Below are 144179 nucleotides of genomic sequence, written 5' to 3'. Positions count from 1 at the left end.
TTTTCAACTTGAATATTGTTGTACAGTACCATGTGATTTATAGTGATGTAGTCACTTTTGTTTTATACTGAATGTTTGACTAATACACTGCCGGGCTCCAGACTAATATTTGAGAGCAGTGGCACCAGCACCACTAAGTTCTACAGATGGTGGCGCCAGGAACAGATTTAGTAGCGCTGGGGGTGGTGTGTGGATGTATTCATAATAAAGTGTTGCTACTAGGGATCTGTTGAGACAGCTCCTTCAGCAAGCCTATGCAAGAAAAAGTGGTAGCCCCTGTGTGACAGGCAAGACTTAGTATAAAATGCTAGATTCTTTGCCATATCCCTTTAAAGGAATTTCTCTTGATTTCAAGCATTCAGCTTGACACAGTGTCTTGTTTCCTACCCAGGGAACCATGGCTACATTCGTAACCTAACATGTTCTCCTCCATGAATACTGTGATGTCAACGTGTGTTAAATGGTGAATGCTGTGCTAGATACACAAAACAGCCTCATCTTTTTAACCCTCTGGAGGGATCTGGAAAGAGGAGCAGGTGTAGTGGTGGACAAGACAGTGATGTGTTCTCCTGGAGCCTGTGGTGACCTCAGTATTCCTCTCTCAGAGACTCCATGAGGCCTGATGCATATGCTGGGAGAAGCTAGCACAAGTTAGATCATGTTCACTGCTGACTCTGCGTTTCCACATGACCTCCATCACATTTGCATCTCCATTATGAGCGGAAGATGCAGTCTAGTAGAGGTGGTTAATAACAGCTTGCCTGCACTTCTTCAAATAATCTTCACACTACCTCATTACTTGCAATGTCTCACAAAGTCTAACAAACACACCACATTAAAAAAAAAGGTCAAAAAAAGCTTAAAAGCTAGTTGCAGTGCTTTACCACAACCTATACACATCTCGTTTTATCTCATTAAATAATTGTTCACTGATTTAGTAGGTAGCAAATGTTTAAAAACAAGATGTGCAGTTGACATTTTCATGGAGCAGCATCTCTGTTGGATCCATAAGCATCAGCTCTCCCGCCGGTGGCAGAACCACAGGCGGAACGGGACCTGATGAAGGTGCTGTGTGCATCACCTCAGAGTCTGACTCAATTTTTGTTTCGGTATCAAATTTTGAACTACATCATATCGCCGGGATGATAATCCTTTAGTGTAAAGAGAACACCAAGTTACACACCACTGCGTTTCTTGAAGCAGGTTCATTCCTGAGGTCCCCTCTCTTCACCTGCTCAAACATACCCTATCCTGGAAAATACCATCCTATTTCTTGTTAGGAAACCTGTGGACTCGATGTCCTGACAGGCTGTAGTTAGTGCAAACTCACAAAACCCAATTATTTACCATGACGATAATAAATTGAAATAAAATAAATAACAAAAACACTGACACTGACTCAAACTGACTCACAACTGCTCAAAGCAGAGTGCAGCACAAGACTCGTGACGCAATATGACATGATGTTAGAAAAAAAGCAGTTTTTGAAAACTGTAAAGGAAACAGTCACTTTTTATTCTAAATCTGTGCCCTCACTTATCGTAAAACATTTTCAAATCCTGCATTAATGGATCATATTCATATTTTAAGGTTATATTAATAAGATTTTATTTATTTTTTTACCTGCAATATGCACTTTAAGTCGCTGCGGTATATTTTTAGCAATAGCCAGGAAAACATTTGTTAGATTTTTCTTTTATGCTAAAAATCATTAGTTTATTAAGTAAAGATTATGTTTCATGAAGTTACATTTCCTACTGTTAATATCAAAACATAATTTTTGATAAGTAATATGCATTGCTAAAAAAGACTGACAGGACAGCTGATTGTTTGTTGCCTCGTAACATAAACTGCAGCTCACTGCTCTTTTTTTTAAGTCACCAAAAATCCATGTGAAGCAATGTAGCAGTAAATTAGTTTTGAGTGGAGATTAACAAACTGTACAACTTACAATATGCTTTAACCTCGCACACTCCTCCCTAATTATGTTTAATGCATAACACGTCGCTCTGCTCACATACTTTGTCTCGCACACTTCAGTTCACTTTGAATGGAACATATAGCCTACAGTACGTTCACTTCGAACAGGAATCATGGCGGAATATACTGTGATGTCCACTTCACAGGTCACTTACGTTTGAATATACAAATGTCTAAAGCCATAAGGGTCCAGGCATCATTCGTTTATTTGTTTTTGCTTTCACATATGAAAATGAAAAACAACTCATTTTTTCGTTAGAAAAACGAAAAACGAAATTATGACTTGATTTTTGGTTTTCCTGTTCTTGCACTGAAATCGTAAAAACAATTGATATTCCCATTGGGTTCTGTGGGTGGTGCCAAATCCGATTGGTCATTGATTTTCAAACTAAGTTTTCCCAATACTCTATTTTTTAGCCTGTAAAAATAATAGTCTATATATGCATGCTATTTGTTACCCAATTATTTGGCTTCACTGACTGAAAAAATCAATTGAAATAGCCTAAATGTTAACATGTTCATGCACTGACAGTTGTCATCATACAAATTTAAATAATAAATGTTTTCTTTGTTATAGATGTTTTTATTAACTTAAATTCTTATGAATAATATATATATTTTATAATGTATATGTTATTTAAGGCCTGTATGCACATACAGGTTTAGGGGGCAGGACTTAGGACAAAGTATAGCGGTAGGCTAATATTACATCGTCATGATAATACAATATAATGCAGGATGTGCTCACTCGGTTGAGAGAAGATCAAAACTGTATTTTTAAATTCATTGTCATAGCTATTTGTCCTCTTATGTCAGATTCTTAAATTTAGTCAACAAATTCAACCCTGAATGCAAAGACATGGTGCACGGCTATTATGACTAAATAAAAGAAGTCGTTATCAATAAAATATATTTTTGGATTGACACAGGCTGTTTAGACATGGCATGGGGATTTACACAGCAAATTATAATTGCATAAATTATGTTAAGAGATTAATGTTTTTAATGTTAATGTAGAACGTCTTTATTTTGAAAAACAGTGACCAATCAGATTTAGCACCACCCACAGGACTCAATCAGAATATGAAGTGGTTTTTCTGATTTCCGTGCAAGAACGGGAAAACCAAAAAAATCAAGTCATATTTCGTTAAAAAAATATTAATAATAATAATAATAATCATAACAATAATAATAATAATTCCCTTAGCACTCTTTTACAGCCTCCCAGCTTGTCCGGCCTGTTTTGACACAAAACGAAACTACTCTGATGTGCGCACCTGAGACTGTTACTGAAAACTGTGCTTCATGCTGGACAGTATTAATTTATTACCAGTTGTTCAAATTGTGGCAATCTAATACGGTTTTAATGATAATAAAAATATTAAATGGTAATACTAACGTCTCGGTTACGTACGTAACCCTCGTTCCCTGATGGAGGGAACGGAGACGTTATGAGACCGACAAATGGGGTCTCACTTGGGAGGCCAATCATCTCTGATTTTAAGAGAAAACGCCAATGAAATTGGCTAGTGGATTAACACACCTGAGCCACTCCCGTGCCGACGGGTATAAATAGGGTGACAGGTGCATCCACCATTAGGTTTTACGCTGAGGAGCCGAGAACGTGTCCCGGCAACAGCGAATGGTTCAAGGTTGTGGCATGGGGACATAACGTCTCCGTTCCCTCCATCAGGGAACGAGGGTTACGTACGTAACCGAGACGTTCCCTATCTGTCGGTCACTACGAGTTATGTCGACCGACAAATGGGGTCCTATGGAAAACGCCACAACCTGAACCTCGTCACAACCCTGTGGCGCTGCAATTGTTGACAAGCCCTGGCGTGCCACAAAAGCTACGCTTAAGGTCGTAACCTTCCCAAAGCCCCAGCGCAAATTCACTGACCTTGGTACCGAAGGGGCCAAAAGGTGAGTACATCGCTGCTGGAGAAGGCCATGCTGCTGTTCCGCCCACATAAAGTAAATGGAAGGGATTTCAACCTTCGGTGAAAGATTGCTTCAAATCTTCCCTATTTGTTCTTCCAGCTGGCAAGACAATGGGGAAGCGAGCCTTTAGGAAAGGCCGCTACGGAGACCACATCCTACCCGTAGGGAGGTGACATGTGGATATACCGATATGGACTGACCCAGGGGGCAGTACTACATATGGAAGGGGTCTCTGAGGCAGGTCCTACCTTGGAGTAGGGATGGAACGGCTGCCAGAAGAGACTGACAGAACGGTCTGTCAAGGGAAGACATGGGTTTGCCAAGAGGGAAATCTTACCGTGAAAGAATACACATATGGGATTACCCGTAGGGAACCCAGCCATATGGACACCTAGCCCAGTACAGGTGCTGACCGGCTCCGGGCATGCTAACGCCAGTACTGGGCCTGGCGACAGACTGCTCCGCCAAGTCTGACGCCGAGGGTGCTGGAGGATGCTCTACCAGGGTACGCCAACCGGGGAACTCTACTGGGAGAAGAAGGCGCTCACATCCCCGTGTTAGGGGCAATGGCGCAGCAGGCGAGACACCCAGCCAGCCCTTCCCGCCAATTACCTGTTACCCAACACACGGGAAGAAACTGGCTCTACACAGAGGTTGTAAAACCTCGCAAAGGTGTTAGGTGTCGCCCAGCCCGCAGCTCGACAGATGTCTGCCAGAGAGGCGCCGTGCGCCAATGCATAGGAGGAGGCCACACTACGTGTGGAGTGGGCCCTCACCCCCAGGGGGCACGGCTCGCCTTGGGAATGCTAAGCCAAGGCGATGGCGTCCACTATCCAGTGGGCCAACCTCTGCTTAGAGACAGCCTTCCCCTTCTGCTGACCTCCAAAGCAGACCAGGAGCTGCTCAGAGCTTCTAAAGCTCTGGGTGCGGTCCACGTATATGCGAAGCGCTCTTACGGGACACAGCAACGACAAGGCTGGATCTGCCTCCTCCAGGGGCAGCGCTTGCAGGTTCATCACCTGGTCTCGGAAGGGAGTGGTGCGAACCTTGGGCACGTATCCAGGCCGGGGTCTCAGGACAACATGAGAGTAGGCCGGCCCGAACACGAGGCACTCTTCACTTACCGAAAATGCTTGGTAGTCCCCGACCCTCTTGATGGAAGTGAGCGCGATCAGGAGCGATGTCTTGAGAGACAGGAACTTCAGCTCGACCGAATCCAGCGGCTCAAAGGGACCCCTCTGAAGTCCCGCCAGGACAATAGAGAGGTCCCAGGAGGGAAACAGGGGTGTCCTAGGAGGATGTAACCTTCTGGCACCCCTCAGGAACCTAACGATCAGGTCATGCCTCCCCAGGGACCGGCCGTCCACTGCATCGTGATGGGCTGCAATGGCAGCCACATACACCTTCAGGGTGGAGGGTGACAGCCCACACTCCAGCCTTTCTTGCAGGAATGAAAGCATGACTCTGACCGGGCATCTCCGGGGGTCTTCTGTTTGAGAAGAACACCAATTTGTGAACAGACTCCACTTCAGAGCATAGGCCTGCCTCGTAGAAGGGGCTCTAGCCTGAGTGATAGTGTCTACCACCGCTGGGGGAAGATCACTTAGGTCTGCCGCGTCCCGTCTAGAAGCCACACATGGAGGTTCCAGAGATCTGATCGCGGGTGCCAAATGGTGCCAAGCCCCTGAGAGAGAAGGTCTCTCCTCAGGGGATGCGCCAGGGAGGGGCTGTCATGAGGAGCATGAGTTCCGAAAACCAGGACCGGGTGGGCCAGTAAGGCGCAACCAACAGGACCTGTTCCTCGTCCTCCCTGACCTTGCACAGTGTCTGTGCGAGCAGGCACACTGGGGGAATCGCATATTTGCGTAAAGCCCGAGGCCAGCTGTGTGCCAGTGCATCTGTGCCCAGGGGGGCCTGGGACAGGGAATAGTACAGCTGGCAGTGGGAGGACTCGTGGGAAGCAAACAGGTCTACCTGGGCTTCCCCGAATCGACTCCAGATCAGCTGGACCGTCTGGGGATAGAGTCGCCATTCCCCGGGGAAAGTGAACTGTTGTGAGAGTGCGTCGGCTGCACGATTGAGCTCCCCCGGGATGTGGACAGCGTGCAGCGACTTGAGCCACGCCTGACTCCAGAGGAGGAGATGGCGGGCGAGTTGAGACATGCGACGTGATCGTAGACCGCCCTGTCGGTTGATGTAGAAACAGCCGCAGTGTTGTCCGTGCGGACCAACACGTGCTTGTCCAGCACTAGTGGACGAAACCGTCGCAAAGGTAGATGCACTGCCAGCAACAGGCAGTTGATGTGCCAAAGCAGTCAAGGTCCTGTCCAGGACCCTGAAGCTGCCTGCCCGTTGCATGTCGCACCCCAGCCCGAGTTGGAGGCATCTGTTGTGACAACAACGTGCCGGGACACTTGTTCTAAGGGCACGCCGACCCGTAGAAAAGCAAGGTCCGACCAGGGGCTGAATAGGCAGCGACACATCAGTGTGACGGTGACACGATGTGTACCGCGGCACCATGCCCATCTTGGGACTCGGGAGTGTAACCAGTGCTGAAGTGGTCTCATATGAAGCAACCCGAGCGGCGTGACTGCGGCTGCGGATGCCATATGCCCCAGGAGACTCTGAAAGTGTTTCAGTGGTACCACTGTCCTGCCTCTGAAGGAACTCAGGCAGTTCAGCACTGACTGGGCACGCTCGCTGGTGAGACGTGCCGTCATACTCACCGAGTCTAACTCCATACCGAGATAAGAGATTCTCTGCACAGGGGAGAGCTTGCTCTTCTCCAGGTTGACCTGAAGCCCCAACTGACTGCGTGGACATCGCCTTCCCGAGGGACCGCGCCGTGACCTTCGTCGCCCGTAAGGCGAAGTCAGTCGCCGTGCGCAGCTCCTGCATCAACCCCGGGTCGGTACCACCCTCGTGCATTGCTTTGAGTGCCTTGGCTTGGTGTACCTGCAGGATAGCCATGGCATGCAGGGCAGAGGCAGCTTGGCCCGCAGCACTGTAAGCCTTGGCAGCGAGCGCGGCCGACAGCTTACAGGCTTTGAACGGGAGACGTGGACGATTCCTCCAAGTGGCGGCGTTTTGCAGGCACAGGTGCACCGCAACTGCCCTCTCCACCTGGGGAACCTCCACGTACCCCCTGGCTGCCCCGCCGTCGAGGGTGGTGAGGATGGAAGAGGGAGACGAGCGGCTTCTGGCCGTGAAAGGGGCCGTCCACGACTTCGTCACCTCTTCATGCACCTCCGGGAAGAAAGGCACCGGAGCAGAACGAGGTTGTGAACGAGGCCGAGAAACCAATCATCAAGCCGCGAGGGCTCGGGACTGGGCGGTGTAGTCACCTCCAGCCCGATACTCACGGCTGCCCGGGCAAGCATGGCCGACAACTCCAAGTCAGATTCGGCAGCAGCGACAACACCCGAGTGGGGCAGCCCTGCCGAACCCTCATCCTCAGAGGTCGATAACCCATCCCCCGATGCAGCAATCAACATCTGGTTTTCGGGCAGCGCAACGAAAGACACGCTGGGACCGCTGTGAGACGGCCCAGCAGAATCAATTGGCAGCTGCACGGGACAGGTGCTGCGGGAGGAGTGAGAGGTCCGTGGGGCGTGGCCCGGCGGATAAGCTCTCACTGTAATCCTCAGATCTCCCAGAGCGCCAGCCGGCGGGCCTCTGCTCGAGCCAGAGAGACCGGAACGGGTGGCGACAGAGGGGTCTGCTGCACTCCCCTTGAGGAGTGAGAGACGCGATCGCAGCGCTGCCATTTTCATACGCCCACAGTAGATGCATGAATCATCCACGAGCGCAGCCTCAGCGTGTTGGACGCCCAGACACTGCAGACAACGCTCGTGACCGTCAACCGAAGACAGGAAACGACCGCATCCAGAAGGACACGGACGAAACGGCATCTTGGAAAAGACGCGAATCGTCCATAATTTGCTCTTTTAGAAAACTGTCTCTTTTAGCCGAAGCGCCCAGGGGAATCGCCGTTCGCAGGGACACCACTGTAACGCGCCGTCACACCGACCAGGAACAGCTTTACAAAAAACAAAGATGATGGCTTTGTAGCGACTTCTTCTCATCAGCTACTCGGCTCCGAAGCAAAAATCTAATGAGTGGATGCACCTGTCACCCTATTTATACCCTTCGGCACGGGAGTGGCTCATGTGTGTTAATCCACTAGCCAATTTTCATTGGCATTTTCTCTTAAAATCAGAGATGATTGGCCTCCCAAGTGAGACCCCATTTGTCGGTCGACATAACTCGTAGTGACCGACAGATAGGGAACTGTGGGGAGTTTTATCATGATTTATCACCAAACTTAATCTTAAATTAGTCTAGGGGATGCAGCATCTGGTTCCCCTTCTCAGGGAACCATGGTTACATGCGTAATCTTAATTTCTTTTTTTTTATATATATATTCATGACTCCCAGAATATCTGTCCCAGAATATCTGAACATACAGCATATCAAAAGAAAGCGCAAAGCATGTTTTTAAACAACCAAACAAAAAGAGCGGATCAAGTCCAGATCAAGATCAGTCCTTTCAAACATTTTGCAATGATGTCAGTATGCATTTCTTTCCTAAAAATTCAATGTAAAAGTACATTAGTGTACAACAAGTTTTTTTGTGTGTGTGAATTACTGTGCATTTGGCTCGTACTGTGCATTCAGCTTAATGTCAGCAAATCACTTATCAGAATCTTTGGTAAGCCTCGGCAAACTTCTTGCATTTGGTTCATTTTCAGTTGGACGTGTTACTTTGGCTATGTGGTATGTATCATCACCCCGAGATGAGTTCTAGCCTAAACTGAATGTGTACAATGCAGGAGACATCCTATTATACACTGCAAAAATATACTTCTGAAACATCAGTTACTATTAATTATTCCTGCTGGCTTCAGCAAATATCAAATGTGATGTCTTTCATTAAAACTGACTGTTTATGCCCTATTTAAAATACATCCCTTACCATGGTCACAGACTATGATAGATAATTCAGAAAGTGAAAAAGCTTGCCCCTGGAGTTTAGAATGCAAGGCATTTTTTTCAGTTTCAATTTCAGCATGCATTGGAATTCACATGAGACTTATTTACTATAACAAAATTACTGTTGCCTTTGTAGTGCTAGCAGCCTCTTTTTGAGGAGCCATTTTGCAGTCTACAGTATGCCTAGATCCCTAAAGAAACTGTGTAACAATCAATTAAACATGAAGCCAAACATGTGAGGTATTTGTATTTAAGTTCCAGAATGGAATACTTACTGCAAACTGAACACTGTGCAGTATATATTGTATAATGTGAAGGGGGAAAAAATACATTTATTCTAGTTCATCCATTACTATGAAAGTGGACGGTTAGTTCAAGTGCATTAAATGTTTCTCCTTTGAAGCTCTTGAACCTCATAATTCAATTCCCTCTTGCTACTTAAAAACTTTCTTTGTCCATAATTTCATACACCACTTTTGTAAATATCCAATTCATTTTTATAGAGCTTCTATAGAAAGAAATGGAAAATAATGATTACAATAAATTTAGATTAAATAAAATTTAGTTTTACATCACTGCATGGTCAAATGCATATTTGGATGCATATTAGACACACAACCTGTTTTTACTGTATAACTGTTTCAGGCATCCTCAACCCAACGATGCAAGTCACTAATTAACCACCATAGTATGATGTATTGCTGTGGAAACTAACTAGCTAGTCACAACATGACATGGTTGCATCTCCGTCATTTGAACCACATTAGTTAAACAACATAGGATTATTGTTAATGATGTTACAACCATGTGGTGGGCGGGGGAATAACTTCTGATATATATTTATATATTTATGCATAAGCGCATTCAACAAAAATGGCGCTTATTGAGGATACACAAAAATACATTAAAATTAATTTACATTTACATAGAATGCAATGTATATATTGCACTGCATGTTAACTTGCTAATTGTGCCTAATAGCAGATTTATTAATGCCCATATGTCTTACTAACAAGAAACTATCCTCCTAACAACACGTCGATTCAATTCAATTCATTCAAGTAAAGTTTATTTGTATAGCCCTTATTACAATACAAATCATTACAAAGCAACTTTACAGAAAATTAAATTTCTAAGACATTTAGTATTAGCTTATAAGTGGTGACTGTCAGTTTGTGCGCATATGACAGGATTTTTCAGAAAAATTTATTCAAGATGTAGTCAGCCAGACGATGAACAGCAATTGTTATATGATGCATTCACACTTGTTAAATAGATGCTTATTTGTTAGTTCTGTTTGTTAATTCAGGGTTAGCATCATCTGAGGTCCTATGAGGGGTCAGCATCATCTCTTCTCAGGTGTTCTGGATCCAGACTGGAGATTGTGTAGATCCTAGTTACCACGGGATGTAAGTCATGGCAAAACATAGAAACAAACAGAGACATCATTAGCATATCTGCTGTTCCAACAAAGTTAAATTAATTAGTTTAAGCCAAGCTAAAGAATAAGAATGCAGATTTAATCAGATGCAACTGCAGTCACAATTTAAGAGATACATTATTCGAATGCTTGGCGAAAGAGATGTTTTTTTTTTTTTTTTAATTTAGATTTAAAGAGAGAGTGTGTCTGAACAACGAACAGAGTTTGGGAGCCAAATGTGAAAAAGCTCTTCCTCCTTTAGTGGACTTTGCTATCCTAGGAACAACCAAAAGTCATACTTGCCAACCTTGAGACCTCAGAATTAGGGAGATATTCAAAAGGCGGGGGGGGGGGGGGTCATTTATCTGTACATAGTTTATAAATACATATTATGTACAATAACAACAACCCATCACAACCCAACCCAATTTATGCAAACCCAACCCAGTCCATTTAGTTAGGATTTTGCAGGCATATTTTTTCTTTTTATTCGCCATGTCTCTTCTTTCTTCCTCTTCCCCTTCTTCTTCTTCTTTTTCTGTTCTGAATTTGCCACGCTTGACTTCGAGGTGTAACGTTTATTATTAGGGACTTTAAGCAACAGCTGCGAATGGAATGGCTACAGCGACCGGAAGTTTGCTGTCACACCACCGTTGCCAAGAACGTAAAAATCACTAAGCAACGTTAAACAGGACAGCGCAACGAGGCATTAATTCACTTATTGAGATACAAAAAAATGTCAATATTTTGTCAGAAGAGGAGTTTTTAATATTATATGATGTAAATAAGTCTAAAAACCTAGATTTACCATGTAAGCAATACTTGCCTTTTAACCTTAATTACATGGAGGAAGACAAATGCTTAAATGAATTTCGTGTCAGAAAATGTGACCTACCAATTCTGGTAGATTTTTATTTTTATTTTTTTATGCATTTAGCAGACGCTTTTATCCTAAGCCACTTACAGTGCATTCAAGCTATCTTTTTTTTTTTTTTACCTATCACGGTAAAATAAAAAAAAAATTTTATTACCTATATAGATGTTCTCGGGATTCCCAATGAGATCGTATGTGATCAGATAATCATAAACTGATGCAAATTACAGTGTCATATGCCATAACATTTATTTACCTAATCTCTCACGTTGTAGCGACTCCGGCAAATCAGCTGTTCTCCCCTAAGTAGACCGTCAAAGTAGAACGTCACAAAGTAGCAGTTAAATTCGCACATGCGCAATATAAAGCCAGAATGGCGTTGCCGTTTCACCAGAGGCTGTTGCTAAGTCCCTATTGTTCAGTGTGAAACGGCGCCCAGTGACGGATGGTGTAGCAATATTCTTGTCCAGGTGGAAATCGGGAGAAATTCGGGAGAAAGGTCGGCCCGGGAGATTTTCGGGAGGGGCTTTGAAATTCGGGAGTCTCCCGGAAAAATCGGGAGGGTTGGCATGTATGCCAAAAGTCCAGCGTTTTGTGACCTTGGGGAGCTTGATGGATTGTAAAGTGGTATAAGGTTAGTTAGGCACGCAGGAGCTAAACCATTTAGGGCCTTATAGGTAAGTAATGATAATTTATTACTGATAGAGAACTTAATAGGTAGCCAGTGCAGCCACTGTAAAATTGGGGTAATATGATCATATTTTCTTGACCCGGTAAGGACTCTACCTGCTGCAGAGCTGAGAGCTATAGTTCCAACCACTCAAGTTTGTTATGCTGTTTGCAAATTTTCATTTGCACCAAATTGTTGAATCATGTTGGTAACAACATAAATGGCAACCACAGTACACTAACGACGCTTTTGGGAAACGCACCCCAGATTAGTTTCTGTGATGTTGGTTAGACAGTCTTTTCCTGTCTGAGTTGTTGACCAAAATAAGTTGCAACAAGAACCAGACTTAATGCCGCAACTCAAGACTTGCTTCATAAAACCTGCTAGATGACTGCTGATTGTTGGCATGTGCTTCAAACTTTAGCTTCATCTATAAAATGTTTAAAGGTGTATTTAGTAGTTTGGTGCAAAATAAAAGAGGTTTTATTATGCAAGGTGTGTATTTTGCCGAATGTAAATGTCAGGGTAAATCAGAAAAAAACTCATGATTCAGTTGCATTTTTTTTAATAGGTCTATATAATTTATAATTGCACCTGTTTCCTAATTTGTAGGCCTATTAATAATAATAATAAAAAATATATAATAATAAGTCTAAATGAAATAAATGTATACACTTTAGTTATATCTAATTTGGCATTGTAAATTATCTTGTTAAATTATTCTTACTAGCCTATTGTCACAAACCACTATGGAGACGGAGGGTTTAGTGTAAGTGAACAGTTTATTTACAAGTGTTTCAGTGACAAGGTGTTATTGGGTTTTTGAGGGGTTTACTTCCAGAGCTTCCAGAGTCAGCTAATGAAGTTCACAGGAGATCGTCGTGAGGGTATCTGGGGACATCACAAAGACAGGTTAGTAGAAAGAGGTCGGGCACCAGTTCAATGGATAGTGAACAGTAGACCAGATACTGGAGTACAAAAAATAGAGATGTCTTTATCCGGGTGAGTGATTACTGGGTGCAGGTGCAGGTGATCAGTACTCCGGTGATTGGGATTGTGCTCGATGAGAGTCAGGTGTGGGTGATGATTGGGGTGGCTGTGACGGTGAGTTCCTGACATTACCCCCCCCCCCCCACCAGGGGCAGCTCCCGATGATCTAACCTGACGACAAGGGTGACCACCGCCTCTGGGTGCGGCACGATCAGGATGTTATCGATGGAACTCTTCAAGTAGCATGGGATCATTCCTCTGGTCCGTACCCCTCCCAGTCCGCCAGGTATTCCAGCCGGGCACCCCGTTGCTCCAAGTTCAGGTTCTCATTCACCTTCTAGATGGATCAGTGTTCTAGGCTCTCTCCTTAGGGTTCCTAAGGTTCCGGGGCATCTGTAGTGGAGGGAGAGAAGGGTTTAGGAGTGATACGTGGAATGAGGGATGAATGCGGTACCTGGGTGGTAGTTGGAGCCTGTAGATGACCTCATTGATCTGCCTCTCGACTTTGAACAGACCAATGTAGCGGGGACTCAGCTTCCTGCATTGCTGATGGAGACGCAAATCCCATGTTGACAACCAGACCTGGCTGGTAAACTGGAGTGGCAGCACGTCCAAATTCAGCAAATGCCTTGTGTCTCCATATGGCGCACTGGAGGTGGATGTAAGCAAAGTCCCACACTCTGGGAACACGGAACCAGTAGTCCACAGCTGGATTGTCCAAAGGTTCACCTGTCCAAGGGAACAAGGGGGGTTGGTAACCTAGCATGCACTGGAAGGGTGTGAGGCCGGTGGTAACTTGTCGGAGGGAGTTCTGTGTATACTTGGCCAAGTGAAAGAAATGGTTCCAGCTGTGCTGATCATCTTGGCAGTCTGCCCGTCCAAATTCTTGGATCATCTGCCCAGTCTGGCTGTTAGTCTGCGGATGTTACCCAGAAGACAAGTTGACCGTCATTCCTTGGAGATGGAAGAAGCCTTTCTATACCCTAGATATGAATTGTGGACCCCTTTCAGACACAATATCCTCTGGTAGACCAAAGTTGCAGAAGACATGATTGAAGAGATGTTTCTATGTCTCTAAGTTTCTAACAGATATTACGTGTTTCTAGGACAGTTGGTAATCCTGGTAGGGGAATTCATTTGGCTTACCTCTAAGGAGAGAGGTTAATGGTGCAGTATGCAGACTGAAGTCTTGGATAAAGGATTGATAGAAGTTCTAAGAATCTCTGGAATTCATTCACAGATTGTGGAATGGGCCATTCCTTAATGGCAGATAACTTCCCCTGGTCCATGTGGATACCTTCAGGGCTGATGTTTTACCCATGAAACTCACTTCTCCAGCTTCAGGAAGAGATGGTTTTGTCTGAGCTTCTGGAGGACCTGCATCATGTGGTGGTGATGTTTGGCCAGGTTCCGGGAATAAATCAGGATGTGATTGATGTAAACTATGATTTGTGGAGCAATTCCCGGAACACTTCGTTCATGAAACCTTGTAAGGTAGAGGGGGCGTTGGCGAGTCCATACGGAATAATGCCTTGTGTTTTACTGGTCGTTGTTTCTCCCTGAAGCAACCACAATAGTTGATCTGGCGAGGAGATTTCTTACATTGATGAGCCGAACACTTCCTTAAAGTAGGCGGTAAAAGCTTCCAAAGAGTTATTTATGGCACTATTCACATCCCATATGGCCTTTCCCTATTGCAGGGTGCGCCCAGACAGTAGAGATATTAGGAAGGCTACCTTGTAATGATCAGAGGATCATTTCTGCGGTTGCGCCTCAACGTACAGCGATACCTGGAGAATGAAACCACCACTTCCAGCTGATTCCCCCGCATATGATGTAGTCAGCACCATGGGACTGGCGGAGGCAGATCGGGGATTGGATGAAGCAGTAAGTGCTGACCGGAGGAGGTTGCCTAGTTCCTGCAACAGATCGACAGGTACGGGTGACTGGGGATCCATATGTTTGAATTTTATAGGTCCGGTCCATCACAAACCACTATGGAGATGGAGGGTTTAGTGCATGTGAAAAGTTTATTTACAAGTGTTTTAGTTACAAGGTGTTGTTGCACCTATTAAGTTACTTTTATTATTAAATTTATCCAAAGTGACTTACAGTGCATTCAGGCTATCAATTTTTACCTATCATGTGTTCCCGGGGAATCGAACCCCCAACCTTGCGCTCGCTTGCCTGCTATCGCAATGCGATACCACTTGAGCTACAGGAACACTATTTAAATAATATTAAATATTATTAATATTATAATAATTTTATAGTGCATCATCACATACAGTAACTAATGCAATACGATGATAAGAAATATTAGGCTAGCTTAGCCTACTCAGTGAAAAAGTTTTTAAAAAGGTCTTTCAAAAAGGTTTATTATACAATTAATTATAGGCCTGTAATATCAATTATTAACACTGCAATCATTAATAAAAAAAGCTTTTTCAAGCAAAAATAAAATTCTGGCTATGCCACTGATACAAATGTTTATTTTCTGAAGACCAAAATGGCAACAGCTTAAAGAACACAGGAAAAGTGTGGGTGCAGATAATTCCTCAGCAGTGCAGGAACTACAACGGGCAAGAGACTGGGATCCGGACCACAGCAAAGTCCTTGGCAATTGGCGGCCATCTTTGAAACACCGCTCAGGCATGCAAGCGCAGCTTCTATCTCTTTGAATGGAGAAACAGCAAATTCTCCAAAACTGTTCACTAAGATTATGATTATATATTATATTTGAAATCACCAAAGAAATCTGACAACATCAATGTCATAAATGTTGTTACTTTTAAAAGCTTATTTTTCAGGCTAGATCAGTCAGTGTGCATGCACAGTCCTAAGAGCACATATCAGAAAACTGACCATTTCTATATCAACTGGGACTTCTAACAGCAGCTGCAATGGCACACTGACTTTACTGATTGGCTCTTTCATTCAGAAGGTGGGGCTTCCTGAAATTGAGTGGCCATATTGTGCATTGCATTTTTCCCCATTTAAAATTATATGAGTGACACTTTTTGGGTAATCTATAGAATTCGACCACAGTCACCAGAACAACAAATTCCTCAGAGAAATATCAAGAGTTCCTCACAGTAATAGGTGGATCCACAATAGACCAGCAGTAATTCCAAGGGGTAGCATCCACAACAGTAGGAACCAAGTGCAGCAAATGGGAGACAGGTGAACACTGTACAAAGAATGACAGTGAGCAAACAATGATCCGACAGGGAATGAACAACAAACAACTCAATATAAAGGGCATGTGACAGCAAAACAAACAAACACAGACACACACAAAACAGAGAAGGAAACCGTGAAAGCAAAAAGCAGTACTTCACTTAAACATTAAAGATGATCCTTACACTCATTGGCTTTAGTGACATGCAGACCGAAAATTAGTGATGAAAAGAGTGAAAAAAAAAAACATATATAACAACTTTATTATCGTGCTTGACCAGTGAGGATAATGGGAGAATCAGTAAATGTACACAATGTTATTTCTAGGCATGGGCTAGCTAGGCTGTCGCCTAGGGCACCACCAGCTGAAGGGGTGCCAATGAGCACTCATACTGGCACTACATTTAGCAGGGTCAAGATAAAGACTAGCACAGTCATCCTGCAATATGACTGACGCCCCCACTGGATCTCCCATTATTGGACTAGAATACTGTCAATCTGACAATGCCTGTATGCCATTGGATCAGAGTGCTGTCAATTGCTGCGTGATTGTTGCATGTTTGTATTTGGAGTGCCCAACAACAGCATTAAATCAGTGGGCTCTGTCAGTGCTTTGGCAAAGTCAAGTTTTTTTTTTTTTTTTTTTTTTTTTTTTTCAGTGAAGCTGAGTTCAAAGGCCAATTTAAAAATATACAGAACAGTAAATGAAGTCCACAAAATCAGATGGTTTTTTTTCTTTTTCTTTTTTTCTAGGCAGTATTTGTTGCAGTTGATATTTCAGGTTGCAAGATTTGTCCAAAAGGTGTGGGTTTTTGCTCCAATACATTGTAAAGGATCAGCATGTCATGTAAACTTTAACAGGCAATTAAAAACATATTTTTCATCATCAGTCATGTTTTGACTATAAAGAACCTTTTGAGTGAACTGCTTTTGAGAGTGTTATACATGGCTGAGTGAGTTAAGCAGATGTACTAAGAATTCAGTGAGACTTAGAAACTTGGGCTCCACAGTCTCGAGTGACATTCACAGCTTCTCTGTGATTATACATTAGAAGACATCGCATTTGACACTATTTTCCATGCTGCTCCTCTGAAAAAAGCAGTGAGACAGACAGTTATGATGAGAAAATTGGATTGATGAGAAGATTTTTTTTTAAATGACAAATGAGTAAAGCAATAGAAGATAAGAAAAGTAAATCACAAGACAAGGCAAGTATAGCTCTTATCTGCTGTAGAGCTAAGAGTGGAGGATAAAGAGATAGTAATCCGACTACATTCACCACATGCTCCAGCTACACCAGGAGAAAATAAATAAAAATAAATCCTGAGAAATCTCACCCTAAAAGGGAGAGTTTCAATAACATGAGTTAAGCTCCATTTCATTAAGTCTGTTATAATCTCCACCCTCTTGATGCTTCGCACATTTTCACTACAATGATGCTTTCAGTAAAATCCTATTTTATTTCTATAGCGCTCATCATAATGCATAATATTACAAAGCAGCTTTATAGCGATCAGTGTCTTAATACTTCCAATGAGAAACCAAAGGCGAAAATGACAGTGAAAAGCTAGGGAACAAGGAAGAAACTAGTTTGGGAGTAGGGATGTACATTAATCAATTAATTTGAAGGTTGCATTAGTAATTCAGAAAAAAAAAAAAAAAATCATAAGCAAAACATGGTGTGGCCAAAGGTTCTGAATAATAATAATTATTATTTTATAAATTCACTAGAAGTCCACTGTATGAAGAATTTTTGGGTTTTCTTCTCAACTGTTTACTTTCACTTAAGACATAACCGACAGTTTTTTGCAAACATACTTGGGATGTACATTAATCAATTAATTTGAAGGTTGCATTAGCATTTCAGAAAAAAAAAAAAAAAAAAAGGTACACAAAACATGGTGAGGTCAAAGTGTCTGAATAAATTTTGTTCCCAATTATTATTACTATTTCAGCAATTTCACTAGTAGTCCACTGTATGAAGAATTTTTGGGTATAATATGTTAAAGTATTATTATTTGGGAATAATATCTCACAGCTTTATTTTGCTATACTCACTTACATGAATTATAGTGTCCTGCACCTAGTAAATATATATATATATATGTATGTATATATATATATATATATATATATATATATATACAGTACATAAAAAACAAAAAAAGTTTGGACACACCTTCTCATTCAAAGAGTTTTCTTTATTTTCATTACTATGAAAATTGTAGAGTCACAATGAAGGCATCAAGGGCAATTTGACCAAGAAGGAGAGTGATGGGGTGCTGCGCCAGATGACATTGGCCTCCACAGTCACCGAACCTGAACCCAATCCAGATGGTTTAGGGGTGAGCTGGACCGCAGACAGAAGGCAAAAGGGCCAACAAGAGCTAAGCATCTCTCGGGGAACTCCTTCAAGACCATTGGAAGACCATTTCAGGTGACTACCTCTTAAAGCTCATCAAGAGAATGCCAAGAGTGTGCAAAGCAGTAATCAAAGCAAAAGCAAAAGATGGCTACTTTGAAGAACCTAGAAAATGACATATTTTCAGTTGTTTCACACTTTTTTGTTATGTATATACTTCCATATATAATTCCACATGTGTTTATTCATAGTTTTGATGCCTTCAGTGTGAATCTACAATTTTCATAGTCATGAAAATAAAGAAAACTCTTTGAATGACAAGGTGTGTCCAAACTTTTGGTCTGTACTGTCTGTATATATATATATATATATATATATATATATATATATATATATATATATATATATATAGTGTCTGAATAATTGTTGGTTTGACTGCATTAATTCATGTTGAAACTAGTAAGTCATTCAAGAGCAGTGAGTGATTGTATTTCTTTCTTTTTCTTGGATTAACATTACAGCAGCTTATCAGCTAAATTAGGTGTGGCCACTTTAAGAGATATTATAATATAATATAATACACATGTAAACATGACAGGAGCTGCATGAGACTGTCCTAGATCTGGAAAATGTCCAAAAATGTCCAAAAATAAATCCATTTCAGAGCAGTGGTAAATAAAGTGTGCGCCATAATTACACAATGCATTATGTATTTACCTTTATTTAACCAGGACGTCTCATTGAGATATGTTGGCCAAGCTAGCAGCCATACAGTAAGACAACATTTTAAAATACAACAATAAAATAACAATATTTAAAAACATAATATCCTCTCAACCAAAACAATCACAAGCCTCAATTACCAATCTCTTCTTGATGCCTTTAAATTCACAAATAGACACAGATTGATCAAGTTTTAGATTTTTTTGCAAATGATTCCATGCCCAGGGTGCATACAAAAATACAGTTTCCCCAGGTTCTGTACAAACTAGAGGTACATTAAAAAGCAATCACTTGAAAGAGTGTAGCTGGTAACTGCCAAAACTAAGACAAAGAAAGGTACAGAGATAAGGTGGAAGTACTATTGCTTTATAGATGCAAATGTAATGTGTTGTTTTCTGCATATGGTTAGTGATGTCCAACCCGCCTTCCCATATAAAATGCAATGATGAGTTCAGGATTTTTCATTTGTAATAAAATGCAATGAAGCATGGTGCACTGAATCAAGGCTTGTTAGGATGGAGGAGGCTACATGCATGTATACTCAATCAGCATATTCAAGCACAGTTAGGTAGCTTCTACAACCACAGCTACAACTACATTTCTACAGCTTCTACTTTGGAATGACATTCTTCTGTCTGTAAAAACTTGTCCTTCATTGGGTGTTTTTCAGAGTGCCTTAAAACTTATTTGTTTTCTTTAGCTTTTGACAATGCTTTTTAAGCGTCTATGTCATATGTCTGTTTTTGTTTTTTATGTTTCTCTTTTATACTTTCTGTACAGCACTTTGGTTCCACTTGTGGTATTGAAAGTGCTTTATAAATAAAGTTGAGTTGAGTTGAGTTGAGTTTGTTTTGGCATTAAAATGATAATTATTATTTTTTTTTCAAAAATAAAAGGCAAGCTTAATTTTGAGCTTCCTGATTAAATTAGCAATATGTACATTGAATAAAAGCTTATAATCAATCCAAATGCCTAAATACTTGTAAGAGGATACCCTTTCAATAATTTTACCATCAAATGTAAAAATACTAAGATTATCAAGTATCGGTGACTGAGCTTTTATAAAGACCATAAACTTTGTTTTTCCAAGAATTTAAAAGTTATTTTAAGCTCACCAGAGCACCTTCCAATGACTGAAAAGCAGTATGAAGTTCTTTCACTGCCTGTGTTATAGATGGAGCAAGTGTATAAATAATACTATCATCAGCATAAAAAAGTTTCAATATTTTTTTGCTTGATTTTTCTTACCTAAAGCATTTAGATAAACAGAAAAACAAATTGGTTCCCAAATTGGAACCCTTAGGAAGGCCTTTATAGCCGCGTTTCCACCGCAGGAACTTTACCCAGGAACTAGGGACTTTGGCCTGGTACTTGGTGTGTTTCCACCGCATGAACCAGGAACTAAATAAAGTTCCGGGTAAAAAAATGCCCCTCAGAAAGTCCCTGCTGGCAAGGTGGTACTTTTTCAGAGTTCCGGAACTTTCGGGGGCGGGACTTTGGCGCTAAACATTCTGATTGGTTGATTTCACGCAGCATTGGTTGAGTTCAACCACCATTTATTTGGATCATTTTCAAATATTACTGTTATTGTGTCATGAAATGTAATTTTAAAAGTATTTCAGGCGAGAATGTAGTTGTTTAAAACTCAAATCTGTGGTTTATTTATAAAGACAGCGCCTATTTAAAAAATGTGTTTCGCCGATCTCTGCGACGGAGAGCTCCACTCGATCAGCGGGAGCTCAGTCCTCATGTATCCACAGAGAGCATCCTCAGCTTGGATAGACCTTCTGATATGTGCTGCTGGCTCTGATGTGTTTTTAGTGGTTAAACATAAAATATAATTCAGCTGCGGGGTAAATCTAACAGGTTTTCTTTGGTCTGTATTCAATTTATCTATATGTTAAAATGAAAATAAAAAAGGCAAATTTATATAATATTTCGTTTCATTGTAATGGCTGCATATACACATATCTCTGAACTAAGTACATTTCTGCAGCTGTTATTATGCTTAAATGAAAACCAAAGGAGGCAGTGGTATTTGATATCCTATTTCGCTTTATTGTAAATATACAGTAGGGAAAATTGCAGTAGCCAAGACGAGCTGACTGAAGTTATCAAGTATATATATATATATATATATATATATATATATATATATATATATATATATATAGATACGCTGCTGTTTATAGATTTACCGGACTTGCATAGTTGCAGACATCACACTCCCCAGTCGAATGCACAAAGTCTGAACTAACTACCGATGATGCACGTCCAAAATCAGCATACTTTTTTTTTTTATTTTTTTTTTATCAGCGGTACTTTGTATTGAGAAACGCACAGACCTACTTCACCAGTCATTTGCCTAATCTTCCCGGTACTTTAAACCGTGGTGGAAACGCAGAAAGCAACAGGTCTGGGGGGAAAAAAGTTCCTGGGAAAAAAAGTTCCTGGGAAAAATGTTCCGGGTAATTTCGGTGGAAACGCGGCACATGACACTTTTCCACTGCATGGTACTTGGCTCATTATGGCTTAGTACCGTGTGGTACAGCTCAACTCGTTTTGCATTTCCACTGCAGTTTAGTACTGCTTTAGGGTGGGCAGGATTATTCACGTTGTTTTTGTTGCACCGCCTCTACTGCTGCTCTGCGTGCATCTGCTCCCCTGCTATCAATGAGAGGAACATCTGTACTTCCTCAACAGACAACGAAAGGTGCACTAGTTCAAAACAGTTGTGTATGTTTCTTTACTGGTGTAGTTCAAATCTAGCGGTTCTTTTGTGTTTGTGTCGCAGGTTCAGTGACACAGGTAGTGAAGATTCTCTCTGGCCAGTCAGTGATCACCAGACTTTACACGTCACATTTTGGTAACGCATGGTTCATTTCGAATCTCAACCAAAGTGGTACTAAAAAAAGTACCAGGTGCCAGGTACTGTACTCAGTTGAAAACTACCAAAAGTGAACCGTACTGTGCCGTACCATTAAGTGGAAAAGCACCATTAGACATATCAACATAATCTGATTTGAGGTCCTCCCCATGAAAAAACTGAGTCCGATCTACCAAGTAATTTCTATTTCCCTGGTCGGAAACCAACTGCTAAGTTTGTTTAGCAGCAATTCATGATCCACTGAATCACACTCCTTGGATTACTCCACAAATATGGCTGTGCAACTAAATTATTATTATTTTTTTTTTTTATTCAGGACCCTAATAATGTCATTTATCACTACTGTAGCAGCAGTAATGGTACTGCAAATAGATTTTGTTATTATCAAATAAAAGCTGTTTTAACTGTAAATTATCCTGAGATTCAAGGATCTTGGGCAAAAAATTAAAAGGCAAGCTTAATTTTGAGCTTCCTGATTAAATTAGCAATATGTACATTGAATAAAAGCTTATAATCAATCCAAATGCCTAAATACTTGTAAGAGGATATCCTTTCAATAATTTTACCATCAAATGTAAAAATACTAAGATTATCAAGTATCGGTGACTGAGCTTTTATAAAGACCATAAACTTTGTTTTTCCAAGAATTTAAAAGTAATTTTAAGCTCACCAGAGCACCTTCCAATGACTGAAAAGCAGTATGAAGTTCTTTCACTGCCTCTGTTATAGATGGAGCAAGTGTATAAATAATACTATCATCAGCATACAAAAGTTTCAATATTTTTTTGCTTGATTTTTCTTACCTAAAGCATTTTAAAAAATGGTTCCCAAATTGGAACCCTTAGGAAGGCCTTTATAGCCGCGTTTCCACCGCAGGAACTTTACCCAGAAACTAGGGACTTTGGCCTGGTACTTGGTGAAGTGACATTCAGCCAAGTATGGTGACCCATACTCAGAATTTGTGCTCTGCATTTAATCCATCCGAAATGCACACACACAGAGCAGTGAACACACACACACACACACTGTGAGCACACACCCGGAGCAGTGGGCAGCCATTTATGCTGCGGCACCCGGGGAGCAGTTGGGGGTTCGATGCCTTGCTCAAGGGCACCTAAGTCGTGGTATTGAAGGTGGAGACAGAGCTGTTCATGCACTACCCCCACCCACAATTCCGTCCGGCCCGAGACTAGAACCCACAACCCTTCGATTGGGAGTCCAACCCTCTAACCATTAGGCCACGACTTCCCCTGAATTATATGTAATGAAATGTTGGTGTGTTTCCACCGCAGGAACCAGGAACTAAATAAAGTTCCGGGTAAAAAAAATGCCCCTCAGAAAGTCCCTGCTGGCAAGGTGGTACTTTTTCAGAGTTCCGGAACTTTCGGCGACTTTGGTGCTAAACATTCTGATTGGTTGATTTCACGCAGCATTGGTTGAGTTCAAACACCATTTATTCGGATCAACATTTTCTAAATTTTACTGTTATTGTGTCATGAAATGTAATTTTAAAAGTATTTCAGGCGAGAATGTAGTTGTTTAAAATTCAAATCTGATGTTTATTTATATAGACAGCGCCTATTTAAAAATGTGTTTCGCCGATCTCTGAGACGGTGAGCTCCACGCAATCAGCGGGAGCTCAGTCTTCATGTATCCGCCGAGAAGCAGCCTCAGCTTGGATAAACCTTCTGATATGTGCCGCTGGCTCTGATGTCTCTTTAGTGGTTAAACATAAAATATAATTCAGCTGCGGGGTAAATCTAACAGGTTTTCTTTGGTCTGTATTCAATTTATCTATATGTTAAAATGAAAATAAAAAAGGCAAATTTATATAATATTTCGTTTCATTGTAATGGCTGTATATAACGTTACACATATCCCTGAACTAAGTACATTTCTGCAGCTGTTATTATGTTTAAATGAAAACGAAAGGAGGCAGTGGTATTTTCTATCCTATTACGTGTTATTGTATATATACTGAGGGGAAAATTGCTTTAGCCAAAGCCATCTGAGTTCACGCAGCATCGGTTGAGTTCAACCACCATTTATTTGGATCATTTTCAAATATTACTGTTATTGTGTCATGAAATGTAATTTTAAAAGTATTTCAGTGAGAATGTAGTTGTTTAAAACTCAAATCTGTGGTTTATTTATAAAGACAGCGCCTATTTAAAAAATGTGTTTCGCCGATCTCTGCGACGGAGAGCTCCACTCGATCAGCGGGAGCTCAGTCCTCATGTATCCACAGAGAGCATCCTCAGCTTGGATAGACCTTCTGATATGTGCTGCTGGCTCTGATGTGTTTTTAGTGGTTAAACATAAAATATAATTCAGCTGCGGGGTAAATCTAACAGGTTTTCTTTGGTCTGTATTCAATTTATCTATATGTTAAAATGAAAATAAAAAAGGCAAATTTATATAATATTTCGTTTCATTGTAATGGCTGTATATAACGTTACACATATCCCTGAACTAAGTACATTTCTGCAGCTGTTATTATGTTTAAATGAAAACGAAAGGAGGCAGTGGTATTTTCTATCCTATTACGTGTTATTGTATATATACTGAGGGGAAAATTGCTTTAGCCAAAGCCATCTGAGTTCACGCAGCATCGGTTGAGTTCAACCACCATTTATTTGGATCATTTTCAAATATTACTGTTATTGTGTCATGAAATGTAATTTTAAAAGTATTTCAGTGAGAATGTAGTTGTTTAAAACTCAAATCTGTGGTTTATTTATAAAGACAGCGCCTATTTAAAAAATGTATTTCGCCGATCTCGTAGACGGTGAGCTCCACTCGATCAGCGGGAGCTCAGTCCTCATGTATCCACAGAGAGCATCCTCTCCTGGGATAGACCTTCTGATATGTGCCGCTGGCTCTGATGTGTCTTCAGTGGTTAAACATAAAATATAATTCAGCTGCGGGGTAAATCTAACAGGTTTTCTTTGGTCTGTATTCAATTTATCTATATGTTAAAATGAAAATAAAAAAGGCAAATTTATATAATATTTCGTTTCATTGTAATGGCTGCATATACACATATCTCTGAACTAAGTACATTTCTGCAGCTGTTATTATGCTTAAATGAAAACCAAAGGAGGCAGTGGTATTTGATATCCTATTTCTCTTTATTGTAAATATACAGTAGGGAAAATTGCAGTAGACAAGACGAGCTGACTGAAGTTATCAAGTATATATATATATAGTTACGCTGCTGTTTATAGATTTACCGGACTTGCATAGTTGCAGACATCACACTCCCCAGTCGAATGCACAAAGTCTGAACTAACTACCGATGATGCACGTCCAAAATCAGCATACTTTTTTTTTTTTTTTTTTATCAGCGGTACTTTGTATTGAGAAACGAGCGCGGACCTACGTCACCAGTCATTTGCCTAATCTTCCCGGTACTTTAAACCGTGGTGGAAACGCAGAAAGCAACAGGTCTGGGGGGAAAAAAAGTTCCTGGGAAAAATGTTCCGGGTAATTTCGGTGGAAACGCGGCACATGACACTTTTCCACTGCATGGTACTTGGCTCGTTATGGCTTAGTACCGTGTGGTTCTGCTCAACTCGTTTTGCATTTCCACTGCAGTTTAGTACTGCTTTAGGGTGGGCAGGATTATTCACGTTGTTTTTGTTGCACCGCCTCTACTGCTGCTCTGCGTGCATCTGCTCCCCTGCTATCAATGAGAGGAACATCTGTACTTCCTCAACAGACAACGAAAGGTGCACTAGTTCAAAACAGTTGTGTCTGTTTCTTTACTGGTGTAGTTCAAATCTAGTGGTTCTTTTGTGTTTGTGTCGCAGGTTCAGTGACACAGGTAGTGAAGATTCTCTCTGGCCAGTCAGTGATCAGCAGACTTTACACGTCACATTTTGGTAACGCATGGTTCATTTCGAATCTCAACCAAAGTGGTACTAAAAAAAGTACCAGGTGCCAGGTACTGTACTCAGTTGAAAACTACCAAAAGTGAACCGTACTGTGCCGTACCATTAAGTGGAAAAGCACCATTAGACATATCAACATAATCTGATTTGAGGTCCTCCCCATGAAAAAACTGAGTCCGATCTACCTAGTAATTTCTATTTCCCTGCTCGGAAACCAACTGCTAAGTTTGTTTAGCAGCAATTCATGATCCACTGAATCACACTCCTTGGATTACTCCACAAATATGGCTGTGCAGCTAATTTTTTTTTTTTTTTTTTTTTTTTTTTTTATTCAGGACCCTAATAATGTCATTTATCACTACTGTAGCAGCAGTAATGGTACTGAAAATAGATTTTGTTATTATCAAATAAAAGCTGTTTTAACTGTAAATTATCCTGAGATTCAAGGATCTTGGGCAAAATTGAGAATTTGGAGATCGGCTGATAGTTGCTCATGTCTGAGGGATCACTAACTTTAAATAAAGGGAGAACATAAGCAGGGTTGCCAGGTTTTCATAAGAAAATGTGACGTACAGCCAAGTATTGTGACCCATACTCAGAAATTGTGCTTTGCATTTAATCCATCCAAAGTGCACACACACACACACACACACACAACCAGAGCATTGGGCAGCCATTTATGCTGCGGTGCCTGGGGAGCTGTTGGGGGTTCGGTGCCATGGTCAAGGGCACCTCAGTCGTGGTATTGTGAGCCAGAGACTCAAACCCACAACCTTAGGGTTGGGAGTCATACTCTCTAACCACTAGGCCACGACCCACTTAAACTAGCCCAATCGTGTTTCGAGGGGGACTCCAGTTACAATTCACATTGCAGGGAATAAATTTAATGATATTGGAGTCACTTCAACCAACGTACATTAAAAACAAATAAATTGATTAGCATTTTTAATTATAATTAGATCCAGTAAGGTAGATTTATGTTGTAATTTAGGATGTAAAGTCCTTGCGAGTCAGTCCCAATTTAAATCACCCATAAGAATGATAAGAACTCTGAGTCATTTAAAATATCTGAAAAGCTTTGAGAGCATTCTTTGTAGCAGACAGAGGTCTATAACAGCCAACCACAGAGATATTAGAGACTTTAGAAACACCCATTTTTATGGCCAAAATCTCAAACTGTTTAGCTCTAGTAATTGACAAAGTTACAGATCTAATAACTATTAGCTATTATATAACCAAATCTTAATCGCATCCAGTTTAGGAACCAAACTTCTAACATTTAAATGTATAAACCTTTTAAAATCTGAGGCAGTGGGTCGTCATTGTATAGAACATGAAAATTTCCAGATAACATCAATAAGAGCATTATCATACATTTTATTTTTCATTTAACAAGATTTTTCAAGATTTTTTTTTTTTTTGTCAGTGAGTTTGAGAGTTGTCTGAAGTGTAGAAAAAGGATAATTCAGGTAGCCAGGTGGACAAACTCCTGTTACACACAGGGTCCACAGCTTTAACAGTAAATATGCTACTAAGCTTGGAAAAACCCAGCAGCAAAATTGAATCCTTAAGTCAGAGAATTTAAGAGCTGTACACCAGTAGCATAAGTGGATTCCTGATTGTCCTAAGCATCGGCAAATCAGAGTCAAACATATTGGGTGGCAAAACAAGAAACATCTAATGATTGTTTTTTTGTTTTTATTTTTTTATCAACAGATCTTGGGATAGTCGTAGAATGTTGTTCTTAAGAAAATTCTCACCTTCAGGCCTCAACCAAGGTCCACTACTCTGATTGTCCATGTGCTACTCGGCCAGTGGAAACCCAACAGGATAAAATCCGGAAACGTCAACTTCCAGAGCTCTATTCACATAGTGTGTTTATATGCCTTATATATGAATTATATGCCTTAAGCACTGCAACTGCTTCTCTTGCTCACTGCTGTTGTTTTTTTACTTTCAGCTTTTTGCTATAGCAACTGTTCTTACAGGTTGCAAGGTTTCAAAACATAACAGATCAACTCTCATAAATATGAATTAGCTGTATATGTATGTTACACTTAATGTGTGTCTTATCATGCTAATTTGAACGTTCTAGAACTTTAGCCTATTTAATAAGTATCTAAACATATTTCTATTAACATATAAAAAGTTAAAAACATAAATCTTGTGTGTGTGTGTGTGTGTGTGTGTTGAATTAATATGATCAAAATATGAACACTTTGTAGCATTTTAAACTTCTTTTGTGGTTTACCCTCTTAGACTGTCCTTTTGGGAATTCTGAAGGTGTCTCTTTAGAGACATTACTTTCTCGTAATGCTCAGTCCACAATTAGGTGACTGCCTCGGCCTGGCTGTTCATCCTCAGTTTCCCATCACCTTCAATTTTAAATCCATTATTCTGTGTGCCATTTTTCAAATAATGGAAGGCCATGTTAATTACTAAAGTATGGGAACAGGATAAAGGTGAGTGGCCAATTACAGAATTAAATCAAGTTGCTGTTTAGCTTGTCAGTGCTGACAGAAATAATTTGGTTGAATTATTAAATGGATTCAGTGCTTCCCGAAATGGAACTGTAAGGTGTCTCTTTATATTGAGCACACTGGTTCTCTACCCGAGTCAAATACAACCAAAGCACACACAGTGTGGGGGTAACACATTACAAGTAACACAAGTTATGTAATCAGATTACTTTTTTCAAGTAACTAGTAAAGTATCGAATTACTTTTAAATTTACAAGAAGAGTTACTTTTAAAAAAAAGTAATGCCAGTAACTTTGTTTTCCCATTTATTGAAAAGTCTCCTGTCCCCATATTGGGAGAAATTAGATAATACAGAGGTGTTGTGTGCACTGTGTATTTAGTATTCATCAAAGCGAATTAAAACAGTGAAATGCAAACTCAGAATATGATGCAATAACTAAATATTTTAAATAACACAAATGTATCTAATCCCATTTTATCAACTAATGTCTTTGCTGCTGACCTTTGATGATCCAGTTCAACCATACTAATAAGCAAAAATGACTTTAGATAAACTAACAATTGCTTTGTTGTATTTTTTTAAAAATTATTATTCTTGAAGAGTGCTGAACCTTATTCTTCTGTGTTCTACTATGCAGACGTTTATTTTTGGTGTGAAATAGCTTTTACATTTGCTATAAATATAACTTATTATATTAAAAACAATTATGCCCTGCTCATATTCAAAAAGTAATGCAAAAGTAATATAATACATTACTTTCCATAAAACGTAATTAGTTACTTTTTTAGAGATTAACACAATATTGTAATGCATTACATTTAAAAGTACTTTCCCCAAAACTGAGCAAATTTTTTTCCCTCTCAATGGTAAATATGTGGTCTCCTGTATTTAGATGTAACCTTTTAAATTAGCTTTTTTTTTTTTTTTTTTTTTTTTTTTTTTTTTCGTAGACTTGATTCCAAAACATTATTGCAAAAGTTCTTTAGTTTTTTAATTATACCCAGGTTTTCAAGATTTTTATGGTTAGTAGGGTCCATTTACCTCCTCCTGGTAAATGTTGTAACTACACTGTCTGGCTGCAAATATGTTCTTTCTTCTTTGATGGACATTTAAGTATATTAGTAGTGTATTTGTTTCATTGTTCTGAAATGGACCTCTTCAAGACCTTCAAGGAAACACTGCACAATTTTAGCCACAATTTTCACTCACCGACAGTTTTGTGGAAATCGCCAACAATTGACTGAAATCAAAGATGAAACAGTGCTCATTCACATGTGTGACAACCGCATTGTGTAAGAAAAGCGTCATGTATGTGAGATATTTAGACCCGTCGGCAAATCACAGTCTTGTCGTGTGAAATGTGTTTTGACTGCAAATTACAACATACAGCCAATGCACATTACACAATACAGGGCAAGGGAAAGTTCAAGGGGTGGAGTTATAGATCTGCCTCAAAACATCAGAATACATTGCTTCTCCAAGCAACCATCTCTCCTTCATATGCTTTTTTTTTTCCTTCTTTTTTTTTTCCCTTTAAAATCAGCATAATCACAAGCTGCTTGCGTGCTAAAGTTTCTAACAGGAAGAAATCCAGTCTCATACGAGAACTGTCTCACGCATGACTGTACGTAATTTCCTGCATCATTCTCGCATGTGTTTGGTTGTGAGATGTAGTTTGTAGACCAGGCGATTCATCAAATTAAAAAGTTGTTTAATGTGACCCCCTGTTATGCAAGGGGTTTTAACATTTTCTAAAACAATCACTACTGAGTACAATAAAGATATAAGACTAAATGTGATGCCCCATCACAGATTATTCTTAAAAAAGTCTTGACATGGTCTTAACATTAAGAAATCAAGCAAAGTATTTTGAGATCTGGGATCAAGGGAAAAATCTATAAAAATTGCAACCCTACAATCTAATTACTGAAGGGAACCCCCTCTCTAAAAAACCTCATGAGCAAAGCACTTCTCAACTCCAAAATTCAAGGTCTTGCAGACATTTTCAACAAAGATCTATCCCTGGTTTCACAGACAAGGCTTAAGGCTAGTCCTAGACTAAAATGTGTGTTTGAGCTGTCTCAAATGAAAATATCTTGATCCATTGTTCTGACTAAAGTTACACACCTGTAACATTTTCTTCTTAGGAGATTTTTAAAAAGCTGCTTAAATATCTTTGTGTTATATTTATAGGGGTGGAATGGTTCAACCTTTTCACTGTTCGGTTTGTTTCACGGTTTTAGAGTCACAGTTTCGGTATGGTTCGGTATTTATGGAGAAACTATACTTAAAAATAAATAAATAATAATTCTAACTACGAGCAAAAGATACAAATAAAATAGATTTTTCAGGGTTTTTTTTATAGGGAGGTTTAGCATTAGTCTTCGGGTAAATTGAATGAAGTAATCAAATGTAAAACAGGATTGCATATTTGATTGTATAAATTAAATATTGTTCTTTATTAAAGTTACAAAAGCTTTTTAATGAAAAGCAGTGAATGATTTTTTTTTGTTGTTGTTGTTGTTGCTGTTCGATTAATATGGCTCCTGTATGATACTTACCAAAACGGGCATTTTGACACAATATTTGTGTGAATTTTCCCATCTAAACACAAAACTTCAGAGAGAGCTTATATTTTCACATGTTCTGAGATGCAGGTTTGCACGCTTCGGATGAGCGCACGCACAAATCTTCACACTGCGCGTGTGAGCTTGCGTCCTCTGGCTCTTAAATGTTTAAACTGATAAAGCTTGAATGAGCTTAGTTTAAATGTGTGCTGTTCAGATCTCATCTTTGCGCACTTGCTATCAGCACCCGGGTGATGACGGAATAAATAACTTATCTTATTCCAGCATATGGCATTCACCCTGAACAGGAGTGCATGGTTTGTCCACAATTTGTATTTTTTTTTTTTTATGTGGGGGAAATCCAGAATGTGCATGCATCAACAAAGACATTTATTAGCTGAACCCTGTTTGTTTTACATGTTATTTATAGCAGACCATATTACAGATGCTTTGTAAGATTTAAGTTGAACCGTGGTCCCAGAGCGTGCCGAACCGTGTGTGGTGAACCGAACTGTTCGTTTTTTTTTTTTTCACCAAACCATGCCATCCCTAATATATATATATATATATATATATATATATATATATATATATATATATATATATATATATATATATATATGGGGAGATGACCATAAAATCGGAAAATCCCTGTTGTCATTGCTGATGCCACAGAGGAGGTTCAGCTGTATGCAAATATATAATATATAATCAGAACGAATGATGAACTGGAGTATGAGGTCAGACCAACTACCCATTTCACTTCCATTTGGCCTTCCAGTGCGTTGCAATTTCAGTCACATCTGTGCCACACAAAATAATATTCTCAAAGATAGGAAAAATTGAGTCAGTTCATACTTGACATCTACTGTCAGAATTAAGTATTCCACAGATTTCTATTGACAAATGTTGATTTCAAATAATATAATTTCAGTTGTTCATCAATAGTTGTATCTCTAGGTCAGCAGGAGCTTTGTACAGTGCTGAATTCAAATGTTAACCTGTTTAATTAATTTCAGGGATGCAATCAAAGTTTGGTAAAAAGCAAAAGAGGTTGGACTATTGTGCTTTAAGCAGCATGTACAGTAGTTAATGTTATGACAATCTCTTTTTTTCCTCCCGTCCTTTCTCTATATTTTTCCATATTATGGTAATATGAATAACAATGAGACCGTTTGGCTTGCCTATGCAGTTCCATGACAAGCCATAATCTCAAATAGAAAAAAAAAAATGGAAAACTGTCAGACATTCCAATATGCTTTCTATCCAAGATTGTAGTTCACAATGGGGTTTTTGTGTTTTTGATTAATTAAATCAGGTTTTGCCTGTGCTTCCGCAGTGCAGCCTCCAGACGTACATCTCCCACCTGAAAGGCCCTTTCAAAATCAAGAAATAAATAAAAAAACTATACATTTTGTGGATGCAAAAGGTTACGCTGAGCAGTTCATAAATCAATTGCCTTGAAAGGGGAGCTGGTTTTAAGCCTTTCTCCTGAACGCAAATGGAACCATAATTGACAGAACAAAGTGAGGCAATTAACTATGTTTTATTAAAGGAGTGAATATGGAACAGCATGGCCATTCATCACCATATGTCGGACTGATGCTTCGATGAGAAAGCATGGAATGAGGTGGGAATTATTATTATCAGCAAGCTTAGGGTTTTGTTTGGCTGTGATAGTTAATGAAAGGAGTGAGGGCTTGTCTCACTGTCTCAGTGAGATAAACTATTTTAAGAACCCATTATTTTATTGGAATTCTAAAACATGTTGATTGATTGTGTGAAAAGCTGCTGTAGCTTTTAAGAAATTGGAATATTGGGAGCCTGATTGTGCTGTCAATATGTTAGCAAAACTAACACCTTGTTGAACATCATCTTGACAAAAGTTAAAGAGTTAAAGTTTGGTTCATCAATCAGATATTATAAGCAAATGTGTTATCACATAGGTGAGTTCTGGAGAGACATTTAGTGCAATATACAGTTTACTCCCCAAATATATACACTTACCATATACCCCCAAATTACATTTTTTCACGTGTAGTATGTGTCTACTGAAAGTTTTGTTACACATTTATTTTATTTTAATTATTCTATTTAAAGTATGTGTTATAAGGAATGACATGCTGAATACAAAATTATTTTTTTTTGTATAATTAACAGTGCTTGTGAAGAGTTCAAATTAAAAAATTAAAAAATCACATTAAATGATAAACATTCTAAAATTGGCCAGACTCAAATAATTTCCAAAATAATGATGGTAGGTGGAAATAGATATTACAATAATAGTTAACACCAAATAATTACAGAAGAACCTTTTTTTTTTTTTTTTTAATTCCCACAGAATATCATTCAGATTGTTTACATTTGCTTGTTTGTTTGTTTGTTTTTGTGTAATTGAATTTATTTTTGATCAAAACATCCAATGGACACATTCAATTTGTTCAGCCCTGAAATAAACCGTCTTCATACTCCAAAACTCCTGCTGATCTTTACTGAGCCTTTTCCCCAATGTCCCTTAGCCTCTCTCTCCTTCCAACAGTGGTTTGCAGATCTGCCATGGTTAATAAAACTCTATTGTTTCCTCACTATCACTCCTTTGTGTTCTATGCCTGCTGTCCATCGCCTCCCGCCCTTCCTCGCATGCAGCCCTGCCATCGCCACTGACCTGTGCTAAGCAGGAGATCAATAGTCAATTCCATTTTGTGGCTTGCTTCTGACAGCTATTAGATAAGAGTGGATTGGATGCATGTAAGTAGCAAGAGCGTGAGTCTGAGCTTATCTGACCCCTCCTCCTCCTCCTTGGCTGGTTCTCATCAAGACGGCTGTTAAGCGCACAGAGCTACTTTCCAGTTTTTCAACCTTACTGTTCGCACACAGATATGAGATGGTCTTGGGATGATCCGAATTAAGTATTGCACTCTCCAGAGAAACCTTGCCATTTACAAAACATTTGCATTTTATCGCAAAAGTACTGTGTTCTTAAAGCTGCAGTAGGGAACTTTTGTAAAAATATATTTTTTACATATTTGTTAAACCTGTCATTATGTCCTGACAGTAGAATATGAGACAGATAACCTGTGAAAAAATCAAGCTCCTCTGGCTCCTCCCAGTGGTCCTATTGCCATTTGCAGAAAGTCATCCGCTCCCGGTAAAAAATAACCAATCAGAGCTGCGGTCCGTAACTTTGTTTGTGTTCAAAATGTAGAAAATGAACATAATAAGCGAGTACACCATGAATCCATTTTCCAAACCGTGTTTTTAGCTTGTCCTGAATCACTAGGGTAAACCTATAATAAGTGTTTATATTCTGACTATTTTAGATTGCTTCGGGAGTACCGCGGCAGAGTAACCCAGTACCTTTGTGATTCTTCATAGACATAAACAGAGAGAAGTAGCTCCGGCTACGATGTTCTTCCGCAAGACGCAAGCAGTTATGTTTATTAACCGCTAGAGCGTCAAAAGTTCCCTACTGCAGCTTTTAGGACACAATGCATTTGCTAAAACAAATATATATATATATAGTGTTACTCAGGTAAATGTTGCATTTGCTTACAAAGCATTTGCATTTTCTCTCAAAATATTGGCATTTTCTTGCAAACATATTGCATTCCCCAGTTTTGTAAGGGAAACACAAAATAATTTTGTCCTGGTTTGGGAACCACTGACATGGATCAGTATTTGCTCTTTCAATAAAACAAGAAGTTTTCTGGCTAAACCATTTTATTTATATTGTGAGAAAATAATTACATTGAATGTGATGCAATTCAGATTCGCCATAAATCAGATCTCTGGAAAGTAGTTTGAAACCTGAACCTTGAATTATGAAAAGAAAAACATTGTTATTAGTTGAAGTGTCTTGAACTGATCCGTCTATGATTCATTTGTTTTTGTCAAGTGACCGTAGGATTTTGAAGGGTTCTACAGTAGATAAGTATGACTAAAACTGTGGTTTTGAGGTTTTGCTTGCATGTAAGTTGAATATTGTTTTTCCAGTGAGACCACATTATTTTTGGTGTTCTGTTTTATGACACTACACTCCAAAAATAGAAAAAGCACTAATATGTACCTTTAAGGTGCCAGTATGCAAATGTTAAGGTTAAATGAGGTACACATCTGTAACTTTTGAAAAGGTACGACACCACCCTTTTTTTCTGAGAGTGTTTTAGTGCAGATATTATACACTTCTCCTTTAACACAAAATCACACACCCATTGTTGTTTTAGCACATAGGGACCCCTTTTCTTACAACACTTCCTGTTTCATGCCCACATCTGTCTCCAGCTTCCTTTCTGAAAAATGCACAGAAAAGGCTTCATGTTAAAAGGAATGGAAACTATATTTATCTTCCAAGAGATTGTTGGTGAAGCACTATTTTGACCGTTGAGTCAGACATGTTAACCTTCAAAGTGAGGATTGGTTCCACGACCGTATCTCTCTCGTTCACACTTACTGTTAGAAAATGATCAAGGATTACATTATGGGGTTCTCCACAATTATTGCTTATACTACTTTTATTATTAAATTTAATAAAATAACATCACAGCATTTGTAGTAACCACCAGGCCAAATGCCTGAATCATATGTTTGTTTTAATAATAATAATAATAATAATAATAATAATAATAATAATAATGATAAATAAAACATAATTATGATTAATTAATAAATATTTATAATATTGTTATCACTGTTTACATGAGCCACTCTTTAGATGAGTTATGGAGCACTGTTACCAAAAAATATTTTACCAAAAATTAAAAGTTTGACAAATTTGATATTTTTCTATTGGTTACAGGACAAAATATTGTGTCTCCACTGTCTCTGCATTAATATAATATAAATGAATAGCAAAATTCATAATGTTTGTTTTGAAAGTTTCTTAGATGTTGTCTTGTAAAGAGGACATGAAAGATTGAGAAAATCTTCCCCTTCCTCTTTTGACATTGTGCAACGAGACTTTAGATTTCACAATAATGGAAGACGATTATGATGCGATTACAAATGGTGATTTTGGATTTAGTTTATTATCATTTTCAACATCGTCTACGTGTATGCATTTAGCAGACGCATTTATCCAAAGTAACTTACAGTGTATTCAGGCTATACTTTTTTTTTTTACAGGATGTGTGTTCCCTGAGAATTAAACCCACAACCTTTTTTGCTGCCAACACAATGCTCTACCACTGAGCCACAAATAATATTTAAAGAACACGATTAAAGATAAATAACCAAGGATTACATCAAGTGTACGTTGTGTACCAGTGTGTGGTCTGAGGAAAGGATGGGCCATGAGAAGTTGTGAATATATTCTTCTAAGTTTTTTTTTGCAAGCACAAACCAAGATAGATATAACAACTATTCTCTAAAAGAAAAAACAGCATCAGCAACTGCATCAAGTTCCTGGAAACAATTCAAGAGAAGGGCAAAAACACGTAAAAAATCCGAAAAATACTACATAAATGGAAAAGTTGAAATTGGCGACCACATTTGTGTTCACAGGCATAATTAAATCGTGCTGCTGAAGCAACATGCCAGACAGTGACAAAAGAAATCACTATAAATATAATAACTGCTCTCTAGCAAGCGGGCTGCAAAGAACCACAGGCAATTAGCCCCTGTGAGGAGCAGAAATGCTGGGCGGCAGTGGCACAGAATAGAAGGCCTTTATGTTAGCCGCTGATAAGCAGAGAATGGAGCAGAACTTTAATACAGTGGGTTTGCTTGTGTTTGCTGTATACTCTTGAGATTGGCAGACCGCTATACCTCGGAGCTTGATTGCATTGGTTTGACCAATTGTATTTTGTAATAAGTAGCAGAATAAACAGGACAGCAGCTGAATTAACTCGCCAGTTCGGTAGAAATCATGTATGGGCCTGTTACTATATTATTATTATTATTATTATTATTATTATTATTATCATCACATTAACATATACTGTAACATTAGAGTAGAAACAAAAAACTAACCAATGTAACTCGGGTTTATTTGAAGACAAGTTTGTCCGCCAGACCTGTTTTCACTTTTTGTCAAAAGAAAAATTATACGATTAATTAATTTTTTCATACTCATACTCATTGGCCTCGGCTCATTTTCTTTGAAGAACATATATCAGAACACATTTTTCATGACTACTTACTTGACACCCCCCTGCACACTCATATGGCATACATAATATTCAGGTCCACTGAACCCAGGGCTAATAAAAGTGTGGGAATTTTAAATCCTGTACATTCCCTCTGTCCTCGTACTGTCTGGGACTGCTATTAGTATGTGTTCTGTATGTGTGTTTGTGGGTGTATGTGCATGTGTGAGAAAGAGAGAGTCTGTGAGAGTGTGAGTGTAAGTAAGAGTTTTGTGTTTCTACCCCTGCAAAGGTTGTAGCACTTTAATTCATAACTGTGATCTATCAAAGGTAAAGGGCACATTTTTACCATATATGTTTATATTGCTTGTAATTAAGATGAAGTAAACGTCTGTTTAATATTTTAATATATAATTTTTGATTGTGTAAAAACGCAAAAATGCAGCGCTTCCCTTCAGTCGGTCACTCTTGATGTCACATCGTTGACTGACAAATTGGGATCTTGCTTAGAGAGACCAATCAAATTTGAGTGTAAACTAAACAAGCCAATGCACATAGGCTTGCAAATATTGCTTCCAGCTGCCCCTGATGACAGCGTAAGCATAAAAAAGCGTCAGGTGCAACACATACCAGCTTTTCGCTTCGGAGACGAGTGTCAACTTCTTTCTGCTCCTACCAACCTGCTTTGTGTGTGATGAGTTCAGCGCACTCTAGGGAGCCCCTTGTGTTGTCAGACACTACTTATGAGATGGTTGATCATGAGTCGAGTGGGTTGAGCACTTCAGGCTGTGCACTTCATTTCCCCTGTGCGTCTCAGCACCTAAAAGAGCATTTCCCTGAAAGAGCCTATTTCTCTAAAAGATCATACACAGTTTCGTCTATGGTAAGATGACAGAACATCTTTTTAAAGATGTGGTCGTTACCTGGCGCCAGGTGATGGTCACGTTCGCGGCCTCACGCGTCTGGGCATTAAACATGCTGAGGTGGGGTTCGCAGATGAGTCATGTTTCCATTGCAGTAAGCTGACCATCTCGGAGCAGCGAGCCAGGCTCCATTGCCTCCAGGGGGGCAGAGCCCCATTGCCTCTGCTGCGATGTAGTGCTCATCCTGGTGGCTGCCAGACAAGGGCTATTTCCAGAAGTAGCACAGGTGGTTTGAGGGTTTCAGTGGTGGCATACCCCTAGGGGAACCATACCCCTAGGGGAACCAAACCTCATGGGACCATCACTCCTCTACCTACTCTGTCCCTCCTCCGTCCCAGGTTGAGGCGGTTCATCACACCCTGCCCCGACGAGCAGTTGCTGCTTCCAGCAAGCAGTGCTGTGGAGCTGGGTGTAGGCAGGCTGACCCACCTGTCCTGGTCCCTGTCAAACCTGGCGATGAGCAGAAGTGCAAGAGGCCCAAGACAGGCGACTCAGAGAGAGAGGAACCTGCCCTTTGGGGGATGGTGAAGACATCTCTCTCCCCTCTCTCCCCAGAGCAGCTATCTCTGTCCTTGTATCCCAGGAGGGCATAGAGATTTGCGGAAGGTGTAGCTTCCTGGCTTAAAATGTTGACTACAAATAAACCGTGAAAAAAACAAATCACATCAAATCACATACAAACTAATACCCATTATTACATCACATAAAACAAGAAACCCAAAACAATACAGATAAGTCAATTTTACCTTATTCTCCACTTAAACCAGGAGCTCAATTCTTGAAGTTCTCTTTAACCTGGAGGCTCCAGCGAGAAAATGTAGACAAATGTACAAACTAAAAAAAATAAAAAATAAAAATTAAATTAATAATTAAATGAATTACATGATTAGGTTATTCATTTAAGGAATAGTTCACACAAAAAAAAATTACTTTGTAAGAAAATAGTTGTAGATGAGTTTGTTTCTCAGATGGCACCCAGTCACTGCAGATGATCGCTTTGTGAGCAAGTAATGAAATGCTAAATTAATAAAAAAATATTCAGATAAACAAACACATCAATATTTTTTTAAGGTCATTTTTATTTATTTATTTATTTGTTTGTTTCTTTAACTAGTTTCAGGTGAACTATTCCTTTAATCAAATCAGAAGGGTGGTGAAAGGCTGTTGTCACGAGGCGGTTTGGTACTCGGTGCTCGGCTTCTTTGCTATGGGTGCACCGGTGCAGTGTGGGACCGTGATCTCCCGTGGGCATTGGGGCTGGCGGTCACTCGCTGATCTCTGTGGGCACAATGAAAGAAAGGGTTAGCCGAGTCTTGCGGAGAAATCTCTCACCTCTGTGCCCGCTTGCGGGGTTTAAATGAGTAGCAGCTGATGGGGTGCAGGTGTGGCCGCTCAGTCCGTGATGAGCAGGTGCAGGTGTGTCTGCTCAGTTTCCAGGGCGACGCTGAAGAGAGCTCGGGACACGTGTCACACTCCCCCCACCCCCCTAAGCATCGTCCTGTTCCTCTGGAGAAGCGAGGAGATTGGGGGAGGGTGGGGAGTGGAGCCTGACAGACCTGCGAAAGCTGACCATAGGTGGGAGAGTTCGTCAACGTTGGCATTGGCTGTCCCCGCTCGGTGTTGCATGGTGAAGTTGAAGTCCTGGAGCACTAGGAACCACCTAGCGCAGCACGGAGAGGATAGCTGCCACTTTCTTCTCTTGAGGTTTAATGAGGCCGCGACCTACCTGGTATCCCAAGTACTTCGCTTTGGAGACGGCCAGATGGCACTTCTGGGGGTTCTGGGTCAGGCCAGCTCTGTGTAGTTCCGAAACTGACTGACCAGGTGTTGCAGCTCCACAACAACGGGAGTCGAGCCGGTGTAGGCGGAGAGCTGTGGCGCCGGCCCGACCCAGCGCTTCAGAAGATTGACGTGGTAGAGCTGATCTTCCCTCCTTCTACCTGGTTGCCGCACATGGTACGTAATGGGGCCGACCTTTTCCATGACTGTATAGGGACCTTGCCAGGTGGCCAAGAACTTGCAGGCAATGATCATCCTGGATGATGTCAAGCAGACCGTGGGGCTGTCGGTCGAAGAGCAGCTCGAACGGGGGAAAACCGGTGGAGGCCTGAGGTATTTCTCCAACGCCAAAGAACACGTAGGGGAGCATCTAGTCCCAGTCCCGCTTATTTTCGGCCGCCACTCAGCGCACTCAGGCGGTCGAACCCTGGCCAGTCCCTTCTGAGGAGGACCAGCACTGGTTGGTCCCTGACGAGCCGGACGTCTACTATGCCAGTTGGCACAGTGGTGGTAACCCGCCGCGCAGGCACTTCTCTGGCTCATCATGGGCTCATCTTGAGGGCCGGGAACCGCCGACCTGCTAACCAGTCGCTGGATGCCCTCCGGCATGCGCCGCTCTAGGACCACCCTTCAGGGAAACGGCGGCGCACTCTCCCCTACCTCCCGGTGTTGGGTGGCCTCTATGGCCAGCTCTATGGCCTCGACGAGCTCATCCACATTGGCCAGGTTCTGCATACCGGCTGCCTGATGTAGTGGGCAGAGAAGGGTACGCAGGAGGCAGTCGACCACAACGCATTCTGCTACCTGGTGTATGGTGGGACCCCCGGCCAGCAACCAGTGTTGGGCCAGACAGGAGAGGCTAGCGGCTTGAGCCCAGGCCGGCTGCCACGGGTCGAAGGTCCACTCATTGAACAGCTGGGTAGCGCTGATTGGAGACAGCGCATCCGGCCCAGGATCTCCTTCCGTAAGCCCTCTTAGGAGGTACTTTGTTCAGGGGGAAGCGCGAAGTACGCTCGGTGAGCCTCTCCCATGAGCAGTGGGGCAACTATGCGCACCCATTCCTCCTTGGGCCATGCCTCCTGGAACATCTGGAGATACATCTGGAGATACATCGTTACGTCATTGTGAGCTGTCATCCTGAGTAGTAACTGTGTTGCCTGGACACGGGGGTCAGGTAGCGGAGTTTGCGAGGCTTCTCAACCCGTGATGAGCAGGTGCAGGTTAGCCTCAGTTTCCAGGGTGATGCTGAAGAGAGCTCGGTAGATTGTGAAGATTGTGGCCAATGAGTGAAGCAATGAATAGTTGTAAAGTCTTTGCTATTTCCATATCTGTGCATAGAAATCAGGTTTCTGCTGCCACATTCAGATGGTAAGATCAAAATGTGGCATAAAGAACATGATAGCATTTATCCATCCTGCCTTATCTCAATGGTTCAGGCTGCTGGTGGTGATGTAATGGTGTGGGGGATATTTTATTGGCACACTTTGGGCTCCTTAGTACCAAATGAGCATTGTTTAAACACCACAGTCTACCTGAGTAATGTTGCTGACTATGTCCATCCCTTTAAGACTACAGTGTACCCATCTTCTGATGGCTACTTCCAGCAGAATAATGCATCATGTCACAGAGCTCAAATTATCTCAGACTGGTTCCTTGACCATGACACTGAGTTCACGTTACTCAAATGGCCTCCACAGTCACTAGATCTCAATCCAGTAGAGCAGCTTTGGGATGTGGTGGAACGAGATTCGCATCATGGATGTGCAACTTACAAATCTGCAGCAACTGCATGATGTTATCATGTCATTATGGACCAAAATCTCTGAGGAATGTTTCCAACACCTTGTTGAATTTATGGCACAAAGAATTAAGGCAATTCTGAAAGCAAAAAGGAGATCCAACCCAGTACTTGCAAGTGTACTTAATAAAGTGGCCAGTGAGTTTATTTTTATTTTTATTTTTATTATTACACATTTTTTTTCATAAATATATTGTATTAAATATACTGAGATTGTTAAAGTTTCCTCATAAGTAAGAGTTAAAAATTGTGAGCAGAGACAGACACAAGTGTACAATGGTTTCACAAGAGTTTGACATTTCCTGCTTCAGTTGTACTCGTGGTTCAGAATGGTATAAGAATGAAATCCCACGGAAGGGCTGACAGCAGTGACTTTTCAGAGCAGAGAAATCATTCTCAGAACAGCAGCTGGAATTTTTTTTTTTTTTTTTTTCAAAGAAAACCTCAACTGCGCACCAGACCTCACTGGGCAGTAATTACACAGGAGTTTAAATGTGAACCAGAGAACCTACAGATGCAGAACACCTTAAAGTATGTATTTTATTCATGTTTATGTTTCCACTCTAAATTGAATAAACACTTCTAACGTTATTTATATACTTGCTTTAAACGGTATGTTTATTTTCAGTATACTTTTGTCTACAGATTTTGTGTACTTTATAAGAAAATATTTAAATCAAACTTGAATTACTTTTTTTTTTAATTAACCATTTCAATTGGACATTATTGGTCAATAATAAAGCTTTAGATTTCTAGATTTCCTTTAATTACTTTATTTTCCTATAACGTCCCACACTTTCGTTTTTAGAAACTTTCAAATCGCATATTAGAAAGGTGAAGGTTTTGTAATTTGTATGACTTGTAATTCTTCTGAAATGGTAACAATATTTCAACAATATATATATATATATATATATATATATATATATATATATATATATATATATATATATATATATATACTTTTTTTTTTTTTTTTTTTTCAGTCGTCATAACCATGGCATCAGTCTGGCTTCTACTTGTGCTGTGGATATTTGTAAATGCCTTGATAAAAGGTGAAGAAATCTCATATGATTCTATCTATCTATCTATCTATCTATCTATCTATCTATCTATCTATCTATCTATCTATCTATCTATCTATCTATCCCTATTGGTATAGATATACTGTTTATACAAACCAATTAATGGGTTTTTCTGATGTCATGCCAAGATTTCCCAGACATTTTGAAACCATTCAAAGTCACAAGACTTGTGTAGCTATTTTTATGCTAGCTAGCCCAATTTCTTTAGCTGACTTTGCTTATGATTGTGCTTTCAAACACTGATTCTTGATGTTAAAATGCCACACATTTATTATCTGCAGTGATTCAAGCTTCTTCATGTGCTACGATTCACACTCCTGCTGAAGTGGTGCGCTCTGGTTCACCCGTGTCAGTGTCCTGCTCCATCAAGGATGACTGCACACTGACCAAAGGCAAAGACTTCCATGTGGCATGGAAAATTAACAACGGTTTTGACCCCAGCAATCTCTCTTACCAGGAGAGTAACGGGACATATGGTGTAATCATACCTAGTCTAGACACAGACACATCCATTGCTTGCGCTGTGTGTGAAGAGGAGAAATGCCAAATTGTCAATGGAGTGCAAGTGAAAGTGGGATGTGAGGATCTTTTATATAATAATAATTTAATACAAACTATGTTATTAACTACTAAATAAATACAGTCATGGAGCTTAACCAGGGTCCATATTTAATAGATTATCTGGGGTAGATGTTGGTGCTGATTGTTTAACCAGCAAAACCTATCTTTGACAGACTGTATTTCTGTCATTCATATTCTTGTTTCCATTTACATGTTGCCAGCTCTGAATAAAGTCAGTTTTAAATTCACAGTTTATCTACTAGATGACATTTCCAAAAATGTAATGTAGACTATTCACTGTGTAGTCCAAGCTCACTTGATTCTGCTTTATTTTATTTTTTTTAGATCCTCCATCCATTCCTAAAAACCTGAGCTGTTCTTTGAATCTAAGACCTGAAAAAAAGGTATTCCTGTGTAAGTGGGATCCTGGTCAGGAAAGGGAAATTCTTTCTACAAATTATACACTTAACATATTTAGGTACGAATTTCTACTGACATTTTCAGAAATGCAGCTTGTTGATGGATTAATCGCTTTAAAAAAGAAAGTATAGTGTACAATATAATTTATTCTTTGTTAATATTTTATTATTTTGAGATTTACATATTACCAGGACATTGTGACTTTGTGCTTATGCTCATAGTAAATTTAATCTGAATTGTGATATTTATACTTTTGTCTCTCTTCAATTTCCAGGGTCAAAGCTAAAAAGGTTCCAAGTGAACAATATCGTATACCACGTGGAGAGCATTTTTACTTGATTCCACGGCTATCATATAATTTACTTTCAGTGTTGGAGATAAATGTGACAGCGGTGAATGTCTTTGGGAATGTCACCTCTGAAACCCTGAAGCTGATCCCAATGGAAACAGGTAAGAAGAGCAATGAGCTTTATTCCTCAAGAATAATCAAGAATTCTGAACTAATGTGGATTTAGTGGCTTTAACCAGACTGTGCTCCATTCAGAATTTAATTTAGATATCATTATTTTTGTTCAGCTTTTAGCTTTCAGTTTATTCACTTGCTGAATGTGTAAATGTGCATTAACATAGAGGATGTTGAATTATTTTTTAAATACAAATGGATTCAAATGGAATGGACATTTTGTGCACCATAATTAATAAATAGGCTACTTAATTTGTTTGCTCTTATTCAAAATGGAGCAGAACAACATTTTCATTATAGTAATAATTCTCATCTTTGTGTTGTACGTTGTTTCCAAAATACTACATAATCAATAGATTTAAATGTTTCTAAATGTTTATTTAATGTGTTTATTTATATCGGACAATAGTATTATTGACATTATTTTTTTAAATGCATGTTTAATAATAATTAGTCAAAATGAATTATGTATTATGTTGGTGTACTAATAAAGTAAGAAGTGATTTGATTTGCAGTTCAGGAAATTCAGTATTCCAATTTCAAACTTCAGATCAATGTCTAGTCATATTAATATGACTATATTTACATTTCAATATCTTGTGGAGTGGGTCTAATTCAGTTGTTCTGTAGCCAATGAAATTTTGCCTTAAGTAGACCATTCACATTATCTTTTAAAAATGTTTATTTTATGCAAAAATTGTATGTTACAGTTGCTAATAATCGTAAGTAGTCCTGGAGGTTATTGGCTTGTATGTGCTGTTCATTTCATGCATTGTATTTCAGCAATATTCGACCCTCCAGAGATTAACAGGATTGAAGCAGATGTTGCAGGCTGCTTAAATTACAACTGGAGTCTTGGAAAATCTGAGCAATGGTTGATGACTGCCATCAGTTTAGAGTTGAGACTGAAAACAGTAGACAACCAGCAAAACAAAGAGTTGGTAAGTGATTGCTTTACACAATAATTTTTGTCTATAATGGCACTGTTTGTACATTTTTATTGTTTGTCATTTTTGTTGTTGTTTTTCAGAAAGTGACTTAAATATTCATTCTGTTACAGGTTTTGCCCTTCACAAAAAAAAATGGAGGCAAAATAAATGTATGTGGCCTTTTTCATGGTACAAATTACAGCACCACAATGCGAGTGAAGTATAGTACATTGAGTAAATGGAGTGAATGGAGCGATCCAAAAATAGCCAACACCGTTATGAAGGGTAAGAAGTTAGTATCTTACAATAAATTACTGGGCAACACTTTAGTTTAGGGATCCTTTCTCACTGTTTACTAGTTGCTTATTAGCGTCCATATTACTAGCACTACTGTTCTTTATTAGTACTTCTAAAGAATAATTAATGCATTATTCTGCAATAACTTATTTTAGATTCATTAATCAACTCCATACCTAATCAAACAACTCCCTAGTATCTGACTGATGGCTAAAAAAAAAAAAAAAAAAGTGACGTGACATTCAGGCAAGTATGGTGACCATACTCAGAATTTGTGCTCTGCATTTAACCCATCTAAAGTTCACACACACAGCAGTGAACTCACACACGGAGCAGTGGGTAGCCATTTATTCTGCGGTGCCCGGGGAGCAGTTTGGGGGTTCGATGCCTTGCTCAAGGGCACCTCAGTCGTGGTATTGATGGCACAAGACTCAAACCCTCAGATAAGTCAAACTCTCTAACCACTAGGCCACAACTTCCCTTAAATATTAGCCATTGTTTCCACCCGGTTTTGAACCGGGTACCTTTCACGTGTGAGGCGAACGTAATAACCACTACACTACAGAAACCTGTAGGTCTGGAATTCATGGCAGCTTTCTTTGGCCAAGGCCCGGCCATGAGGCCGTTTAACCGTCATGTCAAACAACCAATCACAGCTCATTTTGTTCAGCGGCATGTTCGGGGTGTGGAAATGTCACTACAATAACAGACCAGTGTGTAAAACTCTCGGAAGTATTTTAAGGATTCTGTGCCGCAAACTTTAAATATTTCACATACTGTATTTTTCAGACTATAAGTCACACTTAAGTATAAGTCGCATCAGTCCAAAAATACATCATGACGAGGAAAAAAAAACATATATAAGTCACACTGGACTATAAGTCTCATTTATTTAGAACCAAGAACCAAGAGAAAACATTACCGTCTACAGCCACGAGAAGGCGCTCTATGCTGCTCAGTGTAGGCTACAGGAGCACTGAGCAGTATAGAGCGCCCTCTCGCGGCTGTAGACGGTAATGTTTTCTCTTGGTTCATTTCTCTTGGTTCATGTCAAATTAATTTTGATAAATTAAAGGGACACTAAGTAGGAATTACTCCCATCTAGTGGTGAAATTGTATTTTGCATTCAAACTAATTTTGCTCTCCAGCGCCTCGCTTTTTCAAATGCGCGTTGCATCTACGGTAGGCGATATGTACCAAAAAGCTTTGACAGGATGTCTTCTAATAGCACTTCGTCGAGTTTTCCTTCAGGTGAACAGGTGTGTTATTTCAAACAAACAGCAACATGACCATAAAAACGAATGTTACAGTATGAATTACTGACTGTGGAAAACATGAAATATTGTAATTAGTAGTTATGTCTTCTTTATTCATTATATTTTCTGAATAATGTGCATTGTTAGAAATAAAAAAAAATATTGTAATATAGATTGTAACACTGACTTACCTGTCGAGAAGAAAACTGGCCACTTCAGCGTCTCTTTTGAAATCTTTATCAAGCATTAGCTCTTTCCACCTAGAAAAAGCTTCCCCGACATTAACTCTTGTTTTCTGTAATCTACGGTCACGTTTCCTTTTACGTTCTATTTTTGACTGTTTTGGCGATGATGTTTTCTTCTCCTGTGGCGTGGCATATGTATGGTCCATAATAAGAATGCAATCCAGACTTTTAAACTTGCAGGTGCAGTTTCAAGCGCCTCTCACTGCTCTGCACCTGCGTTTCTGGCTCTGACCAAAAACGCGTTGTAGAAACGCGTTGGCTTAGTACTTTTTGTCCCTCTCTGCTATTATAGTTTTGCAAGATGGCGGAACTACATGGAAGCCTCCGTCGACCTACCCGTCCCATGTATATAAAGATAATAAATTCTTCATTTACGAGGATTAGTTTAAACATTGGCATATGTATTTGTACACCATTGAGGGCATATTTATGAATAAAAATATTGATTTTAGATAATAAAATACCTAAAAAGTTACTTATTGTCCCTTTAATATATATAAATATAGTCGCACCTGACTATCGCAGGTCGCAGGACCATCCAAACTATGAAAAAAAGTGTGAATTATAGTCCGGAAAATATGGTATCCAGCATGCAGTTGATCCTGATAAACGCTCGTCATCACAGCTGTAAACACAGCGGCTTTCTTCTTTCGTGAAGGGGTTTGACGCCATGTCATCTTTGTTTCCAGGTGGAACGTTAAAGAACGCAACACGCATGTCTTCCGGAAATCCTGTATAATTCAACCAATCTGATGACGATGTGTTTCCACTTTTGAATGTCATTTGCATCAGACATTTAGTCAATGTTCTATGGGCATGATGTCTGAGACTGAGACCAACAGCCACCTTACTAACTATTAATAAGCAGCAAAATATGAGTTTATTGTGGCAAAAGTCATAGTTAATTGTAAATACAGATAATTGGTTCCCAAACAAGGTTTCCCAAACATTTTCGCAGAGGAAGAGCAGGGGCTTCATGAGTTCACAAAAAGCTAAGAATTACTCAAATCAAAAAATGTCTAATTAAAAGAAATAGAATGAAAATAAAATTGAAATTGCGATGTCTTGATTTGTCTCTGAGTATACATTTCAAATCTAAAATGGTCTCATGCACTGTGTTTCAGAGTAAAGTGTGGCACTGTGTTATATTTTGATCCAGTGTCTTGTTTGCAGTCGATGCTGTCCAACATGAACTTTGCATATGTGCATTTGGGAACACAGCATTACAGTTTCAAGATTATATTGTAGGTTTTCATCAAATTACAAAATTTGTAACAAAAGGCATATAAATATGTTCTCAACTAAAGACAGACTCCATATAGACATTTATCAAATATTAATTTTCAAAGTGCAGTTTATTTTTGATTTTTAAATTGTATCATAACAGTGGTAGTACATTTCTGTCTTGATTTTGTATAATCACAATAATAAAAATAAAAAAATCATTATTATTATCAATGAGAGGTAATAAAGGTGTTAACAAGCACCCTTAAAAATCAGCTATTTTCATTTAATTCATAGAGTGCATGTTCGAATTGTACTTGCAATGTGTGACAAAACACACGCACGCATGCACGCACACAAACACACACACACACACACACACACACTGGGTTTCCTTGTTTTATGGGGACATTCCCATATCTACCCTATCTATCACACAAAGCTTTCTGCTATTCTGCTTTCTGCTAGAAAAAAAGTGCCCTTATAAACCATGTTTACGTTATAGTACCCATGTAATTATACAGATTTGTGTCTTCATAAACCTTATATACTAGTACACATACACACCCACACAGTAATAGTCAGAATTGCCCTGACATGAAGACAATAAGTATTTCAGCAAAAATTTGTCTTGAAACCTATACAACTATATTTCTGTTTCACCACTTCTGAAGTCTTCTCCAAAACATAATTATCCGTGCAAAAAATTAAATAGTTGTTACTTTTTGATTTATCAGCTCCGACTGGCAGCCTGGACACATGGCTTAAAGTGGATGATCAGAATGCACAGCTCTACTGGAAGGTGAGAGTCACTCTGACAGTCCTGACACAACTTGGAAAATGTCTAATATATTCTAGGCTTACAGTGAGGGTACTACATGCTATACTGTATTATACACACCTACACACATGTGACCAGACAGTTATTGAATGAAAGATCTGAACATCTGAAAGATGTTCATATTTGTAAAGTATAAATACCCCTCCCCCTTAAAATAAACGGCAACACAAAAAAATATAGCCACAGATTGTGTGATATGAAAGTGTGATCAGCTTTGCTTACTAATTTTTATTAGTAAGCAAGTTTTAGAAGTTATTGCCTTTATCATGCCATGAACACACCAGTGTTATTTTAAGAGAGAGAGTGATGGAGATCAATTGATCTTTGGATCTTTGAGAGTTAAGCCTGTAACTTTCCCTTTCACCTCTGTTATCTCATTTTAGCCCTCAGAAAATTTCCGGCCCAACGGCTGGAATTTGTCATACATTGTTGAATCAATGGAACCAAAAAGGAATTTGTGTATTACGCAAGAAAGCCACTGCTTTTTCAATCTTACCGAGAAGGTTGAAAAGGTTTACCTGAGAGCCACTAACGCAGCGGCAAGCTCGGATCATACCGAAGTACTGGTGTATCGGAAAAAAGGTATTTGATTGCTGGAAGTGTGATATTTCTGATGTGCATTACCAATGAAATGCTAATGTTTGATGACTTCTTATTGTGTTGTTTTAGGGCTGGGCTCTGTCTCTAATTTCAGTGTTCATCCCCAGTCCGAGACGTCCGTGCTGTTGGTGTGGGGAGGGACACCAGCGTCCCACACAGTCACAGGATATGTGCTTGAGTGGAGATCTCTGAATGAGATGCCGGAAGCTCCCCTGTCCTTCATTCTGATGGACAAAAACATCTCCAGTACCATACTAACAGGTGCTTATTATTGATAAGAACTGAGCAGCAAATCAACATTCTAGAATGATTTCTGAAGAATCATGTGACAGTAAAGACTGGAATTAAGCTGAAAAACAACTGTCAGATTGGATTTTTGGGGCATAATGAGTGAAGTTCAGTTTCTCCTGATCTCTTATCATTAACACTACAGTAATAATTTGGAACATATTTTGAGATGAGAAACAAATGTTTTCTAAGTTATTTAGTACGTTAAAGCCACTAAAATGAATGAATAAAATCTTGTGATTAATGTTTTATATTCTTAAGGTTTGTTGTTCACAGAGTGCATGCAGATCTAATTATGGCTGTTTTATTTCAAATTTCAGGGTTAAGGCCTGACAAACATTATCAGATCTCTATTTATCCCAAATACGATAGAGGGATTGGATTTCCATACATTTTGCCATACAGCTTTCAGACAGGTGTGTAGTGCATGAAAATCAGCAGTGGAAATCTGAGGACTTGATGTAGAGCAAGCAAAGCTGGATTATGATACGATACTTCCATCTAGTGGGCTCAGACTTATATTTCCATGTATTATTACAGCATCCTCTGTGGCTCCAGTGTCGAATATTATAAGAGAACATTCCAATGAGAAAAATGGAACCATTCGAGGTATACAAAAAAAAAAAAAAAAAGTTTATTGATGTGCCTTATAATTAAGATACTAGACAGATGTAATTGTAATTGAGATGTAATTGAGATGTAGACAATACATATCCATAATTGCATTTATATGTTCAGGATATATATATATATATATATATATATATATATATATATATATATATATATATATATATATATATATATATATATATATACAAGCCAAAACAGAGACAGACACATTGACTGACATTGTTTTTCAGATAAACAAATATGTTAACTTAGCATGTTTCTAAAATATCTGCAAACATATCATGGTATTTTTATGCTGTAGTTAGAGTCAAAAGCGTATATACAGAGCCTTTAATTAACATACCATATCTTGCATTTGGATTTTAAAATCAATTATAGTAAAGCAAAGTTTGCATTGGTTGTACACCAGACTCTCAGTGAATGCAGTTCATCAGACAAATTGTTTTGACTTTACTACTTTAAATTATGAATATGCAGACACATGTTTTTTCATTATTGGTTTGACTGATTATTGAAAATATTTTTCAGATGGAATTGAAATGACGATGTTTGTTATCCCAATATACATTGGGTTATCACTTTTCATCATTGTTGTGTTTGCATGTTTTGGGAAAACTGAACGGTGAGCATCCACATGCTTTTTTTGCTTGTTATTCTTGTTTATTAAGGTCAGAAAAAAAAATGTGTGTGTGTGTGTGTGTATATATATAATTAAATTTCTGTCTGATTTTTCCTAGGGTGAAGATGTGTTTGTGGCCTATAATTCCTGATCCTGCCAACAGCAGCATTAAGAAGTGGACCACCACATATTCAATGGAGGTATGGTTATTATTTTCATCAATATCTGAAAGAGAGTTTGATGGTTAATAATCAAATGGCTTTAAAAGTCAATCAAACATGCCTGATTAATTCATATTTCAACATGATTTTGTCCAAGGGCATTCCTTCCTTTGTAGAAGACAAGGATTCTGTGTTAGTGTACCTGTCCCGCTTCAGTCTTCTTGATCTGGATGAGAAAGAGCCGTTCAAGAGTGACTATGTCAAGGAGAGCCAGTGGTCACGCGACATCAACAGTTATGATGAATGTCATTCCTCATTGCAGACCTGTGTCCAATACGATTCGGAGAATGACAGGGATTCTGTTCCTTATGCCACAGTGGTTTTCAGTGGTCCATATCAAAACCATTCATCCTGTCGGCCACCCTACGTTCGCTCCGAATCCACACAGCCTCTGTTAGGAGCGGACGACCCCTGCAGCCCCCCACCGTATGAGAATGTGTCACCAAGCGGCAGTGTTTCCAAAGTACAACGCTTCAGCACATTCCCTCAGAGTTTCACTGAGAGTGAGGAGAATGAAGAACTTTGGGAAGAATTTCCTATGCTTAGATCTTTAGAGCTCAGGGGTACTGATCATACCTAAACTCAGATTCATCCATTTCCTGTTTATGTGCTTCTTTTTTAAGAATTTGTGTTTCATTTTGATTTTGAGCTTATGTACAAACATACAAAAATATGCATTCGGAACCACAGCTGATGGATTTGGCTCACACGACAGATCTGTTTTTAAAAGTGATTAGCAAAAAAACTAAGAAAAAAAAAAAATCATTATTAACTTTCTGCAGAATTGCTAGGGACTGCTTATAGGTTAAACGGACCACTGGTATTACAATGAATGAGAGAAAATGGTACTTACCTTTTCCAAGTAAGAAGAAAGCCAATCAGTAAAATCACTGCCTGGTCTTTATGTGAAACTTGTCTCAAGAAATCACATTTTAAGAATTTTACAAGAATACAGTTAAATCTGGCATTATAACAACACTTCCTCTGGAAAGGACAAATTAAAAGAGTTAAATGATTTCTCGTCTAATTTTAGACCGGAACGTGTGGGAATGCAATGTTTTTAGTATGTTTTCTTGAAGCTCTGCAGAAGCTCAGCATGGCCTCTGTCTTTACAGTGAGCTTTATTAAGGTGATGTTGCATTACAAACCAACATGAAAAGTGCAGTCCAGAGTGTTTAGCTTCATGACTTCAAGTTCTTGTACTCAATATAAATAATTAAATGTGTCTTGCAGATGTTTTGAGGCAATGTCAATTAGTTCTGCAGTATAATATGGAATTTGAGTTTTTTTTTTAAATTATTATTATTACTGAATGATTAGTGTTTTAAACAAATTGGCTGTGTGACTGGTTCATTGACTCATAGTCACTTGTTTCACTACTGATTATAATCAGTGGTTTGAACAAATGGGTTGAATAAATGATTCAATGACTCATAGAGAGTTACGTGCGTTCTATAGAAATTGTCAAAATATCTGAAAATTCCCCACCACTAGTGAAAAAGAGTAACACTCTTGTCTGGGGACGATACAAACAGAAGTCTCAATGTTGAAAGTGACGTGACATTCAGCCAAGTATGGTGACCCATACTCAGAATTTGTGCTCTGCATTTAACCCATCCGAAGTGCACACACACAGAGCAGTGAACACACACACACTGTGAATACACACCCGGAGCAGTTGGGGGTTCGATGCCTTGCTCAAGGGCACCTAAGTCGTGGTATTGAGGGTGGAGAGAGAACTGTACATGCACTCCCCCCACCTACAATTCCTGCCAGCCCGGGACTCAAACTCACAACCTTTCGATTGGGAGTCCGACTCTCTAACCACTAGGCCACTACTTCCACTTGATGAACCAGATGTCCTATATCAGCACTCCTGGAAGACAGTCTGACCAGTAAAATTCAAGGACTGAACCTGTTGTCTAAAGCTATTTTAAAAAGTCTGTATTACACATTAGATGTACTGCTATAGTAATAAAATGAATTAACCATAACTAACCCTAAACCAAAACACTCATCCTAACCAAAACCCTAATCCTAACCTTTACCATATAGTTAATACATGTAGTTAATACAAATTGGCAAGTACTGTATCAATTCACTGTAACAAGGAAACATAAAATAGAGTGAAACACCAAATTATATTATAAATGTGTTAGAAACATATAAATTAACAATCAAAATGCAATTACCAAAACTTAATTCCACAACATTCTTTGGAGACAGTTATCCTAATTTGCTTTGTTGACCCATTGGTGCACATTTTTTTTTTTCTGAGTGGTTTCATGCATATAGTTGTGTTATTAGTGTCCTATGTGAATATTTCTGCATTTATTTTCCCCCTTTTTTTTATTGAAAATCATATTTTTGAATGTGCAATGTGCTAATATGTTTTATGCACACCTTCAATTACAAAGTATACCTGAAAGAAAATTACGCATTTTAGGCCCATAGTATTCAATGGCTGTCTCTAGTAGGTGATTTCATATAAAAATTTAATTTAAACTCATTACTTGTCTGAATTTCAACATTATAATGGAATCATAAGCTGCTAGTCATAAAAATAATTAGGGTCCTTGACCAATTAGAATGAAACTCATCCAAATTGGATGAATGAGCCACAATATTTAAATAAAAGCCTCTTTCCACTTAAGGGTTTAAAATATGTCTAAAAATATGTCAAAAAAATGTCTGGAACCCAGCATTAGGTTAAAATTTCAATAAACGAGCGTGTACTAATTACGAGTCATTCTATTAGGTAATATTCCAGCACTTGACAAACAGATAACGACTCCTAAGTAGCACTTAAAGCACAGTTACATGCAATTGCTTTAAGTGCATTTTCGGGGAATGCAAGTGAAACAAAAACGAACGATCATAAAATTATTTGTAGAAAACACTCTTAATTCTAAGATCAAGATGTTGATCTTCTAAGATCTTCTTCTTCTTGCTTTACGGCTGATCGCAGACTTATATGCATTACCATCACCATGCTCTTAAATGGACCATTGACACTCTATCTACAATCTAAATTGGGAGTGTCACTGGCCAACTAACGTAAAGGTGGCGGTAATGTAAGTTTGTGATCTGCTGTAAAGCAAGAAGAAGAAGACGTCTTATGCACATGCTGAAGAAGAAGACGCGAATGTGCTCAGGACAGTTCAGACACTGCGGTAAAGATAAGAGGTAAAAAAACAATATACTATTCAGTTTCTTGCACAGACCGATCGTTTTGTGTTTTTACACATCATCACGAGCCGCAGGGTTTCATTCAGTTTTGTTCGTGTATGTGTTATGACTCTCAAAGCCATGATTCCCATTCACTGACATTATAGGACTGACAGGTTTGAGTTAAAAAAGTGTGTTATTAACATTAATTTATTTTATTATATATATATATATATATATATATATATATATATATATATATATATATATATATATGTATATATGTATAAATATATATATATTTTTTTTATCAGCAGTTTAGACTCTCTTTCAGACGGCACCCATTTACTGCAGAGGATCCACTGGTGAGTAAATGTTTTAATGTTTTTCCAAATCTGTTCCGATGAAGATAAATTCACATTTGCAATTTAGCTGGCCTAAATTTTAATTTTTGGGTGAACTACTTTAATTTCATTAAAAGTATGAATCGTGTACAAGTCAAATTAAATTGCATTTTATTTAATGATTTTGATGATCGGAATAAATTGTCCTGTAATATTTGCCAATGTTAATAACATTCTTCTTGTAGGCGAGAAGATTTGTTTCAGACTACAAGATAGCAGCAGAAATCAAAAGAGTAGGTGTATCAGGTGTATTTTTAACCATTTAATTCAATTTCTTGCTGCTTACAGCTTAAGCCACATCTCATCCTACCCTTGAATGTGAGCACTGATAGAACAATCCGGTTAAAGTTTTCTGTTGGAAGCCATCAGTGGTTGACTAGTCAAATAATTATCAGTTTTTACAAATCAATCATATTTCAGAGCTTTCTTCAATATATAAATATTTTGACTGCAATGTATCAAACACATAATATCAAGTATCATGCAATAAACAATGCATGAAGATACATTTTCAGAGCAACCTGGTTTGCTGGTATAACAGAAAGTGTTTTGCTATAATAGTTTTCAGCCTCCTCTAAACTGACATCAGGCCTGTCATACAAGTTTACAGATTTCAGTTGAAACACAACAGCACGAGAGGCACAAAATATACATTTCTGTTGGGAATTGCGTTCCAGGTCGATCATTTACCATAAATAATAATTTACCATTAGAATAGTCGGTACACACACTGAGAAACATTATTAATTCTGCAATCAGATTAGCATTTCCAAACAGCAATAGCTATACTTGTAAAGTAACCCATCTCATGCATCCTGACTAACTGATCATTTTTAATTTGCTTAATAGAGACACAACAACAAAATCTGTTGCATGGATTGCTTTCTCAATTATGTTGTAGCTGCATTACACAAAGTGCTCGAAATCTTCCAAGTCATTAATAAATATGAAATGCAGAAAACAATCAAATATCTTCATCGTTGCATAAACAAACCTAGCAGAATTATTCTGCATTGTTCAAATCTGCAAACTTCAAATGGGAAACTAAATAAAATAAAATGTTAAGAAACCAACTTCTGATGTTTCTCAGAGTGCAGGGCATCTGATTGTGGCATCAGATCTCTACAAGTTATAAGACGATATAGTAGAACAGTATTACAGCTATATGAATGGAAAGTGCATTCTATATGCATAGAGATAGTCTGCAAGTATGTGAAATCCATCTTTCACTTTAAAGTCCCAATCAGCCCTGAAAAATGTGAATTTCCTCTTCACTGAAGTCCAGCTTTCTGACCAACCTGTGAGAAAGTATACATAGAGTAAAAAAAAATCAACGCATTACCCAAAAAGTAAAAAAAAAATGCCTCAAACAGCTTCAGATATCTCAAATGTATATATGTAAGCCATTAAAACAATGACTCACTGCACTGCTAACTCTGTGAATCCAGTTGGGCCGCACACACACACTAGACATTTGGAGTCTTCTGGTCTCTCCAGGAAGTTCTGCAGCATACAAGCATCTATCCGCCCTCTTCTGCCTCTCCAAGAATCTGTAGGCTCCGACAGAACGTGCTCCACCTCAAACCTAAGATACACCACAGTTAGGGTGCTGCCTAGTGACAGTCTGAACTGAATCAACATTGAATCTGAATCGAGTTGAATGACGACACTATTGTAGAGCTGCTTTACATCTGAAATTGAATTCTTTTTCAAATTGATTAATTTTGCAACATTTACACTTATTTTCCTGTTTATTAAAGTTAAGCTACTTACAAATAATGTGTATTGTATAAAGCACTATATAAATACTTATCAGTAGAAAATGAGGCAGTAAACTAAATAAATAAATACAGCACGGATTTCTCGCTGAGATCACTGTGATGTAATTTAAAGATGTTACATTCCTGATAGAATGAACAGTCAGACATAATTCAATAAATGATACCTTTCCTCTTTTGAACAAAGTTCATCCAGCTGAGAGCACCAAAGTATGTCCCTCTCTTGACGGTTAAAGAACATCAGCTTGGATTTTCTGAAAATATCAATATTTAGAGTTAATCTATCAATTATTGTTGGATTAACCTTAGTTAAGTTAATATAATAATAATAACAACTGTAACTTCTACTAATAATCTTCAACCAATCATTTTATTCCAAACTATTCCATTTTTCTTTACGAGTAAACATTTAAATACATACATACATACATACATACATACATTAATAGCCAAGATTTAAAATAATTCAAATCTATCATTAATACAAATGCCCATGATGGCTGCTTCAACACTGCTTGGCAGTGACAGCTGCACTTGATTGTAAGTGTCTTCAAAGTGTTTTTCATTCAGCAGATTAGAATAACTGCTTTAATACAAATCTGTATGAAAGAACAATTAATGTCACAACCATACTCAGGTGACTGTAGTGACAGTATCAAAGAAGACAATGTCCATTACATCGGGAAGCTTTATCACAACTGACAGTATGTGGTTAAATGCGGTCTGGATTTCTCCATCAGATCTTTTAAACAACCAACAATGGCTTTAAAGCTTTGTAACCGAGTATATTCTCCAAAATGGCTCTACGGTGATGCAGAGAGAAACAGAGGAGACAAATTGTTGAATAAAGTAATTATTTTAGTTTTATTCGCATGCAGAAAATATTCTCATCTCTTCAAAACATTACGGTTGAACGGCTGATGGCAGATTGACTATTCTGACGATGTCTTTCATACTTTTCTGGACCTTGACAGTTTATTTTACTTGGCAGTCTATGGGACAGTCTCAAGCCTCCAGGTTTTCATCCGAAATTGCTTAAATTGTGTTCAGAAAGACGAACAAAGCTTTTATGGGTTTGGAATGACATGGGGGTAAGTGATTAATCACAAAATGTTCATTTTGGGGTGGAGTATCACTTTATATCAAAACATACATATGATTGTATGACACCAGTTACTGCTTTATTTAATCAGAAACAGAATCTTAATGTTACATGTGCATTTTACTCTATTTTATTACAAATAGGCCAACAATACCCCCTCAGCAGGTGGGCATCAGGACCCGGGGGAGACTGTTGTTGTTGCTGTTGCACGCACTAGTGATTGTTTACTCTATCACACACCAAATGAGACATTCTGTACGTGCATTCTCAGAATAAATATGGCAAAATCAGTAAATATAATCAGCATTCAGGCCATATCCGCATCATTTTTCATATTGGGCTGATGCCGATAATTACATCTTTAATTATGTTTCCAATAATACTGTGCAACCCTGCTTTATTACAACCACATTGACACCAGCAAAAGTGATTGCAACATTTGCTTTTTTTTTTTTTTTCTTGAATATGTTGTTTGTTGTGTTTTTTTTTTTTTCAGATTTGTACAGAGCAGACCTGACTGATGTGAGATCCTGAAGAGCCAGCCGTATGAGACGAGCCATGGGTGTGAAACCCGTGCCGGCCGCTAGCATGTAGAGATGAGTGACGTCACGCAAGATACGCAAAGAGAAGGATCCCTCCGGACCGCCTACTGACAGAGAGGATCCTGCAACAGACCAGAAACATGACAGGACTCAGTAAGGTTTGCTTGTGATTCAATGCAATTCCAGTTTTCATGGTTATTTTCAAACTGAAACGTACTATTTTTTTTTCTTTACTATTAATTACTATTATTTTTTGGCACTTTCGTTCTTTCTGTGTGTGCAAAACAGGGAAGCCATGGGCTGAGAAAGCTTTTTAGCTTTAATTCAATTCAAATTTGAACTGAGATACCAAACGGGGACTACCATTAACATTAGAGCTTGAATTAAAAACGTTGAGAATTAAAGTGAACTAAAATTAAAACTCCATATAACCTTAAGTGTAATTATAGTTTCAAAGATCTTACAAACAGGTTTACTGGCAAGGGTGGGTTTCTAATTCCACCTCATGAATTGCATGGTGAAAAATCACGTAGTACTGTTTCCTTCTTTAAACAAAAAATGATATGGGAAGTTACAAACCAACAGGGAGGTTGGCGAGATGTGAGGTCAACAATCCATCAGGATAGATCTTTATCATGAGCTGTAAGTCTGAGCCCATTTCAGCACTGGATTGTGAGGGAGGTATTAGCGTCTGATCCACTGGTGTGTAAGGTTTTACAACATCTGTACCTGCTCACCAAACACAAAAAAGCAGCCTGCTGAACACTCCATAAAACCGTCACCTTCCATTGGTTATCTTTAGATGTGTGACAAAGTGACGCATTACCCTGGAGAGAGGTTTTGAGGTAGACGTGTCTTCCCACAGGAACTTGCATATGTGACCCTGGTGGAAGTTGTAAACGCAAGACCTGCGTGTCATGTGTGACATCCGTTTTCGAAACCAACACACATTCCCTGTAGAACAGCTCTGTGGTAAAACAAATGTTATTAAACATTACTATTATTATCAATTTATGTAAAGCTATTTCTTTCAGAGACCTAGAAGCCAAAAATATAACAACAACAATTTCATATAAAATGATAGAAATAGGGAAAATACATGCAATAAGGAGGAAATTAAGTGGGGAATTGGACTAACAAGCTATATATTAAGATAGTGGTATCAGCTAAAACCATCTGGTCTACTGTAGAAATGTTCAATGGTAATCAGGTTTGTAATTTTAGAGTTTAAGTGTGTTCAGGGGCAGCAGATACAAAGACTTCTACAAACTCAGTCCTTGTTTTAGGCACTGATGCTCATAATATATGCTTCTATTTCAAGGAGTCATGTATATTTGATTGAATATGAACACCTTTAAATGGTGAAAATCTTTTTTTCCCCTCAATATTAAGAACCAATTCTGAATGTAGGAAATTGTCAAATCAACAGAAATAAACAAGACAAAATTTAATGTAGAAGCACAACAGTAAAACAACTCCACACAGATCTGAATTTGTTTTAGGACCGATATGTCTTAAATTAATTATATATATTAAATAATGATGATAATAATAAGAGCCCAACACAGAGCCTTGTGGTACCCCTTTAATTCATGTAAAAAGAGTTTTTCTATATCTTTACAAAATTAAACCACAAATTATTAAACACTTAGATATTAGTAAGAAAATTGAGAACAAAGGTTTGTTACTCACCACGATCTTTACACTGAATAAATGTGTCATGGTGTTCTAGTGGTTGCCCCACTTTCGTCCACTTATCTTTGACAGATTTGTGGAAACACACCTGAACTTTTCCTACGGAGTGGGCTGTCTGAACTATAAGCACAGGACAACAGAGAAACACTTCTTTAGAATTAGAAAAATAAATTATTGATATTTTCCAAAAAGCATATAGTTTAAACAGTCTCACCATGTAAATGCCATAATAACATAAAATGAATCATTAGCAAGTTAATGTACACTACACCACAATGGATCACAGTAATATCAGTTTATATCATTACTGTACCATGATACAGCCACAGTATTTTTTGTACAAGTAATTTTCAAAATATTTCCACATTTAAAACAAAAAAGCATGTCTAATTTAACATACTACTCACCATCTACACATCCTTGAACTTCACTGGACAGGCCTATAAAAAAGGAACAAGTGTTATGAACTATTATATCATGTTATGACAGATATATAGCAATACACAACAATGTTAATGTCTCAGTGGCTGAAGAAGTGCAGAAAGACCCACGCCAGTAGAGAAGATACGACATCTTCCCTAAGAGCATCTCCACACGAAGAGTATCATCTTGCAGATCCACCACTGCACAGCCAGCGCTGGGAATCTGGTGTGGGGGGGGTGTTTTAATTTAATTTTTAATAATCTTTTATATTGAAGAAAAGACAACCAGATAACCACTGTATCTTATGAGAATGAGTTGAGACAAACCTTTCGCTTTGTGTAAACAACAATACTGACAGTTCCTTCTGTCTGGAACCAATCATACCTAAACATGAAGAAAATAAATAATAATAATTATATATATAAAAGAATCATCCAATCAGGTGAGGCTGACAAGTTTATTTTCTGTTTTCCTTATTTTTGCCTAGCTTATAACTTTTTTTTTTTTTTATAAAACACTAGTATTTTTAGAGCCCTGTTAGTAAACTGTCTGAGTGGTTAAAATAACTCTGATTCACTGAATGAATCTTCCTGAGACCAAACATGTAATCTCAACAAAACCAACCAAAACCATGAATCATTATTCACCACAACTAGCCCTAAATGCTTCATAACAGAATAAAAAAGTCTGAACAAGACACAGACCAGCTGATACTGTACCAAGGAATGAGTCACTCAGTATGATTTTATTATAATCATGAGATAAACAGAAAAACATACCGAGGGCGATGATCTTTGGCAGGGAGAGGAGTAGGTACAGGCTCCTGTCTTAAAGGTGGAGGAAGAGACAAACCTGGTATGAAGAGTACCACACAGAGAATTACTCCTCATGAAACAAAACAAGTAATAGCTTACCCAGCATTTCTAACAAGAAATCTGCATAGTTGAAATATGGCTTTGATGTCATACCGTTCAAGTGAGTGCTTTCCATCTTCTCTGTCTGAGCTGCAGGAACCAAAGAACCATGTAACGAGGCATTAAAACAAAAACATCAAAAATCTTATTTTGGGTTTGATTCTGAATTAATAGGAATATTTCATTCTGTTAACGGTACGTTCATTAATATGGAAAATATTTTTACTACTGATCATTTCAAGCAAAAACGTAAAGCAGGCCGTAAAGCAATATGTTTGTATCAGAATAATTATATATGATCACAAAATGAATGGTTTTCACTGAATTATTTTCTATTGCCAAAAGAACTGACAGAACCTTGAAGAGCAGGACTGGGCTTCACTGCCATCCTCCCCACCAGACACTCCTTCAGCATGGACTCATAATTCACCCACCGGTGGACCTTGGGTGGACAGAAGCAGCAACAATGATAATATGTATACTAAAATAAAGAACTTATAATAAGTTGCAAGCTATTAGTTCATACTTAATAGTTCAGTTCAGAAACACATAGTTTATAAAGTATTTCTAAATTACACAAAAATGTGGACCAATTCACTTTTATACATAAACATTTCATTAATTCTTTAAGAATTAAAGGTACAATTTGTAAGATAGTTAAAGTAAAATATCCAAAAACCACTAGGCTAGAGTAATATATTTTGTCCAGCTGATTACTAACAATATCGCTGATGTTTTCAATTACGTGTAAATCATGAGAAAATTCCCATCTAAACAGTGACACGGGGCAGTGCAGTCGCCTGTCAATGACGTTAGTTACCCTTTGTTACCGCCTTTACTGACGTAGAAACCACATGACAACAGTGTCCTGGACAAATGCGGAAGTAGCTTCGCAACAAAATTCAACTAGAAAGAGATGCTGATCTCGCTTGTTTTACTCGACAAGTGAGTTGTTTTGATTCGTAACTTCGTAACAGAAAACGTATACTATTATAACGATCAACAAGATTAGTATTATGGGGCATACATGCCAAACGCGGGGCATTCCGTCTCTAGACCCGCGGGAGGACGTGTCTGATCCATAGTCTGATCACATCTTTGCATTGACTTTGTATGTAATCTACTCGTGCAAATCATTGAACTCGCGTTGAATCCATGATTTATATTTCCGTCAGATTGATGGCCGTCAGTGGTTGGGTAGAAGACAACAAATCCCATCATTCCACGCTCTTTCTTAGCGTCATCAAACCACGCGATTGTTATTGTTTTTGTAGTGCGCCTTCTAGTGGCAGGTCCTACACCCTGTACCTTTAATTAATAACTTTTCATAAATGTTCCCATGAACCATTACTCTGGTTTAAAAATCTGACTATCCTCAGTGTTTACATACAGGTATGTAACATTTACACATTAAATAAATAAATGTATGTTTTAATAAATGCTGAAATGTAAGAAGCAGCTGAACAATATACGATCAGTCACCTATGATAAATGTAAAATGCTATTTTATTGCTTCGCAAATTCAACAGAATCAACAGATTAATTCTAAGAATTTAATATCCATATTAAATAAGTATTTTTATAATAATAATAATTATTATTATTTTCATGTGAGCAACATTAAGGGGGGGGGGGGGGGGCAATTTAAAGTATATTTATAAGTAACTGTATGTGTAACATAAACTGTTAAACACTCCGCTCAGGGAGAATGTACCTGGTCAAACAGGTCAGTGCTATCAATCCCAGCAGCCCTCATCAGCTCCTCCTCCCCACCAGGGTGGAAATCCATGTAGGCACTCACGTTATAGACCATACCTACAGAAAACACACAAGCATACAGAGCCATGTGTACACCTGACACAGCTCCAACATCTTCTATTTCTTGTGTGGATGCAAACAGAACTGAAAGAAGTCACTCGTGCTCACCAGCCTGCATGTATTTAGTGAATAGCTTTACAATTTAAAATACTGGATTTTCGTTTTAATATGTTTGGAATGTATTTCTCACAAGTGCATTTTCAGCATCATTTAGAAATCATTTTAATAATAAGCTGATTTGCTGCATATAAAACTTTAATATTTTTGTCTGAACAATCTTTACATTTTTATTATTTTTTTATTTAATTAAATTTAGGACAGCATTTTTCAAACACAACATTTTCATTTTATTAGTATTTTGGTATATTCAAAATGTGTTATTTGATACATCCGATCAATTAAATGTAGCCTTTAAAATATATATATATATATATATAGCTCTTTCTTTTTGAAGGTTCCATTGAACCTAACTCGACCAAACCAAAGCACATTCCAAACAGGTTTTCTGTAAATTCACCTCTGTAAGCATAGAAATTTGTGTCCTTGGCTACCTCTAATGCAGGTCCAGCAGTCGTTTCTGGTGTTGTGTTTCTTCAGCTCCTCTTCTGTGACCTCAATCAGTCGTCCTCTCAGTCCGGTCAGATCACGTCCGCTCTTGGTCAGTCTGATCCAGTCCAGGAGACTGTGACCTGGCTTCAGCGCCACCTGTATATGTTACACACAGTTGTGAATGCAGTTCTGTACACATAACTGCATGATAAATACAGAGCAGTCTCATTTTGCTATGCATTTAAATCACTCTTTAAATGACTCCTATTAAGTTTAAGGGACCGACCTTGTTTCTGGACTGTCCGGCTGGTGCGACTCTCTGCTGGGACCCAGCTGCCGGAAAAGACTGAGATGGTACATTTAACATCTCTGATGCTTTCAAACAAATCCAGCTTCTGAGAAAACCTGCCCAAGCACACTAAATATCACGGATCTGATGACAGAACCTGGCAAAACACTAGATAAATACACTTTAACGTCTCTGGTCAGAGGAGTTTAAGTTACTGACGAGGAAGTGTTATGAAAGTGTAATGAAATGCGACTTCCTCATTTTGGCAGGTGGGTTTAATTTTTTGAGCTAACGAACATAACAACATGATCCAATTTAACTGCTCTACAAACACACAAAGACAGAGAAATGTAACAACCACTAGCAATGATACTGCTGTCTGAAAATAACAGCAGCTACAGTAACAGTCCGACTTCGAATCCCAAAAACCGTCGCCAAAATATGACGTCATAGCGTCCTCTAGCGACAATTCTGGTTTCATAATAAAATTCGAATGTTATTAGAATTAAATACAAATTCTTAAATAAATGTACACGGCACATATTTATATTGGTATGTCAATATAAAAAAAAAAACTATTGATAGTGTTTCCATGCGTGTAAAAGTGACAATAATTATAATATGCAAAATTTACTTTTACTTTTTAATATTAATATATTTTTTCAGCTAGACCGAATAAATGTTCATAAACACACACACACACACACACACACACATATGCCACTTAAGTTAACATAATTTACTTTGAACTACATTTCAGATAATCTTTCTATGTTATACTTCAGGTTTAATTGTTTGATTTTTTTTTTTTTTTTTTTTTTTTTTTTTACTCACCAGACACAACACTAGATATGACAGAAAGGACGTCTGAAATGTTCCCTCTGTTTGCAGCTCTGTCATCTTCCTCATCTTCTTCCTCAAAGTCCTCATCATCTTCTTTTAGCATTCCAGTGATATTTTTACGATCAGTGCTTTCAGAAAACATTACACATAATTATCATTTTGATAATAAACATTGACTATGGCATTATGACGGGGGCACATGCTGACGGGCATGACTTTTATTAATAGCTAATCTGTTTAATCCCGCCAACAGGAACTAGTACATAGATTAAACAGAATGACATGGAATTTCATAGTAGGAGTTACAATTTCAAAATAAAAGTCTCAAACTTGGACGTTTGCGTTTATAATTCTGCTCAAATGCAGTTTTAATTTACAAAGAAACCTCAAACATCATATAATACCCTTCCACATTTCCGCCAACACCCTTTTTTTTTTTTTTTTTTTGGATGAATGCCTAATAACTCAGACTAAAAAAATGGGGAAAACATTAATTTTAACAAACTGATCAACTTATCATTCATTTTAATTAAATGATTAATTGATGCATAACTAAAAATGTACTAGACTTTGTGAGATGAGTTTGACTGCATCCAGTGAACAGTGGATAGAAACCCCATATGACTTGATTGCAGAAATATCCAGGAAGATTCTTATATAACTTTCAACACTACCTTCTTTACTCAAGCATTGCTCCTTACAGGAAAAAAAAAAAAAATCTAGGACTGCTTCAGATATTTGTTTCAAGACAAGTGCAATTCTAATATTTACTTAGAATACAATAGAATAGAATAGAATAGAATAGAATAGAATAGAATAGAATAGAATGAGCTTTTATTGCCAGACATGTTTATACATACAAGGAATTTGTTATCATGACAGAAGCTTCCAAAGTGTAACATAATGACAGTAACAGAGAGAAAAAAAAATGACAAAGTAAATAAGAAATAAAAATATACCAATTGAAAATTGTACGTGCAGATATATTTTGAGCAAATTGAAATGTAGACTAAGCATGTGTACTAGATAAATAAGTGTATAAATGTATAAATAGTGTGCGTTCCATGTTTATTGTTAAATGTTCACGATGGATTGCCTGAGGGAAGAAACAGTTCCTGTGTCTGGTCGTTCTGGTGCTCATAGCTCTGTAGTTTGACCAGATGGCAACAGTTTAAAGAGGGAGTGTGCTGGATGTGAGGGGTCCAGATTGATTTTACCAGCCCTTTTGCTCACTCTGGATGAGCACAGTTCTTGAATAGAAGGGAGGGTTGTACCAATGATTCGCTCTGCAGTCCGGACTACTCTCTGTAGCCTTCTGAGGTCAGATTTAGAAGCTGAGCTGAACCAGACAGTTACTGAAGTGCAGAGGATGGATTCAGTGATGGCAGATTATAACTGTTTCAGCAGCTCCTGTGGCAGGTTGAACTTCTTCAGCTGGTGAAGGAAGAACAACCAATGCTGAGCCATTTTCACAATGGAGTCTATGTGTTTGTCCCACTTCATGTACTGGGAAATGGGGGTGCCCAGGAAACTGAGGGGTGCTGATCGTACGAGTGCTGGATGTGTATTTTCCCGGCCTCACTAGCTGCTGCCTGTCTGTCAGGAAGCTGTTGATCCACTGACAGACGGAGGTGGGCACAGAGAGCTGAGTTAGTTTGGGCAGGGGGAGGTTTGGGATGATCGTGTTAAAGACCAAGCTGAAGTCCACAAACAGGATCCTCACGTAAGTCCCTGGTCTGTCTAGATGTTGCAGAACATGATGCAGTAACATGTTTACAGCATCGTCCACAGACCTGTTTGCTCTATAGGCACACTGAAGAGGATCCAGCAAGGATCCAGTAATGTCCTTCAGATGGGCCAGCACCAGTTTTTCAAAAGACTTCATGACCACAGACACTAGAGCCAAGGGCCTGTAGTCATTTAGTCCTGTAATTTTAGGGTTCTTTGGGATGAGGATGATGGTGGCGCTTTGAAATATGAAGGGACTTAAAAAAAATAAAAAATAAAAAAAAGCTGGAAAAGCTGATGGACAATTATACTGAATGTTTGCCGGATGAATAGATGAGTTGATAGAATAATTAATTCTGTTACAATTACTTTGTGCAGATGAGATATAACTGATTATAACAATGGCACCAGATGTCTTCCGCTGTTGTGTTGGGCCACACAACATGTAGATGGAGGATCCCTGAAGAGAAGATTCTGAAGTTGATGCAGATTGTCCTGAAAATGGGGACACTGAGCTTGGTTGTCACTGTTGCTTTTGCTGTTTCCCAAAATTCACTTCTTGCCAAACTTCATTGTTTATCTCTTCCACAACAACCAAAAAAGAGCAACTTAGAGCACAACAACCAAGAGATGAACTTAGAGCTAGAGAGTTTATTCGTATGCGAGAGAACCTTTTAAGTCAAATCAATTCACCTTTCAAAATTCAAAATACATTGCGTCAAAGCAACTGAACAACATTCATTTGGAAAACAGTGTCTCAATAATGCAAAATGATAGTTAAAGGCAGTTCATCATTGAATTCATGATGTCATCTCTGTTCAGTTTTTAATTCTACCTGAGCCGGAGGGGACTACAGATTTGTGCTTTTTGTTACTGGGGAAAGTTAATTACTGTAATTTCCACATTGAGATTATTACTGTAATGTGTTAATCTCTAACGCTGCATATTAAGCGTGATCATAGGCCAAGAGCTTAACACACTTATCATGTGTGTCTATACTCTTACAAAATGTGTTCACCCAAAGGAGAAAAACCTGTTTGATGAGGGCCACCTAACACAATGAATCCAACAAACAGAAAAACTCAAAGCCCTATACAAGTCAGATAGACCACATCTAAAGAAGAGAATCAGGGAGTGCAGTACTCTTTTGTATCTGACAGATAATGAATAACAAAAATACATGAACTTCTAAAGCCTGCTCAATACACATGAAATAAGTCTCTCCAAACTTTAGCTGTTTTTCCACCCTTGGGCTGAATGGTCCCAATAACAATAAGAAATGTTTCCAGGTATGTTTCCACTTGAGCTTGGTTTGTCACTTGTTTGTTGCCTGACTACTACAGTAGTTTCACTCTAAGCTATTTACATCCCATACCGTATGTGAACACTTGCATTAACAATGATGTAGGGTTGACTGTATTAGGGGATATGAGAGCAAAATTAAGGTTAAATTAATCAATTTAATTAATTTTTATTATTAATTAGCTATTGTGGAAGATATCTATATAATATTATTACTGGAATCTTAGTCACTTGTAATAATTTTTGGCTTAAATATTAATGCTAAAATGCACTTAAGATGAGTGTAAGAGTGTCAGATGATGTCTTTCTATTACGAGGCAGTTTTCTACAGTATATATTTATGATTATAGTGATCATCAGGGATGTTCCGAGCCAATCTCTCAGACCGGCATTGGGGCAAATCAATCATTTTGTTACACACATTTTGTGAGATGAGAGGGGCAATCCAAAGACAGGCAAGATATCCAAAACCACAACTAGACTTAACAGGCTAAACAGACTAGAAACTAGGATCTTGATCTTGAAACATGATTTTTGAATCGTGAATCACCGATTTCGGACAGTAATCGATTTCAAATGCTAATGATCAAATTTATTGCGATCTCTTTACCAATTCAATTCTTTCAAAATAGGCCTTTATACACATTAAATTACTACAAGCACGAATTAATGGAGACCTTGAACAGTGTCTGTGCCTCATCACGCGCTCCACTAACCGCCTGTGACTGTCACAGGATTGCGCTCGCGCTCACTTTGTTTTTTTGAGCAGCTGATGTGTGGTTTCATCTCTCCTTAGGACTCGTGGTCAGTAATGCTAAAGTGAAGTAGAATTACTTTTCTGTATTTTTTCAATGGCTCTCGGTCATAACGACAACATTACTCTCAGCAGTCAGCTGCGTAGTTATTATATAGACAAAGCAAAAATGTAAGTGCCTAATGCACTGTTCCATTGAATGATAAATGTGTTTTAACAATGTTAAAGGGAGCCCTTCATCTGTTTCAAGTCATCACAGATCATCACAACTTGGAAAACCTCAAAAAAATGCCAAATGGCTGAACCCAAGATAAGCCTGTTGGGCCTTATTCTTCACATGCTTCAACTTCCCTGTCAACTACCGGTCTGGCACACAGAACACCTGAGGTCACGCCTTGTCTCAGATTTACCAACCCTCACAGGAATCCTCCTCTCCAGAAACCATTCTCTAGTAAGGCTTTTTAACTCATTCTTCTACCCAGATTACCTACCACTATGGGAACTGCTGATTACTGTTTCATCATGTGTTAAGGAACTTTGGTATCCCCGAGGACATTGTCTCCGAGCATGGACCACAATTCATCTCTTGAGTCTGACAAGGCATTTTCCGGCTTCTAAGAGTTTCAATCAGCTTAACCTCTGGATACCACCCTTAATCCAATGGCCAGACTTAGCGGAAGATCCAGGACATTAGGAGATGCCTGCACAGTTACTGCCATCAGAATCAGCAAGACAGGAGTCAATTTCTATCCTGGGGTGAGTATGTACAGAATTCCCTCTTACCATCTTACCATTCCCTCTTACCATCCAGGAGTCAAGGTCTGTCTGTCCACACAGGACATCTGCCTCTGGCTGCCCAGTTGTAGGCTGAGTCCCTGGTTTAGGGGTTTGTTCACCATCAGGAGGCAAATAAACAACAACATGTACCATATGGACTTACCTTTCACTTATCATATCTCACCATAATTTCATGCTTCCTTTTTAAAACCTTAAATTAATCCTGTCACTCCTTCTTCCCCAGGACCTGAAAAGCCTGACTTACCACCTTCACCTCCATATTACTGGAGAGGACACCATCTATCGGGTCAATACCATCTTGGACTCCCAGTGTTGAGGGGGCCAATTCAATTCAATCTCTGTACTCTGGCAAATCAGTTGTTTACGGTTTTTCAGTTGCATTTCCTGCCCAATGAATAAACCCTTGAAACTTATATGTTTGCCTCTTTGAGGTCTCCTTCTGTGTTGTGACAACAGTATTATTATTTATCTCTTACGGGGAAGTCGTGGCCTAATGGTTAGAGGGTTGGACTCCCAATCGAAGGGTTGTGGGTTCTAGTCTCGGGCCGGACGGAATTGTGTGTGGGGGGAGTGCATGTACAGCTCTCTCTCCACCTTCAATACCACGACTTAGGTGCCCTTGAGCAAGGCATCGAACCCCCAACTGCTCCCCGGGCGCCGCAGCATAAATGGCTGCCCACTGCTCCGGGTGTGTGTGCATGTGTGCGTGTGCGCGTGTGCGTGTGTGCGTGTGTGTGTGTGTGTGCACGTGTGTGTGTTTTCACTGCTCTGTGTGTGTGCATTTTGGATGGGTTAAATGCAGAGCACAAATTCTGAGTATGGGTCACCATACTTGGCTGAATGTAACTTCACTCACTTTATCCATATGGGGTACTTTATAAATTGGCATACAATGTTTTAAATATGTCAGAGAGTTTTACACACCCGTCTGTTATGTCTTTCAACATTTCCCTGCCTTGAAATATGACGATAAATGAAACAAACTGTGATTAGCTGATATGTCGGTCAGACCGCCGGCGCCTCATGGGTGGGCCTTGGCAAATGAAAGTTGGTCTGGCTACGCGAGACTAGGGCGATATAGACACATTTCCTCTTCCAGGCAGATTCATAACATTTTATGTTGATTGAAAATGAGTATCTTAATTATTGCACTGATTGTGGAAATGGGAATTGTCACTGCTCTTGCTGTTTTCTAAAAGTCACTTTCTAATTTGTGAAGGTCAGTTATCTTTTGCTACACATCAGAAATAAATGATTTGAGTTTTCTCATTGTGATGGATGATTACGGGAATTTGGCCTTTGTTTCCCCTCCTATTTATATACCTGTGAAACAGGATGCAATGGCTAGGTCATTTTATTTTCATAATCACCCTGCTGTGCTCAAAATTGTAAATATGAATGGGAATTTACTTCAGAGATATTTTACTCATATAATTTCTAAGGGTACTAACAATTGTGTCCTACTATTGATAGTGAAAAAAAATCATAATGAGATATTCCCACGTTTTCAGTTGTGAAAGCTTAGATTATTATTATTATTATTATTATTATTATTATTATTATTTATTTATTTATTTTGTAAAAAGATCAAAAGGATTCATAATGCAGTTTTATTTTCACAGCCTTTTTTGATCATATTTACCAAGGATAGCAACAATTCTGACCGTGACTATATAAATGCTTGGCCTAGTGGCCAAACTTCATATTGCCTGTAAGGAATCCTTAACTGGACTGCTATTTTCCTGGTTGGCAGGTGGCGACCCTCACCAGACTACTGCTGAACACTACCACTCATTATGCCTGATGCATCACACCTGTGTCTTGCCCTATTTAATTTTGTTTGTGCCATGCCTTATTGTTCAGTCTTGAGCCTATATTACCTCTTGCAAGCTAAGTCTGTTGGACCCTTGTATCTATTTTTCTTTGTACTGTTTTTTGGAAGCACGGCTTCTCTTGTTTTGTTGCACCTTTTATTAATAAAGTTTTGTCTTGTTGAAGACCCACAACTCCTGGCCTTTTGATCATCCCTGCTCTTGGATTAATTTAGTGGAGTTAGCTCAATCCTCTAACTCGTTACACTGCCTCAGTAAGAGCACAGCTCTCGGACTAAATCTAAAATATCTTAAACTTAAATTTTATTAACTAGATGGCACAAAACTTCACCACAGCACTTTCCTAAACATTCATGTTCCAATATACACCTCATGAATTATCTTAGTGCAAGGACTTGCTCCTGGTAACAAAATTATAAGAAAGTTCTTAATATCAGTTTCCTCTTTAAATAAAAGAAAGTCCTAGTAAAGTTGAAAAAAAGTTCAGAAATTCAGAAAGCAACTTAACCCTTATAAGAGGTATTAAGGTCCAAAATTATTAGGAGTGTGGATAAGGACTTTTAAGTGGCTTAGTTTTTTTTTTTTTTTTAGCAGTGGATATTTTTTTTACAACTTGGAGAAGAAATGTGTTGCACACAATGAGTTAATAAAATCTTTCACATTAGATCGTGCATGGGTCATGTTTGTGACCGATCTTACAAGAAACATCGTAAGATCTCCTATTGTGTCTCTGTTCATTTCCTATCAAATATGTTAAGTACGAAATTAACACACACATATATGTGTGTGTGTGTGTGTGTGAAAAGTTTGGTTCCAAAACCCAATAAACGCCATTAGAAAAAATTAAATTCTGGTCTGAATTGTGACAACCAGTTACAGTGCAGTATTCCACAGTGCACTCTAGACAGTAATGGCGGCACTTTGATACATCCGGCATCCTAGTTTTCATTAGTCTCACGTAGCCAGATCTTCAGACTGAAGGTCTGGAACTCATGTCAGCTTTGAGAACGATCACAACAGGATGCGCTCGGAAGAGTTTTAACAGTTCGGACATTGACATATAATATACACGACAAAATATATATTGTACTTGGGATAAAACCACTGCTGTGTATTGATACCTACTGACACTAATACTTTATATGAAATAATAGTTTGTCATATGTGGACTTTTATGTTAAAGTGTGTTTTCTGTGCCATGTTTGTAGTAAGTTTTTAGTCTCCACCCATGTGTTATATTGTTAAACCTCTTTTATTTTAAAACGTTTATTTTAAGAAGTTAAAGGGATAGTTCACCCAAAAATATAAATTCAACAGAGAATTAAGAATTCACTTATCAGCTAAACCTGTAAGTACTTTTGATATTGTAACTAAAGTTTTACTTTTTTTTTTTTTTTTTCTGATAATCTTCCCTGATTTTATTTTATTTTATTTCATTTACTTGCTTATGTACTTATGTACTTAAAACGACTCAGGTTGCAATTTGGTCTGGAAAGAAGTATAAATACTTATTATATGGATATTGTATTGAGAGGATCAATCCTTAGAAAAATATTTGTACCAAATGTTTCAACTAGATACTGTATTACGTATTTACAGTAAATAAGAGTTTTTAAAATAAACTTTGAAGCTTACAAATGCTGATGGAGTATACATATTTACAAAGAAAGACATCAAATTCTTTATTCATATGCTTAATAGGACATTTATTATAATGGGAATGTGTGAATATTGTAAATAAAGCATTAAATAAAGTTTAAAGTTTTTAAGTTTAGGCCTGTGGAATGACTACTAAATGACAGCACTGCTTGCTTTTTTTGTGAGAGTCATTTCTTAAGTTTTTATTATCAGCCTTTTTTTTTTCTCAAATATTGTGTAACACTACCTCATGAGTGATATTCTCTTCGCTCCTTCAGCTCTTCCTAAACCATTCATGTTCTAACAGCTTGTCTAAAGTCAGGCTGCTGCTCTTGCACTGATTTAGCAGATCACAGCATTCTGTTCGAGTTTTCAAGAAATAACTGGTTAGTCCTGTACCGTGTGAAGCATGTGGCATGTGAATGTTGTCATATAAAGTATATTCCGAAATGTCATCATTTTTAGACATTATGTCTGCCACTTATATATTAAGAAGCTGATGAGGACTTCTTAAGATTGTGCTAAGTTTGTGTGAGTCTAACAATGTTACTGTTATTGTGTGTTGTCTTCTTACCACTGGATAAAGTGGAGGAGGGAATCATCTGGATTTCTACAAAGCTGATTCCATTCACCATTCTGAACAGCAGAACACCCAAAGACTTGACCGTAGCTTTGACCGCTGGACACCCTGTGTACTCTGTTCATGTAGGCAAGAGATTTTCAAGAGTGTTGAGCATCACTTGCTAGATTCATCTGCAAGCCATTAGTTTATATGTATATACCATTAGAGAAAATAGGACTTAATGTCCTAAAATGTCAAGCTACCATCATAGTCAGAAGTTTCAAAAAGTTTGCCACAGCCAAAGTCTATTAATTTGAGCTGCAGTGTCTCTGTGTTGACCAGGATGTTGTCCGACTTGATGTCACGGTGAAAGACACGCCGGTCCAGACAGTGTTTGGCTGCGAGCACCGCTTGGTGCATTAAGCCACGTGCCACAGTTTCTTCAAGATAACCTCCGTTGCTCAAGGTGAAGCTGAGCAAGGTCTCACATGGATGTGGATATTCCAAAATCAAGATGTACCGATGATGCTGCTCAAACCATTCATACATTTGGACAATGTTGGGGCTTTGAGGAGGCTCTCGCACCACCAGATTTAGAGCCACTTCCCCCAGCAGAGGTCTGATACTCCCAGGCTACAGAAACGTGATACGCAAAGAGTTAACTGTTGTCTTTAACTTCCATGTGTCTTCCATGTGTGTATCTAGTTTATGCAGTAGGGTAAGAAGTCTGAAATCACTAGGGAGAATGGCACAGTTTGGCATTCATTTCTAAGTAAAAGCTCAGTTTTATCTAAAATGAACTGACAATTTAAATGAAAAGTTGGAGTGAAAACACTTCACTAACTAACACTTTAGTATAGGGACCAATTCTCACTGTTAGTTATTTATTATCATGCCTATGATAAACATATTTGCTGTTCATTAGTGCTCATAAAGCACATATTCTGCATGACCATATTCTTAATCCCAAATCCTAACCAATACCTGAACTGAACTACCTTACTAACTATTAATAAGCAGCAAATTAGGAGTTTGTTGAGGCCAAAGTAATAGTTAATGGTTGTTAATAGTGAGAATTGAACCTTACAATCAAGTGTGACCCTTAATTTCGCTTTACACTTTACACATTCAGATTTCAAGATTTTCAATTTGCTCTTAGATTTTTGGACTCACCTGTATATATAACGTATACATTTACATTTAATAACTTACAACATAAATAAAGCAGTCCTGCACCGACTTGGTTAAAAATTTGATGGCAACCTGCAAAGAGAATAAATAAATTGATACAATGATACATCAATGTTTGTATATATGAAAATCTGTAAACTGTTTTACGTCAGATGGAGTAACTCCTAGAAAACTTCATGATATTATTAATTTAAAAATGTATTACATTTGAAAAATACGTTTTTATATTATTTATATAATATTTATTTTTGGAATGTATATTAATAACAATAATCTACACACTTGACATTATAACACCATATTTTAAATAAAATAAAAAAATAATGCTAGATGCTATAACAACTTTTCAGACATGTGGGGATAAATAAAAAAATAAATAAACCCAAGTGGCAAAATGTTTTGATGAATAAAGCAAGATTGGTTTACCTTCTGACCATCAGATCGACGAGTCCCCTCATAAACAGTGCCAAAATTTCCTGATCCCAGTGACACTCCCACATCATAAAGGGAGAAAAATGATCCTGTGAAGAAAGAAAGAAAGATGTTAATATATGGTATTGCTGCTGGCTTTGATTATTACAGAAATTCCAAAAGTAGTTTACTTTGCTGTGTGCCTGAATATTTATGAATGGCTTTTACAGAGAATTGTTTATTACATGTATATTACTATTTCTTTTAACCATGGAATCAACAATATAACAAAATCAAACTAAAATGCTTCATGCGCCACATGATACATGCTGATACATAAGGTATTAGACAGACTGGCACATAAATACAAATGTGAAGAAGGTGGAGAAAAGTCAAAATAAGTGAAAACTGAAAGGAATAAACACAAACACAATAACTATAGGACAGAGTATAATCACAAAAGACTCACCGACAGCTGGACCCGGAAGGGATGTTAACTCTGAATGAAGGCCAGACGGACCTGGGACAGGTTCTTGCTTGAGATCAGGTGTCATTTTAAGACTGGACTGACGAGAGACATTCATTGGCTGAGAATCAACCAGATCGGTGTGAGGTGGCAGCTCATGATTGGATGCACCTGGCTGGGGATCCATTGGCTCAGGGTCAGGATCAGGACTGGTTGGATCGCTGTCAGGTGTCAGCTGGAGACTGGATGGACCCGAGACAGAGGAAGGCTCAGGATCAGCTGGATCGGTTGTACGTGTCATCTCGACACTGGGTGCTTCTGGGACAGCTGTTAACTCAGATTTGAGTGGATCTTGCTGAGACTCTGGCTTGACGCTGTCTGGGTCTACTTTGTTGCCCCTGTAACAGAACAGGACTGTATGCTTTACAGCTCTCCATGTTTGTCAGAAGAATGCACACGTGCCTTTGTTCTTTCTCATTTTGGTTTGCTTTTCTAGAAAGTGGCATAGAAGACCATAACATATATGACCTAAAATGAAGTAATTAACTACTTGTTTATTGAACGCATAAAATCAATGTCACATTTGCAATCGTACTTATACACTTCATGTTGTATGTTGCATATAATATGTTATAAATATGAAAACTAATGATGACCCCTGCTTTTAGTATAATTCCGTGAGTACTTTTGCTATAGGCCTACTTAAATTTCACAAAAAACTGACAGATTTCCACATTGGCTTAACTACAAAGCCAGTTTTTTATAATAATAAAAAAAAAAAATTCTGAAAATATAAAAAGCCTATACCTGCTGTAGTGTTTCCAGCTGTCTGTGTAGAGTTAACACATCAGCTGAGCATCTGCAGAACTGACTCCAGTCCGTTTTTGTATGAAAATGATATTTTCTGTATGTTGATCAAATCTGCTCAGGTGATTGATCGTCTTCGCTACTGGACTGATTCTCAGTCAACCGATAGCAGGGCGTTTGTGATGTAATAGTACACTATTCTTTCACGAGCATTCTAAGAATTATACAGTGTTGCCAGATTGGGCGGGTTCCCGCACAATTTAGTTTTTTTTTTTTTTTTTTTTTTTTGTGACTTGATGCTTCAAATAAAAATGTAAAGCCAGCAGGTGATGACAAATGACTGTTAAAAAGTTTGATTACTTTAAAAAAAAAAACTTAAAAAAAAAAACACTTGATTGATCCATGAATGACACAAAAGTCTTTCAGTATCAGAAAGATCTTTATTGCCAGGCAAGTTTATATATACGATGAATTTGTTTAGGTGACAGAAGCTTTCTAGAGCACAAAACGAAACAACAGTGGCAAGACAAATAGTAATAATAATAATAAAATAAGAAGAATATGATAGATGAAAAAGAAATCATCTAGAAAAAATAAAAATAAAAAATAAGTAAGTAAATAAATAAATAAATAGATTATATGTGTACAGGGGCCTGTACCATGATGGTAGCTGAACAAATTCAGAGGTACAGGATTAGTTTTGAGTTGACAAAACCAAACCGCTCCAATCCGGCTCTGTTGGTACCATGATGCTGTTCATCAACTTTCTTTGTCAACTCAGGCTTTGATCCTGAGTTTGTGAAGCGCGTGCACGTGAATGTGTGACATCACTGGCGAACAGCCAATCACGAGCCTTGCAACAAAGAGCAGGTTTGATTTACTTCTCGCGAGAGACCCAGCGAGATTCAAAACTAAATGTTAAAGGTTTTGCTAAAGGTTAAGAGACTGAAGAATATGACAAATTTAAACAGGACAAATAAAATAAATAATCTTGCTCTATCAGTGAAGTCACAAGTGAAACTTGTTAACTTAGTTCATACATTTGAAAATATATAGTGGTAGAGAATTGAACATGTAAGGTCAGATTTTTTATTTATTTTTTAAATAGTGCAATCTTTTGATACTACAGCTTATTTATATCACATGATCGGTATGCATTTATATTCATTTAATATAAACGATTTATAATAATTAAATAAAATTGCTTGTGTAATAAATAATGATAATATGAACCACAATAATTATATAAATCATAAAATGACTGAGTAATTATCATTAAAGCCAGACTTCTATTTTTTTAGCATTAGTGACATTTAATTTGGAGCAAGATAAACTGGAGTGGCTTTGTGTCAGACGTGTCACTTTTCTCACATCTGATTGGTCCAACTTCAGTTTGAGATCTCTAACCCAGTACATAACCTGCCCCGGAGCAGGTTAGCCGTGGAGTGTAAGTTACTATGGCAATGAATGCAGCTAAAAGCCAATTTATTTATTTTTGCTTATTTTCATTTATTATTTTGAATATTGAATATATTTTATAATTACACTGCAGTAATTAGCATTTTGTAAAATTACATTGCATTCATAATTTTGTAAATTAGGCTGCATGTTATTTTGTTTAATGGTCTTTCATATATATAAACAAACAAACAAACAAACAAACAAAAAAACTTTATTAATATGATTTACAAGCTTGTTTCCTCATGGGGACCTAAAAATTTGACATTTGGTCCCCATATTTTGATAAATACCAGCTATACACACAAACGCACACCTATTGTACACACACACAACCACATTCAACTAATTTTACTTTTACATATTGCCCTGTTTCTAACTAGAACCAGAAAATCTGAGCATATCACACCAGTCATCACGTCCTTACACTTGCTTTGAGATTTTAAAGTAATTTTACTCATTTATTATCACTTAATGGCCTATAGGACATAAATAAATTTCAGATATGCTAACTAAAATTATATACAAACCTAAAAGACCACACATATCATTTGGACAGAGTCAGTTAGAAATACACAAAACAAAGGGAATCAGCTTTTAGTTGCCATGATGCCACCCGAAGCTTCCGGAAGAGATTGGTTGGTTAAAACATTAACCACATTAAAACCAGTCTCAAAACCCATATTTTTATTTGTGCATTTATTGAATGGTTGCACTGTATTTTATGTATAATCATTTTCTATTTTGAACTTATTTATTTTACTACACCAAGCTAATATTGTAAAGCAACTTATTTTGAGATGATTTTCTTTTTGTAATGAATATGCTATTTAAATATTTCCATTTAGTGTTTAAATACATTTTAGTTGTAAATATGGAATAATTTATAACAATTAGGCCAGAAAGAAATAGCTTAAAATACACTTTGAATAGTTTAAAGGTCATGACCACCAGTTTATTGGATGGCGTCACGTCATGGACATTTGACTCATGTGTGTCTGTCCCAAGACTACATTTCCCATACTGCATTGCAATGAAAACAGGAAGAAAGACACCATGAGGAAATATTTCCACAAAATGAATCAGAGAGCGATGGGGTGATATTGTGCGGTGGAATGAGTCGTGAACTCAGCGCGTCAGCCAAAGACAGATGGAAGAGATCGAGGCTTTGGCTTTTCAGAGAGAGAGAGAGTGAAGGAATACGTCTTCCATGAGCTGATTTTTTTTTTTTTTTCTTTTTTTTTGCTGGACATCTCATATGATGGAACGAGCGATGGAGCATTTGAATGTACAGCTGAATCGACTGACGCGTTCCCTGCGTCGCGCGAGGACTGTGGAACTCCCAGAAGGTGAGACGTCACGCGACAGATAACAAACATTCTTATTTTTGAGGACTACTGAGGTTGTCAAGGAGACCCTTGATACATTCTAATCATCTCGGCTTCCGGTGTTCTGACGATTTGTGCTACCCGCTCAGATTGTGCTACCTCCCATTAAAAAGATAGGCAGCACAAATCGATAGTGAAGAATGCTACCCTTCAGATTGCGCTACCAGCTTCTTATTCATGTGGTTTCAGGCATTTTATACATACAGATATATATATATATATATATATATATATATATATATATATATATATATATATATATATATATATATATAATGACTATACCTACCCCTACCCTAAACATACACGTCCATACATACCCTTACCCTAAACTTACCCTTAAAACAATGCAAACATATTTTTGGTAGCACAATCTGATAATCATAGCATGATTCGTCGGCACACCGGACAGGATTCCTGTCTGCGGCCATACAATTTGGCTGATTAACACGAAAACACGTCCGTGTATATTTCACAACAAAATTAAGGTTAAAAACAATACTTAGGTGTTGTGGTGGTAATAATAATAATAATAATAATAATAATAATAATAAATACATAAAAGCAATATGCTTTCTAACTAACTAATATATACTTAAGTTGTGCTCAACATTATTCATACCCTTGGCAAATTTGATCAAAGAAATCTGTGAAAATAAATCTGCAGTGTTTATCCACTTGATCTTTCATAAAAAATATAAATAATAATAATAATAATAATAATGAATCTAACCTTTAATTAATATATATATATATATATATATATATATATATATATATATATATATATATATATATATATATATATATATATATATATATATATATATATATATATATATATATATATATATATAAGAAAATCTCATTATGAAATAAATATTTCTCTTTAGTGAGAGGATATGTGACTATATTATCTTAATGTTGTGAGGAAGGAGCGTTTAAGTGGCCAACGACTCCAAGGATCACAGCTGGGGGTCAGAAATCCAAAAAAAACAAAAAAAAAAACAGCAACAGGTATAACAACCTTGTTGTTTGAGAGGGTTTCAAGAAGGCCGATAAAGGCTATTAACACTAAGTGCAAATAGCAATAGTTGTTATTTGCACTAACTGCAAATATCTATAAATTCTATTTACACTGTTAAAATAACAGGATTTTCTGCTATTTATACTACTTATTGCACATAGTGGCGATTATCTGCACCTCAGTATAGTAGTACATTATAAAACAGTTGGCAATAATAACTTAATGTGTGTTCATTGGTGCTGTCACAATAACAAATTATGCTGGACAATAAATTGTCCAAGAAATTATCGCGATAAATGATATTATTGTCGTTCTAAGACCAGTTTCAACTAATATAATGATAATGGCATAATAACACAGGTACACCTTTTCAAAGATCAATAAACCTTTATTTTTGATTTTATGGTAGATTCAGAGCAAGAAATACCAACAGCATTTATGATTTAGGCAATTCAAAAATCTCCACATTTATTTTAAATAATGATTCAATCCATTTCAAACAACTGTTCAAAAATGAAACTTTAAATGAACATGTGTGTTTTTTATTGAACGTAACCGACAACTGGGCTAGGTGGCACTAGGCAGGGATAATGGAATGCGCAAAAAGGCTAGACCCATTACAAACTATTGGACAGGTAACGTTAAACAAGTTGATCAACGTTTTCGGGGTCCAGAGCAGAGCGTTTTTTATTCACTATATGTCCAGCTGTTGAGAAGACGCGCTCCGACCGCACTGATGTCCCATGGACAACTACTTCATTGACAGCTGCGCAAGGTGTGGGTATTTTGTACTGCCAATCTTCCACCACAAAAGCGGGTCTCTGTCAGCTGGCAATGGTGGCTCCTTTTCATAACTCATCATGCTGTTGTCCTCCATTTACTTTGAAAACACTAGATGCAGCTATTGAAACCGTGAAACTATAAGCGTGTAAAATTGCTGGGTATTTTAAGTCTAGCTTTCGCAATGCCTTCTGCAATTTCGGAACTCTTTATTTTCTTTTTTGCTTGTTTGTGATTTTTGTTACATCTATAATTTGTTTAATTGTTTTAAAATTAATAGAGTACATATTTGGTTAAAATCGATTCCCTATTTTTATTTTTGAAACTTTTTTTGGTTGGTCCGATCGATTGTGCAATCGATTTCCGAATGAAAAGTGAAAGCCCTACTATTTAACCGTTAACCGAAAGTAAACATTTGTGCTCAAGTTCGTTATTTCAAATGCGGTATGCGCGCTCATAATGGAAGAGAGGCGGGGCGACGTGCTCGTTTTTTTCCAGGCCCGTCCGCGCCGCGTCGAGTAGAAAAACATCTCTGCTCCAACAGGTCACGTGACAAGAACCAACTCAATCAGCTTCCTTCGGGGGTGAAATTTGCCATTGTTTTTGAAAAATGGGGTGCACCCAAACACTGCAGAGTTTTTTACTCTTTAAAATAAATCTTGTAGCAGAATTACAGCAAGGGTTTTTCGGTGGTGGAAATCCATTACTGAAATGTCCTTGTTGTAACGGAGATTGCAGCTGATGGATGCTTAGCAACTACAGACACCTCAGGAGCGCAACTGAGTGATCGCTTTGGAAAGATGGAGAAAACGGTGCACGCTGTGTGTGTGAACTCACTGGGTGCGTTGACACATGCAACTACACACTTGAGCCCCTTTCACACTGCCATTCCGGCAAATACAGGGGTAAAGTGTTCCTGCAATTGTTCCCTGGTCGCTAGATATTGCACTTTCAGACTGCCAGTGATGACCCGGGATATGTGCGTGCTTTCACACACAACCCTTGAAGATCCCGCAACGACACGTGACATCAGGGCGTGACATGTAATGTACGATCTCGGCGTCAGCGCGGAAAGTGAGGAACTAACTGATCTCTGCTTCATTACAGTTTGCACATATGTTTTCGTCGCGAACGTTGATCTTCCTTCAAAACAGCCGGTAAAAGAGTCGCGCGATAATGCATGTCATCACTTTGACACGGAATTAGATCTGGCTTTTGTTCACACAGCGCTCGTCCCGGGTCGAACCCCGCAATGTTACTAGGTCCCGACCCGGGTTCAATTCGGTAATCATTCCCGGGACGTGGTTGCTTTCACACAGAAGGCAACCCGGCAATGTTCCGGAAATATTGCGGGTCCGACGTGCAGTGTGAAAGGGGCTCTACAGACATATTTAGCTGAGCAACCCAAATGAACCAAGCAAAAAGTAAGCCCATTCGAGAGAAAGGACAACAAAGTTACTTGCTAAAATGATATGCGGTATTGGGATTACTAAAAGGGCGGACTGGGCAATTCCAGTGGCTTCACTGCCTGTTGTTTAGTTTAGAATGCGATGAGCGATCCAGTCATATATAGATCAGTGATCACAACACTATCTGGAATAAATTATTACTTTCAAACATTGTACTCCAATACAAACCAACTATTTAAAAATACTTATTTAACACTGAAATTCTTTTACATTCTAGCAGACATTATACCAACAAAGCACACTTTAACTTAATAACTAAAATAATATTAAAATAATAGTAAATAGTAAAATAATATTTTTTAATCAGGCAAGTAAATAAATGCAGCCTTGGTGAGCAGAAGGGAATTCTTTTAAAACATTAAAAAATATTACAGATCCCAATTTGAACACAATGTGTGAATGTTATAATACTATTTTAAATAGTAAATATTTTGTGGTTACTGTTGTAATTATTATAATTATTATTGTCTTTTTAATTTTATTCAACAGAACAACTGTACAATTACAATACTAACATTTAAGAATGTGCTATAACTTTTTTTTTTTTTTTGTTGACACCAGCAGATTTATAAATTATAATCATTACCAATTTGGGAAGATGCACATATCCCATTGTCACATGCCTTGTAGGCTTGCCGCGATAGACAGTGTTGACGGTGTAACCGGTTTTTAGCCATGACACCGGTTACATCACTTTCCCACCATGACACCGCCCCTTCCGTCATTTTGATATTCATTTTTTGAAGTATTTGTTTTTTTCCACATGCTTCAAAGCTACCTTCATCATTCCAGTTCCGAAGAAACCGTCTTGCAGTTGCACTTACTCCTATTCTCATGAAGTGCTTTGAATGGCTACTCATACACTGTATCAAGTCTACCCCCCCCCACCCCTCCCTGGACCCCTTCCAGTTTGCCTATTGGTCCAACTGCTCGACCGATGACGTCATCGCCACTGCCCTCCACTTAGCGTTCACACGTCTAGAGCAAAAAGACTCATACGTCAGAATGCTGTTCATAGATTTCAGTTCAGCATTCAACAGTACCATCCCTCAGCAGCTCATTCACAAACTGGTCGAGCTGGGGCTCAACACTTCGTTGTGCAACTGGCTGTTGCACTTTCTGACTGGAAGACCTCAGGGAGTATGGGTCGGCAGCTACAAAACCAGCACCATCACACCGAACACTGGGGCCCCCCAAGGATGTGTGCTGAGCCCCCTCCAATTCACTCTGCTGACCCATGACTGCACACCGTCACACAACTCAAACCTCTTCATTAAGTTTGCAGATTAAACATAAATAATAAATAAAGGATAATAAAGAACTGCTCACTAAGCATTTTTTATTATTTTAATCAGATTGAATAATCTTTTGCACTACAATCATTTTATCTGGACTGTTTGTTTACTTCACTGGTTTACAGTCTATCTGCTATGTCTTCTGCTGCTTTATTTAACCCCTTTTTTTACATGCCCTTATTTCTATAGTTGTATTTTATATTTACTCTGTATTCTTCTTTGATTTTATGTTTTACTGTTAGTGTTATCTGTATGCACAGAGGTTCTGAGAGTAAAGCAATTTCAATTCTCTGTATGTATGTGCTGTACATTTGAAAGAATTGACAATAAAGCAGACTTGACTTGACTTAAATTGACTTGATCTCCTGGATAGTATCATCCCAAAGGTAAAGTGTGCTGGTAGCCACCTCATGCTGAGGGGCTATTGTTCAGTGAATATTACAATGAATAATACAATAGCCTCTATTACTATATTTCTCTATACTGAAATGAAAAGCTTAACATACCATCTTGAAATTAAGCTTCATGCCTGTACTGTAACGTTAGTCAGTTATTTATGTTTATATAAATTCTGTGTATATTTTAACTGTCCTGATTGATCAACAACTATTTCAGACTCACTAAAATAATGCAATTAGGCCCTATGTTTACTAGCATTACCATATCCATGTAAAATGTTGTATGCTAGATTAATAATTATTTTAACCACCGTATAAATCATTGCTTGCTTCAAAATGAATGCTGTTAACGAAATCATTGTTGAAATATTTGAAGTTAGCACCTACTGTATGGATAAAAACACTTTAACAAAATTATATAGGTAATGAATAACTGTACAAGCCAAATAAAGGCATACAAAGCATAAATCTTTCATCAGATTTCAGAATGAGCAATTTGTCATTTGTTATATATATGTGTTCAGGTCATGTCTGTCTAATGTTTATCATGTTCATGATGTTTGCTACTGTAAAGTCGGGGAAATTCCCAACATTAAAAAATAACTATTAACATGCCTAGGGTGTTTGCATTGTAGTAATGTACAGAGATACTTCAAATTTTAAAACGCTGACTTGTTAGGTGATGTTGTCTCGTTAAAATCATACAATTCAAGAGAACATTTACGCACACTAGGGACTACCAATATGATGGCGTGGTGGCTTCACTTTCATGACGTCATGAGCAGTCCAGTTCTCTATTATAGATCAGTGGTCTGCCCCCATCCAGCCTGACAGAGGCTGAGAAGTGAGGAGGTGAGGAGAAGAATAGCATATAATTGGCAAATGCTGATGAGCAAAGCTTGTCGCATTAAAAAAAAAAAAAAAAAAAAACCTGTAATGGTGTTAACCGTAAACTTGAGGCTTTAATGCTGCTTCAGCTAAATATTTAGTTAAGGGTATGTATACTTATGCAATGTACTTATGTTGTATTTATTATTATTATTTTTAATTTATTTACGAAGTTGTGGCAATTCTAATTTTGCTTTGTCAATATGATGCATGAAGTGTAGATAGATGTGTGAAAAAAAATAATGCAGCAACTTGAAAAAAAAAATACATATACAAGAATACTTTTGCAAGGCCCCATATATACTGTCTATATTTATTATGTATATGTAAATACAAACACATGCGTGTATGTGTATATATATATATATATATATATATATATATATATATATATATATATATATATATATATATATATATATATATATATATGCATGCTAATATTTTCTAAATATATATTGTATGTGTGTGGTTTTATATATACATAATAAATATACTTATATAAAAAATATATAAAATATATAAAAACTTTTATTTTGGATGCGATTAATCATGATTAATCGTTTGACAGCACTTTGACTTGACAGTACTTTTGACTTAGTTCTCTATAGTTTTTCTTAATTTGTTCTCTTTTTTGTAAAACTCCCATTTTATTTGATCCCGCATATACTACCCTGATGTATTTTACAAGACGATTTTGCATTCTCCACAGCTGTTTGCAAGTTGTTACAGAAAATATATTTGAAAAATGTGTTTTCTTTTCTTCTAGACAGTGAAACAGCCGTGTACACCCTCATGCCCATGGTCATGGCTGACCAACACAGGTGAGTGTCACAGTTAATGACCTAACAAAAGCCAAGACAAACAGAAACACAGTAACTTTATTCCCAGTCTAAACAAACCTAAAAGAATGCCACCCACTCCTGCAGCTTCAATACTAACCTCTGCTGTTTCCAGTACAGTATGTATGACATGCTCAGTGATGAACTACTATAAAACGTAATTGGAGCTAAAGAAGAGGATGTCAAGCTTAACATCCTCTTTGGGCGGCGGTCATCTCCTTTAAACTTCTGTCTCTTTGGCCACATAGCTTAATGTAATTTTTTTATTTATTTTTTGCTCATAGGTCAGTTTCTGAATTGCTTTTAAACTCAAAGTTTGATGTCAACTATGCCTTTGGACGTGTTAAAAGAAGCCTCCTACACATTGCTGCCAAGTAAGATATTTTCACATTCTCACATTATTACCATATTTTCATGTATTGACTAGTGTTTAAATAGTTATTCGGAGGACCCCACAATGAATATGTTCATGAGATTGTTGTTGTTTCAGCTGTGGATCGGTCGAGTGTCTTGTCCTGCTGTTAAAGCGTGGAGCGAATCCAAACTATCAGGATATCTCCGGCTGCACACCTCTGCATCTAGCTGCAAGAAACGGGTAAACGGAGAGTTTTATCAACTCTGTGCAGGTCTGCCACCTGCTGGAAGCAAAACAAATCACATTTTTTAGGATTTATCCCTCAAGCTTTGTATATACATAGCCTAAGCGTTTGTGTGTGTTGCTTGCAAAAGATGGTATCTGAAACAATGCATTTATGTTGAGTCGCTTTAACATTTTTTCCTCATGTTGTGTTCTGTTTTCACAGACAGAAGAAGTGTATGGGCAGACTGTTAGAGTACAACGCTGATGTTAATATCTGCAATAATGAAGGTCTCACTGCTGTGAGTACCGTGATAAAACTGCACATTTGAGAAAGACACACAAATCAACAATGACAAGAATAATATTGATAATAACATTACTATTTAACATTTTCATAGTTATGAATATGAAATGTATACGTGATAGTAAAGTGATCAAAAATGTGAAATAACACAAAACAAATTAAGTTGCCAATTGCATTTATTTTAAAAACCGTTTTTTTTTTTAATATTCAGATGTTTGCTGGAAAACTACTGTTCATTCACTTCTACTCACCCACTTTTAAAATAATGATTTTTATCAATATTTAGTAATAGATTTAATGAAGAAACTCCTTATGATGAAGAAATGAAGAAATACCTAAGGAAGGCATAAACTAAATAAGTCTAATGAAACTAATTTTAAGCATTTGAGCAGGAGTGTTGAGGGAAACACATTGCAAGAAACGCAAGTTATGTAATCAGATATAGTATACAGATCTGTATACTTTTTTTGTTTTTTAATGTAACACTTATTTTTTTTTATTAATTTAGAATGAAATATTGGAGTTACTTTTTTTTCAAATAGGCCAGTTACTTAGTTTCCTGTATCTTGACTGACAGCTCTGGTGTTGCCATGTTGAGAGAAATCAGAAGTGCAGAAGCGTTGTGTGCGCTGTGTGAACATGATGTCACTGTAGTTCTAGACTAAATATTAACATGTATTTACTCATCTCACTGCACAAAAACTGATTCAGTATTCGTCAAAATGAATAAAAAACAGTCAAATGTAAACTCAGAATATTATACAAAACTTCAATAATTAAATATGTTAAAACTAAAAATTGTTTTACTAATGCAGTGCTGTTTACTTCTTTTTTAGTCTTTATGTCATTGTTTCATGTGATTAGATTCATTGGCTGGCAGTGAATGGAAGGACAGAGCTTCTTCATGACCTGGTGCAGCATGTGTCTAATGTGGACGTGGAGGACGCCATGGGCCAGACAGCCTTACATGTGGCCTGCCAGAACGGACACAAGACTGTACGAAATCTATCTGTCTTCACAGCTTGAACGCTTACAATTTGTAGTTCAGAAATGATTATTATTTTTTTGTTTAGTAGTTCCGTTAAGGTTCATGTGATGTTTCTGTTTCTCACAGACAGTGCAGTGTCTCCTGGACAGTGGAGCGGACATCAACAGACCCAATGTCTCTGGAGCCACTCCACTCTATTTCGCCTGCAGGTGAGCAGCTAACCCCAGCTCTACCAGCTGCCAACACAAACGTACAATGTTTAGCATGATTACGGTTTATTTCACTCCAGCCTGAACTGGAAATCTGTGGTCAACAATTAGAACATGCTCCCTTAAGAAAATTAACTTCCATTCAGTGACTGAATCCGCACGCTTTCTGACAACACAAGAAACATAATTAGGATAAACGGGGTTTGTACAGATATTTATTTATCAATTTTTTTTTGTGTATAATCTTTTAACACACAGCTTTCTTTGGAGTTTGATGGGAATAAAGGAGTTCAAGTGTCTTTGCTGTAAGGACAGGCTAATAAGAACGCAGTCTGATGAAGATGTGCCACTGTCTGTATTCTGAGTGTGCACTCATATGAGCTCGGTTGCTGAGCAACAGCACTCCATCCGTCTCTTGTTTTGATTACATTTTGCCGCTAATATCAGTGCACTCAAGACTGATGATGATGTGATCAACACTAACATGCCTCACAACAGATAATTAAAGAGTAATTAAACATACGCTTGAAAGGCTTTCAAAACATGGAATCTAGGCCTGTTTATGACTCTTCTAATTCTATACCAATTTTTGTGATGCTTCTGTGTTGTAAATCAACCATACACAATTTGTTCCGGATGACTAGAATAGCTAGACAAGTCATGTAAATGTATTTATTTATAAAAGTGGGATCACTGAAAAAAATAAAATAAAAAATAAAATAAAACCTTCCTTAAACCTTCTGGAATCTTGAAAATAAATGATTATTGTTTTAGTGACTTGTTTTAATTGGCAGAAACTAGGAGTGCCCATAGATTAAAATAAGACAGAACAACACCAGTTAAAATGTTATATATATATATATATATGCATGGTACGCGGTGGCCAGTGCGTTTAACAGACCAGAAATAAAAGAACTCTCTCTAAAAGAAAATTCTATCATCACCATTACAGGGAATCCAAAGTGCACCTAAACACCAGACCTGTTGGTTATTGGAGGATCTTCTTTTTTCTGGTCTGTTAAACGCATTAGCCATTTTGCAACGAGCCTTCAGCGCGTACTGACTGAGCGAGCGCCTATAGTGGAAAACTATAGTTTTAAGAACATGCTTAATGTAATTGAGCCCCGTTACAATATTCCTTCACGAGCCCATTTCAGCCAGACCGTAATTCCTGCTTTGTTCAAAAAAAAAAAACATAAGCCCTATAAAGAACCAATTGAGTAAAAACACACTCAATATAAAGAGTTATAGAGTTCCATATAAAAAGTTACATCTTTGTATTTGTTCATAACTAATACAACAATATAACATTTTCATATTTGTTTTTATAAGGAGCTGTTTTTGTTTTATACAGTATGCTGCTAAGAAAACACCATAGAAGATGGGTAAAGAATAGCTCCATCATTGTTCAATGTAAAAAAAATAATACTTTGTTAGTTTTAATAAATAAAACATTTTTTAAAAATCAAGGAAATTTATCTGCCAATTTTTTCATTTATCTATATCTAAAACGTACCGAACCGAACCTTGAAACCAGTGTATCCTATCGAACCGAACCATGAATTTTGTGAATTGTTACACCCCTAATATATATATATATATATATATATATATATATATATATATATATATATATATATAAGAATTTGTGACATATCGCTCAAGACATAAAGATATAGCAATTATAATTAAACTTTATTTTAAGTACCACTTGCGCATAATGCACATTTCTTAATATTAAGCCTAATACATGTTTTAATGTCACTGTTGCTGAAGATTGTATGGTCTTTCAGTAATATTGGTCTTTGAATGCAAGATGTGTGCTACATCCAAATCATTTTAGTTGAGGACTTTTGCCTTAATATAATGGTGGAAAGAAGCGGGGAGCAACAGAAGGGATTGGGAAAGGACCTCAAACTATTTTTATTTTTAAAATAGGGGCCCTATTTTATTTTAACCATCTAAACGCAAAGTTTAATGTGCACAGCTCAGGTGCACTCAGGGCGTGTCCAAATCCACTTTTGCTGTTTTAATGACGGAAAAACGGTGCATTTCTGGAATGGGTTGTCTGCTTGTGCGCAAAGTTAAACCACACGAGCAGATCGTCTACAGGACGAGCAGGAAACCACCAAAGCTTCCTGAGGTGAAGAAGGCGTGGGATGAAGTAGAATTTCAATCATCATTATTAGTAATAATCTGAATTGCAAATAGGTAGCTTAATTCTAATACACGCTATGACTATTCATCATTACATTTTTATATTTATGTAGCCTACACAATAATATTCTTTTACACTGTAATCCTTTTGTTTTTAATATTTGACATGTTTGTGTGATGTGCATCCCTGTGTGTAATAAGCAGTCAACGCACACTGTGGACCCACCCAGAGGCGCATTTTCTAACAGCATTCTTTAAAAAACAAAAAAATAATGCACCATTGACATCAGACATTAGATCAGGTTTGAGCTGGTCTTTGGCGCAGTCTGTTTTCAGCTCCTTAAAATAGCAATGCACCAGCAATGCGCCTAAACACACCTCTTTTTTAGACCAGCACGCCCATGGGCTCACAAATGGGCGCAAATGCATTTGCTAATTAAATGACGTGGCGCTGGACAGGAAAATGTGAATGGCGCCGGACTGAAACTAGCAAACACACTTGCGCTGCGCCTTGCATCACATTGCGCAGTGTGTATGATAGTGCCCTGGGGCTTGAACTTGATCCAGAACAGAAGTGGGATCTAAACTTGTTCACACATGGATGGAAGATATTGATATGCATGCAATTTACAAGCTTTTATCATTGTATTGCAGTCATGGTCAGAGGGACACCGCACAGATACTGCTCCTCAGGGGTGCCAAGTATTTGCCAGACAAGAATGGGGTTACACCGCTTGACCTGTGTGTGCAGGTGAATGCAGCACACCTATATTCTATTCACTCACTCAGTATGCAGGATACTAAAGCTCATGTATAACTACTTTTAGGGCGGTTATGGTGAAACATGTGAAATTCTGATCCAGCACCATAGCAGACTGTTTCAGACACTGATACAGATGACCCAGAATGATGATTTTAAAGAAAACATGGTACGACCTATTTTTCTTATATATGTTTTTTGATGAGTTTATGTACATAAGAGTCTTTTTACATGTTGAATATTATTATTTGTATTTTTTTAAGCTAAGGCAGGTTCTAGAATATGTTTCACAGCAGAGTGACTCCAGCTACCAAAGGATGTTGACCAGCTTGGCTGAGGTGGCCACCACAAACGGACATAAACTGCTTAGGTGCGTCTCATGATATCCATCTTTCTTGAGAAATTGTATGATGTAGAACTTTACGCCAATCTATTTCTCATTCTGTTTCCATTAGTTTGTCCAGTAACTTTGAGGTCCAAACAAAGAGTCTGCTCCGAATTGTCCGGATCTTCTGTCATGTGTTCTGTCTTGGGCCGTCCTCCCCAAATAACGGGAATGACATGGGTTACAACGGAAACAAGACACCACGTAACCAGGTTTTTAAGGTCAGTGGGGATTGCATTGCCAACGAGTCTTTGTCAATGTTTGATTCTTGTAGCATACATTTGATCAATGGACAAGTGACAGATTGAGCACCATAGACTGAAAGCTTAAAAGGCTATGGTCCATGTTCCATGGTTTCATTAGTAAACCTACCATATTTTAGCATTATTATTTGTGTTTAATGATAGTGATATTAAAAACTTTCTTTGGACATCCATCGTTTATTTCACTACATTTCAAATGTATTTTATATATAGATTTAATTGATTTATTTTTTATCCCAGACCAAGAATTTACACTCAATATTAAAATCTGAAAATCGGTCATAAAAAAATAATGAACTTTAAACATATAATTTAAAATTATGATTTATGATGGTCTCTAGGGTGGTCTATAATGGATATATTTTGCCACTAAAAAGCATTATCAAAGGTTTGTTTGCAAGGATATAAGATGCTTTTAAAAATAAATAATAGTAAATATTTTTGGTGAGTCTTTTTTTATTTTATTTTACATAAATTAAAACTTTAATTCTTTTAAATTATGGAACAAAATGAAAAGAAAAACATACATACATACAAAAAGCTACCTTTTGTTTGAAATTGGCCAGAAATGTTATTTCCAAATGCAGTTAAACACAGTAACTAATGAGACTGTGAAAATAGTTTATTTAACTTTGACTATAATAATTTATTTGCTCATCAATCAAGTCATGAGACAAGGATTCAAATAAGTCCAATAAGACAGATATTTACAATGTCATAGACTAGAGAGTGTATTTCTAAATATCAATACATCACATCACCCTAGTGTCAAACACTGCACAGATGAGCAGTGTTTGGAATAACGCCGTTTAAAAGAACGGCGTTAGGTAACGACGTTTTTTTTTCAGTAACGGGGTAATCTAACTAATTACTTTTCCCGTCGTTACAACGCTGTTAACATTACTGGACGTTAAACACGCATGCACGTAAATGTGCGCGCACGCACGCAACAGCTAAAGAGAGATTCGCAGCAGCAGCAGAAATGGCGAGTCAGGAGCAATCCAATGTAAAGTTGCCATTTTCAAGGTGGAGATATAAGCACTACTTTAAATTAATTGTGGTCAAAGGCAAGAAAGTGTATGTAATGTGTACATGTAATGTGATACACATGCATCTACAAAGCTAGTGGCCAAAACAACTTTTCTTACAAAGATAATACTTGAAGTGCTGAATGAAACTCTTGCTGTCTGTTGACGTGCAATAAATATTGAAAGTTATGTACGAACACCTGTCTGTTCTACTCATTTTAACTGACTTGTGAAAACTGCTCAAAACATTTTTTATTTCACATATAGCAACTTTATTTTTTTTATTTTTTTTACAGTAACACAAATAGTTACTTTCCTGGTAACGAGTTACTTTTATTATAGAGTAATTCAGTTACTAACTCAGTTACTTTTTGGAACAAGTAGTGAGTAACTATAACAAATTACTTTTTACTAGTAACGTTCCCAACAGTGCAGATGAGCAAACAGGCTGCCGTAGAATGGAATAGTCTCTCGCAATTGGAAATACCTCTCACAAAGCAGAGCCTTCTCTGGTCTTGTACAGCACATCTGTGTTGAAGTGATGTTTTCTCGTGTTGCTGTCTAGCCTATGGAGCTGTTGTGGCACTCTCTTGATGAATGGCTGGTCCTCATCTCCACCGAGCTGGATAAAGAGAGCACAGACACAATAACCTCCTCCTCAGGAAACGACATTGCATCACTCTTCTTGAAAAAGCAGGAGGTCGACCCTTCTGTTTCCAGCGAAAATCCACCTTTGTTGCTGGACGCCAAGTCCGTGATGAAGACGCCGGAGGGCTACGCCGATGGTCAGGATGTCATCTCTATGATAGCAAATCGCCTGAGCGCTGTGATCCAGGCCTTCTACATGTGCTGTTCCTGTCAGATGCCACACAGGTAACGACTTAAAACTTAAACGTTTTGGTAACACTTCAGGATAGGGACCAGTTCTTACTATTAACTAGTTGCTTATTAATGTGTAAGGGAAACAGGTCAATTTAGCTGATTTATGTCTGATCACTGAGTCAGCCAGTGATTCATTGAAAGAACTGTAGGGCTGGAAAAATGGCTGGAAAACGACATTCAAATGTTTTATAATTATTAAAAAAAAATTATATTATATTTGAATTTACCATTTTTTGATTACATTGAAAATGCATAATTTCAGTTATGGTGAAGAAAAGCTTTTGACTTCTTTCCTCAGGCCACAACAGGGCGCATCGAGCAAAATATTACAAATGCACGTTTATCCTAGGGGTGTAAGAAAATATCGCGATATTTTGTTTGGAGATACTGTATCGATTCTCAAAAACGTAATATCGATATAAAAAAAAAGAAAAATCATACAAGATTCATAACTGTTGTTTCGTGGTGAGTATATTTCCCGACCGCTAGATGAGTCTTCATCTCTGAACAAATCCTGAGTGACAGGAAATGCATAAGAGCATGCTACTAATGTTCGCATTAATGTAGTTTGCTGCTAGTAATGGAAGGTGAAAGATTTGTCCCAGTTCATGTTTCGGTGTACAAAGCTGAAGTTTTCTGTCATTAAGGCTTCTGTGGTAACGTCCACCACGGGACTGGGGCTCTGTCGTCACCTCGGTTCCGCCACTTGCTGCGACCAGTGTGAAGAGGCTCACGCTATAGGCGGGAAGGCCACCCCGCTGCTTGTAACTCTTTGACTCGGATAACTGCAGCATTTTGGGGGCGTTTTGTGCAATTGTTGCATTGCTTGCATCGTGGTTTTCAGCGGCGGTGGCAAAGTTAGTATGACATTTGACCTTCATTAGACATCCGTTTTTTTTTTTTTTTGCCAGTTAACCCTCTGGAGTCTAAGGGTATTTTTGGGGCCTCGAGAAGTTTTGTCATGCCCTGACATTTGTTTTTTTTTTTTTGTTTTTTTTTTTTGCGGACTCTTTGTGGCTGTTATGTTTTGAGCCCAAACTAACTCAGATAGTCATAAATATATGCCCTTTAAGTTGCACAAGGCTTAATTAAAAAAAAAAAAAAAAAAATACAATAAATAAATAACCTTTTAAATTAATTAAACAATTTAACTATGTGACATTATAATATAAAACCAATACTAAAATGTTCAGAAAAAAAAATCCCTGTTATTGCACAGGTTCAAATTTTTGAATTACCATTGTATGTGTTTTAGAATTATAGAATTACAACTTTTAATGTATGCATTAATATGAATCCATTTAACGACAATACCATTTGAGAAGGTATCAAACCAACTGTAATACATTCAGAATATTATTCTGTATAATGCACAAGGCTTGGTTTTTCAGATTATGCCTTTATTGTTTTTGTATTGTTTTATTTTATTAAGGGATCCTGCAAGCACTTAAATTTTTCCCCCTTTACTCGTACTGCACAAAAAGTGGTTCAATAACGCTGAATGTTACAGGAACTGATTACAAGTGCAGATCCCACTGTGTTCTGGTTAAACAATTTTTATTTATTTATTGCTAAGGTTTGCATATAGTGGTGTTCATAATGACACTTTTCCTTAAAATATATACTATTCCTAAAATAATAAATATCCACATATTTTGTCTTGCTTACAGTATCACAATATATCGTATTGCAACCCCTGTATCGTGATACGTATCATATCACCAGATTCTTGGCAATACACAGCCCTAGTTTATTAAAAGTGAAAGATATTCATTTGTAAGTCAATCATCACATATTGAATCGATTTTCAACTGGCTCGCAGTTAATCGTTACATACATTTTTCATTTAAAAACACGCGTTGCAGTGGGTTGCAGCATGACTATATGTGAAAAACTTGCATAATGTTTAAAATAATGTTTATAAACCAATTATAATTAAGTTGATTAAGCAACTATAAACAAAACAGCATGATGTATGTATGCACATTTTAATGCAAAGGGCCGTAAGCCAATCACACAGAGTTAGGGATGTAACAACTCAATCAACTTGCGATTCGATTCACGTTTTTGATTTCACGATTCAAAAATTTTTGTATTATATATATATGTATATATATATAAAAAAAAAAAACGAGATTAGTCAAATTATAAATTGAATTTGTCCTTTTATTATTGCTAGTACAAAATGCTGCACATTTCTTTGTGAAAATGAAATATAACACTATATTAATATAGGATTTTTTGATTACTTTTTAAGCATAATTTTCCTTTTTTGTGTATTTTGATTGCTTCTATTGTCCTCATTTGGAAGTCGTGTCTTGACCAAATAGTCATAGTCTTTTCTCGGGGTTTTGCTATGTTTCTCCTCCCAATACATTTATCAGCATGTTATCTTATCAGTCACATGGGTTGGAATTTTCCCTTTCCCTCTCTTTGACTATTAATCTTGGTTACTTGCCCCAAATTTGACAAACTCCTTCCTGAGTTGGAACTATCCATAAGTGTTCTTTGTTTTAATGCTGTGAGCTGCTCAAAGCTGCTAGAGGGTGAACGTGCTTCAGACCCAGAGCGCCAGGGTATTGTGGACAGATTTATGATGATGTCTTGTTGTCCTGGGCCTCTTTGTGGAATTTGGATCTTTGGGTTGTTCCAAAACCAATCTGATCGAATCTTAAATTGTCTGATTCACTCTGATACCCTACACATGCATGTTACTACTATATTTCCTTTTTAATAGCACTTATAAAGCACATATTCTGCATGAGCATGTTCTACATCTTAATCTTGCCCTATACTTAAACTCAACTTTCTTACTAACTATTAATAAGTAGTAATTAGGAGGTTATTTAGGGAAAAGTCTTAATAATAAGTGAGATAATAATAGTTAATAGTGAGAACTGGAACTTCAAGTAAATTGTGACCAAAGTTTCTTTGCACTTCACACAGAGGATTTTAGAAACTAAACTTCAGAGAACAGCTTGTTCAGAAATCTTCATACTTTTGAGATCTCGACCATGGTGCTGGCGTTGTTGAGGACATGGGTTTGATTCCCAGCGGGAACACACAGGGGTGACAAAATGAATAACTTGAATGGATAAAAGCATGTGAACTTTAAAAGTGGAGCTAAAAGCTACAGAAGTGTGGAATGTGACCCCTGGGAAGTTCATGGGAAGTACAGGAGAACCAAGATGAGTGTTTTAATAGACGTGTACTCATGAGCTCATTCGGTGTGAGTGTTCATAATGTCTCTTCACCCCGACCTCACTGCCTTTCTAATGATAATGTTATTACACCATTAAATCTCTCTTTAATTAATGCATAATTTATAGACTCTCATCATCAAGTCCTGCACACTCTTATTTCATTTTCTTTTTCTTCTCTGATATCTAGCATGACCTCCCCTCGATTCATCGAGTTTGTCTGTAAACATGATGAAGTGCTCAAGTGTTTTGTGACAAGGTAAGTCAAGGGCATGTCTACTCCTCTACTGAAGCGTGCGTCCGTTCTCATATACTAACTACACACCAATTCTGGTTGCACCAATTCTAGATGCACTCTGATAGGGCTGCATTAAAATCAATTCAACATTTCTTTAAAAATGATTAAACATCCACGAGTTTGGAATGACACGAGGATGGGTAAATAATAACGTTTCATTTTCATGGGAACTTTTCTTTTAACCTTAAGTTTGGGGCTAGTGGTGTGTTTAGCCTATACTGTACTTGTAAAACACTTTCTCACTATTAATCATTTACTGTTTCCAGGAATCCCAAAATAATCTTCAACCACTTCCACTTCCTGCTGGAATGTCCTGAACTCATGTCTCGCTTCATGCATATTATTAAAGGACAGGTAAGCATGATGGGAGACTGAAATAGCTTTTGGAGTTAATGTACAATTTTCTAATGAGATCATGTCCCTGATTTGGACTTCATCGAGGCTCCTCAGCTCCCAAAGGGCCTGAAATACTTTTGGAGTTACGTTGAAATCCGATTTGAGCCTATTTAATGCATGTTACTCTCAAGAATAAAATATTTTCCCTCATACTGTTTCATCTAAATGCATTAGAAGTATAGATACCGTATGTTTGATAAACTAAAGATTACCATTACATGTACATTTGAATTTCAAATAATTTTAAAACAACAAATATCTGTATCTCTCTTCTTGATCCGGGTGTTGTCCCATATCTTATCTTCTCAATGTAATTTCAGTTCAAATGTCACTGCTAAATGATTTTCATATATGAATACGGTTGCACTTTATTTTACAGTACGTGTACTTACATGCACTTATAGTGTACTTACAGTGTATTTATCTAAGAAAGTTCTGGTAATACAAGGTAACTACATGGGGTAGGGTTAGGTTTAGGGGTAGGTTCAGGGTTAGTACCTAGTTATTACATAGTTATTGTAATTACTATAATAAGTACATAGTATGTACATGGGGAACAGGACTGTAAAATAAAGTCCTACCATGAATACAGTTGCGTATACAAAATATGTTTCTGGCCTAAGGATTCATGTGCAACAGGGTTTTAGTGAATGTAGCCACTTTTTTTTTAAATATGTCTTTGTTTTCCTCTCTCCCTTAGCCATTTAAAGACAGGTGTGAGTGGTTTTATGAGCATCTTCTTGCTGGACAGCCAGACTCGGATATGGTGCACCGGCCAGTTAATGAAAATGATATTCTTCTTGTTCACAGAGGTGGAAGAATTTCTTCATTATCTGTTCAAAAGTTCCTTCATCTTTCAGGCTTCACCTCCTTCATTCATTTTTTATCATTGCATTTCAGACTCAATATTCCGAAGCAGCTGCGAGGTTGTGTCCAAGTCATCCAATGAGAAACTCAAACAAGGCATTGCAGTGCGGTTTCACGGTGAAGAGGGAATGGTAAGTTTGAACGTCTCAAACCTTGTCAATCACGTAACCCTGTCAGAAGAGAGAAATGATGTGAAACAATAAGCCAAAAGAGCATTTTTACCACAGTTAAAAAGATAGATCACCCAAACATAAAAATCATGCCATTAATTACTCCCCCTCATAACAGTCCAAACCCATAAAACCTTTGTTTATCTTCAGAACACACATTTCATCTTTCTTTTTGCTTTTGGAATAAATAGTAGAACAAAAATCGTGTTTGTCATAGTCTCTTATTCACCAATATAGAAGTACATCTGTTCTTGAGAATTATGAGGATTATGTTTTATTAAAATCTGCCATACAGAGGTCCTTTAATACACAATATACATTTATATGAAATTATGAAATATTAATAAAACTCTACTATTCAATCAAATGTAAGAATATTCCTTTTTTTTTTTTTTTTTTTAAACCTAAACCAACCTCAGTTGGGCTACTGTCTGACCAAAATGAGGTGTCTTAGAAGGCAGCTGGTGATGCTTAAAATACATTAGGTAGCTGCATATTCTGCATACATTAACTATTTTACCAGGTGTTAAAGTATGTTTGCTTGGATTTTGCTATAATGGAGTAGGATTAATGCCATGAATAACTTGATTCTGTCATTTTTCAGGGTCAGGGGGTGGTCAGAGAGTGGTTTGACATTCTGTCCAATGAGATCATCAACCCGGACTATGCACTGTTTACACAATCAGCCGATGGTAAAGATCTTATCTACAATACGAGTCGGGGTTGTGAATCTGAGTGACCAACTTGAACCTGTTTTGTAATCCACATGGAGTTCTGTCATTTCAAGTCACTGAACAAAAGTTAATGTGACTGTACCATTAAAATATAAATTATATGCACATAATGAATGGGGGAAAAATACATTCTACAAAAACAGAAGTGCAGGAGAGGCCTCCGGTCTGTGAGACCTAGTGCTTGCAGAAGGAAAAGATTGAATCAGATTTGAGCCAGACAATGGCTTTTTAATTTTCTAGTGTGTGAAGAAGCACATTGGTCACTGCCAAGAGGGAAGCTTGATGTCTGCTGAGGGTCTGCAGGGCCATGAGCTCGGCAGGGAGTCGCATGCGCCATCAACGTCCTCCCGCTGAGAGATGTAGATGTTGCCTCTGAACTCTTGACTATGTAAATGAAGCTTATGACTGAAACTGGCTACTGGGACTGTGCCTTCAGATAAAACATTTTCTCTGTCATTATGCACAAATAGACAACACCCCCTTCTCTTCGCAGATACAATGTGCTGTGTTTACAGTTTTTTATTTGTTTTGAATGTCAATGCTTGGATTTTGAATTCTCAAATTGTTGTACAGGTACCACGTTTCAACCCAACAGTAATTCTTCTGTAAACCCAGATCATCTGAACTACTTCCGATTTGCTGGTCAAATCCTGAGTCTGGCCCTCTATCATCGACAGCTGGTGAACATCTACTTCACACGCTCCTTTTACAAGCACATACTAGGTAACCCACTCCACTCACATAGTGTTTATATCAGAGAATTTACTTGTAAATAGTTCTGTATCAGCACATTTTTACATTGAATCTGTTTGTTATACTTCTTTTTGAGTGCATTCATACAGATTAGAACTTGTACAGACACATAGTTAATTAAGAGTGCTTTCATGCTAGCACTTTTGGTTTGTGCCTGGGTTTCATTGACATCAGAGTTTGGATCATTTGGATGAAGAACCAATTTACCACAACACTATTAAACCAATATTCTGATAAACATAATCACCAACCGGAGTGTGTGCGACATGCATCATGTGTAAAAGTGTGTTTGTTTGGGATCTTTGCAGGCATCCCAGTGAGCTATCAGGATGTGTCATCCATCGACCCAGAGTATGCTAAAAATCTGCAGTGGATTCTGGACAATGACATCAGTGACCTTGGCCTTGAGCTCACCTTCTCTGTAGAAACAGATGTGTTTGGAACTATGGAAGAGGTCCCTCTCAAACCAGGAGGAATTGCAATTCAGGTCACCCAAGACAACAAGGTAATATATATAAAGATGGTCTGTAAGTAGGGCTGTGCAAAAAATCGAATGTGATTTTCATGCGCATCTCATTAGTAAAGATGCTCCTGTAATTAGAAGTATATCTCCAGCACGTGCGTTCAGATCAGGGTTGCCAGGTTTTCACATCAAATCCTGCCCAGTTGCTTCTTAAAACTAATCCAAAACTAGCCCAATTGCGTTTCCGGGAGGTTCCCCGATAAAAATTGCTTCCCGGGGTTAAACTATACATTTTTTGGAAGGGTTGCCCTGGCAAAATTCGCATTTTAGGGGCTAAATATCACGTATTGGGTATTGGGGTTGCTTCAAACCGCGGACATGAAAAACAATCGCAGACTTGGCAACACTGGTTCAGGTGGAGCGGCAGTTACTACACAGAGCCGTAGTCTACCGACAACTAACACAAAATCGTTTTTAAAATCGACAAAGAATCGCCTGCTATTTTAATATCGATTTTGTGTAGATTGTCAGTGAATTACGGCTCGGTGTAGTATCTGTGGTTGTTTTTCATGTCCGCGGGTCAAAGCGACCCCAATACAAATAACTTGATATTTAGCTCCTAAAATGTGAATTTTACCAAGGCAATTCTGCTAAAAAACGTATATTTTAACCCCGGGAAGCAATTTTTTTATCGTGGAACCTTCTGGAAGCGCGATTGGACTAGTTTTGGACAAGTTTTGAGAAGCAACTGGGCAGGATTTGTTGTGAAAACCTGGCAACCCTGATCTAAACGCACGTGCTGGAGATATACTTCTATCTTCTATCTGTTTTGTTTTATCATTTACACTTGCATGAGATGAAAAACCTTTTTTTTATTATTATACGGGATATTTCCCCTAATTTGAGTCAGTCAGACTGCTGAGAACAAAGCATTGTGTCCATGATTGTGAAGAAGTGAATGATGGTGGGATTTTTGTCTGATTTGTCATCTTTCTGTATGTGTCAGGAGGAGTATGTGCAGCTGGTGACGGAGCTCAGGATGACCCGAGCGATTCAACCGCAGATCAATGCCTTCCTGCAGGGCTTTCACACTTTCATCCCCCCCTCGCTCATCCAGCTCTTTGATGAATATGAGCTGGTCAGTAGGTTCCTCCTCTCATCTCTGCATGAGACTCCTGCTTCTCTCTCTTTATATTCTCATGGAGTTTCTCTTTGCTATTTTCCTCTCCTGTGCTCACTGAAGAAACACACACTCACACACAACAACAACAGCAACCGTAGTATGGATTAAAATGAAAGCCCTGAACACCAGAGAACTGAGAAGTTAATAAGCTCACTCATACACAGTCTATACAAAATGAATCCACAACATGAACAAAATACTACAACTTGCATTTGCACAGGTCATGTAGTGAACGCACAAGTAAACTGGAACCAAGCTACACAATAATCATAATCTAACTGTGAAATAGAGAAAATTAACATCAAAAGAATGAAGAATTCACAACAGAGGATCAAAACAATAGTTAAAAGTATAATAATTTTTAAGTAGCTCAGGCTTTCACAAGGATTGTTTCACAAGATAAATCTTTTACATGCTGATAAATGTTATTTTCATTGACTAAAATGATATGCTATGCCATTTCAGTCATTGAATGCAATGAATGATCATCAGATCATTTTGTTGTTGTTGTTCTTTCCATGAAAGAGAAGGTTTACACCATTTTTGTCTTATTAGTATAAGTGAATGGGGACTAGAACAGATATGAATGAATACAATAACGCTTCCAAAGATGTAACGGTTTTGTGATCAGTAGTTTTGCCATGAAATTATTTGCTGAGAAACAACCTCTTTGCTGGTCCACTTAAAACACGGTGCCGCGAGATGCTTTGCACCAGGTTTGACATCAGGTGTGGCGTATTTGTAACAACATGAGAGTAAATGATGACAGAAAACTATTAAGAATGTACCAGAATCTTAGAACGTGTGTTTGATGGCATGGTATGTTTTTTGTGAGCAGGAACTGCTGTTGTCAGGCATGCCTGAAATTGATGTGATGGACTGGAAGAAGAACACAGAGTACACTAGTGGCTACGACCTGCAGGAGCCTGTCATACAGGTGCACACACAAAACAATGATGCTGGTTCATACAGACCGAAGATATACATCAAAATAAAATATACATAAGAAACCGTGATGTCAAGATGTTTACATTATAACATTAATGGTGAGACCACTGTAGCGAGTCAGAGATAACAACAGTAGCTTGGCCGAGAGTAAACTGTCTGATGGCTGCGGTGTAGTTATAATCATGTTGATTAAAAACTATAGAACTGAACTAAACGTATACCAGTATACCGTATAACCTTCCAGGCTGTGATTAGAGACTTGTGTGTGTTTTTGTTGCAGTGGTTTTGGGAAGTGGTTGAAAATCTCACTCAAGAAGAAAGAGTCCTCCTCTTACAGTTTGTTACAGGAAGGTACGCATAGTAATTTCCTTATTCTGGCTCTTCATGATGTAGAAATATTGTCAGAAAGTGACTAAACATGACAATAATTTTATGACACTTGTAAGGTACAACATAGGATTTGAAAAATGTCAAGATTCCTTTCCTCCTTTTCTTCTTTTTCTAAAAATGTTCCAGTGAAAGCAAATATAACTGCAACATGGAAAAATAAGACGTTTCCTTTGAAAGCACATTTCTGCCATTGAATAATAGATTCAAAAGAGGAGATTCGACTTTTTATGTCCCTCTCACAATTGAGATGGAAAAAAAAAAAAAAGTCAAAATTTAAAGTTTGTTTCTTCAGTTTGGATTTTGTATTTTGAGAACTGCAAGAAACAAGCTCCAAATTGTTACAGTTTTTAAGTGTAAGTCACGATTACTTAATTTTTAATTAATTGTATTTTATTTTAATGTATTTATTTATTTTATGGTGGAAACAGGCTTCCATACTGTCCTGATAAGAGGCAACTTTTTTCCCTTTTTTTAATTAATTTATTTATTTATTTATTTTAACATAAAAAATTGAGAGAGAAGAAATTGGAGAGACAGAGTTATTGGTTGGTTTAAAGAATGTTACATATTTTGTAATGGGTTAGTTTATATGTAATGTAGTTTACATACAAAATGATTTTGGTAAAATATGTACAAATTTTAAGTGTTAAATGTTATATAAATATAAATATATATATTTGTTTAAAAGAATGACACGCACATAATTAAATGGCTTTGTTGAATGATTTTAACTGTAGCTAAGAGATAGCTAAGAAGGTCAAGAAAATGGCCATTTTAAATCAGGTACGAGGTACATACGGACATTTGATTGATTTAGACCTAGATCATGTTTTATGCTGTGTCAGTGTTTCTGTTATATAATACATGATTTGTTATGTCTAATATGTGCCACTGCCAAAAACATGGGATTAGTGCCTTTCTTTTAAGCGATACTGTTTTCTTCTGACAGTTCAAGAGTCCCTCATGGAGGATTTGCTTTTCTGATGGGCGGCAGCGGTCTGCAGAAGTTTACCGTTGCCGCTGTGCCCTACACATCAAACCTACTGCCTACCTCTAGCACATGGTGAGAGACAGACGGATAGTGTTGTTCAGAAACACTAGAGGGCAATGTGGCTCTTCTCATGTTTCTGAGCTGTAAACACAGAGCTGCTTTAAAACATAATGATGAAGAATTGGAAGAGTGACAAAGACTAACACATAGAAAAAAAAGTGTGTAATGAAACCGGTTTGAGTCTCACAGTGTAGCATCACTTACCCATCTCTCTCTTCTCTTCTCCTAGTATCAACATGCTGAAACTCCCAGAATACCCCAGCAAGGCTGTCCTGCGTGATCGTTTGCTGGTTGCACTGCATTGTGGGAGTTACGGATACACCATGGCGTGACGCCGGCTTCTGAGTTTGCTGAGGATTCTGCTCTGTGGACACACAAGGCACACATGGCTCAGTTCAGGGATTCTACAACACTTCGACTCAAAAGCCTTTATATTTCATTTATTTTTGGCACTAGGAAATGTATGACAAGGACATCGGTGAATAATGACATGAATTAATGAGACATCAGGCACTGGGGCTGTTTTCTACACGTGAAAAGGATGTTCAGGTCACATTTCGCCGTAAATTCAAAATAAGGATGTTTTGTTTTTCATTGCTGTAGTACTCATTTTTTTCTGTATCACACCAAATGCACAACTATTATAATTTTATATTTTTGCTACTTTTTTTTTTGTATTAGTATTATTATTTATTCAAATCCTTTACAATTTTACTTTTATTCTTATATATAATGTACACACACTTTTTTTTTTCTTTTTTTTTTTTTCAAAAAATAAATTTCATCATAAAAATAGGTTGAATATATACGTTTTTTGGTGACATATGACCTAGGCATGCTCTTCACGGGTTTCTTGAGGTTCACTCTTGCATATTTGCAAATGACTGAATCCAAACGGCCTGTTACATGCGAAAGTCAGATTTCTTTTACATTATTACATGTACTCCAGGCTGTATTATTTCAGTTATCTGATGCTGTTCAGCTCACGTCATGCTTGGACAGCATGTGTGTGCGGATGAAATATCTATAGCTTTCATCACTGCTCACAATGGTCAACACATTATTGAAAGTGGTCATTTTGAGCAGTTGTCTCTTTTGTTTTGTTTGAATTGTTTTGTTGCGTTGTTGTATTGGTCTCTTGTGGCACACTTTCAGTTAGTAGTCTAGAAAGTTCCTTACTCTCTCATGATTATTGTGCCATATATATTTGTATGTACTCAAATGTATTTAGTTATATATGAGGTTGTCAGCAAAGTCCAGGAATTCTTCATGTTATATCCGGTGTCTAAATTGTTTATGTGCTGCCAAGTTATTCAGTATAAATGATCAAATAATGTTATAGGTGTGCCAAATATTCACTCAAGCAAATCATATAATTTTCTCATAAGGACATGTCATGAAATGATTTTGGAAAGGAAAGTCATATAATTTAAGGAATGTGTCATATCTTTACTATTGGTTGTGGTTCAAGTGAAAATGAAGATATGTATCAAATGTATTTATTCTGATTTATCATGATTTTGGATTTAAATTTGTTTTTGTACTTGTAATAACTGTACTGTAAGTATTCTGTACAATCTTTTGGATATTACAGACGGGCATCCAAGATATTAAAGTATGCTTTTTATTAAAAATCAACCTAACTGATGCTATGATGCTGAATTTGTGTTTAATCATTTTAGCAGGTTTAAAAAGTGCATGTCAGACTTTGTGTGTGTGTTTCATTGAGTTCCCTGAAAAATCTACAAAAACACTATTCAAGCTCTCATTTTATTCTGCTGAAGCTCAGCATGGCCACATGAACATGACCAAGCACCTTACAATGTGCTACACATCAGTTTCTGTCCACTGTTACCATAGTGTGCAAGAGGCCCTTGGCAGTTGGCGAAAGTGCAGTTTTGATATCACCTGCTCCCTACACCAGTGCTATTGTAATTGCAAGCTGCTCTCCATGGCAACGCAGCATCCAGAGCTAGAGCGACTCAGCATGGGGGCTCGCCCGAAGCTGGGACAGATGCGAACTAAACATATGTCACCATGACAGCCAAGCAAAAACTAGATTGAAAGAGTCAGAAGAAGCAGGGGGAACTAGAATAAGCTCGACAAAATAGAGTATGCATAAATACATACTGTATATGCGTGCGATTTGTTGTGCGCCCCAATGGACATGGAATGGATACAGATTGTACTTTTCATACTATCGTGCTTATCCATAAAACTTTCGGCTCTTTATGCCCTCTTGTGTGACATCTATGGCTGTAACTCTTGCATCCCATTCCATGACAATCTGTTCCAGTTCAACTGAAGTTCCAGTCCATGAAATTGGAAAGAAGGGAGAAGGTTTCCCTCCACACTGAGACACCTTCATCCATCCAGCTCTTTCTCTGTCAAACTCTGATTCTCGTGTGATTGTACAGTGATCAACTGCTGAATCATCCTGCCATAGTTGAAATTCCCATTTACAAATGCTCTGCTGGGAGACTTTAAGGTTCCTCGGGTAGCATGGAAAAGAGTTTTCATAATCTAAACGTTTAGCAGTGTGGGGGGGTTGGAGATTTGGTGTTCCGTAAACTTTCTTCATTATCTGATCAGGATATACTGAGGATTTGACACAATTTATGATTGCTTCTGGTCTAATAAGATCTGATTATCCTGCGGGTGGTTCCGGTAGATTTGCATTTCTCGGAGGCATCCACAAACCCTGAAGCTGCACACTGATGATTTCACCTTACAAAAAAACAACCAAGGTGAGAGATAGAAGGCAAAATACAAGACCACCGATGAACTAAAAGTCCCAGTGGACTGATTATTTGTAAAAGCATATGTAAAATAAATAATGCAACACTGATAAAACTGCATGCACTTTAAATGTCAAAAGTAAACTTGCACAGTAAAAATCAGTGGGGCCTGATCAATGTTAAATAATTCTACTTTTGCGACTGACTGGATATTTCAAGGAATAGTTCACACAAGAATGAACTGTCATCATTTACTCAATCTCATGCTTTTCCAATATTGTAAAATTGACATTCCGTGATTCAGTATTTATGGTCGTTTTGGACATTCCAATGTAGATACTTTAAATTCTACATTTTATATGAAGACCATGTTCAAAACCTGAAAACTCTGTTTCTTCTCTAGGAAGTACTGGATGCTGGTGATCTCGTTTTATTAGCTGCATATCATATATAACAGAAGACCTGATTAAGGTCTGCACCTCTTTAGAGAGGGAATATCTGCTGTATCAACACTGAAAATCACAGGCGGACAGGCAGGTTTTGTGTTTGGATTACCCATATTGCTTGTGGGCAGTAAAAAGTGGACCAATGTGCTCCTAACAGACATGTACTAAAAAGCATCTGATGGCTATTGGCGAAGTGCACAACATTGAAATTATCAGACTGCAGTCGTTGTAGGTGGATTATAATTTAAAGAAAAACTTTATTTGGACAACAAAGATTGTTGTCCATTATTTGCTTCCATATTCATTGTCATTGTGCCCATTGTGTATGAATGGCACCTGGTTGCACACAAACCTTTTATTGTTATGACATTTACCCACCGCTAAACATAACAACGAAAAAAAAAAAAATGTTATGAGTCAATTACCATGTGAGTCAGTTGAACTGGCTGTAGAGCCCATGATACAAATGGTGTTTCTCAAACGGAAGATCTATTCATTCTGAGGCTACTGTGCTAGAGTCCTTCTCAGCACTGAATGGATGAATGAAGCGAAGGTCCACATTGCTGCATTATAAAGGTTTCTGTGCCTTTTGTCAAGATATAAAATAAAAATAAAAATTAGAAAAATTTGTGCATCCTTGTCTGATCTCTTAGTGTTCTATGTCTATATAACATTTATTGAAACCAATGAAAAATATATATGCCTTCACCTCCGAAATATATATATATATATATATATATATCTTTTTGCATTTCATGATGTTTGACGAGCTCAGTGCTCAGTGTTTAGTGCAATTCTTACTCTTGAATTAGAATTTGTGCAGAATTGAAGAATTGTGGGTGACTGGGGAACTCAAAAGATATACGTCCTTCAAAATATGCTGAAGGAATTACAAAAAATGAAGGCTGCCTTCCAAGAATCCTTCAAATTCAGAAGGCCTTTGGTGGCACTTGATGACATGGCAGTCAATGTATATAGCCTTTAAAGGATGCAGCCTTCTGAATAAGAAGAATCTGCCCAACAATGCAATATGTCAGTAACATTTTCTTGTGTAATAACTTCCGTTATTAAGCATCTTGTGTTAACTCACATTACCTGTAAGAACCAATACTTTTATCCTTTGTCCGAAAAGAACCCATATATATATATATATATATATATATATATATATATATATATATATATATATATATATACACATATATATATATATATATATACACACATATTATATATATATATATATATATATATATATATATATATATATATATATATATATATATATATATATATATATATATATATATACACATATATATATACACATATATATATATATACATATATACATATATATATATATATATATATATACATATATATATATATATATATATATATATATATATATATATATATACACACACACATAACCGGGAACACTTTAGAATAAGGTTCCATTAGTTAATGTTAGTTAACTACTTTCGTTAACATGAACTAAGCAAGAACAATCCTTCTACAGCATTTATAAGTCTTAGTTCATGTTAATTTCAACATTTACTAATGCATTATTTAAATCAAAAGTTGTGCTTGTTAACATTAGTTAATGCACTGTGAATTGCCATGAACTAACAATGAATAACTGTATTTTCATTAACTAACATTAACGAAGATGAATAAATACAGTAATAAATGTATTATTCATTGTTTGTTCATGTTAATTAATACATTAACTAACATTAACTAATGGAACCTTATTCTAAAGTGTTACCACATAACCTATATTTATTCTCTTTAAACAATAAACTATGTTTATTAACTAATGTTTATCAACATGCAATTTTACATTATACAATAAACAACAGATCAATACAATACATTTAGCAGACACTTTTATCTAAAGCAACTTACAGTGCATCCAGGATAAATATATATAATAATTATTATTCTTTTTTTTTTACCAGTATATGTGTTCACTGGTAATCCACAACCTTTTGCACTGCTAATGCATTGCTCTACCACTGAGCCACAGGAACTCAATAACAATACTACAATAATGGCTCAGGTCAAAGGTATAATTTAAAGCTGCTTGTCTGAAGAACCCTAAAATATGGTTGATTGTTGTGCGATGTCATAACAATTTTATCTATAATATCAGAATTCATTTGTGGAGTGTATACATACATGTCTCCTTTTCTGATGTCCTTGTACACTGAGTAGGAGAGTGCAGTGGCTGAACGTTAACCCCTGGTTCTTCAATTCAGTCCTTTTGTTGGCTTATTTGCTGGGCCATTTATATTTACAACCATTTATATTTACCTGTCAACACCAGATTGCATCTTTGGAACATATACCAGTGATGTCAACTGTAATGTTTGTGTATAAAGCTGTCTAAGAGAAGATGAAAAATCATTGTTTCCTTCAACACTACCTCCTTTCTGCCTGCTTACAGACACTCTCAGCCCTGGAATCATGTCTTAGAAAACTATACATCCACACAATACAAGTTTAATGGTAAAGAGATTTTGTAGAGGTTAAAAAGGTTCTGATGGTTTCTCTGAAAAAAAGGTCACATGTGCTTGTACATGACATCATTTATGTCTGTCACCATTATATAACCTCCTTTTAATTATTGCTGGCCAGCACATTTCCCCCTGGGAGGAATACATTGCTATTAAGTCTCACCTTGTCCTTGTGGCCTTTTATCAAATTATAGGTGAAAGTTTTTTTTCATGCGAGTCTATCCTGGAGATTAGAAATAGTTTAAAACAACAGAAACTCCACCAGTCAATTTCCCTTTTTATTCAGATGTATATTCATAGGTCTTATTTGTTGTAAAGGTCTTTGATATAGATTTTGTCTGTGGTGAATAGATGTTTCACAGATAATAATTGAGGTCTGGAGGGGATCTTTAATTATTATGGTGAAAAATTATACAAATATCTATCATCCTTTGTTACAGTGATAGTGGAGATAGCATTTAGCGTTTATATCAGTCACATTAGTTGTCCAAATCTAGATGTTGTACAGCACAATTCTTTACAGTACATCGTAGGCTTCTCATTGTAGCAATACCTCGGCTCAGAGATATCAAAGCTAGGTCAGTCCCATCCCAGGACCAAGGGTACCAATGCATCACATTTTGCATTCAGTGGCCTCACTTTGTTCAAGACACATTGAGGAGATTTGCCGTGCTGTTAAAGCTGACCAGTCATGCCTTCTTCTGTGTTTGTTGGAATGGGTTCATGGTTTCAACACTCCTGCCTGGAAGTGCCCTTTCACTAGGTTACAAAATACTGACAGTTTTCAGTAGGGACAAATACCAGATAACTCGTCAGAGCCACGGCGAAGGATCTTCTTTGCTTCTTTGACAGATTTCCCATTGAAGAAGCAGTAGTGGTCATGCCAGTTCTGATAAGGGGTCAGAAAATACTCAATAGTCAAGCATCATGTGTGAAATTGCTGCAGTGCCTGATGTGGTGACAGACACTCTGTGGCCATTATCTCTGCCTTAAATGAGAAATGAGAGAAGTGGAGAACTCTGATTTGTGCATATTTGTTCCATCACTTCATTTACATCTCTGATTGATCGCTACTACAGCCCTAACTTACTGTATCTAATACCACAGATTTGAGTCATCATTTCTATATATATATATATATATATATATATATATATATATATATATATAAACATAACTCAAACAAAAAACAAACAAACAAAAAACTTTAACGGCCTTTTAATGCGAGATCAACATAGTTTGCCAACTTTACCACAATTAAGCCAGAATTTCCCTGTCTGCGACTATTTTTTATTATATTTACCTTATTTTGAATAAGACAATATTATGATTAAGGTTTTTACATGAGTTGCTTTTAGAATATTCATTACATGTTCTCGTTTTACATGTTACAGTACGAAGATTGAGAAATGGCATCTTTACATCACCACGTGACACCATCCAACGTCCCCTCCAGAATTTCATATATAAAAGTTTGTCTTAGTTATGATGCCATAAACAGTTTTGGGTCTTTCAAATGTAATTTAATCAAAGCTTCAATTGCAGCTGAATATTTGTTATGCTTTATTTGCAAACAGACAACAGCGTTGTTGAATCAATGCAATTTGAAGCAATTTGTTATCAAATGGTTGACCATTGCTGTGTCGCAGAATACGGCGAAAAGTCCTGCATGACAGTAATAGTGTGATTAAGGTGAGTACATGTCAAGTCCAATAATTGATTTGTTTTTCACAAACACACAGCTTTTCACTTTAGAAGATTTGAGTTTGAATTGATGGAAATAAACCATTTACATCTTGGATGGCCTCAGGGTGAGTACATTATCTGCAAAATTTCATTTTGTTGTAAACTTTAGATGTTGAAAAGAGTCTTTTTGGTCAGTCTTATTGGTCAGTCTTATTTCTTCATCAGATAGCATTTATTATTATTATTATTATTATTATTATTAAACAACTTTTAACAATTGGTTTATGGTAGTAGCTGTTGTAAATATATATGTATCTCTTTATAATAAAGGTTTTAAAATAGGTCACTTGATTTATGATGTTCTTGCAAGATCAAATATCCACCATCAGTAATCTAGTAGGTACACAAGCTTTCCTCAAAGCAACGCCCCAAGGGACACATACTGCAAGAGCTCGCAGACGGTTACCATGATCGGACAACAGTCTTAACATCTTCTGGCATTCTTGTTACAGGAGCTGCTCTCGCTCATTAATTCTCTTGCCTGCTGCCTGCATGCAGCTGAGAGGACGATGGGTGCCACGAATAAGCATTCCCAGACTGAATAGTTTTAAAGAACATCTAATATGCAGAGTGCACTCTCTTATATGAATTGCTTTTGACGTGCTGTTGGAATGTTTGGCCATACTATCTTCTGCTGCCATCCAGTAATTTACATTGTCACACTTTTACTTAAACAAGAGTCACTACACACACAAAATCTTACTCATCTATTCAGTTTTATGTATTTACATTTAGAAATGTATGTAATGCAAGCCAATAAAGTGGTTGTTTGTTTAGGACACACTTTTCACTTGTAGCTATATTCTATTTGATCAGGTTTATATCAGTCACATTGAAAGACTTGTCCATGACCTTGCTTCACTGTGGGAGGCTAAGCCGGTATGATAAATGCTATCTAAAATTACCATTTCAATATTCAGTTAACGGTTAGGCTTCAACTTTCATTTTCAAGATATTCTTCAAATATATATATATTTTTAAACCCCCACAGGTGCCTATGTGCCTTTAATCTTTAATATGTAATACTCCCAATACTAAAAATTGTTGCTCACTATTGTGAATGTGCAAATGATCTGAATCTTTTTCTTTTTTTTTTTGTAATAACAAGATATTCAGAAAATCCATAGACCCACAATAAAGGTGGGGTGTTCACCGCAGTAGAAGTGCTTCTCAACTGTTGTAAATAAGAAGATTTATCTCTTATCTTAATATTATCTTATCTTAAAGATCTTAATATTTAATTTGGTGGCTTTTTTATGCATTTTAAAATAAATAAATAAATAATAATGATGATAATAATAATAACAACATGATTTGTCTTTAATTAGAACAATATACAAATGCACATTAAATAAGTCATTTAGCTTTTTTCAATGTAGTACATAAACTAAATTGAATATGCAATAAAATGATTTCATTACAATTTGTGAAATTTGTACTTTCAAATGATTGCTAGTTTACTTTTAGTGAAATTATATAATAATAATAATAATAATACTAATACTAATAATAATAATAAAGTTGAATATAACAAATTAAAGCATTTATTTATTTATTTGTTTGTTTAGGTATTCAAAGGTAGTCTGGACTTGATGTTCTTTCCCATTTTTGTTCTCTCCTTTACATTGCTGCTTTACTCTCTTGTCTAATACAGACACAAAGGCCCAAAATATGCATAGACTACCATGGTATCATAGTAAATATCCTTGTGGGCAAAGCTGTAGGGTGTTTTTTCAACTTGCTGTTCCCCACTCCCACACTGGTGCACTTTCAGTGGGTATAAACATTGGCAGCCAAGAGGATGAGAGCATTAGGGTAGATTGGGCAATGTGTTGGTTGACCACTTGATATCCAGTGTGAAACCATTTGAATACCACTGGTTCAGATGCCACTGAAAAGCAGCGGTGAGTTTTTCTGTGGGTGGATGCTGTATTCATGTTGACCCGTGGGCTTTAGATCAAAGTAAAATGTAGCAGCTGAGGTCAACCCACACAAAATAAGTCAACAGCAGTATAAATGAACATATGTTCTGCATATTTACATTTAATAAGTGTTTTCCATCTTTGTGTAGAAATGTACCTACATGATTGTCTTCAACTTCAATAAAATTACTGAAATAGTTTACTGCTATTTCAGTGTGCATGTTTGCGCGCATGTATACGTGTTATCACATTTTTATCCTTGCTGTCTTGCTCGCTATCGCTCATGAATACACATCAATGCTCCAAAGAGTCTACAGGTCAGTGTGTCAAAGCTTTAAATGTGTTTGTGAGTTTGAATTCGCTTCACCTCTGTTTGACATTGGCTCAGATGCATTGCACTCTGTACTCTGGCTGCTGTGCTGTTGCACTTCCTTTATATTGTGCTGTATCCTCTGAAGGGCTTTGCTGTTTGCTTCACATATTGATTAGGTCAGTCTATACATCCAACTCAATGTCACAGAAACGCGCTTTCCTTTAAACTCTCAGTGGTACTAGTGTTTTGAATTATTTTGTTTAGAATGAATGTTCTGGGCCTTTTAAAGTTTAAAGTGAAAGGTTACCCCAAAATGAAAAAAAAAAACCCATAACCATTTATTAGCTTTTACTTTTTACTAACATATTCATCACTACAAACATTTGTCCTGAAAAAAAAAGAAAAAATCTATATTTTTATAATCATGTAATTAATTAAAATAATATAATCAATTTAAAATAACTATTATCTATTTTTAATATATTTTAATGTGAGTCTAGTCTAGTCTTAAGTATTACATGATCTTTTAGGAATTATTAGATGTGTTCGACAGATTGGTGTATGACATCAAAGTAAACAAATTCTTATAAGAATATTAGTGGACTGTTAGGTTAGGGTTAGGTTTAAATGGGGAACCATCAAAAGGGTAAGGTATAGTTGGGAACCATCAAAATAAAGTGTTATAAGATACAAGAGGCTTTTACACAGGATGAACCTTTTCATAGTTATAGAACCTAGAACTATTGGTGGAAGTTCCCAGTTTTAGGCATGTGCGCACTGCAGAAACTAGGAACTGTTTTAACTCTAGGAACTCCATTTGGGGGAACTAAAACAGTCCTATAGGAACTACCAGTGACACAAGTGTAGGCTGACTGGCCAAACACATACTAACACCATATTTACTCCATGAACATGGACAACAACGATAACGCCTGTCTGCAGCATTTTGTTCTTTTCTCAGCCTCTATGATATTTAACCTTGCAAGTTGTCCTAGAAGATTAAAATTCAGATTTGTGCATTTACATTCCATCTCCATTATCACGAAACCTGTGATACAAAAACTGCTCCGATTACGGCATTCTCCATTTACCACTTGTTGACGTTTGTAAATGCCACAAATTCATAAATTCACACCACATAGTTCTAGGAACTTTGTTCTACAAACTAGCCAGCATGGTAGAAAGTATAAACATCAATATCTTTATTCGCGGCATTTACAAACGTTGTCGAATGGAGAATGCACAATTTATGCAATAAAAAAAGAGCACAAAAAATCTGAATAAATCTTCTCCGACAACTTGCAGTGTTACATATCACTGAGGCTGAGAAAAGAACAAAATGATGCAGACAACAGGTAAATGCTGTTAACACTGTTCTCCGTGTTTGTGGAGTAAATATTTTTTGAAGGCTTTTTAAAAATGCTGGGTAGCTGATGATTCATATGCATAGTATATGCGCCATTCAGCATATACTATGTCACTGGTAGTTCCTATAGAACCGTTTTAGACCATACTCTGAAGTAGGAGCTAATTAAGTTCCCCCAAACAGAGTTTCTAGAACTAAACCCATTCCTAGTTCCTCCAGGGTGAACACACCAAAAACTGGGAACTTCCGCCAGTAGTTCTAGGAACTATGGCAAGATTTCTTTGATGCGAAAGTTACTTGTAGTTAGTAGAATGTCTAAAGGGGACTATCAAAATAAAGTGTTACTTATGTGTCACCCCTACAACTGATAGATACAAACTTCTATGAAGCAGAAGAATATCATTGAATTTGAGTTTGAGAAGTGACAGATTTGGCCACTAAACTGGTGTTGTATGAAGATGCTTCAAAAATTTTCTCTCTTGTCATTTTTTTTTACCAGAGAAACAGAGAGGTGTGTTGTGCAGAGCAGAAATGTCACATAAAAGACTTCGATATGTCTGCCTGATCCCCTTAGCTGCATTGAGGTCAAGGGTCACACTGCAGCCAGTCAGAATGGATCAGCAAAGCATAATAATAAAATGGCAGTAGAAGAGAAATCATGCCCTACATCAGGTTTTCCAACAATCCCCTCTCCTTTAATTATTTACAAAAGATTGTACAAATTGACTTAGGAGTCAATTATTATGCTTACCTTATTTTCTCCAACATTACACTGCATGGCTATACAGTTGAAAGTAAATGAGGTCCAAGTTGTCTGTCAAATAGAACACAAATAACAGTAATGTTGACTTTAAACAAAAAAATAATAATTTCACTATTATCCTGCAATGCAGCACCTAATTTAATATAGTAATTTGTCATATGACATATGAAAAAAAAAAAAAAAAAAAAAAAAATTACTGTCTTCTTTTATTGCACAGGTATTTTTTAACATTGACTTTCGGATTATTGCAAAAAATACGCACTTTGACCAACAAAAGCTGCTCGGATTAAGTTGGGCAGGTCATTCCACCAATTGGGAAATTTTAATTTAAAAGTCTGTAAAAGGTCTTTTTTTTTGTGCTTCTTTGGTATGGCACAATCAAGCGATTTCACTTGCAGAAAGCAAGCTTCTATATGCAAGTGCATACATTCTAAGAGTGCAAAAGTAGGTGTTAAACTAACAGCAGACCTATAAGTTGTAAGTCCACATGTAGTATAGTTCACAGTATAGTTGCAATAAAAAAAGATGTAAACTTAGATGTAAAGTAGTACTCAAAGTTTACAACTGTTATACAGAGGACAAATTTGTTAAACAAAGATACATTTCTGCAGGTGTTTTACTAACAATGCTCAAATGCTCAAATTAAAGAATGCAGAGGCAACATCTCATTTACATATTGACCAACGCAATATACCAAGCACCACACAGTGCAAATTAGCATAGTCGCAAACTAAAAAGAAAGAAAGAAATAACAATCACTGTATGTTGAAAAAGTTTTGATAGACCTGTAATTGCTTGACTGCTTGTTGAGGGTTCAAAGTCATCTATAATTTCCTGAAGCAAATTAAAAAATAACATGCCTTGGTAAATGAAATGTTCGGATAATGTGTTCTTCTGGCATTCAGAATAAAATAATATGAGTGGAAAAAAATCTCTGTTGGAGCCATTTCAAGCGCAAAATATCTTAAGAAATGGTTTTTTGGGTATTAAATAATGGCACAGATGCCAGTAATTTGATGGGCGCAAACATTTGTAAAATGTATTGTGTGATTCTTTTGAATACTTTACTCCTATAAATTTTGCGTCTGAAAAGGAAAATTCTAAAAATGCATATTCAATAAGGTCAGGCGCAAATGTAACTGTGTCCACAATTTTAAAGCGGTAATTTGTCACTGCAAATCTGTAGTAAAACATGACAATCCAATTTTAACACCAAAAGATAGTTTGCACTTGCACAGTTTGTTAGTAAATCTGGACCTTAGTCTACTTTTATCAACTTAAAAAAATGAATGAATGAATGAACAAATTAATGAATTAATTAATGATAACAATACTGTAAGTTTTTTCATGTTATCTTGCATTACTGTTGAAGAAGCAAACTTCTCTACACAAGGGGTGATACATTTACCTTCAAATGTTTGTGAGGAGGGGAGAATTTTCTAAAAAATAACATCTTAAATTTAATCTCATTTTCCAATCAATCAAAATATTTAAAATGTACAGTACATAAGCTGTATTAAACAACTTTTAGATTAGATTTTTGGAACTCTGAATCCTTACTCACTGCCACTGAAAAGAAGAACAACTGGAGTGTCCTGCTAAATTTCCTTTTCAGTTCCAAATGAGATAGAAAGTCTTGGGACGATATTACAGTGACTAAATGATGAAAGATGTTGCATTTTTTTTAGTAAACTATTCCTTTAAAAGAAATGTCTGCCATTTCTCTTTCATCTTTGATGCCCAGAGTATTACTCTGCAAAAGGAAGATCTGAAGCGAGTTGGCCAGTCTGCTGGGTGATTATGAAGCAGAGAGGTCTTTTGTTATCTTGGAGGAGATAGTCAGTTGTAAACAGCTTTGAAGTTATCAAGGCAGCACAGTCAGTTGGAGAGGAGTAATTGGATAATTAATTCACTCTTGGACAGGTCAAATGGATTCTCCTCGTCTCCATCACAGTAGCTTTGCAAGGTCTGTGGGAAACATGATTGATGTTTGGCACAATGTGATAATTAAAGGGCTTTCATTGGCCTTAACCCTCAATCCAGGGCAGATGAAGGTGATGATGATTTGAATAAGGGACTATGACAACAGAGGAAAAGGTAAAACAAAGTGAACAAATCAATAAATACATGCATGTGTTGGATCAAGTTTGGTTTTCAAAGTTATGCATAGGAATAAGTTAGGTTTGACTAAAAAAAAAACCATCATGGTTATCTGAGTCTCAAGTAAGAGTTTTAGTTTGATATGCCCTTATACGTAATTTCATTCAAATGATGTGCTTAATTATCATTCTAATGAGTTTCCAATAAAACACAACACGGACACTTTAAAACAACTGCTTGCTCGGCTCATTGTATCTTATTGACATTTTAACATGCCACATTCACACAAATCATTGAAGAGTAAGAATCTTAGCTTTCTTCATGTTTGTTAGAAGAGAGAACAGTTTGATCTACAGAGGTTTAAAAGTGGATGCTTTAGGGATGCTGAGCATTTGAGGTTTGTGATAAGAATATCAAGAAAACACAATCATCACTTCAATGTAAAATCAATCAAAATGTCAAATGTTTTTCTTTTCAGAAAAAAAATAATAATAATAAATAAATAAATAAAGAATTGCAGGTTTGCTTCTTAGCTAGGAGGCTTGGTATTTACAGCCTGAAATACACTAAATAAACAAATGTGGGTATTTGAGGGAGGTGAGGGGCACTAGAGCAGAGCCTAATTGCCTTTGGTAGGGCTCTCCAGTAGTACAAAACAGCAGAATAGGGCTAGAAATGCCACATGTTCTGTGGCTGGAAGGAGTCAGGTGAACCCAGGTACAATAGCTGTGAGGACTGCTGACAGCTGGGGGTTTACATCTCCATTAGGTAGCATTATGCGTCCTTTCAGGGTTGATTTGATTTGACGTGCTTAATGACTTGCTCATTTCTGCATCAGTCCCCTGCCCACATCCTGAGGTGAGCAGTGACATTACCCACTGCCATTTTTAAATTATAATATCATATAAATCAGTAATAATGCATTTCTGCTGTCAAAAGCACAATGCAGTGAACTCTACAGAAAAGTTCTCAAATCTGGAGAGGCTATTTCTTTCACATTATATTCTAGCAGAAATATTGATTACCTGTTGTAGCAAATTAGCTCAAACGGTAATGTCTATAAATAATTACAATTAATTCAAATTAATTACAATTATTTAAGGGACAAACCCAGCGCTGGGTTATTTTAACCCAACAAGTTGGCTTATTATGGTTAACCCAGCATGCAATGAAAACACAGACATCAACAGTTTTCATGAAATATGAGCACGCAATCACACTGTTGTTGCATCAAAATATGAAGTAAACAGGCAGGACACACAATAAATATTTATTTTCTAAAAATAACTCACATCAGTCTCAAACGAATTAAGCTATCTCATGTCCCTGGCTTTCAACATCTGCAAAAGCAAACATTCTTTCAGTCTTAGTTAAAAAAGATAGCATGATGGATTTATGAAGTTCACTTGCCTTAAAACCGTTTTTCCCTTTCTCTTCTAAAGATGCTCAGAAAATCGCCTCCTCCTCACAAAAGCAGGCTTCTGTGTCTTTAACTCTGGGTGCGAGCACAATGAAGAAACAAGCTCAATAAGTCTGAAATATTACACGAAAACATTACTTTTAACAATTACCATTTCAACAGCCTCAAAATAATTATGCTAGTCTTTTTACATAATCTATTAAAAACTAAAAAAGTATAGATATTATAAAATCTTATGTAATATATGACATAAGACACTCACAGACGTTAAATTAAAAGTAGCTCTTCCGTTCAGTAAGAGGCCGTTAAGACTTTCATTTCTGAGGCGAAAACCACGTCTGCGTATTTTTCAATATAAGATCTTTTATTTCCGCCTTCCATTAAACCTTAAAATACTCCCAGACATAAACAATGAATGATAACTTTACATTTTTAATCTTACTTACCATAATGTCTTTCACTTGCTTTTCACTTCATGCTGAGAAAATGGCGGCGTCTCACACTGGCGTTGTCCGATGTTAACGTGACGTGTGTGCTCTCTTTCACATTCGTGTTCCCAACCCTGCGCCGCTGGGTTATGATCAAGACCAATTTTCAACTCAAAATTGGGTTAACACAACCCAATGTCCTACCAACAGTCTCGGCCCAGCATTTGTAACTGTAGCAAAATTAAACTGCCATCAACCAATCTGTTCATCCAGAGAACATTCAGTGTAAGTTCATATCAACTCTAAGCAAGGATATTTTCGTGGCCACAGAAAACATATTTCCTACAGTATTAATGCATTCAAGCTTTGGTTGCCATGGAACCAGAGGCATGTTCTGCCTTTCTGAGGTTAGATTTAGATTTTTAGATTCATAGACCCTCACAGTTACCTTGTTGTATCGGTGAGGGGGTGTTAGGAATTATTGGTTAAATATAAAAAAGAGTTGTGTGTCTGATTGGTCCAAATGCTACACTGTGTTCAACTGAGTAGCCTTTCATATCTTTATCATTTCATTTTACTGCTATTTATCTCCACTGTGCATTAATCTGTCTTCCAGGAGGGTTCTTGATTTGTTTATTTATTTACTTAGTTGCAATTATTGTTGGGCCAAGAAAAAAAAAAAGCAATATGAATTGAACTTTAATAACATTGCCAAACTTTCAAGTTGTATTCCTCCCTCCCACTTAAAAAAATCTATTGAGAAAAACAAATGTAATGCACAAATATAAGGCTCTGTCTGTCTCACCATCTATATAAAAAAAAAAACAATAACCATGAACTTATAATGTAACATTTTACAAAATGGTAATGCTATGTTCGTTTAAACTCATATGTTTGCTTTTGTACTTTCGGACAATCATGTATTTTAGGTAATTTTAAAGTACATCACAAAAATAATCCCTTTAAAGAGCTGTATTTTGTCTGCCCACTATTTGTCTCCTCAGTCAGGTGAAATCATCAGCCCGGTTCTACCTGCAGTTCTAGAAGGGGAAGTTAAGAATAATAATGAGAAGTCTACAGAAACCGCTTGCTGGTTACTGTCAAAACCAGCAGCAACCCTAACAGAAGGTTGGGTTGCACTGACAGCACATGCTGCAATAGGCTTTCCTTTCTCTAGATATGCGCACAGACTTGAAGACATGTTTTGCTGATAGTAGCTAGCATGTTTGCTGCAATATGATCTGCTGGCAGGGGATTTGTGTCCAAGACAATGAAGAAAAAGAAATCAAGAAACAGAGGAACAAGTTTAGATCAGTAAGCACTTTCTAAAATGGAATCTAAATTCAAACTTATTTTGAATGCAAAGTACTGTAAACCAGTTTACACAAAAAAATTATAACTATTTAGACATTTATGACACTAACTAGATTAGTGTACCCCAAAGGACAATGCATTCTGTTTAGGTTTGTGCTGTAGTTGTTGTCTTCTGCTTGAAATGCTCAAGCTCTTCAAAGTCAGGTGGATTGAGATTAGCTTTAAATTGGTCAGCACTTAACAAGAAAACAAACAAACAAATAAATGAATGAATGAATGAATAGTTTGCATCGTAGAGCATATTATTTGATACATTAGGCTTTTATGGCTCATATGATGTAGGTGAATATGGAGCTCACACTCGTGGAGGGGAAAAAAACACCTCTTTTATATTCAAACTGAGCAAAAGTACGCAGTTTGGTACAGTTGGTGATATTTATATTGCCAAAAAGAAAGATGAAATTCTAGTATCTTGTGATGAAAATCAAGGAGATGTTTTTAACTGTATAGCTAACAACTTACATAAAATGTATATAAATATCAGTTGTCACTATGTATCTGCTGAAAATATGTCTTAGTAAGATGATATTTAAATACTTAGTTAATGATCAAAGCCCTGTAGTATTTATCATCTGGGTCAGAACATGAAATATAATGCAATGGTTGAGAGATATACAAATAAACTAATCCCTTAAAAGGCACCTATTATGCAAAATCCACTTTTACATGGTGTTTGGACATAGATGCGTGCTGGCAGTTTGTGAACACAATGACACAAATCCACCCACTCCTTATTTTTTTTTTTATCCCCATTAACCCAAATCAGTCTCATTAGACATACTGTTTTGATTCTCTCAGCAATATGACATCACATTGCTTGGACCACACCCATGGTCTTTGATTGACAGCACTGCATTGCCATAGTATCCACTCTCTCCAAGTTGTATGCTGTCCTCCATTTTCTCCATGCTCAAGCAGCTGTATTGCCATGACTGTCCCATAAGCAGTCTTTCAAAGTAAGATTGAACAGAAGAGTCTTCATTTTCTTCCGACATCTGAGCCAGGGAGAACACAGAGGATTACTTCTATTTTCAAGGTAATGTGCCTCAAAATCTTCCTAAATGTCAGGTCATTATAGTGCTTAGTTTTTTAACCATATTTGGGTGCATACATTATCAAAGTATTTTAAGTGATTAGTGCCACACCTGTGAGATTAGTTCACGCTGCACTTTTTGTTCGGTTGGACTAGCAAACACATCCTCCCTGCTTTGTCGAGTCAGTCATAAGAACATTGCACATATACACAGACCGCACCTGGAGCTTCAGAAGCTGTGAGTTGTCTTTCTCTGTTACAAAGGAAAGGCTGTCTTCAAGCAGAGGTTGACCCAATGGATAGTGGATGCCAACACATTGGCATTCCAGTCCAAAGACGAACCTTGCACCCTGGGGTTGAGAGCTCAGTCGACATGGAGTGTAGTCTCCCCCATGCATCTCTATGGCTGACATTTATAAAGCTGCATGATGGATGACACTGAACACCTTCACAAGATTATACAGTCTCCGTGTCAAGTGGATTTCTTCCTGTGTGTTGGGTAATAATGGCCAGGAAGGACAAGCAAGTGTCACATGTGCGTAGCGGAGCTGAGAGGCTCGCCACCCTTTTGGGGGCCTCTTACACAAGAGGTCAGTCTTGAGAGACTGATCCTTTAGTAGATTATTTAGCAGCAGTAGAAACTACTGCCAAATGTATATCAATGGGTCCTGTGCAAGGTAGAAAATGGCTACTGCATTAATTTCGGCTCTCCACCGCTGAGATTCAGTGGGGTTATCCCGACACTAGTCAGCCCCCAGCAGGCTCTGGTTATGGAACAATAAATGAATACCCTATTAAAAAAGGAGGCCATCGAGGTAGTCCCTCCTCAAGACAGGGAAACTGAGTTTTACAGCCGGTACTTCATAGTTCCAAAGAAGGATGGGGGGTTTGCATCTGATCTTAGATCTACGTCAGCTGAACTGCTCAGTTAAGTCATTGAAGTTCAAAATGCTCACCATAATGCATGTTGTAACTCAAATCAGATCCGAGGACTGGTTCGTCACAATAGATCTCAAAGATGCATACTTCCATGTCTCCATCCTTCCACAACACAGAAAGTTTCTGAGGTTCGCTTTCGGAGGCGAAGCTTACCAATATCAAGTACTTCCCTTCGACCTTGCACTGTCACCCAGCATGTTTACGAAATGTGTAGATGCTGCTCTGGTTGGTCTGCATATGCAGGGCATTGATTGGTTGATTCTAGCTCAATCAGAGCCGATGGCTGTTCGACATCAAGATGCCATTCTCGCTAACATGGGGGAGCTGGGTTTGAGACTGAATGACAAAAAGAGTGTACTTTCTCCAGTTCAGAGAACCACCTATCTAGGTGTAGTGTGGGATTCGACCATGATGCAGGTACATCTGTCACATCAGTTAAGAGAGTCAAAGAAGGCTAGTCACTCAATGTCAACCGTTTAAGAGACAGTTAGGTCTGAGGGCAGCTGCGTCCAACATGATACCTTTTGGCCTGCTGTACATGAGACCCTTACAGTGGTGGCTAAAGACCAAGACCACTCTGAACTATCAAGGTCATGACTTCGTGCCATAGACATGTGGAAGAAACCTTGGTTCTTGAATCAGGGCCCAGTGCTGGGAGTTCTTTGTCGCCGTGTAACGCTAGCGACAAACGCATCCCTCAACGGTCGGGGTGCGGTCATGAGTGGCCACCTTGTCCGCGGTCTGTGGAGCGGTCGCCATCTGACATGGCATATCAATTGTCTAGAGATGCTAGCTGTGTATCGAACATTTAAATATTTCCTCCCAGACCTGAGAGGTCACCATGTATTGCTGTGCACCGACAACTCATCTATGGTCTCTAATATCTATCAACAGTGAGGTCTGCGTTTGTGCCCCTTGTACAAGCTGGCACACCAGATCCTTCTGTGGTCCCAGGACAGACTCTTCTCATTCAGAGCAGTGTATATTCCTGGGAGTTTGAATGTGGGAGCAGACATACTGTCGAGACAGGGGCCAAGGCCCGGGGAATGGAGGCTTCACTCAGAGGTGATGAAGCAGATATGGAGAGTTTTTGAACCTCTTTCTTTCTCGTTGTGGTAAGAGTACGCTGGGACGGGGTCTGTCTTCTATTAGTAGCCCCATTCTGGTCAGCCGAGTATGGTTCTCAGATCTGATCTTTCTCCCCGGCAGCTCTCCATGGGAGAATCCAATCAGGACAGATCTACTCTCTCAGGAGCAGGGCACGATATTTCACCCTCGCCCGGAGTTGTGGAAACTGTGGGTGTGGCCCCTGAGGGGGCACAACTCACAGCATCCCATCTCTCAACCGAGGTTGTTTAGACCCTCCTCCAATCCAGAGCTCCCTCAAAGAGGAAACTTTAAGCCCTGAGGTGGAAACTCTTCACCTCATGGTGCAGAGACTGCCAGCTTGACCCTGTTAACTTCTGCAATGCTGTGGGATGGTCCACGCATCCACTTTCATCAGATTTTACAATATAGATTTACTGATTCTTCTGTTCTCTTGCCTTAGCTGTGCTCTTCGGATTCACACTAGATGGATTTGTAAGTCTGGTAGCGTGGGCACATCGTTCCCCAAAGCGTTCGATGCAGCTCGAGTCCCTGAAGAGGTGGTTATGAATGTAACACTAGTTCCTCGAAGGAACGAGACGCCATACTCCTGGCACCCCTGCCAGCGCTTGCTTGCCTACTCAAAACTGAAACCAGCTGCGTGGCATGTGCTTTTATAGCTTCTTATAGACATCACCCCACCCATGACGTCACGCTCTTCCATTGGACAGATTGCACACGATATTCAGAGTCAATCTTACCAAAGTCATTCCCCAAAGCGTTCGATGCAGCATCTCATTCCTTCGACGAACTAGGGTTACATTCATAACCTTTCTGACGTTACATAGGTAAACCTCGTTTCTTGATGGAGGGAATGGAGATGTTACATCGGCATAAGTACGTAAACGAGATTTTCTCTTGCTCTCAGTCAGGTTTCTGTTTGTTGGTGCAGGTATGCAAAACCGAGACTTATTCGCTACGCCCTCTTCTGAAGATGGTGCAGGAATATGCAGCTCATTTGCATTTCCCGGTGAGACCTGCCTGGAACACCTCCCTGGGAAGGCGTCCAGGAGGCATCCGAAATAGATGCCCGAGCCACCTCAGCTGGCACCTCTCGATGTGGAGGAGCAACGCCTCTACTCTGAGCTCCTCCCGAGTGACCGACCTTCTCACCTTATCTTTAAGGGAGCGCCCAGCCACCCGACGGAGAAAGCTCATTTCGACCACCTGTATCCGGGATCTTGTCTTTTCAGTCATGACCCACAGCTCATGACCATAGGTGAGAGTAGGAACGTAGATTGACCGGTAAATCAAGAGCTTTGCCTTACAGCTCAGCTCCTTCTTCACCACGACAGATCGGTACAGCGACCGCATTACTGCAGAAGCTGCACTGATCCGTCTGTCAATTTCACATTCCATCCTTCCCTCACTCGTGAACAAGACCCCAAGATACCTGAACTCCTCCACTTGAGGCAGGAACTCTCCACCAACCTGAAGTGGGCAATCCACCCTTTTCCAACTGAGAACCATGGCCTCGGACTTGGAGGTGCTGATTCTCATGCCAGCTGCTTCACACTCGGCTGCAAACCACCTCAGTGCACTCTGAAGGTCCTGGTCTGAGGAGGCCAACACAACAACATCATTGAGGAGATCCTCAAAGTATTCCTTCCACCGCCCGACGATATCGTCGAACAGTTTGCCAGAATCTCTTCAAGACCAACCGATAGTCTTTCTCCATGGCCTCACCGAACTCCTCCCAGGCCCGATTTTTTGCCTCCATGGCTACCCGGGCTGCAGTCTGCTTGGCTTGCCGGTACCTGTCAGCTGCCTCCGGATTCCCACAAGCCATCCAGGCCCGATAGGACTCCTTCTTCAGCTTGACAGCATACCTTACTTCCGGTGTTCAGGGCGCAGGGAAGCTACCCTCTTGTTCACCGGGGTGAACTCCAACACATGGCGGCTGAGCTGGGGGGCTATAAGCAAACCCACTCCAGCCCTCCGCCTCTCACCATGGGCAACTCCAGAGTGGTTGAGAGTCCAGCCTCTCTCAAGAAGTGTGGTTCCAGATCCCAACCTGTGCGTGGAGGTGAGCCCGACTATCTCTAGTCGGTACCTCTCGACCTCCCGCACTAGCTCAGGCTCCTTCTCCGCCAACGAGGTGACATTCCACATCCCTAAAGCCAGATTCCGTGTCCAGAGATTGGGTGGTCGAGGGTCTCACCTACGACTGTCGCCCAATCCACTATGCACTGGCCCCTTACGCTCCCTCCTGCAGGTGGTGAGCCCACAGGAGGGCGGTCCCACGTTACTCCTTCGGGCTGAGCCCGGCCGGACTCCATGGGGCCCGGCTGCGCCATGCCGGGCGATGTCACGGTCCTTGATTTGAATGTTAGCATAAGGGGTTTGTGAACTGTTCTTCGTCTGGCCTGTCACCAAGAGACCCTGCCAGGAGCATATGTGACCCATCACGGAAACCAGTGACACAAGTCAGCAGCACAATTTTCGAGCAAAATGAGAAAGAAGCGTTTTTTTTTTTTCAAAATTTGTGATTTTCGTTTTTTTGCAGAATCTGTTAGTTGATATCACAAAGAAGCCTCTCCGTGTTTGAGATAGCAGTATTGGTATATTTAAAAGCATACATTTTGAGGTTGAAATCAGTTAGTTTGTTGGAGATTCTAGCACACATTAGGGGTGTTTCATTGTCTGCCTGTATTTCCATACTGGATAAGCCGGCTTTTGTTTCTTTTGTTATTGCCCCCGCCCTCCGAGGGAAGCGTGGCTACTTAGTATGCACTTAGTATGCAGCGCTCTGGCCGGCTCTAGCGAACAAGCGCTCACTGATTCTGAAGACGATCTGAGCGAAGATGAAAGCGGCATAATAAGTCTGTAGAATATCCCTAATCTACAACTGAGCGAAGATGACTACGAGGAAGAATGTATTAGACTGGCGTCAGACGAGTTGGACCGTAAGATATCAGAGGCTATATCGATAGTAACATTTGATGGGGATAAAGACAGAGAAATGGGGAAAATCCGTAACATTTACAGGCAAACGCACAGTGCAAACTTCGGATCTGCAAGAATACTTTTCTGTTTCTTATGGGGTGAGTTTCCATAAACATCAAAGTTTGTCGTTTTGTGTTCATTCTAAGAACACACGTTATCTCATGTTTAGTCCATGTTTAGACCTTCCCATATCTACCTGTTGTTATTAGCTAGCTCATTGGTTATCACAGAATCCTGTTAAAAAGTCCTAATGCTACACAATGCAATAATTTTTATAAAAGTCAAAAAAGATAAATTACTGACATTTATAATGCACATTCTCCTTTATTATTAATAGTATGCGGTCCGATTTTTCCCGTTGTGTCTGTCGTTGCTATGCAGGGGGTATGGCTTATCTAAATGAGATGTAAATAAGCCGCATTGCCACTCGCAGCAGTGAGAACTGCAAATCTTCAGAGGCTATTTCTGCTGTTTGAGTTTTTTTGCCTACCTTCAAATGGCCACAACTTATCCAAATATTATCAGATTTCCATGTGTTACACATCGTTGGAAAGCTTGGAGACTACACTTTCAGAATCTGTGAATAACTCAAAATGCCCCAGAACCGACTTGTGTCCCTACTTTCCGTGATTGGTCACATATAGCCCCAGACAACATAGCTCCCAGGATCATTCGGGTACTTAAACCTCTCCACCACGGTAAGGTGACAGTTCAAAGAGAGGTAGAGTTATACTTTTAAAGTTATTGTTATTGTCCTTGGTGTGAACAAGTCTTTATCCAGATGTTGTGTGCTTTTGTCAAATAACTGAAATGTTGGTGTAGCAGTTAATGTTTATCACTGATCACAGACTTTTCAAAGAGAAATCATACCAGTGGGGCACATAACACAGTTTTTATTTTATTTAATTTTTTATTTTATTTTATATATATATAAAACAAATTAATTATTTACTGCAAGCAGGAGTGGGCCACTTGCCACTTTTAATTGCATACATATGCTTATATTCATGCACATGCACAATTCTCTTGCAGTTGCAGTAGATTTCAGTCTAGCGTATCTCACCACATTTTCACCATTTACCTCTCACTGACTAAACAGATGGCTCACAATGTAAAAACATTGTCTACTGATGACTCTTTGTGCTAGTACACACTTTCATCTGAAGTCACATCCACTATGTTTTATTCACTCATATTTATTTATACATTTTAAAATCAGTTTCAGCTGTACAATTTAAGGTACACGTATACAGTATGTATACAAGTTTTGGTCATATTTTAGATATCTACTGTAGATACCAGTCTAAAGGCCTGCTCACACTGAGGATGTTAACTATACTTGTGAAAATAAAGACTTCGTTTTAAGAATCATTCCAAATTGTAAATAAAAGCAGAATCCACACCAAAGCTTGCGATAATTAAAGAACTGCCTTTTGAAAACAAATGTTATGCAAATGTCTGTATGATTGTATTATTGCATGATTAATACTAATGTCAGTATGATTTTTATTTAGTTGTATTTATATGGAGTATGGATTCCTAAAAATATGGAAAAAAGAAATATATATAGGCTTATTAATTCATGGTGATGTTTTATTAATTTATTCCCTTATTTCAGTTAAATTGTGACCATGCTGTACTAAATTTAAACAAGGGAACAAATAAGTGGAACGTGACAACAATTTAACTAAAATGGGGGAATGAACAAATTAGTTCTGGGAAAGGATTCTTAATTAACAAAACATTAAACACATTTTTTTTCTTTCTAAATGGATCTTCTCCATCAATCATTTTTGGTGATGATGTTTGAATGGAAAAGGCATTCAAGTATGAGCAATAATTATCAAACATAAATATATTCTCCACTGTTCTTCAAGTAATAATCCTAACGTAACCAAAAAAAAAAAAAAACATTTATTTAGTGTTTTAACGTGTTTTTCATAATGCATACTTATACAGTTGAATTAGGTACAACAAAATAATAGTATAATATAGACTGAAACCTGCTTCTTTATATTCTACTGAATGAGTCATTAGACCAAAAAAATTATTATATCATTTGATTTCACTGTTGGAGAACATAATGTGAAAGAAAATTCTAAAGAATTAGTCAAATGCTCAATTTGTTTCAATGTCTCTAACCTACAAACCAGATGATATAATAATATACAAAACAAGCATACCATTGAAATAGAGTTTTACGGTTATCTTCTAGTCAGCTATTATTGTTGCGTTAAAAGTAAGTGTCTAAATGTAAATGTGCCACAAGCAACACACTACTGAGAAACTCTGCGGCCTTTTTGATATTCTTTTCACATTTGTAGCACTTGGCTAACAAAATGGTGGCAGACTGAGCATATCAATGAGCACAGACTGTTGTTTTTGATATCTTACATCTGAGAATGTAGAATAGACCTGCTGCTGTTGACAATCAAACACAAGATTGAGTAAAGCTGCAAACACGAGCTGCTTTCAGAAGCGCAGAGAAGGGAGGGTACGGAGCCAGCGGCAGACTGCTCCTCGTCCTTGAGAGGGAAAGGAAAGAAATGGGTTCTGAATCTGAAAATGTAATATTCCCGAGGAAAATAGTCAAGGTCTTGCATGTGTTCAGTAGCAGAATGCAGAGTGAAACAGGCTGATAATAGTGAAGGAGAAGTGAGTGAAAAGGAAGGTTACGGGAGGTGAGGTTTCGACACAAAGACAGCGAGATTAATACCTAATGGACTGTGAAGCCAATAAATGCGGCTGTTTTGTCTGATGTTGAAAATGTACAAAGAGCGTATAGTAGAGGCCATCGCTACCTCAAGGTCAGATTTTGGCTTTTGAATGCTGTGACATGCTTTTGAAATGCTGCCATACATTAAGTATTCCTGGAAGTTTATAAATTCCTAATTGAAAGTCAAATGATTTCGACTGGAATGAAGTAAATATGCAATTTCCTTCTTTCTTCTTGAAATAACAAAAACTGGAAGCTTTTAGTGCTATTGGAAAACATTCACACAAGCGGAAAGAATTTCTATAGAAAAACATCCATGATTTTAGTTTTATGGATTTTTTAATAATTTAGACAGAAATTGGACCTGCTTGTGTTTTATGAATTAGGCCTAAGGTGTAGACTATAACTAATATCTGTTAAGTTTGGTTGGTTAAAGCCCTAAACATACTTTCCAGATGAATGACTGACATCGTGAAACAATCATTGCAATTTCTGTGATTCCTAATTGGTGGTCCTTTGTTGTACAGTGAGATAGGCTCAAATATGGCCATTTTCACGGTATTGCGACCAAAGATAGCCTGTGATACAGCATGATCATTGTGTGTTTGCTGGTACGATCCATGTTTACTGACTAGCCAATAAAAATGTGACATGAAATCAATGTGATGTGGTGCTAAATCATAAAACTAATAACACATTCGTCTTTTTTTTTGTCTGCTAAAGTGTGATTTATCATGCTATTTTTGGTTACCACTACTAACGCATGCTGGTGATGTTTTATTCTTCTACAGTAGTGTGTGTCATCACCGTACAGTCATCGCACATGTCATAGCCAGTAAACATGTTGACATGTGACATGCAGTGATCTTATAGGATTGCTAAAATCATGCAGTGTTTTGGGCTTAAGCAGTTAACTGTAACACCTACTGTACTGGTAGATGCAGATTTAACAATCTGTAGAAATAAAGCATGTTTTCCATTGACAGACAATAAAATTTCTGTAAGCAAAGATGTCATTATACAGTATATGTAACTTATGTATATAAATATTGTCATTCATTTTCAAAAGAAAAATGTTAAAACAATTCCCACTCAGAAACTGGTAGTAAATTTCAAAATTACTAACAAACCAGAAGCAACACAACTAGTCATGAAAAACTGAAAGAGTATTTTCAAGTGTTCGCAATTAAATTTAACCTTAAAGTTTTTGGTTTTCTTTCCATAAACAATTAGGTCTGTAATACCTAGAGAAAACTAGGCTACTCATTAGTATTCAGTTCATCTCAATCCTAATAAATATGCTATATATTGTGGGATCATAAAACTTTTTCAGAAACCTGAACTGACTAATCACTTTGGAGTCAATGCTGATGACCACAAAACACATAGTCACAAACACTTGACTGCTATCCTGAGTCAATTTTTTGGCTTTAAGAGCTTGTGCAAAGGCTTATTGCATCGTGCAAAAACTTGCAATACAGTGTGATCTGAGGATTTGGTACTAACAGGACATTACATTTATTGTAACACATTGCCATCACATCCTGTAAAAATTAAACTAGTTTGATTGATTGGAAAAACATGGATTTACCTTCCACGATAATATATTGATGACCTCAAAACATGTTTCCGATTTGCTAAATTATAAAGGTTTTTATCAAATAACCAGCTCCATGTGAATTGCTTTTTTTGACAAAGTAAACTTACTCAGTAGCCCACTTGATACAGCATTGCACTTCTGATGCAGAAAGCTACTTTTAAATAAGAGACATGACTTGTAGAAGCAAGCTAAAATCTACGGTGCCCGTAAGGTGACATGGTCAGTTGACTTAATTTTGTTGCGGCAATGACAATAACTCATGGGAACGTGATAATATGTTGTGGCCACAAGATATTATTTTGAGGAATGTCATATTATCTTGTAACTTCATATTATGTCGTGGCCACGAGAACATTTTGTCAAGGTAATGACATTCTTGTGTCAAGATGCTACAGTATGTTGAGGGAAGGAAATCCATTTCTCATGGCCACGACTACTTATGTTGAGGGAACAACATATTTTTCTCATGGCCACGAGTTTAATGTAAACAAATCTGCATGACCATAGATTATCAGAGATGGAGTCATTAATATTTCATTTTGGATTTAGAAATTATTATATTATTTAATGTAGAAATTATTTCATTATTAAATTATTATATTAACCATAGGCCTTGGCTATCAGACTGTATTACGTGCGATAGTCAGCATTAAAATGTATCATGAATAAATATATCCATGGATTAAACATAAGTTTGGAAATGACAAATGTTGACCAGAAGCAGGCAATTCATTAATTTAAACAGTTACACAGTTTTCTGCATTTCTTTACTATTACTTATTTAATAGTATTTATAACTTTGGAAAAAAAATGTTTTTACCCTCGATTGTGTGTTTTATCATCTTCCATTTTAACGCTCCTTGGAGGTGAATAGTGCACAGCAGTGCAACTTAATGATCCTTTAATAAATCATCAAACACACACTCACACACACCTCAATCCCCATTATCTTTATGAGTGTATAAACTGAAGGTCGTGCTCTACCCGGGGAGAAGAAATATCTCATTGCTTCTACCTCTATCTACTCTATCTGTTCACCTCATTCACCTCTCCATCCACCTCTATGTCTCCGCAGCGATATTACACATGCACAGTTTTATTTATCTTTATATATAAAAATGCCACGCTCACTGGCCGTAGGTGGTCGTCTATCTCTTGAAGTAAACAAACTCAGGGTGCCGTACACTTGCTGGGTTGTGTAAGGGTTCTCATAAGAGATGTGCATTTATGTGCAAATGCATTTCTTGTGCTATTGCAAAGTCCCACTGTGATATTATTCATGGAGAACCAAATCTACCAAGGTTTCTAACGGCTGTTGCCTGTCGCTGCCTTCTGGGATATTCATAAACCTTTCAGCTGCAGAGTACCATCAGACAATTGCTTTTTTCTAGTAACACCCACCGACATCAGAACACCTTCCGCTTCACGCCTTTATTTACATAGTTCAAGGTATCCTCAACCATTGATAAATACCCCAATGGAGCAATTAATAGGAATATATTAACCTTTAGCTCGGTCTTCCCAGGGAAATTATTATGACCCCATAACCCAGGTCGTCAATGCAGCATCAATGTGTCTCGTCATTTCAGTGCTTTCTGCTTTCCCCATTTAGTTGGGTTTTTATTAGGGAGATGGGTAACACTTTAGAATAAGGTTCCATTAGTTAATGTTAGTTAACTACTTTCGTTAACATGAACTAAGCAAGAACAATCCTTCTACAGCATTTATAAGTCTTAGTTCATGTTAATTTCAACATTTACTAATGCATTATTTAAATCAAAAGTTGTGCTTGTTAACATTAGTTAATGCACTGTGAATTACCATGAACTAACAATGAATAACTGTATTTTCATTAACTAACATTAACGAAGATGAATAAATACAGTAATAAATGTATTATTCATTGTTTGTTCATGTTAATTAATGAATTAACTAACATTAACTAATGGAACCTTATTCTGAAGTGTTACCGGGAGATGTCTTTGTAAGCCCTAGCACTGCCCTTGTGAGGAGATCGATTCTGCACACACGTTTTTCTTCAGAGGATCTGAATCTGTTCTTTTAATTAAGTTGCCATGTAGCTCAGCAAACTGCCAAGAATGATTGAATTTGCAGTGACACTTTACACCCCTTTGACCTCCCTCTGACCAGAGGCATTTCCACAGGCCATATAGCAGGCAATGGTATATAAAAAAATAATGGGATATATTCAGTAACACATTGATCAGGTTTTTATTTTATTTATTTTATTTTTTTATACTAACATTGATATTGCTCTGTGTAAGTTCACAAATCACTTGCTATTGCACCAAGTTAATAGTCAGTCAGTTTGTCATAGCTAGGCCAAATGGAATCTCAGGCAGACTTAATATGCCCATATTATGCTTGTTCAGATTTTTCCTTTCATGTAGTGTATTGTTAAGCTGCAAATATAAAAAGTATGCTAGGTTTCTAAACTCAAACTTTATTATAGCCGCATTTCCACCACTGGAACTTTACCCAGGAACTAGGGACTTTGGGCTGGTACTCCGTGTGTTTCCACCACAGGAACCAGGATCTAAATAAAGTTTGAGGTAAAAATTTGCCCCCCAGAAAGTCTCTGTGGTGTTTGATATTATATTTTGTCTTATTGTAAATATACAGTGAGGAAAATTGCAGTAGCCATGCTAGCTGACTGATTTTATCAAGTTTGCTGCTGTTTGGAGAATTTGGAGAACCAAATTTGGAGACTTGCGTCGTCCCATCAGCAGGAGATCACACTCCAAAATATGCGTACTTTGTATTGAGAAACGCAGCCAGACCTACAGCTCCAAAAAATGTTATTATGATGGAAAAGGTCTGGTTAATTAAAAAAGCTAACTTTCTTATATTCTAGATTCATTGCACACAAACTGAAATATTTCAATAGGTTTTTATTTTATTTTATTTTTATTCTGATGAGAAATTCCACTCGCTGTGAAATGGGAGCAACCAGCGGCAAAGGATTCAGCATGGTCTTAAAGTCTCCTCCACGTTTGCAATTCAAACAATGATTTAAAAAAAATAAGAATTAATTTGTTATTTGTATGGTCTAGTTGGTCATAGGGTGTATGTCTGCGAATATAGGACGAACGGTGATCTGTATAGCTTTCATATGGAATATCCTTATTCTCATCAACAGCTGCATTTCATCTCCCCTTTCCTCTGAAAATCTGGAGATGTGGCAAAAATGACTTGGAATCCTCCCCGGCGTCCGAACCTGCTCAGCTGAGATTGTGCTTCTTACTGCTCGAAGGAATTCTTAAGTTTCAGAATAATATGTTATCCATAAATAAATTACTCAGAGACTCTTCTATTAATAAAGTTTTAACGCATCACCATTTGTAATGGCTTCGCTTTATTAAAGACAATAACTCATAAGTAATAAAAATGAAAATAACAGTGAGTAAGTCTTCACCATGGGAGTGCGGCCCCGCACAAAGGTCTTCTTGGCCTTTTGTTGCCTTGCATAAAATTTGCATTTGCTTCCCCGCATTTCTCCTTATTTGGTAACCTTGTATATTCATGCACCGACAGAATACACAACCTCAACCTTTGTCACACATTACACTGAGTATCGAAAGTTAAATTGGAAAAATTGCAAGGGCAATTAGTAAAACATGTAAATGCTCATATTAATTCAAGACCAAACATATGTTTATAACACTTCTAAAACATAGTCTAAGTATACATTATCTCAATCACAAGAGTCACACTTATATGCAGATATATCTAAAATAATGCGGTTAGATAGAGATTCCATCTCACACATCTATTGTCAGATGCAGCCCCTTTCTTTTCATGTCTAAATAAACGAAGCATACATCAACTCCAGCCTTAAATCTTAATACTTATAGAAATAGGGAAATGAATGTGTGATCAAAACATACATTTGAAATTTCTATAATTTCAGAGTCGGAGCTCTAAGTTTCAGTTATTCTAAGTCACTTGTCAATACCTGCAATTCAAGATTAATCTTATCGTATTCAGCCATCTCTTGTTTAGTTTCATTATTTTCTTATTTAAAGTCTCCTGTTTTCGTAAGAATTTAATTATAGTTCTAAACTTGAAATTCATATTCTGCTGGTACTCCAGGGTTCTTCTTTCTCTGGCGGCACCTCTCTACTTTCGTTATTTTTTTTTTTTGGACATTTCAGCTTTCTTCCACTTGCAGTTCTTTAATGATGAGATCACCAAAATCAACATGTATTTTATTTTCTTCATGATCTCAATTTTTTTTCTAGAGAAATTGGTGTAGTAGGGAATCGATCATAATACTGGGTCTGTGGGGCCTTTATCACCTAAATTTGTGTCAATTAATGCAGACTGTCTGTTGTTCTTACTGCCCTGAGTGATGATAAAGTGTAGAGCAAGATTTTGGTGCTGTTTGTATCAAGCCTTCGACACTGAAATTGACATATGGCAGTGGGCTTTATGTTTCTGACACACGCTATACGTGGTAGGCTAATCACAACAGACTGGGCCATCTCACCAATCCCAGCAGAATCACAGGCACTCAGTAACAGGGCTCTAGAAAGATCAAATCCTTGAACAATTAATTTCAGACGCTGTGAGAAAAGAGGTGATCCTGCAATGTATATATTTTTTTTGGTCCTTGGATGGATTCAAACCTATTGTAAAAGATCTCTAAAAGAATATTTGGAGCACAAAGCACGAAATGGGCACCATAAAGTTGAAATACACTACACAACTTTTGCAGTGTTTAACAGTGTGGAATAGACTTTGCTATTTGCTGAAATTCAGAGCTTGTCTTTAGATAATAATCAGTCAGAGTAGACAGTTAAAAGATAAATAAATACAAATATGTGTAATGGGCACAGACCATGGATTTTCAGATTAATAATGAAAAAAAAAAATGTTTGATATATATATATATATATATATATATATATATATATATATATATATATATATATATATATATATATATATATATATATATATATATATATATAAAACAATATGTTGAGCCATTTTTAGAACAAGTACACCTAGTTCCAAAAACAAGACGTAAGTGTAGTCCAAGACTAAGATGCTTATCTGAGCTGTTTTCAATGAAAGAAACTTATTCCGATGTATGTCAGCAAAATTGTAATTGCCGTTTGTTTCAAGATTCACACCAGTAACATTCATAAAAGCTACAATAACTGAACTATGGCCTAATCTTGGCTTAATCTAAGCTCTGTCTGTGACATTTGTCATGGATCTCACAGCAGTGAGACACATGTTTCTGCATGAGTTTGTTGTGATCAAATCAACTTGAAAGTCTGTTCCGATTCCATTCTGATGCACATTCAGAATTTTTTCAAAAATGAACATCTGATATGATTATATCTTGAGAAAATGACAAAAAATCCAGTAAGAGTGGTCAGAATGAAATTTAATTCCAGAAAAGCTATTTGAATAGTATTTCAAACCACATATGAATGTAGCTTGAAAATGCCATTCACCCTTGCTAAATATTATCAGATATGCAGAAAAACCTGATTTGGACTGACAGTCTGAACAAGACTTTTGTGAGCTGGTCATGGCTCTTCACCAAATTCACTACCATCCTTCTGAACATATCTTCTCAACAAGCAACAACTTCTTAAATCTAACCAATTGTTGAAATATGCAAAATTATAAGTGTAAGACTTGTTTCTGATTTACGCCTGCAGTTTAGGCTAGGAATTAGTTAAATTTCATAGTCAATTAACACAACTATGTCAGTAATTAACAATGCATGTGGACAGATTAAAGAAAAAAACTCCCACTGCATTCAGTTAAGACGGCCACCTGTTGGGGACCAATGAAGTTTTTTCCTTTAATAGAAGTGGATCCCCAGCTTGCATGGTGCCTTTAGCTGGGTAATTTATGGCTTATGCAGGGCAAACGGAACCGTGGTGATGCTGATCATTATTCTTCTCAGCACAAGTTCTCAAACGCGTCCCGACAGACTGCAGATACAGACACAGGCCAGTTGCTTTTGCTGAGCTTTCAACTTAACAGTAGCAAAGCAAGAGATTAATCCTGTGAAAACAAAGATTTTTGGAAATTAAATGACAAGATGCAATTTTCCACCCCACTGGCCTCCTGCACGGGTGCTGGAAGCAGACAGCTCAGCTGATGGGGTGTGCATGTGCAAATGTGCATGTGGGATTTCACCTTGATTTATAAGAGGTGGTGAAATATGCATTTAGAAAAACATACTACACAGCTGCAATCTTTAATGCAAGCCTTGAGTGTAAGGTAGTTTTGTATATGATGTGAGTGATGGTTGAAGTCATCTGTTGATGAAAGTTTTTTTTTTTTTTTTCATTCTTTTTTTTTAAACCAACCAATCATCAACTTCTGAGCACTTAGAGCATGATGGACATCTCTGAACTTATTCATGACACAGGCCTCAGGCAGTGGTTCAATATACCTTCAGCAACCTTTAAAAAAATACTGTCCCAGCGTTTTATAAATACCACACCTTATGATAAATTTATAGATATTGCAAACCATGCATGCACTTAAACCTTAGTAAAATATTGAAATAATATGGGCTATTTTTGGACACCTAGTCACTCTGAATATGCTGAATATAGGCATTATACTAAGTGAGAGATTGCTGACTGCTGGTGTTTTAAAGTTGCACTAATGTGATAACTAAGTAAAAGTTATATACATACACTCATGGTCCTTCAACACTGAGGTAATTTCCGGTGACATGTCAAATCATGTCAAGGTTGCTTGATTAAGAATCCTGAACTGTAAAATAATAAAAAAATAAAATAAAATGCTGGTCACAGGGAGATATTTATATTTCCTCAATGGTATGATTTATTACAATGGATCCTGGTTCTCTACATTCTTCTCTTCCAGTCTCTTTAGAGGGCACTTGAGTAACTACGGGGAAGGCATGCTGATTAGGAGGCACACTCCTGTTTGAACCTCCTGCATGGATCTGATGTCTGCCTCATTCAATAATGTGTTTCTGAAAGCACTCCAACACATTATTACAGTAAGCCTTTGATCTTTTCTATCCTAATCTTGTGTAGAAAGGCTTTTGACTTTACATTTAATTATTATTCCAGTTTAAACATTGTCTTACTAACATAATGAATAATTCAATTTTTCAATTTATGACTTGTGCCCATAATTTGTGCTGCAAGTTCTATTGACACTGTAATGCCAGAGTACAATAAGCTTCTCCAGCTGAGCCAGATTTATATCAAGGTTTTTTTTTTTTTTTTTTTATCTAAACATTTTACAGAGGTTTTCATCCTTGCCAAAGTCACCTATGACTGTTCACTGTGACCTTTAAGACATTAAAGGCCGTGTTGCAAGGTTAATTTTTTTACGAATATGTGCAATTTGCTTGTTGTTAATAAACATTTACTGTTATCCATTGTATTTTATGTTGTTGGGTATCACAAAACGGAATATAATACGAAAAAGTAGGTACTATCTTACAGCGGTCTCCTTTCCCCCACAATGCATTGCATCACGTCACGTTGGGGAGAGAATTTACCAAAAAGCCGCCTTGAGAGCATTGAGAGTGACTAGAGAGACGTGAGTATTCAGAATGCAGATTATAGATAAATACATATATAGATAGATAGATAGACTAGATACAGAATATAGATAGACAGACAGATAGATAGAGAGATAGCGACCCAAACGCACTCACTTCCATACAGCACAAGCTTTCTAACACAGTTTACATGGGACGGCACCCACACAAGCTCCTGTCAAACACAGCGACACACACGCGGCTACGTTTGCAACAACATTTTCACCGGAGGACGAGATAAACGCTTAGAAACGTCCATATAGCTAGCATGATGCCTTTTATTTCTAGATGACATAACAGAATTTACCAGTTCTACGACACTATGACAAAGGTTACCAGTACTTCTCTGAACTAACGTCATGATCACTGCCACTAGATATAAAGAAAACATTGATTTTTCAGTTGGTGCTATTCAATGACAGTAATAAATAAATACAATTTAAATGAGCGCAAGGAATTGTAACTAGATTATTTATTTTATTGCAACGTTGCATTGACCTAAAATCGTTTTTTCAACGTGTACTACTTGCATAAACACTGCATCCGCATGCAGTATTATTCGTATGGGCTGTCATCGTTGTTTCGCGTGCTGTGTGACCTCGGAACTCGGAGTACATCAATCTAGTACGAGACAAGAGTTCACAGGTGGGAAGTCATGGATTTGATTGCCGTTCCAGTGCACTTTCACGGGTTTCAGGTTGGAAAAACACGGGTTATGGGTTGCCTGGAACACTGCATCATACTAGACTGAGACTACCTTTCCTCAACTTCTCCCCAACATGACGTCATCACCGAGTTGCATAAAAAAACGTTAATACCAAAAACTTAAAAAATAGGTCTTCAAGACCATTTTTGAGACATTTTAAAAATTATATACATATCTTGAGTGATTTATGTACCCATTAATAGAAAATGGTGTTTAACCTGCAACATGGCCTTTTAGGCACAATATTCTGTAAAGCTATACTATGTAACAATGTGGTCTGTGTAAGTACAAATACAAATGATTGATAAAAAAAAATTAAATAAAGTCTGGTCAACTTTACTCTGGCCAAGACTCACTGACATGTAAAGAGACTTAATAAACTCGGGGTGAGTTTCCCTGGAACAGTGTAAATTTGAGCTACACACTACACAAAAATGGTTTGTTCAGTAAACTTAGTAAAATTAAGGACAATGTTTCCATGCAATTACTTTAGGTCTGTACAACTTATAAGACATATACAACTCTAGTGCAGGCCATCAAAACATGTCACACACTGTGGGGGAGCAATATTGTATTGCAGAATTACTATAGTTAGTAGAATGTCTAAGGTGGGCCAAGGAAATAATGTGTAACCTTGTTACATTTGTGAATGTTCTTTTTTTTCTTCACTTACGTATCATTAATTGTTTATATATATATATATATATATATATATATATATATATATATATATATATATATATATATATATGTGTGTGTGTGTGTGTGTGTGTGTGTGTGTGTGTAATTTATAATCAGTAGTCATTGATGTATTTTTCTATTTGATTAATCAATAAATGTATCATTTAACTATTTGTCTTTTTATATCTTATGATTGTGGAGATTCATGGAGTGTTTGTCAAATAAGAAATAAGAGCAACTACTATGTTTTGTGGGATGGGATGTTGACATGGGATGTTCTGGTCTACCCTGGTGGTACACAGTCCACTATGCCACAGCTTTGACAGAATTCTGGGATAGATACAAAAAGCTAACAACTTTATTTTCATAGTCCACTTTAGACATTCTGCTGACTATAAGTCACTTTTCAACTAAATGTGAATCACCTCTCATCAGATAATTAGTAGACTGTAGTAGATTGGTAGATATTTTTACATTTAATTTTAATGTTCCCCCGACAGACATTCTACTGACTATAAGTAACTTTGCAAATACAGGTCAATCTATTCTACTAACATTAAACTGACAAAAAGCTGTCATGTAGTGGCAAAGCTATTTATAGTTTTTTAAATGTCTAAAGTGAACTATTAAAATAAAGTGCAACCCACAAAAGCAGAAGAGAGTTAACTTAAACAACAAACAAAAAAGAAGTTAAAGTAATTTGCTTAGCTGATTTGGTTCACAGCTGGCTACACAATGATGAGTTTAAACATTGCCACCTGAAAGTAATACTGTAAGAATTGATTATTGTATGTAAGTGAATATTCCGTTTTGCTTGTAGATATTACTTTACTTGCTACAACATTACAAGGCCATTCAAAGATAATAACATGTACTTCCTTAAAAGGAAAGATTACGCATTAGTGAAACAGAAATCTCTTTGGCCAACAAATGAAAAAGACCCATTTTTATCATCCTCCCTATTGACTTTAAAGGTTACTGTGGCAATTAAAGTAAAGGCCAGTGCTTTGCTCAAGAGCACCCTGAATAAACTCTGAAAAGTGGATTGTACAAAGCGAAATAACTGTTTGGTTCCTCATTTCCACATACACAGTGAGTGGCTGGTCTGATCCATATCTGAAGTAATGACCCCCTCATTTCTCTCGGCACCTACCCCCCAGGAAGGTCCCGCTATTGTGCCTGTGTGTTATTGACTCGTCTAAGAAAATCAGCAAACACAGAGTAATTGGTGAAGCTGGAGGTTCCCCTCCAGCGCCCTCCTCCTTTGACAAGCCAAACATAAATAAAAGAGGAGGAAAGTGATGAGAGGGGCCTGGAGCCACACCAGATGAGGAAATGCCACAAAGGCGGGCAATGACACACATGACAATGCAGCCCCTGCAAGGTATACAATGAGTCCTAATTATGAGCTGAAGTTTTAATTAAGATGAGGCTATACTAATTACAGCCCCTGACAGCGATGATTGAGTCTGAGATCCCGTGTTCTGATTAGTCAGAACTGTCGGAAACCCTTACTGCTGGGGCTGGAGATGATGATAAAATTACCTGCCCTTTCTCAGCAGGAGCGCCGCTCATCATCCTCAACTTCAAGCTCCTGCCGGTGCGCTGAAGATGACACGAGTGAACTGTGGACAGAGGAAGCGATGTGGAGCTTATCAGTGGCATGGCACTTCAGTGTGTTCTTAATCTTAATCAGAAATATCCAGTGTGTAAGGAAAGACAAAAGTAAATAAAGGCTAAGGGTGGAATATGTTTAATTAGTTGTGCCAGAACAAGAGAACATATTATCATTTTTATATAAATATACTTATAGCCCTCTTAAGCATCCTGATGTCCACCTGGGATGGATGTGAATGAGTATTATGATTATTATAGTATATGATGAAAGTGAAATTGGTTTCAGCCTTATTGGGTTGCCAGATTTACCTCTCAGGGAGCCAGAATGCAAAAAAAAAAAAAAAAAATTATTAGTCTGCTGTGAAGTAAAGTTTTGTTGACAAGTTACCGGGCTGCTACAATGAGTAATAAAATGAGTTTTGTTGTTGTTGTGTTTTTTTTTTTTTTAGATATGCCATATATTTAGGTTTGAAAACATCACAGTGCACTGTATGTTTGAAAGATATTCATCATTTTGTTTGAGGGTTATAGTAGCAAGTAAACAAGACATCTTCAAGCCATTTATTTCCGTATGACTCAGACTGCATTCCTGGGCTGCATCCTTCATCAGGCACCAGGTCTCGACTGACGTTCTGCAGGAGGAGGTCTGGGTGAATCAGAGATGAGTTGCAGTCATGTAAGACTCGGGCAGCTCAATTAGCTCGGATTGGGCTGGCATTCTTCCTCCCACGAAGGAGACAGAATTCATGATGTGGTCAGGTTTTCACAGGGAGACCAGTTTGCCCCTGGAAGAGCTGTAACTGTAACCTTTACTCATTCACCAGGCAGTACCTTTATGTAATCTGCTGCCAACTAACACCCCATAAAGGCCCTGCATTACTAAACAATTATTTTGCATCTAATTATACCAAAATATCATTCCTGACATTTCCGGTGTGGCATATACTGTAGTGTTCTGCAGCCATGATGTCAAAGCTAAATCATCAACACTAAAATCAGCATGAGATTTTCCTGTTGGCTGTTAAAATTTCAATTACTGAATAAGATAAGGACCTGTGGTTTAATAAAAAAAGAAGAAAAAAAAACATTACTATTTGCTCACCATTTACTTATATTTTATAGAGCTACAGATATGAAATCTGAACTTCTTTAGTTGTAGTTTGGTCTGCTTGCGATGAGAGGCGATTGTGCACTCTTGGAATGAAAGAGAACACATATTGTTTTGTCTGCCCATGCATAGAAAAAAATGAGTGGTTGCTGATATTTACAGACCACCGTCAGGCTCCAGGTGTGAACTGGTTTACTGTCTAGCTGAGGTGCTGTTCAGCATATTTTATGGTAAGAGTGATTTTTCCACTCATTTTATAAAAAAGTAACCAAGTTTAGTTATCACGTAACTTTAATAATCTTTACCCAGCTGAAAGATCTGAATTTACAGAAATGTTTTTAGTCATACACAGTAAGACCAAAATACTTTTTAAACAACTTGAATCTGTTAGTGTCTGCAAAAACACTACTGCCAGTCAGTGAAAAACAGTATTTTGAGGAGGAATATTAAACAGTCTTTGACTGTGGAAAGGAAGCACATTACTATTTGGGCAGTCAGTGGTGAAATGGTAATACAGCTAGAGAAAAATACATGTCTCTGTTTATATGGTTTAAGGATGTGAAATATGTACTGTACTAAGCAAAAACTTCTTAATATATATATATATATATATATATATATATATATATATATATATATATATATATATATATATATATATATATATATATATATATATATATATATAAACCAATTATTTTACACCAGCATGCATTCTAAGTGGTAAATCTACTCAACTCAGGTAAAAAGAAACACTAAATTGGTGTGCAGTAAACCAACCACTCTTTGGTTGATTGAGTGCAGCTAGTTTTACTGTGCAATTGGTTTGCATTCTCCATACCGAATAGTTTTGCCATTTTGCTATAATTTGTGTTCATTTCAGTATACACAAAGTGACAGACACTTTGCATACAAAAAAATGCCAACTTCTTATGGTCAGATAGGCTACTTGTTTAAATGAATACTATAAATTTCCCCAACAGTCATCCAGTCTACTGGATTGTAGTTCTGCTTCTTAAGGATAGAACTGATCTGAATATATAATCTAATGTTGTTGTTGTTGTTGTTGTTTTTTTTTTATTTAGACAGCCACAAGACCTTAAATCTTAATGGTGATCTACATGGCAGACCTGAGCAGTGATAGAACTCTAATAACTTCTAATTCAAATTA

General features: G+C 37.5%; 4 protein-coding genes across 9 annotated transcripts; 2 read left to right on the top strand and 2 right to left on the bottom strand.

Moving 5' to 3' along the window:
- The first annotated feature begins 41897 nt into the window (after positions 1-41897).
- On the top strand, positions 41898-52660 carry csf3r (colony stimulating factor 3 receptor). Of its 2 annotated transcripts, XM_026284706.1 has the most exons (15): positions 41898-42077; positions 42533-42601; positions 42913-43209; positions 43538-43670; positions 43887-44062; positions 44859-45016; positions 45136-45289; positions 48764-48828; positions 49251-49449; positions 49537-49728; positions 50076-50171; positions 50296-50364; positions 50917-51010; positions 51126-51207; positions 51326-52660. In XM_026284706.1, exons 2-15 carry the CDS (start codon positions 42544-42546, stop codon positions 51806-51808), a joined length of 2256 nt encoding a protein of 751 aa, XP_026140491.1. In that variant the 5' UTR covers positions 41898-42077; positions 42533-42543; the 3' UTR covers positions 51809-52660. The 2 variants fall into 2 exon arrangements, with proteins under 2 accessions (XP_026140491.1, XP_026140492.1); XM_026284707.1 differs by lacking the exon at positions 42533-42601.
- Positions 52661-54894: 2234 nt separating this feature from the next.
- On the bottom strand, positions 54895-64968 carry cyb5r4 (cytochrome b5 reductase 4). Of its 3 annotated transcripts, none has more exons than XM_026284703.1 (17): positions 64745-64968; positions 63908-64026; positions 63624-63777; positions 62969-63069; positions 61612-61696; positions 61309-61344; positions 61120-61192; positions 60667-60724; positions 60469-60562; positions 60325-60357; positions 59915-60037; positions 59049-59189; positions 58802-58951; positions 58194-58344; positions 56746-56832; positions 56224-56385; positions 54895-56098 (listed from the first exon to the last, which is right to left on the bottom strand). In XM_026284703.1, exons 1-17 carry the CDS (start codon positions 64893-64895, stop codon positions 56044-56046), a joined length of 1773 nt encoding a protein of 590 aa, XP_026140488.1. In that variant the 5' UTR covers positions 64896-64968; the 3' UTR covers positions 54895-56043. The 3 variants fall into 3 exon arrangements, with proteins under 3 accessions (XP_026140488.1, XP_026140489.1, XP_026140490.1); XM_026284704.1 differs by lacking the exon at positions 64745-64968 and adding an exon at positions 64130-64345; XM_026284705.1 differs by lacking the exon at positions 64745-64968 and adding an exon at positions 64269-64344.
- A 7897-nt stretch (positions 64969-72865) lies between these two features.
- Positions 72866-76368, bottom strand: LOC113116853 (serine/threonine-protein kinase pim-2-like). The gene is made up of 7 exons (XM_026285177.1): positions 76243-76368; positions 75439-75833; positions 74985-75079; positions 74580-74630; positions 73631-74000; positions 73380-73502; positions 72866-73165 (listed from the first exon to the last, which is right to left on the bottom strand). Exons 2-7 carry the CDS (start codon positions 75734-75736, stop codon positions 73080-73082), a joined length of 1023 nt encoding a protein of 340 aa, XP_026140962.1. The 5' UTR covers positions 75737-75833; positions 76243-76368; the 3' UTR covers positions 72866-73079.
- Positions 76369-78692: 2324 nt separating this feature from the next.
- LOC113116504 (E3 ubiquitin-protein ligase HACE1) lies at positions 78693-104468 on the top strand. 3 transcript variants are annotated; one of them, XM_026284701.1, is made up of 24 exons: positions 78693-79049; positions 85715-85769; positions 86072-86161; positions 86278-86382; positions 86591-86666; positions 87536-87667; positions 87786-87868; positions 90680-90776; positions 90853-90954; positions 91049-91155; positions 91241-91391; positions 93027-93334; positions 96734-96802; positions 97108-97195; positions 97938-98049; positions 98138-98235; positions 98879-98966; positions 99624-99731; positions 100070-100266; positions 101231-101362; positions 102246-102344; positions 102636-102706; positions 103695-103808; positions 104026-104468. In XM_026284701.1, exons 1-24 carry the CDS (start codon positions 78959-78961, stop codon positions 104126-104128), a joined length of 2676 nt encoding a protein of 891 aa, XP_026140486.1. In that variant the 5' UTR covers positions 78693-78958; the 3' UTR covers positions 104129-104468. The 3 variants fall into 3 exon arrangements, with proteins under 3 accessions (XP_026140486.1, XP_026140485.1, XP_026140487.1); XM_026284700.1 differs by having other exon boundaries at positions 78696-79049; positions 99582-99731; XM_026284702.1 differs by lacking the exons at positions 78693-79049; positions 85715-85769; positions 86072-86161; ... (1 more) ...; positions 86591-86666; positions 87786-87868 and having other exon boundaries at positions 87555-87667; positions 99582-99731.
- Positions 104469-144179: the final 39711 nt, after the last annotated feature.

This window comes from Carassius auratus, chromosome 16 (assembly GCF_003368295.1).
Source record: "Carassius auratus strain Wakin chromosome 16, ASM336829v1, whole genome shotgun sequence".
In the NCBI taxonomy this organism is placed as follows: Eukaryota; Metazoa; Chordata; class Actinopteri; order Cypriniformes; family Cyprinidae; genus Carassius; species Carassius auratus.
Note: the sequence above shows the minus strand (reverse complement) of the source record. Positions and strands in the feature narration are given on the sequence as shown.

What these genes read in the sequence shown, in the direction of transcription:
- csf3r (XM_026284706.1), top strand. Translation starts at nt 42,544, where the DNA reads ATGGCATCAGTCTGGCTTCTACTTGTGCTGTGGATATTTGTAAATGCC. An exon ending in TGTAAATGCCTTGATAAAAG is followed by an intron (nt 42,602 to 42,912) that starts GTGAAGAAATCT and finishes TATTATCTGCAG; the next exon opens with TGATTCAAGCTTCTTCATGT. An exon ending in ATGCACAGCTCTACTGGAAG is followed by an intron (nt 48,829 to 49,250) that starts GTGAGAGTCACT and finishes ATCTCATTTTAG; the next exon opens with CCCTCAGAAAATTTCCGGCC.
- cyb5r4 (XM_026284703.1), bottom strand. Translation starts at nt 64,895, where the DNA reads ATGTTTTCTGAAAGCACTGATCGTAAAAATATCACTGGAATGCTAAAA. An exon ending in GCCCAGTCCTGCTCTTCAAG is followed by an intron (nt 61,345 to 61,611) that starts GTTCTGTCAGTT and finishes TGGTTCCTGCAG; the next exon opens with CTCAGACAGAGAAGATGGAA. An exon ending in GCCAAAGATCATCGCCCTCG is followed by an intron (nt 60,725 to 61,119) that starts GTATGTTTTTCT and finishes CTTCATGTTTAG; the next exon opens with GTATGATTGGTTCCAGACAG.
- LOC113116853 (XM_026285177.1), bottom strand. Translation starts at nt 75,736, where the DNA reads ATGACACGTACAACCGATCCAGCTGATCCTGAGCCTTCCTCTGTCTCG. An exon ending in CCTTCCGGGTCCAGCTGTCG is followed by an intron (nt 75,080 to 75,438) that starts GTGAGTCTTTTG and finishes CTTTCTTCACAG; the next exon opens with GATCATTTTTCTCCCTTTAT. An exon ending in CTCCTCCACTTTATCCAGTG is followed by an intron (nt 73,166 to 73,379) that starts GTAAGAAGACAA and finishes AAACTCGAACAG; the next exon opens with AATGCTGTGATCTGCTAAAT.
- LOC113116504 (XM_026284700.1), top strand. Translation starts at nt 78,959, where the DNA reads ATGATGGAACGAGCGATGGAGCATTTGAATGTACAGCTGAATCGACTG. An exon ending in CTTTTACAAGCACATACTAG is followed by an intron (nt 99,732 to 100,069) that starts GTAACCCACTCC and finishes GGATCTTTGCAG; the next exon opens with GCATCCCAGTGAGCTATCAG. An exon ending in AGGTCACCCAAGACAACAAG is followed by an intron (nt 100,267 to 101,230) that starts GTAATATATATA and finishes TGTATGTGTCAG; the next exon opens with GAGGAGTATGTGCAGCTGGT.